Source organism: Oncorhynchus mykiss, chromosome 11 (assembly GCF_057628025.1).
Source record: "Oncorhynchus mykiss isolate SJ-2025 chromosome 11, ASM5762802v1, whole genome shotgun sequence".
NCBI classification, from domain to species: Eukaryota; Metazoa; Chordata; class Actinopteri; order Salmoniformes; family Salmonidae; genus Oncorhynchus; species Oncorhynchus mykiss.
In genome coordinates, this window is record NC_143032.1 from 48,476,925 (window position 1) to 48,614,217 (window position 137,293).

Consider the following 137,293-nt stretch of genomic DNA (forward strand, 5'->3'; position numbering starts at 1 on the left):
CCTCCACATCCCCTGCAGATCTCTCTCTCCCTCGCTCCTCTGTTTCTCTGTCTTTCTCTGACAGCTTTTGTTCCGCCTATCATCTCCAGACCCTGTCCTTTTTTTAGAGACAGACAAACAGAAGAGAGAAAGGGGTGGGGGTGGGGGGCAGTGGGTGAAAAGAGGGAGCACTCAAATCCCAATGGCTCTGGGGGGCTGTCAGAACTGATAGTACTCTATCACTTGCGAACGGAGGTGCAAAATTGGGCAGAGCCGAGCGTTGCGCGAAGCAAAGGATGATGGTCCTTCTGTCCACTGGAGCCTGACTGACAGAGATGGAGGGGAGACAGAAGGAAGGAGGGTGTCTCCAGCCGAATCTCCAGGTGTAACTACAAAAACTCCTCCATAAATCACCAATGTAGTTAGAAACACTAACAATAGCGCTACTGAATAAAACACCTATAAAGAAACTCACTATTAATCATAATAAATAACTGGTAATGAATTCTCAACATTCTATTCTGTTTATTACATTCATATTACATTTACTTTGGGCTTCTGTGTTCTAGCATATCCTACCATTAGTGTGTTATTTGGGGAAGACAGCAAGAGTAACAGCAGTAATTGGTGACAAGGTTTTGCCAGGCTTCTGTATGAGTATGCTGGGTGTGATGGACAGCCCTCTTACCTGTCACACCGAGGTATCAGGGAACAACGGCCTTGTCTAAGAGGAGAGGGTTAGCGATGCTACCACGGCTTTCACAAAGAACAAACAGAGTTTGCTGTGCTGTTGGCAAGACCGTCCAAAACAACTGTTGTCACGTTTGACCCTAAGCCACTTCACACTTCTATGTGTAAAATACCCAGGACAAGTCCACTCCACTCCAACCTCTAAACATTTGAGATGATGACATAGCTTCCTGAATTGTGTCATAAAGTAGTTTACCTAATGCATGTACAGTGTTTGCACATTATTGTCCAGACAGAGCAGCTATAGGGGAAAGGTTGTGCTTGAGCATCTACATGTGAAATGTAACTGTAAATATACTGTACATAACCATATCACATACAACTGATGCATCCCGTTGCGTTGTATTCACGTGTAAAGCAGGAGACCTTTTCTCAGTGCTTTAGTACTGAATATGACATCCATGTGGTTATGCCGTGACAAAGATGAAAGACCAGCTCCTGTTTTACAAGTGTAGAAAGGCCGTATGACCTTTCACACCTCAGGCGAGAGGAGTCACACTCGGTCTGACCTTCCCACTCCTCTTTGGTGTGCTGCTGGTTTATAAGTCAAGTCACAGGAAAATCACTTTGGATACCAGACAAATACATGTCAACTTTGTGTCATGAATATTACATCTCAAATAAAGTCATTCACACAATGCATAGAGCTACGTATGTATTCCTTTATATGTATGGGAATGAGTTGAAAGACAGAGCGCTGGAATACTCTGGGACAATTTGACCCACTATGTCAGTCAAAAACTTCATGAACAATTAGGCATGACATTTGAAGTTGAATATCTTACAAAATGTCATTCTATTTGAGAATCTGTTGATGATTGACCCTTGAAACGTTACATATTTTGTGATCTAATTCTACAGTAAGCCAAATCTATAAAAAAAAATATACACTGAGTGTACAAAACACCTTCCTAATATTGAGTTGCCCCTTGCCTTTTGCCTTCAAGTCGTTCCGCAAGGATGCTGGCCCATATTGACTCCAATTTTTTTAATTTTACCTTTATTTAAATAGGCAAGTCAGTTAAGAACACATTCTTATTTTCAATGACGGCCTAGGAACAGTGGGTTAACTGCCTTGTTCAGGGGTAGAACAACAGATGTTTTACCTTGTCAGCTCGGGGATCTTCGATCTTGCAAACTTTCGGTTACTAGTCCAACGCTCTAACCACTAGGCTACCTGCCGCCCCCCACACCCCAATGCTTCCCACAGTTGTGTCAAGTTGGCTGGATGTCCTTTGGGTTGTGGACCATTCTTGATACACACGGTAAATTGTTGAGGGTGTATATCAAATCAAAATCAAATCAAAATGTATTTGTCACATAAACAGGTTTAGCAGATGTTATTGCGGGTGTAGCGAAATGCATGTGTTTCTAGCTACAACATTGCAGTAATATCTAACAATTCACAACAATGCACACAATACACACACTACACACAACCTAAAAGTAAAAGAATGGAATTAGGGAATATATAAATATTAGGATCAGCAATGTCGGAGTGGCATAAACTAAAATACAATAGAATAGAATACAGTATATACATATGAGATGAGTAAAGCAAAAATATGTGAACATTATTAGTGACAAATCCCAGGAGCGTTGCAGTTCTTGGCACAAACTGGTGAGCCTAGCAGCTACTACCATACCCCTTTCAAAGGTACTTAAATATTTTGTCTTGCCCATTCACCCCCTGGCACAAATGCACAATCCATTGTCTCAAGACTTTAAAATCCTTTGTTAACATGTCTCCACCCCTTCATCTACACTGGTTGAAGTGGATTTAACAAGTGACATCAATAAGGGAGTATAGCTTTCACCTGGATTCACCTGGTCAGTCTATGTCATGGAAAGAGCAGGTGTCCTTAATGTTTTGTTCACTCAGTGTAAATGTGTGTACACTAATACTGTACCACACCTGCATCCTGGATAAAGCCATATTATGGTGTGTACTTTTCATCAGTGCCACAGTAATTTCCATCAGTACTTTCCATCAGTACTTAGTTATGTGTTCTTGGTTTCCAGGGAATCGGTAGTTGATTTACCCTGAGCACCCCCTAGCCATGTCACACATGGTCTGGACACCTAAATGCATCACTGTTTCCAGAATCTGTCCCTAACCAGTTTTTGCAGCTCACAAGTCGTCTATAGCCTACCTCATCCCACTGGGCACAGACGTCATTTCATCATCTAGTTTTGATTTACATTTGGTTGACTTGTCAACTAATGTGAATTCAACATGAAAACAACAAAAATGACACCATGTCATAGGATTTAGGTTAAAAATACAACATTCCATTACGTTGATGACTTTTTATAAATCCAATCAACTTTCCACTGTGATTAAACGTCGTCACATTTAATTTTTTGTTGTTGAAATTACATGGGAAAAACGTTGATTCAACCAGTTTTTGCCCAGTGGGATCTAGTCTATCCATCCACACCATCTTTTTCAATCTGACACTTTTTTGCCTTTGCCCCCACCCCTGTCTACCGTCCTTTCCCTGTCACCACCCCACCCCCACCCCCTTCCCTTCCTCATCATCCACCCCTGTGTCCTCTAACCACTTGACACCTTTTCAGATTCATCCCATCACTTGGCAGACAGTGTGTGTTTCACCAGTGGGCCACAATGCAGCAATCCGCACGCAAATCAATGGCAGATAAATCAATGCTATCTCTTTTTTTCCATGCCTCTGCTGCCATAAAAACATTTTCTGTTACTTTGGTGTTTGAGAAGACTTGAATTTCGCTCAATTAAACCCCAGTTGACTTTGCCTGGGGAGCAAATTGTAACAGGGCAAGGCTTGTATCTGAGTAACAGACAGTAAATCCCTGCCAAATTGTAACAGGGCAAGGCTTGTATCTGAGTAACAGACAGTAAATCCCTGCCAAAGCTTAGACAAACACTATTTATGAGGTGCCCCATGACAAAAAAGGACCTGGGACTTGATGTCTTTGGAGGTTAGATTTACTCTCACTAATGTTATTGCAAAGTTGATATACAATTGCCGAGTCAAAGATAGAAGTTTGCTCTTGTGAAATAATGTCTCTCTTATATTTCAATGAGACTAATCTTGATAAAAAATGGGAAACAACAGCCACCTCCCTAGATTTACAGTAGTGGCTTATCTAATATTGGCCAAATGGCCACCCAAAAAACTCAAATAGGAAAACAGCTGCAGCTGTAACCAGGCCATTTCGGATCAGTATCATTTAGGGAGAAAACAACCGTTACCAGTGCATTGCATGGGGGAAGTTTTACTTCCAGGTCTCTTGGCAGAGAAATGTTCAGTGGGATCTGCTAGGCCTATCATCAGGCCTTAATGGCACCGATATCATTGGGAATCATTTCCAGCTGATGCACAAGCTCAGACATATTATTTTGAAACCTATATTTAATATAGCTGCACAGAAAATGATCCACTGTGCTTGTCTCCTGTATAAATAATCCATTATTTGTATGTATGTGCCCTCATGGTACCTTGGGGGATTGGAACAGCTAAGTGTTTTCACATTGCAGTTGCATCCATTCTTTGGCGTATTGGGCGTACTCTAATAAAACTGAGTAAACATGCTTTGAATATTTGTTGAGAATTAACAGTTGAGTCATCTGCTTATCAGCTAATCAAATAGCTTGCTTGCAAGCCTCGCTCGGGCACAACAGTGCTCTGCTTGAGTATTTTTCAATTTCTAAGATATTGAGTTGATTGACTGGCTGTATTCAATGTACACTGTTCGTGGAGATAGGATTGTTTCTCACCAACCAGCCAGATCCTTCAATAAAGAAAGCACATGACAACTGGAGGGTGACTAGAAGGGGGGAACAATTAGAGCCCACCCGCTGGGCAAAAACTGGTTGAATCAACGTTTTTTCCACATCATTTCAACCCCCCCCCCCCCCCCCAAAAGTCCATGTTATGATGTTGAATCAATGTGGAAAACTGATTGGATTTGCAAAAAGTCATCAACGTAAGGGCATTTTTTTTTTTTTTTTTTAACCCTACTTTTAACCAAAACCCAATGACATGGTGCATTTTTTGTTGTTGATTTCACTTCAAGTTAACGTTAGTTGACAACTCAACCAAATATAAATCTAAACTAGATGTTGAACTGGCATCTGTGCCCAGTGAGCAGTGACTAACTACCTAGAGGATGATACCCACAGAGTAGTGTCCAGTGTCTCAGACCACATAAAAGACCACATACTGTATGTATTCTCCAAAGAGATGTGACTTTTTTTTTTTGCCCACTGAGACTAGCATGAAAGTGCAAGTCATACAGAGTACTTTCAAGGGAAGGGCCAGGACAGCCAGTAACATAGCATGGAACTGCCAGTGCAAGAGGGGGGATTGGTGAGCAATCAGATAGGGCAGAATTGATGACCTGGCTCAGGATGGATTTCTGGAAGAGCGGGCTGCCACAGCGAGGTAATACTTTCAGGCCCTTATCGGCACTGGCATAAGCTGAGGGCTGCATCACCCACTTCCCAGCGTCAGCTTATTATGAGAGGCCATGATGTGATTGCCTTGTACTGCTTTTGTGTGTTCCTGCAGGGTCTGTATGTGTGTGCCAGGCTGCCGGCTGGACAGAGTGCTTGTGGAGATGCCCTCACGTCACTTACCGCAAACTCCATGTAGCTCCCTGTATTCATTGTGATAGTTTCCTAAATGTGGAATGCATTTTTGCAAGCAGAATACCAATGATGGATAGACTAGAAGATGCTGGGGTCAAATTCAAGTGGACAGAGTAAGTTATTTAATTTACATATTTATTGTGGATGCTACATGTAATACGATGTCTTAATTAAAGTATTTTTTAAAAATGGGAAAGGTTAACAGATGGTTTTTAATTGTGGGTTGGGTTGCTCTCTCCCATGTTGCCAGGCTGTGCCTATTTAGTGCTCACAGCTCACAGCAGCAGGCTCTAGCATTTGTTTGAAAAATTGTGAAAACCATGAGACAGTCTGTTACATATATAGGCTAATTGTAATAAGAGTTTAAAGCACACGATATACCTACATTTACTCTATATGGCTTCTCCTTCGTAAATTGGGAGACCCTTATCAGGGCTTTATTATGCCTATAATAAAGAGAGAATGGTCAATCCTTGTGGGCCTGTAATAAACGGATTCACGTTTCTTATTTACAATGTGCAATCGAGGCGCCTAGACTGAATATCTGCATTCTAGACAACTAGTCTACTAATTTCATTAAATTGGATAGATTTTCCGCGAATAAACAACGTGGTTTCAATAAAGACGCCAGGACGCTGACAGCGTCACCGTGGTAACAATCCTCAATTACCAATGATAGGCTAACCCGTGCAAACGTTTCAATTCCCTCAGTGCAATGATTGGTTGGTGGGCGGTCTGAAGAGCTGGGAGAGTCTGCATCGTTCCGGTTATTGTCAGTTTGGGCAGCTCGGCATACGGAGAGGACCGCATCTCGAAGCGCAGTGAGCTGCCTAAAACAGACTAACATTATCGATATCGCTTGGTATTTAGATAAAAGAAATGAACAACGCAGAGGAATGTTTAGAGCTTGTTTTGTCACCTCAATTGGAAATCCGAGTCTGTAACCGGGAGGACAGAGGTTTCTGATAGGCAGAGAAAGTGTTTAAGACGAAAAGAGCTTCATCGCCAGGATTTAATTGCGCCTATTCATTTATTTCCAACAACTGCATTTGTTTCAAAGCCAAGCTTTGGAATCTGTCCGGTTACTCGGTGCCATAGACTACGTTGAAACATTTTGTCTACTTGACAAATCCAGATTGATCAGACTAAATAGGGGAAACACTTTGCCTATAGCCTAAACTATATCAATTCTTTTGGATTGACAATTCTGTTTTGTGACAAGGCTTTTTGGAGATATTATCCAGGAAACGAGGAGAAGAAAGAACACGAAAGCGGATAATTTTGACAGGCTACTTTGTTTCGGAGGGCGAAAGGTTGATGCGTTAGGTGAAACCACCGTTTAACTGGAGAGATTGACACGCAACGCTCCTGGATTTGCCGACCTGTTATTTTAATACACCGTCGTCCAGTCCAGGAAACGAAACGTATCAGTTACAATATTGTTCCTTGACAGAAAGAGCAATTATCTGAACTATTTGGTTTTCCGGTTTGGAATCCGATTCACTCTCTGAATGTTCACGGCACTGAAAAGGGCAGAATAAACTGTATTGCTGATCAACGACGAGTGGTTTTGTGGTTTTTGAGAGTGGGATGAAACGTTTTTGATTACTCTCTGGACGGCAACGCTCTGAAGCAGACTGCTCAGCGCCAGTTAACCTGCATGGGATTCTAGTCTGCAATAAGAAACAATTTATGGTAAATATGTTCCCCTTTCTAACTAAATCTTCACCTGCCAAAACGATATCGGCCTAGTAATAAATTAATCGCTTGCGTAAATTTGGGATTTTGTTGCAGCCTGATTAATGGCAGCTTGGGTCATTTGGCGACATGTCCGCATATCATAATTGATGGATGGAGTGAAGGACAGCACAGTGTATAACAATTGATGGCTAGTGTTGTAAGAAAATAGAATGAGGATGTAAAATGCTCGGTCTATGGTGCACAGATGTTGATAGGATTCTGGGATAGGATAGGCTAGAAAACCTTTGTGTTCATGCATAGTCTAACCTACAATAAAGGAAGCGTTGTAAAATCGATGTCAGTTACTGAATGGCTTTAGGATCTGCTTTGATGTGTAGTATTTGGTATTTCAAGGATTGGGAGCAATTAAGTATATTGCCGGGAAGTGGGCTATGCAAGGCACTGGCACAGTAGGCTCAGAATTAGGGTGTGAAATTCCTTTCTGTATGCCTCCATGCGTCATATAATTTTTAATCAGCCGTGGGTAAATATAGTTTCAAAGGAAATTAATGATTTCCCCATAAGTGTAACTGGCGCTGCGTTTCTGTAAATAGTTAATGTCATACACTGATGTTGATCAGAGCTCTCCGATGTTCGCTTCCTCAAATGAAAGAGCATCACCAGTGATTAATTCCTCAGAACTTTTTCAGCTGGTCCTTGTAGCCTATGCCTAGTGTTACCGGTAGGCCTACCACTGTCCCATTCGATGTAGCAATGAAGTATAAACTATGTTTCCAAGACTAAATCCACAGTTTGACTATCTCTAATTTAAATGGGGAAATCGTCCGAATGTTTCAGATTAAAGCAATTGTTCATGATTTTTTTTTTTTTAAACAGCTGTACTGCTTTGAGGCGGAGCCGAGTAGGTTTGCCAAAGTATTAAATACATTTTGATAAATGTATTCACAGGCTACTATTTCATCCCTCAACAAAAATATAGACCTAGTCCCCGATACATCTATAGATGCTAGCCAAGCCTGCTGGCCATTCATTCTATCAGTTAGCTGGGTTGTTTGAGATGGACCCATTTTTTTGCATCTATGGATGCGAGCCAGTCCTCCTTTCTAAATGGCAACGCTCTTACAGTGGCTTGCAGAAGTGTTCACCCCCTTGGCATTGTCCTATTTTGTTGCCTTACAACCTGGAATAAAAAATAAAAAAATGGGGGGGGGGGGGGGTTGTATAATTTGATTCACACAGCATGCCAAATATTTTTTCTTGTGAAAAAAAAAGTCAATACTTTGTAGAGACACCTTTTGCAGCAATTACAGCTGCAAGTCTCTTGGGGTATGTCTATATAAGCTTGGCACATCTAGCCACTGGGATTTTTGCCCATTCTTCAAGGCAAAACTGCTCCAGCTCCATCAATTTGGATGGGTTCTGCTGGTGTACAGCAATATTTAAGTCATACCACAGATTCTCAATTTAATTGAGGTCTGGGCTTTGACTGGGCCATTCCCAAGACAGTTAAATGTTTCCCCTTAAACCACTCAAGTGTTGCTTTAGCATTATGCTTATGATCATTGTCCTGCTGGAAGGGGAACCTCTGTCCCAGTCTCAAAGCTCTGGGAGACTGAAACGGGTTTCCCTCAATTTCCCTGTATTTAGCGCTCATTGGCCTTCATGGTGCTACTTGCTTGGCGCTATGCCTTGTTTAGTGGTGCTGCAGACACTGGGACCTTTCAGAACAGGTGTGTTATTTATTTATTTTTTTATTTATGTATATACATACTGAGATCATGTGACTGATCATGTGACAATTCGATTGCACACAGTTTGACTTTATTTAACTAATTATGTGACTTCTGAAGGTAATTGGTTGCACCAGATCTTATTTAGGGGCTTCATAGCAAATGGGGTGAATACATATGCACGCACCACTTTTCAGTTTTTCTTTTGTTGTTGAATTTTTTTGGAACAAGTGATTTGTTTTCATTTCACCAATTTGGACTATTTTGTGTATGTCCATTACATGAAATCCAAATAAAAATCAATTGAAATTAGTTTAATGCAACAAAATAGGAAAAATGCCAAGGGGGATGAATACTTTTGCAAGCTATCTAGCCAACTGCGGCCAACATAGTTACGTCAAACTGTGCAGCTAGAATAACTGCAAAGTAGCTGCATTTACTTTAGTTTGACCTGTTTTTCTATTGACACTTCTTTGTCTATGGTGCATTCGGAACGTTTTCAGACCCCTTGGCTTTTTCCACATTTTGTTACGCTACAGCCTTATTCTAAAATGTATTAATTAAAACTTCTTAAGGCTAGGTGTTCCACTAGCGGGACACTTGCCGACAACATCCTGTGAAATTGGAGGGCACGCAATTCAAATTAATATTAAACATGAACACACATGTTCACATACGTGTCTTATATCATTTAAAAGCTTAACTTCTTGTTAATCTAACTGCATTGTCAGATTTCAAAAAGGCGTTAGGGCGAAAGCATACCATGCGATTGTCTGAGGACAGTGCCCCACCTCAACATATTTTTCAACCAGCACAGGCTTCACAAAATCTGGAATAGCGATTTAAATAAATTACTTACCTTTGAAGATCTTCCTCTGTTTGCAATCCCAATGGTCCCAGCTACAACATGAATGGTTGTTTTGTTCGATAAAATCCTTCTTTATATCCCAAAAAGTCTTTAGTTGGCGCCATTGATTTCAGTAATCCACTCGTTCAACATGCAGACAAAGGAGTCTAAAAAGCTACAGCTAAACTTCATCCAAACAAGTCGAACAACATTTCTATAAAATCCTCGGGTACTCTAAAATGTAAATAAATTATATTTCATACGGAATGTAGTATGTTCAATAGGAAAGGACAATTCGTAAGCGCGCACCCTCTCCCTCGCACGCCGAAAGACTGATTTTCTTCTGGTCCCCTAACAAAAACAAAATACTTGTTCGTTTTTCAAAAAAGAAGCTTGAAACCTTGAATAAAGACTGTTGAGATGGATGTACATAGAAACAATAGGTTTCCATAATAAGAGCCTGGGAGCTAAAAATAATTCTGGTTGGATTTTCTTTGGATTTATGCCTGCCATATCAATTCTGTTATAGTCTCAGACATGATTTTAACAGTTTTAGAAACGTCAAACTGTTTTCTATCCAATGCTACCAAATTAAATGGCTTAAATCCTGGCTTCTGGGCCTGAGTAACAGGCAGTTTACTTTGGGCACGTCAGTCAGGTTGAAATTCAGGAAACTAGACCCTAGCCCCAAACTCCCTTGTCAATCTACATACAATACCCCATAGTGAAACAGGTAGCCTAGTTGTTACAGCGTTGGGCCAGTAACTGAAAGGTTGCTAGATCAAATCCCCGAGCTGACAAAGTAAAAAATGTCGTTCTGCCCCTGAACAAGGCAGTTAACCCACTGTTCCTAGGCCGTCATTGTAAATAACAATTCTTAAATGACTTGCCTAGTTAAATAAAATGAAAGAAAAAAGACAAAGCGAAAATGGGTTGTTAGACATTTTTGCAAATTTTATTTAAAAAAAAATGGATACATGAGTATTCAGACTCTTTTCTATGACACTCGAGATTGAGCTCAGGTGGATCCTGTTTCCATTGAGCATCCTTGATATGTTTTTCCAACTTGATTGGACATGATTTGGAAAGGCACACACCTGTCTATATAAGGTCCCACAGTTGACAGTGCATGTTAGAGCAAAAATCAAGCGTCATGGTCAAAGGAATTGCCCGCAAGAGCTCCAAGACAGGATTGTGTTGAGGCACAGATCTGGAGAAGGGTACCAAAAAATGTCTGCAGCATTGAAGGTCCCCAAGAACACAGTGGCTTCCATCATTCTTAAATGGAAGAAGTTGGAACCACCAAGAATCTTCCTAGAGTTGGCCACCTGGCCAAACTGAGCAATTGGGGTAGAATGGCCTTGGTCAGGGAGGGGAACAAGAACCCGATGGTCACTCTGACATAGCTCCAGAGTTCCACTCCTCAGTAAAAAGCACATGACAGCCCACTTGGAATTTGCCAAAAGGCACCTAAAGGACTCTGACCATGAGAAACAAGATTCTCTGGTCTGATGAAACCAATGTTTGGATTGGGCCGACGCCGGCAGATAGGGCAGCTCTGCTTCTAGCTCCTAAGCAACTTTGCAGCATTTTGTTTTTGTGTGCTATTTCTGAGCCGAGGAATTTTTTTGTTTTATTGCAAAATAACCTTTGGATGTCAGAGCGGCGGTAACTCACCAGCATTACGACCGGGACTATGACTTTCCTGAATTGGATCCTTTGTTCGTAACCCCCCGGGCAATTGAACTGATTCCAGAGGCTGAGCCAAAACACCACCGGTGGAGAAGAGTTATTCGGAGTGGACATTCTATTCCGACTAAGGAGGCGCGCACACACCACTTCTGAGTAAATTACTTGCTAATGTTCAGTCTCTGGATAATAAAGTAGACGAGCTCAGGGTGAGAATCTCCTTCGAGAGACATCAGGGATTGTAACAATCTGTTCCACGGAAACATGACTCTCCCAGGATATTCTGTCTTTGTCCATACAGCCAGCTGGATTCTCACTATATCGCGCAGACAGGAATAAAGAACTCTCCGGGGAGAAGAAAGGCAGGGGTGTATGTCTCATGATTAACCACTCATGGTGTGATTGTGATAACATACAGAGGCTCAAGTTGTTTTGTTCACCCGACCTAGAATACCTCGCAACCAAATGCATTACCTCCCAAGAGAATTCTCTTCGGTTATAGTCATAGCCATGTATATTCCCCCTCAAGCTGATACCACAACGGCCCTCAAATAACTACCCTGTACTTCATGCAAACTGGAAACCACATATCCCGAGGCCGGGGGATTTTACCAAGCAAATTTGAGGAAAACGCTACTGAAGTCCCATCAACACATTGACTGTAGTACTGCTAAAACACTCGATCACTGCTACTTCAACTTCCGGGATGCCTACAAGACCCTCCCCCACCATCCCTTTGACAAATCTGATCACGTCTCCATTTTGCTCCTCCCTTCCTATAAGCAGAAACTCAAATGGGAAGTACCCGTGCTAAGAACTATTCAATGCTGGTCTGACCAATCGGAATCCACACTTCAATATTGTTTTGATCAACCGGAATGGGATATGTTCCGGGTAGCCTCTGAGAATAACATTGACAAATACACAGATACGGTGACTGAATTTATCAGGAAGTGTATAGGAGATGTTGTCCGCACTGTGACTATTAAAATCTACCCTAACCAGAAATCGTGGCTAGATGGCAGCATTCGCGCAGAACAGAAAGCCCGAACCACCGCATTTAACCATGGCAAGGTGAATGGGAATATGGCAGAATACAAACCGTGTAGTTGTTCCCTCCGCAAGGTAATCAAACAGGCAAAACGTCAGTGTAGATACAGAGTGGAGTCACAATTCAACGGCTCAGAGACACAAGACTCATCTGGCAGGGTCTACAGACAATCACAGACTCCAAAGAGAAAACCAGCCACGTCGCGGACACCGGCATCTTGCTTCTGGACAAGCTAAACACCTTAGCCCACTTTGAGGATAACACAGTGCCACGACACGTCCCGTTACCAAGGACTGTGGGCACTCCTCCTCTGTGGGCTCTCCTTTTTTTGTGGCTGACGTGAGTAAGACATTTAAGTGTGTTAACCCTCGCAAGGCTGCCAGCCCAGAAGGCGTCCTCAGAGCATGCGCAGACCAGCTGGCTGGGTTGTTTACAGACATATTCAAACTCTCCCTATCCCAGTCTGCTGTCCTCACTTGCTTCAACATGTCCACCATTGTTCCTGTACCCAAGAAAGCAAAGTTGACTCATTTTTGCCCCGTTGCACTCACTTCTGTCATCATGAAGTTCTTTGAGAGGCTAGTTTAAGGATCATATCACCGCTACCTTACCTGACACCCTAGACCCAATTCAATTTGCTTACCACCGCAATAGGTCCACAGATGATGCAATTGACAACGCTCTGCACACTACCCTATGCCATCTGGACAAGAGGAATACCTATGTAAGAATGCTGTTAATTGACTATAGCCCAGCATTCAACACCATAGTACCCTCCAAGCTCATCATTAAACTCCGGACCCTGGGTCTGAACCCCGCCCTGTGCAACTGGGTCCTGGACTTCCTGTCGGGCCGCCCCCAGGTGGTGAAAGTAGGAAACAACACCTCCACTTTGCTGATCCTCAACACAGGGGCCCCACAAGGGTGCATGCTCAGCCCCCTCTTGTACTCCCTATTTACCCATGATGGTGTGGCCACGCACCCCTCCAACTCAATCATCAAGTTTGCAGACGACACAACAGTAGTAGGCCTGATTACCAAAAATGATGAGACTGCATAGAGAGAGGAGGTGAGGGCCCTGGGTGTGTGGTGCCCGGAAAATTCTCACTCAATGTCGACAAAACAAAGGAGATGATCTTGGACTTTAGGAAACAGCAGAGGGAGCACGCCCCTATCCACATTGTCGGGACTGCAGTGGCGCAGTTGGAAAGCTTCAAGTTCCTCAGTGTACACATCACTGCCGATCTGAAATGGTCCACCCAGACAGTGTGGTGAAGCCTCAACAGAGCCAACAGGCTGAAAAATGTTGGCTTGGCACCTAAAACCTTCAAACTTGAACAGATTCCCAATTGAGAGCAACCGGTCGGGCTGTATCACCACCTGGTATGGCAACTGCACCGCCCACAACCGTAGGGCTCTCCAGAGGATGGTGCGGTCTGCCCAATGCGTCACTGGTCCCTCCAGGACAGTGACGCGTGTCACAGGAAGGACAAATGGATAATCAAGGACAACAACCACCTGAGCCACTGACTGTTCACTCCGTTATCATCTAGAAGGCGAGGTCAGTACAGGTGCATCAAAGCTTGGACCGAAAGACTGAAAACAGCTTCTATCTATAGGCCATCAGACCGTTAAATAGCCATCACTAGGCGGCTTCCACCCAGTTACGTAACCCTGCCCCTTAGAGGCTGCTGCCCCATATACATAGACTTAATCACTGATCACTTTAATTGTTATATTTTTGCTTTTATACTGTATTCTATTCTACTGTATTTTAGTCAATGCCACTCCAACATCGCTCATCGTAATCTATCTAGCTTAATTCCGTTAATTTAATTTTAGGTTGTATGTATTGTTAGATATTACTGCACTGTTGGAGCTAGAAACACAAGTATTTCGCTACACCCGCAATAAAACATGCTGACGTGTATGTGACAAATTTGATTTGAACTCATAGGCCAGAATGCCAAGCGTCACGTCTGGAGGAAACCTGGCACCATTGAATTATGGTGGTGGTAGGGATTGGGAGACTAGTCAGGATCAAGGATAAGATGAACGGAGCAAAGTACAGAGAGATCCTTGACGAAAACCTGCTCCAGAGTGCTCAGGACCTCAGACTGGGGCGAAGGTTCACCTTCCAACAGGAAAACGACCCTAAGCACACAGCCAAGACAATGCAGGAGTGGTTTTGGGACAACTCTCTGAATGTCCTTGAGTGGCCCTGCCAGAGCACGGACTTGAATCCGATCGAACATCTCTGGAGAGACCTGAAAATAGCTGTACAGCAACACTCCCCGTCCAACCTAACAGCTTGACTGGATCGACAGAGAGGGATGTGAGAAACTCCCCTAATACAGGGGTACCAAGCTTGTACCTTCATACCCAAGAAGGCTCGAGGCTGTAGTCCTTGCCAAAGGTGCTTCAAAGTACTGAGTAAATGATCTGAATACTTAAGTAAATGTGATATTTCCGTGTTATTGTTAATACTTTAGAAAAAATGTCTAAGCCGGTTTTTGCTTTGTCATTAGGGGGTATTGTGTATAGATTAAGGAGGATAAAAAAATATATATTTAAAAAGTATAATAAGTCTGTAACGTAACAATTTGGAAAGTCTGAATACTTTCCGAATTATGCTGATTCATAATTTCGACTAGCTGAGAAAAGATGACAGTCTTGTCCTGACGCTACATTCTCAGTAGGACAGTGGAGATCGAATTTCAATATTGGAACAATGTTGCAAAATATTTGTCAGACAGTCTAACGTTTCTACAAACCCCCATTGTGGCGACAGTCTCGGGTCTAACTGCCGTGTCATTATATCCTCAACACCAGCTTCTGACATTATTTAAGTGATAATGCCTGTGTTCGGAGGATCTATTGACACGGGTGCTGTTAGACCTGTTTATACAATGTGTTACCAACACATTGACATTTTCACATGTTATTTTGATGAATTTATTCATACTATTTCTTCCTTTTTTAATGCTCTAATTACATTGGTAACCAGTTTATAACCGCAATAATGCACCTTGGAGGTTTGTGATATATGACCAAGAACAGCCCTTAGCTGTGATATATTGGCCATATACCACACCCCCCTGTGCCTTATTGCTTAATTAGAACGTGTTGTAAACAGCAGGTGCTGACAGGAAATATATATTTTTTTATCTGTTTAGGATTTAACATGGGGACCATTAGGACATGCACACACACCAGAGGCGGCTGGTGGGAGGAGCTATAGGAGGACCGGTTCATTGCAATGTTTGGAATTGAATCAATGGAACGGACTCAAATGCGTTGTTTCCATGTGTTTGATTCCATTCCAGCCATTACAATGACCCCGTCCTCCTAATAGCTCCTCCCACCAGCCTCATCTGACACACACCACACACACACGTTCATCTTCATAGACCAGAGGGGGGGGACAAACCCTAATTTAAGCAAATTGTTATTTTCCCAATGTGGATATCCTGGAGTTTGTGGCTAGCTAATACTCCTGGATAATCCATTTATTCATAGACCACTTCAGGCCTTAGATACTTTAAGCAATCTCTGCATTTTTTTCAGTGGCTGGATAGTGGAGTAGCCTTCAGTTGAGCACAGTGAAGCTTTCCCTTCCCTCGCTTGCTCATTGATAATCTAACATGGGGCCCCTCTACATCCAGGGCCAGGCTCCTAGAGTCGCCAGCCCTGTGCGGCACCTGCTATAGCATAGCACGGCGCCTGTTTGCTACTATTGAATAAAACATTGGGTGATGTACGAGGCCGAGGCTTCACCTGAGGGGGCAGAGCCGCCTCATTTACTTCCTCCACTCGGCGTCTATGACCCGCTGAGCAAATTGTGTTCATATTAGCGCTGCGGCTGTTCTTCACTGAAAACAAATAGTCTCCCCAGCATAATCCTTACCTTAACTCAACATGATGGTTGGGGATGGTAGCTGGGGAGGATGGGGTTAGCTACTGGTGCTAGAAGGACAGCCTAATATGTAGGCTAGGTCAGTGATTTACCTCTTGAAAAATTTTAACAAAATATCATGACTCATACTGGCTCTGAAGGCTGAAAATTAACATGGTGGCCTTAAAGTGTTTACTTAGGAATTGGGATTTTGATAAAGTATCCTGACATATTTTTCAAAAATAAATATCCCAGCTGATTGTTTTTACTGTAGAAATCTCATTCACAGGATTCTAAATCCATAAAGAAAATAACTAAACGCAAGGTTTCTATTGTATTTTTTGTATTTTTTATGAATTCAATTAATCCTTAATTGAAACCATAACAAAGAAATCTCCCTGCCCCTGTTGGGCTAAAATGCTGAGGGATTGGCCTGGAGAAATGTAACCACACTCAAAATCATAGACAGTACTATGGATTAATGCACTGGCCATCAATGGTATTAAATGTATAGTTTGAACCATGTTTTGAGGCTATACAGTGTTTTGTTTACATTTAAGAGTAAAGCTTTTTTGGGTTCTGAATCGGTACAACAGTTTAACTAAGCGGTTGAAGCGTTTATATTCTTCAAGAATGAATTGGCATACAGTGCCTTCAGATAGAGTCAAGGAATGTGAATACTATCAGAATAAAATGTATGTTACAGACAGAATTTTAAATAGATTAAATTGATACCCCATAATGTCAGTGATTAGCATTATTTTTTTTTTTATGACTACCTCATCTCTGTACCCCACACACAATTATCTGTAAGATTTCTCCACAATACTAACCTAGTTCACAGTGAAAATAATGAAAGCCTGTGCAGAATAAAAATATTCCAAAACATGCATCATGTTTGAAACAAGGCACTAAAGTAATTCTGCAAAAAATGTGGCAAAGCAATTCACTTTTCGTCCTGAATACAAAGTGTTATGTTTGGGGCAAATCCAATACAACACTTTACTGGGCATCATTTTCCATAGTTTCAAGCATAGTGGTGGCTGCACCATGTTATGGGTATGCTTGAAATTGACTGGAGAATTTTTCAGGATAAAAAAATGAATGGAATGGCGTGACGCACAGGCAAAATCCTAGAGGAATACTTGGTTCAGTCTGCTTTCCACCAGACACTGGGAGATTAATTTAACTTTCAGCAGGACAATAACCTAAAACACAAGGCCAAATCTCCACTGGAGTTGCTTACCAAGAAGACTGTGAATGTTCCTGAGTGGCCAAGTAACAGTTTTGTCTTAAATCTACTTGAAAATCTATGGCAAGACCGGAAAATGATTATAATATAATAGCTATAATATAATAGCTATAATCAACAACTAATTTGACAGAACTTGGGCAAATGTTGCACAATCCCGATGTGGAAATCTCTTAGAGATTTACACAGAAAGACTCATAGCTGTAATCGCTGCCAAAGGTTATTCTGCAACGTATAGACTTAGGGGTGTGAATATTTATGTAAATGAGATATTTATGTATTTAATTTTCAATAAATTTGCACACATTTCTAAAAACATGTTTTGATTTTATTATGGGATGTTATGTGTAGATGGGTGAGGAAAAAATATTATTATTTTCAGGCTGTAATCGAGGGCTATGAATACTTTCTGAAGGAACTGTATATCATTAATTTATACAGTAAGTCCAAAAATGGATGTAGAAATTAAGGATTCTAGCTGTGGTCGAAGGATCAAAGCACTCTAGTGGTCACACGAGTGGAATGTTATTAATATTTTTCATAATGAATCAACACTGAACGTCCAGTGTTTCTATGTCAAATGGTTTTGTTATATTTCAGTCTTCTGTAATGTATATAAAGTGTAATATTGGGATGCAAACTCAAACTTTTTAATACATTTTAGCTATATATCTGACATGGTACAGGTGTCTTCTATTTTTTTTAAGCCCTTAACCATGTGTTTGAGGCGTATACTTTTGTTTCCAAGTAGACTTGTTTAAAGACTACCAAGAAACACTCTGTGTGACCCTGATTTAGCCCTGTGCAGTAAAAGGTTAAGGCGGTTCCATCCTAGGTAAACTCAACACTACGCTGGGTAAGTGCAATAAGACGAGCCCATCTTTCAAAGTCCATCTTTGTTTTTGATTAATTGCCTCCCCAAAACCATCTAAAAAGCAGAACAAACCTGATGCCGTTGGCTGAGCTTTCAACAAGTATCCTTCTTAACGTGCACAGAATTGTGGTTGAAGGACTGATTACATTTGAGTAAGATATTAAAACAGAAGTTATACTAAGCAAGCCCAGGCACTATTTCAATTTCCAACACTGAAATATTATTTGGATTTGATTGATAGCATTGGTGTGAATGCACTGTACTCCTTGCTTATGTAAACTGCAGCCATGTGAGAATTAGTAAGGTTGGCTCATGAATATCTGTAGAATAGCTCAACTTTAATTTCCTGTTCTATGTATTCATCTTTTTTATATCCCACTATGGTTTGATTGTCTAAATGCAGACCCAGAGGCAACAAAACCACAATGTGTGCAGTGCCACTGCAAACATACCTTGTATGATATATATATATATATATATATATATATATATATATATATATATATATATTTAAATCCTCTGCTTTGGTTTATCTTCACTATAAAATGAGCTTACTGTGCCCACGTAATTATTTGTGATATATTTACAGCAACGCAATAGCACATTTGTTTTCCAGAGAGAGGTGTTTTGATTTATTCTGTATAGCCTATATTTTGTATATGAAAGTAAAGGGAATGAAAAGCAGCGATCCTATCTTCATCCTGTGGCACAGCTTCCACAACCACTGACAATATTAAGTTGCTTCTTTCCTTCCAGGAAATACATTTAGGCAACAAACAAAAAAAATGTAATGTGACACATGGGCATTTGGGAGTTAGGTCCATGAACCTTCTCTCTCAAGGGTGTCCAAACGGCATCTCATTAGATATTGATCAAAGAGTTCCTTGTGCGGGGAAGTTAGTGTACTGTATATATTTGCGCCGACTACACTGTGCACAATTATTTGTGTTAACAATTTACATATGAATGAAGGAAAGGTGTTCCCGTGAGCGTTGGTTTGTGTTACAAGCAGCCCTATATCGTTTGCCATTTTGAGGTACAGGTAATATGCCATACGCATTTCCCCATATGGTTGGTAGTGTTAGCAAGGATGGAACCTGTGTGTAGTCTGTCTCAAGTGGCTCTATAGTATCTTCAGTGACACTATTTCTTCCCCGATCTTGCTGCCTTAGCACAATACGGCTTAAAGAGGAAATGGATCGGTCGATGTGGCTAGTTCGTACTGTGTTTTCAAACAATGTAAGGACACAAAAAGGGAGGAGGTTTGTCTCGCCCGCTTGTGAAGATTAAGGAACGATCGATCCTATGTTACCGTTTACCACGTTCCAGGCATGTGGTTTTGACATGCTTTGGGTCTTTAATGAGGCTGAAATGATTGTTGTTAAAGGATACGGTTAACGCTGGACCAGAACGATGTACATGAGTCATGACAACATCTCATGTCCTAACAACGGAATTCAATTTCATTTGAATTTGTTACCAAAGTTTGTACCACATCAAATCAAATGGACAGAAACCCGGCCTAAAACCCCAAACGGCAAGCAATGCAGGTGTAGAAGCACATCTACACATCAGGGGTAGAAGCACATCACATCTGTTTATATCAAGTCTATATCACCCCCCCAATATCGCCTTCTTTTTGGCTACTGATATCAGCCGTCTCCCTTCTTGTTTCCCTGTTTGAAATCGTGCCTAGGACCCACTAATTTTTATTTTAGAAATCTGGTGAGAGAAACAGAAGACATTGGCTCTTTTTGGATTCAAGAGGGCAGAGAGAGAAACATTTTTGAGTCTTGATTGTGTACGCCACCCTGCAGTGTCTCCGCTGGCTGCCGTGTGTTGGCGAGCTGGTTTTGTTCCCAAAGCCTTATTATATGTCTGTGCCTTGAGGTAATCTCAAGATACCTTGCCTTGGACTGTGAAGGACAGGTTGGTGATGTGCCCAAACAAGTGTTCATCCACTGTAACCCATAGTGATTGGCAGGCAGTGGGCTTTTCATCAGGATCAAGAGTGAAACTATAGCATAACTAACACATCCAACAGTACGGAACCAGGCTCAGTTGACATTCTATTCCTACTCCGTGATAAGCTAACCAGTTCTCAAAAAGGGTCATATAGAAGCCTAACACACAGAACGCAGTTATGAATTTAAGGTACAAGGTGGAATCTCCCAAGAGATCCTTGTCCCCAGTAAGGATAGTTATGTGAATCCTATACGTTTCAGGTTTGCACAACGAAGATTAATAGGCTGAATGAAATCGCCTCAGCTGCTGAGGCGGCAATACAGAATATTGCTAGGTTCATAACCAATCGAGCTGGAGTGAAGGAAGGACGTGTTGCCGCCCAAAAAAACTTTCCAACAAAGAGGGAGAGGATAAAACAAATCTGACAAGCTCTCCAACCGCAAATTTGTTCTCCTTTAAAAACGATGCCTCTCTGGCCTTGCCTCATGGTAACATTGATTTGTCATGTGTGACAGTGCTGGCTGCTCTCAAATCACCCCGGTGATGACATTGATCTCAAGGATTGTGAGCGGGGGGACCATGGAGACACGGCACAATGATAACTCAACTCAAAAGCTCACTGAAGCCACCTCAACCTCAGCAGTGCATTAAAAAGGCTATATAGCAACTATTTTCCTTCTGGGGGTGTGCTTGAGCCAAAAGGGGTTCTTTACACCTTGGCATTGCGTTGAGGCCTTGGATATGATTAGGGCCATTTATTCCTCCAGAAACCTATGTGTGTCTTGGCCTCATCAACAATTATGCATGAAGGAAGCTTTTTGATTCGTTGTGGAGGCTTGGATGCCGTTTGAGTTGCTGTTGTGTGTTGCGCGTTATCTCCTGAACTCTTTATCGCCAGTTGTTTCCATGCCAGAAGCAGCAACGGATGTTTTTTATTTTATTTTTTATCTCGTGCGAGCGTCTGATTTAATCTCTCTCCCCCCCAATGCTGGTGTACTTTAATCTGGAACGGGAACTATCTGATTCTCCTCGTTTATTGAGGAAGATCAAACTATAATGCAACAAGGAACTGCATCTCATCCTAATCTCCGTCTCTGTTTTGATTTTGGTCAGTTGCCCTTCCTTGTGGGGAGGGCAAGATAAAGCGTTTTGTCTTTATGCTTTGGTCATTCTCCGGTGACAGTAGCCCGCACTTTACATGTCTTTTCATCTGCTGATTGGTTGATCACCTGGTTGTTGGAGCTGTCAGCACGAATAAACAGAGCCAATGATTGTAAAATATTGCGAATAGCCATATGACCTAAATGGGGTGAACTTTTGTCTGCCGTTTTTTTATTCATTTCCCTAATGATTAGGTAGCTCTGGCTATGGGAGCCAAGTGCTCTTTACATATTGGCAGATTTACACAGGGGTTTGAGGCCCTATGTGAATGACCTAGGTCACCCTGTGCCCTCGGGGCCTGTGCTGTAGATTGGCTTCAGCAGTATGGATGTCTCATAGTTCTATTTTGTTTAATTAGAATGCAGTCATTCAGAAATAAGCTACTACTGAAATTTTGCTCAGCCAATTCAGATATTATATCATTCAAAACGATAGGGATTGTAATGTGTTCAGAAGCCTGGCTTTGGGAGTGTGTGACAATGGCTACATGACTTGATTGTTGTAAATGGATACTACTTATACGGGGGTGACACAGCGACCGTTAGCGTCTGTGACAAAAAAAAATAGAGTCTGTTACCCAATTCTGATGGCATTGCTGTAAAGGTAATACAATTTCCACTGACTGGTGAAAAGAATGTCTGTTCGGCATGGTAATTGGAGAAGCCACCCCTCTTTGTTTCCCCCAGCTCAGCGTGAACGCAACACGATTTAATAAAACTCTGGAGATTTGAATCTTTTACTGCCGGTCCTAGTACCGGGGACACGGAATGGAAAGCCGAGGCATGCACAGATAAAAGTCATTTAACTTTGACCTGTTTGAATTTTTAAGCTATAGACAGATTTGTGAGAGAGCATGCAAGGAGGGTGGGGTGTGGGGGGGGGGGGGGGGGGGTAGTTGGTATATGTTTCTAGGCTAAACCCACTGTTAGAAATCCTTGCGATATTAAGATCTGAGGCCCCTTGGCTTCCCCGTGCCTGCTTTCACTCGCGTACAGTCAGGAACATAGAAACAATGGCGCCAGGACACATATGGACAAACACACCCACTTCTCTCTCCTCGCGCCTGTTTTATTACCTCCTGCCGGCTGCTGGAATTGCTTTCCTCCCTCGAGTGAGCCAGTCAAAGCCGGCTTTATTGTGTTAACCTATTTGTGTGTCAAGAGCGATTGCGGAGTTCTTTATCTCTGTTTGTATTCGGACGGGGAGAAGGCAGCGAGATGGAGGGAGGGAGGGTGGTGGGCAGGGGAGATGGGCGAGCCACCAGAGTTCGACGGATGGATCACCTCGATCCACTCCTGAAGATAATGACTGGTTGCTAAGCTATTTTTTTTTATCTGCCCCCCCCCCCCCCCCCCCCCCACCCACTGCCATCCTGTGAAATCTGCCTAATAGTATTTAAATGTATTTAGATGAGTGGGGGTGGATATGGAATTGGAGATTTGAGTTTGAGGGTTGGAGATCTAATGTTTGACTCAACAACCTGTGTTTTGTGTGTGTTCCTTTTCCCAATAAGTTCAAACCACCTGCTGTAGCATATACGCTGATGCATTTTCTACTTTGGCTGTGAGCAGTTGGAGTTTGACGCCCAACCCCATACACACACACACACACACACACATATTCAGAGACCAGGGGGGATCAGCGTTCCTTTTTGTGAGCTCTTAGTTTTATTAACATTTTTATTGAGTTGAAGGACTTGCTGACCCTTGGTGGCATAATGAATTGCCTGCTGTGCGAGTTTTGGCAGAAATGACTGGCACGGATCCAAGCTTTTTAACCTAAGATTTGTGCTCTGTTGATTGAGCAGGTAACTTGGAGTCAGGGGTAGGTAGGTATGGTAGGTCGGTCTGTATTTAAATGGCAGGATGAAGGCATATTATTTGAACAATTTACACAGGCTTTCGTCCCAGCAGTCACTCATGTGTGCCAAAGTCCAGCCTCATTTTAATGCCTGGCCAATTATCTTCGCTGCTTCTGAAATCACCCTTCCCTCTCCTCCTTTTCCCTTGTATGTAGAGGTAAAATATTAATTAGAAGTTCAAATTAAAACGTGAACATCTTCAATCAGGAAAACCTGAATACAGACCAGAATACTTGGGGTTCAAATGAAAATTGTACAGGATGGTTGGTGTTTGCGTTAATAAAGCACCACATTTGGATGTAGAAGTACATCTTGAGGTATTTGCTTATTTTTTGAGGAGCAGAGTGGGCGTCTCATCCACGTCTGTCTGGCGTTCGCTCAACTGTGTGCTGCTTCACTCACTCTGGTTTCTGTTTAGTACCATCTCTCTTGAAATTTCAGACTCAAGAAACCGTTGCTACATCCGTTGCTATGTTTTGACAGCTTCCCTCGTCCGGGGAACTTCATACAGACATATGAAACGTTCTACCCCTCCTCCCTCCCTTTGTGGTATGGTTCTGTGACTGCGTCTCCGGGAAGGAACAGCTGTCCAGCTGTCACCACAGCCAGCCAGTCAGCTGGTATCCAAGCAAGGCAACATCTGTAGAGGCTGAACGGGCAAGGGGCAGCATGTCTCTACTCTTGTTTCTGAAGACCACGGAAGTGTGTCAAGCATGTTCACTCTACATGACCACTGTACTGACCATGTAAGTAGAATCGCTAGAAGTGGACCACGACAATTTGACTGCACTCCCATAGGTACATTCAATATGGCTGACATGGTATTGACATATCGATGGGTTCGTTCGTTACGCAGTCTCACACTATTACATTATAGCTATAATACGTCCACCCTACTGTTTGGCGGCGCATACATAGGCAACTTCAGAACACCTTTTCACCAAGTACACGGAATTGTACTTGTTGATATGGTGCTGCTAGTGACTACATTTAGAGACAGAATACAAACAGTGGAGTTTAAACCGTTTACATACATTATATACAGTGCATCCACCCTGTACCGCGCTAAGCAACCCAAAATGGATCTTGGAACCTGTCATTATGGTTGACTTGGTTGAGTCAATATAAACCACCTAAAAATACATTTAAAATCCCACACACCTTCATGTGTTCTTTATCTGATGATGAGTGTGATTCCTGTTTTGGACATTGTCAAATACATAAGGAATTGGCTCTGTCTGCAATTCTTTCTGTTCTCATTCTAAGCTCCATCCCTACTAACAATTCTCAACCTCTGGATTGTGCATGTGTGTGTAAACAAAGTCCCAGCGATAGTGGCCTGGGCCTGACAACAACCGACTGGGAGACTCTCTCCTTCATGTAGCCCCCCTCTCCATCTCTCCCCTCACTCGCTCCCAACCTCCTAGCAGCATGGGGAGAGGGAGAGGAGGAGGACGCCCATAGAGCCACCTGAGTGGGGTGGGGGAGAGCAGAGTGCCAGTCTCCTCTGTCAGCCACAAACCAGGATCTGGGAGAGCGAGCACATGGGACTTCCTCCTGGGATGATCCTGTGGTGAAGGAAAGGGAGGACAGCATCTGTTCACTGGGCTTGTTTTCTGCCTCTTCTTTCCATCAACGCATCGCTTGCTCTTTCCTCTCCCCCTCTCTCTGATGCTGTCTGTCTTTAGCTTCTGTCATGCTGTTGGTGGATTTGTGGACTGGCACATGGAAAAGGAAACATGTAGCATATAATTCTATATGGACTGACTAAGAAGAGGTCAGTTTGAGGATAGTGTCATGACACTGCCATCCACCTTCCTCTTCCACCTTCCTGCTTTTGTTATGAGACAGAAGTAGTGGATGACTTGTACTATTTTAAAACAGGCCTCAGGCATAGACCTCTGGTTTTCTACCCCTAGACAGACAGCTGCTGCTGAAACTGCGATGTGATGGCTTTGAACAAAGTTTGATGGATACTGTTGACTGGAGCTGAGTGAGAGAATGCCTCGATGACTCCAATTAAGTGTCACTTCAAGGCTCGTCTCCCAGTCCCATTTACATTTTGTTCTCCATCTACGGCAGTGGTGTCAAACATATGGCCAGCGAGGGGGTCCAATCCTGCCCGCGGGTGGTCAAATTTGAACTCATCAGACCAAAGGAAAGATTTCCACCGGTTTAATGTCCATTGCTCGTGTTTCTTGGCCCAAGCAAGTCTCTTCTTAATGGTGTCCTTTAGTAGTGATTTCTCTGCAGCAATTTGACCATGAAGGCCTGATTCACAGTCTCCTCTGAACAGTTGATGTTGAGATGTGTCTATTACTTGAGTTTCTGAGGCTGGTAACTCGAATGAACTTATCTTCTACCGCAGAGGTAACTCTGGGTCTTCCTTTCCTGTGACGGTCCTCATAAGAGCCAGTTTCATCATGGTTTTTGCAACTGCACTTGAAGAAACTTTCAAAGTTCTTGAAAATGTTCCATAGTGACTAACCATCATGTCTAAAAGTAATGATGGACTGCCGTTTCTCTTTGCTTATTTGAGCAGTTCTTGCGATAATATGGACTTGGTCTTTTACCAAATAGTGCTATCTTCTGTATACCACCCCTACCTTGTCATAACACAACTGATTGGCCCAAACGCATTAAGAAGGAAATAAATTCCACAAATTAACTTTTAGCAAGGCACACCTTTTAATTGAAATGCATTCCAGATGACTACCTCATGAAGCTGGTTGAGAGAATGCCAAAAGTGTGCAAACCTGTCACCAAGACAAAGCGTGGCTACCTTGAAGAATCTCAAATATACCATTTATTTTGATTTGTTTAACACTTCTTTGGTTACTACATGATTCCATATGTGTTATTTCATAGTGTTGATGTCTTCATTATTATTCTACATTGTAGAAAATAGTAAAAATAAAGAAAAATCCTTGAATGAGTAGCTGTGTCCAAACTTTTGACTGGTACTGTATACGTTTTAGAAATCATTTTTTTTGAGGGTTAAACTAACTCAATATACACTATACAGTAATTCGGAAAGTATTCAGAGCCCTTGAGATTTTCAACATTTTGTTACGTCACAGAATAATTCTAAAATGTATTAAATAAAACAATTGTCATCAAACAATACCTCGTAATTTTAGCAAATGTATTAAAAACCAAAAAGATACCTTATTTACATAAGTATTCAGACCCTTTGCTATGAGACTCTAAATTGAGCTCAGTTGCATCCTGTTTCCTTGAGATGTTTCTACAACTTGATTGGAGTCCAACTGTGGTAAATTCAAATGATTGGACATGATTTGGAAAGGCACACACCTGTCTATACAAGGTCTCACAGTTGTCAGAGAAAAAAAAACAAGTCATGAGGTCAAAGGAATTGTCCGTAGAGCTCCCAGACAGGATTGTGTCGAGGCACAGATACAGGGAAATTTCTGCAGCATTGAAGGTCCCCAAGAACACAGTGGCCTCCATCATTCTTAAATGGAAGAAGTTTGGAACCACCAAGACTCTTCCTAGAGCTGTCATTATGTGTAGATTGATGACGAATAAGGCTGTAAAGTAACAAAATGTGGAAATAGTCAAGGTCTGAATACTTTCCGAAGGCACTGTATCTACAAAAGTATGTGGACACCCCTTCAAATTAGTGGATTTGGCTATTTCAGCCACACCCGTTGCTGACAGGTGTATAACATCGAGCCCACAGCCATGCAATCTCCATAGACAAATGTTGGCAGTAGAATGGCCTTACTGAAAAGCTCAGTGACTTTCAACGTGGCACCGTCATAGGATGCCGCCTTTACAACAAGTCAGTTCGTTAAATTTCTGCCCTGCTAAAGCTGCCCCTGTCAACTATAAGTGCTGTTATTGTGAAGTGGAAACGTCTAGCAGCAACAATGGCTCAGCTGCTGAGTGCTGAAGCACGTAAAAATCGTCTATCTTCGGTTGCAACACTTGCTACCGAGTTTAAAACTGCCTCTGGAAGCAACATCAGCACGATAACTGTTCGTCAGGAGCTTCATGAAATGGGTTTCCATGGCCGAACAGCCGCACACAAGCCTAAGATCCCCATGTGCAATGCCAAGCGTCGGCTGGAGTCGTGTAAAGCTTACCACCATTGGACTCTGTAGCACTGGAAATGTGTTCTCTGGAGTGATGAATCACATTTCACCATCTGGCAGTCCGCCGGACAAATCTGGGTTTGGCGGATGCCATGAGAATGCTACCTGCCCCAATGCATAGTGGCAGTAATGTTCTGGGGCTGTTTTTCATGGTTTGGGCTAGGCCCCTTAGTTCCAGTGAAGGGAAATCTTAACACTACAGTATACAATGACATTTTAGATGATTCTGTGCTTCCAAATTTGTGGCAACTGTTTCAGCATGACAATGCCACTGTGCACAAAGCGAGGTCCATACAGAAATTGTTCGTCGAGATTGGTGTGGAAGAACTTGACTGGCCTGCACAGAGCCCTGACCTCAACCCCATCAAACACCTTTGGGATGAATTGGAAAGCCGACTGTGAGCCAAGCCTAATCGCCCCAACATCAGTGCTCGACCTCACTAATGCTCTTGTGGCTGAATGGAAGCAAATTCCTGCAGCAATTTTCCAACATCTAGTGGAAAGCCTTCCCAGAAGAGTGGAGTCTGTTATAGCCACAAACGGGGACCAACTCCATATCAATGCCCTGATTTTGGAATGAGATGTTAGACGTGCAGGTGTCCACATAATTAAAACCAATTTGAAACTGTGTAGAAATTGTAATGGACCTACATTCATACAGTTCCTTGACCGTGTCCCGCCTGTTAAAAATCTAAATGAAAGCTAGACAGTCAGGGAGCATCGAAAATGTAAAAAACTAGGGGTGTTGTTTTGTACTAATTTTGAGTGCGATGAAATATAACACACTTTCAGTGCGATCCTCCGGACTTTGTTGGAGACCGAATGCGCGGCAAAATTAGTTTAACACTCCTGTTCTACGGTGATGTGGTCGTGCTGCTAATTGTACCAGGGGATTGAGAGGAAGGTGTTTGGTGATTAAGCGTCATTGTGGCTTGACTGGGGGGCGAATCCGGAATCTCAACATTCCATATGGCTCTGTAGTGGTAAAACCTCTCCTCTCCTCCCCTGGCCCCCATTCAGCCACTCCCCACCCAGCCCCCCAAGGAAATGGGGAAATGGTCTGTTCATGACTTATGGTTTTATCATTCAAATGTTCTCCATTGATGCCCCAACACTGTGATTGGCAGCTGAAGCTGAAAGACCAATGGAGCTGGGCGTCGACAGCCAGTTGGTAACCGTGACAATGGTGTCTCTCTCTGCTTTGTTTTCAAACTTTTCCTGTTGTCACGGAAACCCCTCCAACTACATTTCTGCCACAAGGACAGCATCCCCTATTAATCTTTTAAAGATGAGCCTGAGTGAAGAGGCCATAGGGGTGCTGCAGCACCCCCTGAACAAAAATCTGTATTAAAATACAATATTCATTTTTCCACAAAAAACACACAAAAGTAGTGCACTGGGCCTTTACTAGTCCTGTCTTAGTGGACGATATAGCCACGGGAAGCCAGCCAGCATTTGGCCTCCCTTGATAAAAAGTATACAATTATAGCCAATCAGCGTTGAGCAAAACTGAGTGAGCTCAACTGTGAAGGGAAGCCAGTTTGGATTTGGTTTCACTCCTATCACAGAGAAATACGTCATCGATAGAAACAAATTGAATTGTTGCATCTCCTTGTGTTGTTGTCCTCCGGTTGCTAGTTAGCTAGCTAGCTAAAATCGTCCTATTCCTAAATTAGCTGAGAAGATGGACGTTCAATATGTAGCTAGATGTAGAAGGCTAATGTTAACTAGCTAATGCTGCCCATGAAAGGAAGTTAGTCTAACAAGCATTTTGGCCAGGTAGCCTAGGACAACAAAAAATAAACGCATGTACTGTATGACAGAGTCATAGCCCGAAAATGATGGAAACATTTACTTTCTTGACCATGCTGTAGGTCATGTAACTGTTTGTTACCAGCAATATGCTTTGTGGACTTCACAGGACAGAGTTTGCGCTCTGGTTTTGTGATGAAACAAAGGTCTGGTTGAATTTATTCTGCCACTGTGTCTTCTTGTTGTCTTGGCCTTAAGCATATATCACGGTTGCAAGGCATATGAACTAACAAGTTATAGAGAAAACAATTCAATTATCACAACACGGTGATTTTACCCATGCACCGCTACTGAGCCTGAGTGCAGTCAGAAGCATCCTGATACCCCAATGCGTCAACAATTTAGGACACCCTCCACCTCTCCTGTAGGTGTGTCAGTACCAGGGTTTCCATTTGAAGGCAATATCTTGTTTTTGGCCGTTTTATTTGTTTTTCTAACAGCAGAAAAATAGAATTGCCGCCAATTGTCCGCGAGAAGAGAAAATCCAATTGCGAAATCCAAAATCCCATTTCGAAATAATGCTTTTTAGTTTATTCATTGATGGAAATATATTTGACTGGTCATGCATATCGGTCTATAGGTTAATTTAGTGGAATTAAATTGGTCCGTGTGTACAGTATATTCGTTATGTATCTTATTTATCACACGCGTACAGCATACAGATACAACGCCTTTGAGCGTAAAACACTGTCAGACAGCGCTAGCGCCGCTGCTACAGCATCTCAAACAGAAAATGCATAGATGGCCAACGGAAACCAGGCTTCATCAGCACGTCACACAACCCTTTGCAATGAACCGGAGGCAGTATACCATTTGAAAACATATACTCAATTGTTCGAAACCTGAACGTTTTACGACATAATATGAGGAATGTCTTACCTTGCTTCAAAGTAGCCTAGACTAAATCAGACCATATCCGCGGAGGCAATTATTTTATATCAACTTTCTTTCATTGTCCAGTAGCCAAAGGCACACTCCTTGTCACATAAGCAACCCATGCTAGTTTTTGCATATTAGATCTCCCCTCTCAATATTTGTTACGGATATGTTCATCTCTTGTCACGTGAAGCCGCTCTGGTACGCTTTTGATGGTGTTATCCCGCTAATTGCTTTATGTAACGAACCTTCAAGCATGGCCCACTTGTGCACATTGGCTGTATGAATTTGGGATCTATCGTCACACAACTGTCCCAGAGTCTGTTTGGAACAGGCTATTTCTTTCTCAGCAAGCTGACCAATAGAATAGGTCAACTTTTCTATTATGGGGATAGTCGATTAATATAGACTAGTGATTTGGTTGTTCGTTACTCGTCTTGTTGGCTGAGAAAAGGTAAATATGGACAGCTATTCTAACATCTTCAAAGTGCACGTCAGAATTCGGCAAGAAGGACCACATCGTTGCATCCTTGACTTGCATGTTCTGTTAATATGCAGTACCATAATCTAACAGGGATTTCTGTCATTCTGAGCCTCGTGGGTGAATGCCCTAATCAGTTCACTCACTTAATGCATTGGGTCCAGTAAATTGATCAAATGCCCGGTAAATAAAAAATGCTGCTGGTCAAATGTATGGCACAACATTTTCATAACAGAAACCCTGGTCTGTACTCAGATCTGGAAGATGGCAGTCTGAATATTCTAAGCATATATGGAATTATTTATCTGTTTTGTTATGGGAGAAATGGAACTTCATACATTCTGTAGTAGCAGTATGTTTCAATATTGCTACAGTATATTCAGAAATTCATGCTGTAGGGACCTCTCACTGAGAGATGCAACAGTAACAAGGCCAACAAGTCACTGTGCATAACAGAACAGCAACCTTGTAGAACAGCCCATTTCTCCTAACCTACATTCATCTCTGTGGAGATCATAGCTGGTCCCATGTTGTCTACATCACAATTCTTTTTTATGGTTGCTAAGGGTTATTTTGTTTTGTGTGGGTTACTATTTCATGTAATTGTTATTAATTTTCCTAACAGTGAGTCCAGATTACTACCCCTTTCAAGGAAAAGCCTTCTTGACACTTTAATTTGTCATGAAAGCCTCTGTGTGCACTGCTACTAAATCCCACTTCATTTAAGAATGGATGACGTGGAAATATACACATAAATAACATAAATATACAGCAGCTAGAGTTGCTGTTCTATGAGATATGGTGGGTCTTGTATGAAGATACTAGACGCTATCAGGGCACTTGTGTCCTTGTCTCCCATGCCCTCCCCTCCCCTCCTGGCCAGTTTGGTCGGGTGCTCCCTGGTTGTGGTCTCATTAGAAACCTGATCAGACAGGCCCAGCTCAGCTCCAGACGGCCTGGCTGGGCTGACTAAGACACCCAGGTCTGGGTCAGGCCAACCCCATCTCCCTCCCTCTTTGGCTCTCTCCCGCGCTCCCTAAACCAGACCCCCACGCCCCAGTCCTGGTCAATGGGGTTGGATTGGCTTTCCCCCTCTGGTCCTCTGGTCAACCACTACTGTCATGCTCTGTGGTCTCTCTCCCTCTGTCTGCGTGCGGAGCTATTCATAGTCTTCTATTCTGAAAAACACTGTCAATCAATACATTAATAATGAGACACGTATAGAGTTCAGAACAATATAACCCATGACGTAAAGCACTAGTCTGAACTATTCCATTCTTGCAGAATTCTAATGTGGTACATGTATATGTGGTGTAAATGTTCACTTGATCTGCAGAAATATCGCTGTTAGACTAACAGAATGTTGAGTCTTTTTCAATGTTGATACAATGCTGTCACATGATCAGGCTTAATAATGAGTTTGCTTTGTACTAACCCCCTGGAAAGTCTTGCTGTCTTGATTTTTTTCATGACTTCCAGTGCAGTTAATGCAAACCTGGCTCTTTGTGGATACCTAATTAAGTGTGTGTGTGTGTGTGTGTGAGAGAGAGAGAGTGAAGGTTTACCTTTGTGAGACTGTATATGTCAATGTTCCTCCTGACCTGGCAGATGTGTGTTAGCGCACAGTGAGGGGACCTCTTTTTGTGTTCCTGTTTGCAGTAGATAAGAATCAACACAAACACTGCTGTCCCAGATTCAGCCTCTCTTCAGTCTACCAATGTCTGCAATCCAGCGCAAGTAGCGCTGTGATCATGTGATCACACAGCCACTAGTTGTCCCTCCACCACTAAATCTTGAATTTCTTTCACTTTCAAAGGGGTTGCGATGCATAGCCCAACAGTAGTGTGTGTAGAGGCATCCTCCACCTCTCCTGACCTCCCCTCCCCATTGAGACAGCACTCTTGACCTGCCGCCCCATTGTTTCCACTGGGGATGGATGGGGAGCCAAGGCGCCTCTGCCAGGGTGATCCACCCCTCAATAGCCACCCCATCTGTCGGCTGCATGCCTGGGCGTCGCAAGCAGGGATTTGACACCGTCTGTGCGAGATCTGAAAGGCGCCCATCTCGGGGGGCTCTGTCTCTGAATAGGGGTTTAACACTGCTGCGTTGGGGTGTTGTCACCCCCCCCCCCCCCTCGTCCCGTCGCAGGCCCCGACCGATGCAGCCGGCTGGGAGTGTGTGTATGTGTGCGTGGAGGATGAGAGACCTTCATTGTGTCTGTTCACAGGCCCCCCGAGCGACAGGGTCACCTTGTCCCTCAAACAAACGCTGCCCTCAGTGGGATTGTTGGCACTGTGTGTGTGTGTGTGTGTGTATCTCTAGCATCTATCCCTTTCACATCACAGCCTATTCAGCTCAGTCTGTCTGGATCAAGCTTTCAAAGGATGTCTGAAATGTGTGGGGGAAACACTCCAAACTGCTTTGCAGGTTAAACTAGACTTAGTTAGCATTAAGGCTAACAAAACTGCTGATGTCACCCGCTCTGTCTTTTCACTGCTGATTTACGAGGATTCATTGAAATGTATATTTGTTTAGTCTCTTTAGTGGGGCATGAGCAGCCTTCGGCTGGGTTGTGGGAGGAAGAGAGAGGCTGTATCAGAAAGAACAGAAGACAGCCGGGGGCAGGAAAAGAGGTCACCCGGTAGCTACTTAGCAGGTGCTCACCAATCCCCACAGTCACCAACCACTTTGCGGCTCCTCCAGGCAATTTCAGTCAGTTCAAACTGGGGTTAAACACCACCAACAGCACCCTCTCCACACCTGTGTGTGTGTGTGTGTGTGTGAGAGATCCTTCAAACCAAAAGCGCCCTTTGGAAATCTGGGCATGTCACTGTTCTCCAAATTAGTGCCGTGGCAGCTCCACTGCATATCTGAACCGGAGGAATCTATTTCACACCAGCGTATGCATTATTAACTGTACGGCGGGTCCGGTGCTAAGCATTGTGGCGATAGACTGGTTATTCACAGCTCTATTGGGAACGAACGTGTCGCCAGGAGAAACCGCTGCCGCGCTCCACCCTATCAGATCGTTTGTCATGAGTGATAGACAATTTTCAACGGGAGCCTTTTTCAATTTATTCACCACTATGCTGTCACTGCAGTTTCCTACCCCCATCCTCTCTCTCGCTCTCCCTTTCTCTTTACCCATCTCGTATAGAAATGGGTAAACTCATTTTTACTAGAGTTTGTGTATGTGTCGTTTGTGTAAAGACCGTGCTCTGTAGGCTTGGTCTGGATAATTCCGGACCTTTAGTCCTGTACTGAATTTTTCTAGCTCGCATTCGGGGCCCTGATACCAATTATGCAAACTATTAAAAATTTAAGGAGGACAGTCTTTTTATAATTTAATCCTAAAGTAATAGATTTGATAAAAAATGCATGAGAGGAGCTTTATAGATGAAACTAGAATGAGTGTATCAGAGACTCCAGTGAAGGATGCAGAGGGACTGGGCAGGAGGGAGGGGTGCGATCTCCTCATTATTCAAATGAAATGTGATTAGCACAGAGTAATAGTCTCTCAGAGGCAGGGCTCACTGGCCAGTCTATTCAGACCAAACACCCATTGAGGTCATGTTCAGCAGACAAGAAATGGAAGAAAATGCTACGAAACTGGGTGAAATGGGGAGGTTCTATCTGAACTTGTCCAATAACAAATGCTTCTTGTTATTTTCCTTAGGCCCACATTTTGAAACATTTTGATACAATGTGCTCTAATGAACACAACCCGGGTTTGGGGAGACTCAACAATAGCGTTTGCTTCTGTGTGGTAGGGCTATAAATATAATGATTTCTGAAACCTTTTTCTAGAGGGATGTATTCTACTCCTGTAGCTCCCCGTCTCTCTGGCTCTCGCTCTCTTCCGATTGTTTCGTCTTGTCCCTGCGTAAAGTGCACATAGAGAGGCGTGAAAGCAGGAAGCCTGCACAACTCTAACAGAATGGCTTTTTCCCCTCGGGAGCGACAGAGCTTTTATTGTCTGTTGTGCTGCTCATAATGTATAATTGCTGAGTGGCAGCAATGGCACATTGACACTCCGCAATGATACATTGAGGGCCACGACTTGGAGTCAACATTGAGGCAAACGTTGTGTTGTGGTTGTATGTCCACTGGGTCAGTCTGAAAACACTCTGACCTGTTTGCTATGAGTTTAAAGTTGTAAAGGCATGTAAAGGGATGCAGATCTTGACTGTGTCGTAATTCCCATACCAAACCGCCACTGAAAGGGATCTCTAGGCTAGTTAAATACAGGTTAAATAAAAAAATAAAAATAATAATCCACTTCAATCAGTGTAGCCGGTTAAAGAAAGACTTAAGGATTTTTAAGTCTTGAGACATGGATTGTGTATGTATTGAACTGGGTATGGTTTTACGTGCCAGGCGCACCGGTTTGAATGTGTCAAGAACTGCAACGCTGCTGGGTTTTTCACACTCTACAGTTTCCCGTGTGTATCAAGAATGGTCCACCACCCTAAGGACATTCAGCCAACTTGACTCAACTGTGGGAAGCATTTGGAGTCAACATGGGCCAGCATCCCTGTGGAACGCTTTCGACACCTTCTAAAGTCCATGCCCTACTGAATTGAGGCTGTTCTGAGGGCAAAGGTGGTTGCAACTCAATATTAGGAAGTTGTTCTTAATGTTTTGTACACTCATTGTATATAAATATGTATATATATTCGAGAAATTGGGTTGAAACCACCAACGAAAATTGAAAGCCAGCGAAGCTTATGGATTTTAAGTTGTGCCTCAGGGGTAAATTCCTTGTTTTTCTATGGTTGCCTGTTTGTGGAATCAATCCAATCGGGCTAAATCGATCATCTCCGTGGAAAGGTCAGGAGAAGAGGCAGCCGTGTTTGAAGTGCTTATCCCCGGGAAAGTGAGCCAGAATTGTGACACCTCCATATGAGTAGGCCAGGCGGATTAGAGGCGGACAGGGTGGCCCACGGGGGCGATTTAGGCAGATCCAGCTCTAAATAACCCACATATATCACCACAGAGGGAGAGAGAGCGAGAGAGAGAGAGAAAAAAGTTTAAGCTGCCTATACTCTAATCCCCATTTTCAACAGAAAAGCATATTAGCTAGTAGATTTTGAAAAAAAAATAGGACATTTAGAAAAAGCTGAGGGGGTCAACACTTGTGTAGGATGGGGGCGGTGCACTTCCTTCCTGTGTGTTTTGATTTCATATTGTTTGAAGTCACGGGTCGCTCGGCATCATCCTCTGCAGTCTTTATCTAATGTGGAGTGGGTGGTGGTTTTGAGCAGGAGGCAGCAGCATCTGTGCAGAGTTGAAACAGGGCTCTCTCTAGCTAATCCTCTACCCAGGGATCACTCAGTGGGGTGAAGACAATTACTAGGCTGCTTTCTCATGCTAATGGATTCTCCAACTAGATCTTCAACAAAAAAAAAAGGGAGAAAAAAGGAGGAGAGGGAGGGAGGCATGGTGGTGCAGGAACAACGACCGACCTAGCTAAAATGGGTTTTTAGATTACTGTTTAATTATGGATAGGGTCCCAGTTGTAATGGCTAAGGTCAGGAATAAGGAGTGAGAATTGGTTTTGTTTCGGAGAGAGAAAGGAGATAGGTTGTTATTGGGATTTTGTTGCGCGTGTATGTGACGTCAAGGACTTCAGTGTTCAGAGAGGTCACGCGGTACAGATGCTGCCACTCACCCTTCCTTCATATTCGCCCTGCAGCAAGGTGTCAGACTCTGGAGTGGTTTAAAATTGAATTAATATGCCGGAATTTATAGAATTCACTCCCTTGCCATTTCTCCTGGGAGAGGAAAAGAGTATAATGGTCTCCATCTTCACTAATTTCTGGGTCTTGGCAACACTACCTGTCTCCAGTGAAGGACACACCTGGGCACACAGCTGTAACTCACAGTGATGCAACCTGGAGCAGCAGCCACTGATCTGCTGGAGAGGCGGCCACAGGAAGATGGATGTCTCAGGGGCCTTTTGTGAGCTTGAACTTCACGAGCGACGTTAATGAAGGGGACGACTTCAGCCAACTTCCAAGTTCCTTCTCTCTCTCTCTCTCTTTCTCTCTCTCTTTCTTTCTTTCCCCCTGTGTACCAAACTTCTCCAAATTCTTGAGAAGGAAAAGAGACTAATAATCTGTCAGCCCGTGTTGTTATCTCTAAATGTCTGGTCACATTCGCTGATAAAAAGGCTCTTTATCAGACTCCCTTTGTCATGGAAAGTGGTCACCATTTTAAAATCGTTATGACCCAGGCAGTTTTTCACTCTCATCACTGAACTACAAATGAACTAAGACCTTGCAGGTACAGTTGAAGTCGGAAGTTTACATACACTTATGTTGGAGTCATTTAAAACTCATTTTTTCAAACACTCCACACATTTCCTTTTAACAAACTATAGTTTTGGCAAGTCGGTTAGGACATCTACTTTGTGGGTGACGCAAGTACTTTTTTCCAACATTGTTTACAGACAGATTATTTCACTTATAATTCACTGTATCAAAATTCCAGTGGGTCAGAAGTTTACATACACTAAGTTGACTGTGCCTATAAACATTGTGGAAAATTCCAGAAAATGATGTTATGGCTTTAGAAGCTTCTGATAGGCTAATTGACATCATTTCAGTCAATTGGAGGTGTACCTGTGGATGTATTTCAAGGCCTACCTTCAAACTCAGTGCCTTTTTGCTTGACATCATGGGAAAATCAAAAGAAATCAGCCAAGTCCTCAGAAATAAAATTGTAAACCTCCACAAGTCTGGTTCATCCTTGGGAGCAACTTCCAAACGCCTAAACGTACCACGTTCATCTCTACAAACAATAGTACTCAAGTATAAACACCATGGGACCACACAGCCGCCATACCGCTCAGGAAGGAGACGCGTTCTGTCTCCTAGAGATGAACGTACTTTGGTGGGAAAAGTGCAAATCAATCCCAGAACAACAGCAAAGGACTTTGTGAAGATGCTGGAGGAAACAGGTACACAAGTATCTATATCCACAGTAAAACAAGTCATATATCGACATAACCTGAAAGGCCACTCAGCAAGGAAGAAGCCACTGCTCCAAAACCGCCAGAAAAAAGCCAGACTACGGTTTGCAACTGCACCGTACTTTTTCGAGAAATGTCCTCTGGTCTGATGAAACAAAAATAGAACAGTTTGGCCATAATGACCATTATTATGTTTGGAGGAAAAGGGGGGGGGGGACTTGCAAGCCGAAGAACACCATCCCAACCATGAAGCACGGTGGTGGCAGCATCATGTTGTGGGGGTGCTTTGCTGCAGGAGGGACTCGTGCACTTCACAAAATGGATAGCATCATGAGGATGGAAAATTATGTGGATATATTGAAGCAACATCTCAAGACATCAGTCAGGAAGTTAAAGCTTGGTCGCAAATGGGTCTTCCAAATGGACAATGACCCAAAGCATACTTCCAAAGTTATGGCAAAATGACTTAAGGATAACAAAGTCAAGGTATTGGAGTGGCCATCACAAAGCCCTGACCTCAATCCTATAGAACATTTGTGGGAAGAACTAAAAAAGTGTGTGTGAGCAAAGGAGGCCTTACAAACCTGACTCAGTTACACCAGCTCTGTCAGGAGGAATGGGCCAATAGTCACCCAAATTATTGTGGGAAGTTTGTGGAAGGCTACCCGAAATGTTTGACCCACGTTTAAATTGTTTCAGGCAATGCTACCAAATACTAATTGAGTGTATGTAAACTTTTGACCCACTGGGAATGTGATGAAAGAAATAAAAGCTGAAATAAATCATTCTCCCTACTATTATTCTGACATTTCACATTCATTAAATAAAGTGATGATACTAACTGACCTAAGACAGGGAATTTTTATTAGGATTGGATTTCAGGAATTGTGAAAAATGGAGTTGAAATGTATTTGGCAGAGGTGTATGTAAACTTCCGACTTCAACTGTATATAGGCAGGAGGAAAAGGTTATATTAGCACACACTCCGTGCAAAAGGACCCATAGTCCAGAAGGGATGGCTTTTTGTATGTACAAGGGCTGTGTTAATGGGAGAGTATCCTCATGGGAAACATCGCACCTTTTTCTCCCTCTTTGTTTTAGATGACAGCCGCTCTCACTCTACATTTGCGGTTCATCTTTCCACACACTCGTTCTCTCCGATTTGTCTTAGAGCTCAGTGTTGTGTGAGCCTGAGAGAGACAAGTCTACCTGTCATATGGGTCTCTATCAAATGTTTCCTTGTTCCGTGGTAACAGCTTGGTGGCGTCTCTACTCAGCATTACAGAGTAGAGGGAGGACTGTTTTTGAGAGTCTCAGTATTTCCTGTGTTTGAGGGGGTGCACAATCCACTTGTCATTTAAATCTCGCTGGATTGATTGCTTTCATTTTACTCTGGCGACTCTATCCCACTCTTGCTTGTACCATTCGTTTCTCTCCGTTAATGTAACGACCGCGGAAACGTTTGTAATGACCTGTCAAACACACTCCGGTAATGGCTGCAATGGGCTCAGCTGAATACATTGGCTTTCCGTTGCATCTATAAGAGCACTGAAGCTTGGTCGGGGATTTAACAATAGCGTCTTGACACCTACATCACAATAAAGATAATAAATAACTTTTGTTTTGACGGGTATTGATTTTTGAAAAAAAAAAAGCGTTATGATTTAATACAGTTGAAATGTTTACAAATTAGATGTGCTGAAATGAAAGCAACTTCCTGAAAATGAACGCTGGGATAATAGTGTGATATTATGTCTGATCTCACAAACAATGTAAAGTATGTTTAGATAGGTGTCATCTAGAACCAAGCGTTTTTAGTTTAAATCACTGGGTGTCCTTCTCTTGACACACTTGTAGAGTTATGCAAGAGAACGTGACCACAACAGTAATGAATAATTCATCAAGCAGTAGCCTAGACAGAGCACATTTTTGGTCGTTGCAGCGCTGTTCCTCCCTTTTTATATTCATTTATTAATGTACGCAAATACACGGTATGCGGTATACGGTATATGCAAAAGAGGCACATCTCATTTTTTTTTTATTTTATCAGAAAGTATAAAAAAATAACTGGTATACTAAGAACATGTATATATGAGTGCATTATAAGAAAGGAAAAAGTGATGTTTTACAATAAATGTAATACCCTAATTCCCACCAAAATGCCTGAGCTGAGTATCTTCATCCATTGTCCAACAGTTACAATTATTCCATTTATTTTTTTAACGGTCCATTTTTTGTTGTAACTGTTGCTAGTCTCAGGTCTAAAAACCGGACTCAGTGTGAGGAGGAAAACACCTGCTGGGTTTCGAACTGTGTTTTGCTGTGTGGACAAATCCAACAGCACAAAAGTAAAGGAATCTGTCACCCCTCAGTTTGATTGAATGCGATCAGTGTCAATATATGAAGAGGCCCTCATAACTCTGTGCCACCATTTGATCTGTGACGCCCTCCAGTCAGACCCTGGGGGTCACCTAAATACCAGCACGGAGTGTTTTTTTGTTCAGAACTAAACATGAAGGAAACAAGGAAATAAATCATGTTTCCTTTTAATTATATCCCATTGATTTATTGATCACCACACATATATTTTCAGACATGCATCTTTTCAGGCGGAAGTCTTTTGTGTGCGAACGTGCATGTGACGTGTGTGTGTGCGTGTGTGTGTGGGTGTCTGTGTGCGTGAAGGCTTCGCCATTTCTGTCTCTATTTGTCTGTTTGGTTTCTTCATAAACTGACGTTGGCTTCTCTTTGATCTGTCGGAGCCAAGCTGAGAAACGATGGCACCAACAAACAATGAACAAAACGTATGAAGATGATGCTCTGTGTTTGAATATTCGGGGGGGTGTATTAGAATAGACCATGTTGTTGTGTTAATCGATGAATAGATCTATCTGTGACACACACACATCCTGGGATATGAAACTTCTCAGTGTTTTTTTTGGACCAGGGTTTGGAGACTTTTTGGAGACGAGGCATTGAGAAGGGTAGATGGGGGAGATTCCGTTCCATGACTACTTGCATATAGGCATAATTTTAAAGTACGTTTTTAACAGTAATTAAGTCCTACTTGAGTGGTTGTCTTAACATGTGCTTAGTTGGTCAGAGGTGTCGGTGATGGAGCAATCGAAGTGGCACACTGACATGTCAAGAGCTGGAAGCATCATGGGGGGCGTCACAGGGAAGTCACATCTTTGCAGTGGACCACTGAGACTAAGTGCTACTTGCTCCTGTGTTTCCTCTGTCGTCTCTGACAGACTATACTTGTATTTTTGTTTCTTACAGGCCAACAGCAGCACCAATACACACTACATGACAAAAAGCATGTGGACACCTGCTCATCGAACATCTCATTCCAAAATCATGGGAGTTAATATGGTGTTGGTCCTCCCCTTTGCTGCTATAACAGCCTCTGCTCTTCTTGGAAGGCTTTCCACTAGATGCTGGAACCTTGCTGGAGGGACTTGCCTCTCCATTCAGCCACAAGAGCATTAGTGAGATCTGGCACTGAGGTTGGGCGATTAGGCCTGGCTCACAGTCGGCGTTCCAATTCATCCCAAAGGTGTTCAATGGGGTTGAGGCCAGGACTCTGTGCAGGCCAGTCAAGTTCTTCCACACCGATCTCGACGAACAATTTCTGTATGGATCTCGCTTTGTGCATGGTGGCATTGTCATGCTGAAACAGGAAAGGGCCTTCCCCAAAGTTGGAAGCACCGAATTATCTAGAATGTCATTGTATGCTGTAGTGTTACGATTTCCCTTCACTGGAACTAAGGGGCCTAGCCCAAACCATGAAAATCAGCCCAGACCATTATTGGCACTATGCATTGGGGCAGGTAGCGTTCTCGTGGTATCCGCCAAACCCAGATTTGTCCGCCAGACTGCCAGATGGTGAAGCGTGATTCCTCACTCCAGAGAGGGCGACACCACTGCTCCAGAGTCAAATGGTGGCATACTTAACATGGGGATCTTAGGCTTATGTGCGGCTCCTCGGCCATGGAAACCCATTTCACCACGAACAGTTCTTGTGCTGACGTTGCTTCCAGAAGCAGTTTCGAACTCGGTAGTGAGGATTACAACCGAGGACGGTCCCGTTCTGTGAGTTTATGTGGACTATCACTTCGCGGCTTAGCCGTTGTTGCTCCTAGACATTTCCACTTCACAATAACAGCACTTACAGTTGACTGGGGCAGCTCAAGCAGGGCAGAAATGTTACGAAACGACTTGTTGGAAAGGTGGCATCCTATGACAGTGTCACGTTGAACGTCACTGAGCTCCTCAGTAAGGCCATTCTACGGCCCAATGTTTTGTCTATGGAGATGAATTTTATACACCCGTCAGCAACATGTGTGGCTGAAATAGCCAAATCCACTCATTTTAAGAGGTATGTATGTATATAGTTCTACCTGTATGCATTTTCTATGTGTGAACTGTAGGAAAGGGGTTGTTGCTTGGTCAGAGTGTCACGGTTGTCTCATTTGGGTGGCCTTTTATTAGGCAATAATGATAGAACAAGCCCTGCACAGAGACACCGCAGTCAGCCCAGAAGTCAATTAGTACTCATTGCTATGACATGGCGGACATTAGTGTATGCAAGCGTGTGGTGATACGAGATGGCAGTCTACTCACTGCTTTTTAGACTGACAGCAGACCATGACTGAAAGACTGATGCAGACTGGAATATGGAACCAAAAGGATACTGCTTTATTTTATTTGACAACCCAGATTTAGCTGGTACTCACCTAGGCCCGGTTTCCCAAAAGCAAAGTTAATCCTTGGAACCTTTTTTAGGAGCATCGTTAAATCTCCGAGCTGTGTCCCAAAACCATTGTTATTGACGTTGCACTTTAAAACGCCTGCCTCAGACCACTCGTAGAACAGCTAAATGCGTTGTTAATGCTTTTTGTTTTTTTTTGCCCTTCCGCAACACTTTATACACAGACGTTCTCCCCTGAACTTAGGATCATATGGTTTATCCGTCTCTTGACCGCGGATAACCTCAGAACAAAGTTGATTACGAATAGAACGTAGCCTAACGTGAGCAATGATGTGCCAAATCGGTGATTTAGTGCATTTTTATAGGGTAAGCCACATCAATATTTGCAGCCATAGGTGGTAATATCTCTCCAGGAGCTGATCCGTCTTCAGTATTGTGAAACAATTATAATCTTAAGGTAAGATTTGAATTGAGAAAGCTGATCCGAGAGCAGCATGGCCTTTCTTTCGATCCTATCAGTATCGACACATGCTCCAACGACGCACTTGGTTCTCTCTGTGTGTTTTGGGAAACGCGCGTTGCGTCTTCGGCCGCTGTGGGAAAGATGCATCATTAAAACACCCGTAAGCCTAAATTCCATCACTATTGGGAAACTGGGCCCTAGTATTTAGGCAACCAAACTAGGCTGTTTGGTGACAACGGCTCCTTTCTGGTCGGCGTGCTTACCGTCGAAGAGGGTAAGACTTTGTAAGTATTGTCATTCTGTATTACGAATGACCGTGATTACTAACAGTGAAGTGAATGGATCCTGCTGCACTGACCATTCTCCATACGTGTTATATAAATAATGTGTCACCTACCAAATAGTTCCTGTAGGCTTTAGCACACAATGGCCTTTTGTTGGGCCAGTTTTGTTTTGCTGGTGTATTGGGTTGTGCAGGACTGTTGAGTATAGACTGTGTCTAGGGGCCTGTATTGTTCTAGGGAATCGGTGTCTCTTGTTAGTGGAGCTGTGAGGGTTGGTTAACAATGCCTTATTTAATGTCCCAGCTTGCGTGCCTGTCAGCAAATGTCCTCTCAGGATTTGTATGTGTGTGTTGTTTATACTTGTGTGTGCTGGTGCAGTGTGTGTCTGCGATCTATGGGAGCCTCTCCCTTTGTGTTTGTGTGTCCAAATTGGGGTCTGTAGCTCTTCTATTGTGTGCCCTATCCACCGTAGACTAGTGTGTATGCGTGAATGTGTGCGTGCGTGTATAGTGCTGTGCGTGGAGGAAAGTTAAAGGGCAGGGGAGTTTACTGCCAGCCATTCCTAATGGTAATGGGGCCTTTCATTCTCCCGCTATTCATGAGGGGGAGCTGGGGGATCAGCGGGGTAGAGGCAGTGCCTTGTTAAAGAAAAAAGAAAGGGATTTGAGTGTGTCGATTGGATTAACTTGTTTGGGTCTATTAACAGGGGAGACACAGCATCTTGTTAAAAGCGCTGCATGGGGCGTCCCACAGTGAGCCGGTGGGTCACTATTCAATTAGGCCCAAGCCCCGCCCTTTTCACCAAGCACGCCCACTACCAGTCAGCCCGCCACCAGGCTCCCAGACCTGAACTGCTCTGGTGGAAGGGGGAGGGGCATCACCAGGGCTGCACAGACAGACAGACGGTCGCAAACACACATGCACACTACTCTTTTACAATGGCTTCCACTTTTGGAGCGTACAAGGCCCTTTCTTGAGGTTGCTCTCCCAACCTGGTTGGATGCTTGTCTAGGCAGACAAGTGCAGGGTGCAGGGGGACGCGCCTCCTATAATCCGAGGGTCCATTCTCATTGATGAGAATTAATATTTATTCTCGAGAGACATAACTGTAATGAATATTCATTCATCTGAAATTGCAGTAACAGCGTGAGCCACCACCCATGCAAGAAGCTGATCAACTCACCAAGGGAATTATCAGCATTTTCAATCGGCATTTTGCGTTTACCTCATATAATGACTTCATGGCATTGATAAAACTAAGCCTGGTTTGTTCTAAGATAGCTTTGATACGGTGGAGCTGTACTTTTACATTTTCGTATGAGAGGGGTAAACGTTTATGTTTAATATACTAACATTGCTAGCTAGCATAGCTACCTGGGTGTGTTTATTGTCATGCAAGCCACATTTATATGCAAGCGACATTCAGCCAGTGCGTGTAAGAATGACAAAATAAACATTTAATGATCTGCACACGCTTGTGAATGGTTGAAGAGTGTAGCTAATATGGTTTGGTTGCATTATTCAACAGTAGTTCATGTTGGAAAAGTTGATTGCGTTGTTGAATAGTTTGCGACAAACTGGTGGCTACTGTGATACTGATATTTACGGTAAATTTAGAGCTCCAGAGCAATCGTGTCACGTTGCCAGACAACGAAAGGCAAAGGCAAGGGAGTGCATTCAATTTCGTTTATACAATTTGCCCCTTTTTTTTTGCTAGAAACATTATACTGCACATTACTATATATATTATATTATATTATTATTTAGCTCCTTTGTTAGCAGTAAGATACAGTTTATAGTTCATGCCCAGTACGGTAGGAAAATGTTTGTTTGGAAAGGTATGTTCATAGTGTAACGACCCTGGGTTTATAAGCGCAGTCGATAGCGCGACGGACCTCGGGCTCGAAGGTCGAGGGTTCAAGACCTGCTCCCTGCTATTTCATTACAATATATTCCTTTCCACACATACATGCGGTTATTTTTTATTTAAAAAAATATATATATATTTCACCTTTATTTAACCAGGTAGGCAAGTTGAGAACAAGTTCTCATTTACAATTGCGACCTGGCCAAGATAAAGCAAAGCAGTTCGACACATACAACGACACAGAGTTACACATGGAGTAAAACAAACATACAGTCAATAATACAGTATAAACAAGTCTATATACGATGTGAGCAAATGAGGTGAGAAGGGAGGTAAAGGCAAAAAAAGGCCATGGTGGCAAAGTAAATACAATATAGCAAGTAAAACACTGGAATGGTAGATTTGCAATGGAAGAATGTCCAAAGTAGAAATACAAATAATGGGGTATTTACCCGTCTCTAAGCCTACTCAAGGATGAAACTTTGTTTCGGTGCACAGAATCATCATAACACCACGAGATAGAAACGGTTTATTTTGGCCTGTTAATGCTTTTCTTTGTTCATACTTCCCGAATTGTTGGAGTTCCGTGTGTCTGTCATTTGGGTTGTGCGCTCGGATCGCGCGCACCACTATATGCTACTAGGTTGCCGGACGCCATTCACTGGTTCCATTCATGTTCATGATGTTGTTTAACGTGTGCCCAATTGAACCTTTTACTGCAGTGGGCTAAATCAGGGTCACAGAGTGATTCTTGGTAGAGTTAAACAAATCTACTTTGAAACAAAAGTATACACCTCACACGCATGGTTATGGGCTTAAAAGAAAAGAAGACACCTGTACCATGCCAGATATAGAGTTTACATTTATTCAATTTTGAGTTTGCATCCCAATATTACACTTTACATACATCACAGAAGACTTACCTATAGAAAAACTGTTTGACATAAACACCAGAATTTGTCATTAATGATTCAGTGTACATGGAAGTGCTCATGTCTGTTTCGGACACAATATATTTCATGCTTGTGCTTCTAGCTCCGACAGTGCAGTAATATCTAACAAATTACATAACATATACACAAAACACACAAATCTAAGTAGGAATTAATGAATACTATATACATATGGATGAGCGATGTCAGAGCGGACCGGACTAAGATAAAGTAGAATAGAATACAGTATATACATATGACATGAGTAATGCAAGATATGTAAACATTATTAAGTGAATGAGATACTGTAGAATAGTATAGAAAACAGTATATACATATGAGATGAGTAATGTAGGGTATGTAAACATTATATAAAGTGGCATTGTTTAAAGTGGCTAGTGATACATTTATTACATAAATTTTTCCATTATTAAAGTGGCTAGAGTCGAGTCAGTATGTTTGCCCCCGCTAATGCGTTGGGCAGATCGCACCCCTCTCTGGAGAGCCTTGCAGTTACGGGCGGTGCAGTTGCCGTACCAGGCGGTGATACAGCTCGACAGGATGCTTTCAATTATGCATCTGTAAAAGTTTGTGAGGTTTTTAGGTGACAAGCCACATTTCTTTAGCCTCCTGAGGTTGAAGAGGCTCTGATGCACCTTCTTCACCACACTGTCTGTGTGGGTGGTCCATTTCAGTTTGTCAGTGATGTGTACACCAAGGAACTTGAAACCTTCTCCACTGCACCCCCACCACTCTCCCAGAGCCCTCACCTCCCTGTAGGCTGTCTCGTCATTGTTGGTAATCAAGCCCACTACTGTTGTGTAGTCTGAAAACTTGATGATTGCAGACGACACAACAGTAGTAGGCTTGCTTACCAAACCTACTAATACAGCTAATACATCGGTATTAGCCAGATGTTGGTGTCATGTTGCCATACATGTTGGTATTTTCCTTGGGTATACAGTATATGGGCTCGTTTTGGATAGAAATTCAGTTCTGCTTTAGAATTTAAGTGGGGAGTCTGTTTGAGCCAGGTACACTCCTAACCTGCGGTTTGCTATTTTGTTTGAGATGTAAGTCTATTGTCTACTCGTATGTGTTGTGAATATCTTTGCCAGCTATCACTATTGAACACTGTGGAGAAATATGGACACCTTTGCACCAGACCTTCAGTCACACTTTATTTGGATAGTCCATCTGTAGATGATGGTCATACTATCTGTTCATAAGCATCTGACGATCTGTTAAGGTAAGGTTTAGAGTAAGGGTTAGAGTTAGGGCTAGGATTAGGGTAAGGGTTAAGTTTAGGGTTAGGATAAGGATCAGAGCTAGAGTTAGTTTATAAGTTAATTGAAATGTTACTGACAGTCTCTAGAACGTGTACAGATTGGCTATTCAAAAAGCCTCCTGAATATCTACCCTTAAGACCACATCTCCACGTTACCTAGTTCACATTTGGTGGCAGCGGTGGGATATGAACCCACGCCTCCGAGGAGACTGGAGCCTCAAAAAAGAGCCACAGGAGTAAAGTGACAGCTATATCAATCCAGCGAGATTTGAGTGACAAGTGGATTTTGCACCACTCAAACACAGGAAATAGATGGCTGAAAAATACATCCTCAGGTGGGAGGGGCATGCACGGCGCTAACTTAATTGTTACCAGAAATGATTTGATATTGAGATGAAAACGGCTGCATTGGACCTTTAATAAATGGGCTGAGAGGACACAGAGAGAGGCTTTTAGCCTTTGAATGGCCAGTAATGAGCTCAAAGTGCCTGTGTGTTTGGGCCAGGCCTGCCTCACTGTGTGTGTGAGAGAGAGAGGGGAAATGGCACTGCACACACTAGTAGGCTTTTCAGGGGCACCTGGCATGTGCGTGCATGCACATACTGCAATCAATAGGTCTTCTTTGACTATGCATACAGCACATGAACGCCAGGGCTTTTTGTCCATCAAAAAGGGGCTTAGATGGTGGGCGTGTCATGGGGCGTGGCAATCAGCGAGGTCGGCCCATCGGAGCGGCTGAATTCTAGAGAACATTTTAGAGTGGCGCAGCGGTCTAAGGCACTGCATCCCAGTGCTAAGGCGCCACTACAGCCTGGGGTTCGATCCCAAGCTGTGTCACAGCCGGCAGTGACCGGGAGCCCTATGGGTCGGCGCACAATTGGCCCAGTGCCGTCCGGGTTAGGGGAGTGTTTGGCCGGGGGGCTCATTGTGCTCTAGTGACTCCTTGTGGCATGTCGGGCGCCTGCAAGCTGTCATCATGGCTACTTTGAAGAATCTCAAATACAAAATACATTTTTATTTGTTCTAACACTTTTTTGGTTACTACATTATTCCATATGTGTTATTTCATAGTTTTGATGTCTTTACTATTCTCCAGTGTAGAAAATAGTAAAAAATTAAAACCCTTGAATGAGAAGGTGTGTCCAAACTTTTGATGGGTACTGTTTATAAAAAAGATTTAGAGGCCCCCCATCTTGGCGGTGAAGATACATTTTTTGCAGTTTAAAGATCATTTCTTGAAATTCTACCCATTTTGACACGCAGCTTACAGAAAATGTTGCAGTTTTAAAGCTAATTTGCTGAAATTCTATGCATTTTGCAATGGGCTAAAGCTATGTTATTTTTCTTAAACATAATACCTAAATCAATGCTGCTAAATTAAGTGTTTTTGGAGTTTTCAATTCTCCCTGACTGTTTAGCTTTTCTTTTGGTGATTGTCAATTCTCAAAGATTATGTTAGAAAAAAATATGTAGGTCCATGATATTTTTTTATGTACTTTATATCTGAGTTTTAGTCGTTTAAGTTTACACTGAAAGTGTTTTTTCATCCTGAAAATGTATAAACTAAAAAACATATATATATACACATGCACTGAGTGTACAAAACATTAGGCACACTTGCTCTTTCCAGGACATAGAATGACCAGGTGAACCCAGGTGAAAGCTCTGATCCATATTGTTGTGACTTTTAATTTTAGTTATTTAACCTGTATTTAACTAGTCAAGTCAGTGAAGAACAAATTCTTATTTACAATCACGGCCTACTCCGGTCAAACCCTAACCCGGACGACACTGGGCCAATTGTGCGCCTGTCTATGGCACTCCCAATCACGACCAGTTTTTAAATCCAATTCTAATCATTGTAGATTAAGGGGGGGAGAAAGGTTAGAGAATACTTTTTAAGCCTTGAGACAATTGAAACATGGATTGTGTGTGTGCCATTCAGAGGGTGAATTGGCAAGACAAAAGATTGAAGTCCCTTTTAAATGGGGTATGGAAATAGGTGCACACAGACACATGCTTTAAACATTATAGGCTTACTTATAGTTTGAGGTTCTGATCTACTGTTTTTACATTGTGTTTAGTCTACAACGAATGAGGCGATAGAGTTTATACACACAATAACTTACATTCTGTGAGGCATTTGGGTCTTTATGGTCATAGAGCTGGAGATTTATAGCCTACGGGGAGATTGATTAGTGCCGTCACTGGCCCTGATGCAGGGTTGGCACTCCCCCTCCCCACCCATTTGCCTGTTCTCACACACACACACACACACATCTTGGTCCCCCAGGCCTTTGCTGACAGTTTCCGAGAGCGGTCGCATGTTAAGTTGCTACAGACAGACTGCTGTTTCTCAAGATTACAATTTTTTTGCTGTCCAGAGATAATGCTATCAATCACCATGGCACAGGAGTGTATGTGTGTGTGTATGTACTGTACAGTGCCTTCAGAAAGTATTCATACTCCTTGACTTATTCCACATTTAGTTGTTTTACAGCCTGAATTCAAAATCGAATAAAAATAATAATCATTCTCACCCGTCCACACACACTACACATAATGACAAAGTGAAAACTTGTTTTTGGAAATTCTAGCAAATGTATTGAAAATGAAATCCAGAAATATCAAATTCTGTAAGTATTCACACCCCTGAGTCAATACACTTTAGAATCAACTTTGGCAGCGATTACAGCTGTCTTTCTGGGTAAGTCTCTAAGAGCTTCCCACACCTGGATTGTGCAAAATTTGCCCATTTATTATTTTCAAAAGATTTTGAAGTAGATTTTAGTCAAAACCGTAACTTGGCCACTCAGAAACATTCACTGTCTTCTGAGTAAGCAACTCCAGTGTAGATTTGGCCTTGTGTTTTATGTTATTGTCCTGCTGACAATAGGTTACTGTGCTGTTATTGTCCTGGGAATTCATCTCCCAGTGTCTGGTGGAGAGCAGACTGAAACAGGTTTTTCTCTAGGATTTTGCCTGTGCTTAGCTCCTTTGCGTTTCTTTTTTATCCTGAAAAACTCCCCAGTCCTTAACCTCTCTGGGATCGTTCGGGACGCTAGCGTCCCACCTCGCCAACAGCCAGTGAAATTGCAGGGCGCCAAATTCAAAACAACAGAAATCCCATAATTAAAATTCCTCAACCATACAAGTATTTTGCACCATTTTAAAGATGCACTTCTCGTTAATCCAACCACAGTGTCCGATTTTAAAAAGGCTTTTCGGCGAAAGCAGAACATATCATTATGTTAGGTCAGCAACTAGTCACAGAAAGCATTCAGCCATTTTCCAACCACAGAGAGGTATCACAAAAAGCAGAAATACAAATAAAATGAATCACTAACCTTTGACAATCTTCATCAGATGACACTCCCAGGACTCAATGTTACACAATACATGTATGTTTTGTTCGATCAAGTTCATATTTGTATCCAAAAAACTCCGTTTACATTGGCGCCATGTTCAGAAATGCCTCCAAAACATCCAGAGAAATTGCTGAGAGCCACATCAAATAACAGAAATACTCATAAACTTTGATGAAAGATACATGTTTTACATAGAATTAAAGATAAACTTGTTCTTAATGCAACCACTGTGTCAGATTTCAAAAAAGCTTTACGGCAAAAGCACAATATTCAATAATCTGAGAACAGCGTTCAGCCACAAAAGCAAGCCATACAGTTACCCGCCAAGTTGTGGAGTCAACAAAAGTCATAAATAGCATTATAAATCTTCACTTACCTTTGCTGATCTTTGTCGGAATGCACTCCCAGGACTTCCACAAGAAATGTTTGTTTTGTTCGATTACGTCCATATTTATGTCCAAATACTTCCATTTTGTTAGAGCGCGAGCGCAAAATCCAGACGAAAAGTCAAGAGTTCCATTACAGATTGTAGAAACATGTCAAGCGATGTTTACAATCAATCCTTAGGGTCTTTTTATAATAAATCTTCAATAATATTCCAACTGGACAATAGCGTATTCATTACAGAGGAAAAAGTTGTTTCTAAAACTTGATTGGAGTCCACCTGTGGTAAATTCAATTGATTGGACATGATTTGGAAAGCCACACACCTGTCTATATAAGGTCCCACAGTTGACAGTGCATGTCAGAGCAAAAACCAAGCCATGAGGACGAAGGAATTGTCCGTAGAGCTCTGAGACAGGATTGTGTCAAGAGGCATATACGGGGAAGGGTATATGAGAACATATACCCAAGAACACAGTGTCCTCCATCATTCTTTAGAAGAAGTTTGGAACCACCAAGACTCTTCCTAGAGCTGACCGCCCGGCCAAACTGAGCAATCGGGGGAGAAGGGCCTTGATCAGGGAGGTGACCAAGAACTCGATGGTCACTTTGACAGAGCTCCAGAATTCCTCTGTGGAAATGTGAGAACCTTCCAGAAGGACAACCATCTCTGCAGCACTCCACCAATCAGGCCTTCATGGTAGAGTGGCCAGACGGAATCCAATCCTCAGTAAAAGGCACATGACAGCCGCTTTGGAGTTTGCATAAGCACTCAGGACCTCAGACTGGGGCGAAGGTTCACCTTCCAACAGGAAAATGACCTTAAGGACATAGCCAAGACAACATAGGAGTGGCTTCAGGACAAGTCTCTGAATGTCCTTGAGTGGCCCAGCCAGAGCTTGGACTTGAACCCGATCAAACATCTCTGGAGAGACCTGAAAATAGATGTGCAGCGACGCTCCCCATCCAACGTGACAGAGCTTGAGATGATCTGCAGAGAAGAATTGGAGAAACTCCCCAAATACCGGTGTGCCAAGCTTGTAGCGTCATACCCAAGAAGACTCGAGGCTGTAATCACTGCCAAAGGTGCTTAAACAAAGTACTGAGTAAAGAGTCTGAATGCTTATGTAAATGTTCTATTCAGTGATGTAAAGTACGTAAGTATAAATACTTCAAAGTACTACTTAAGTAGTTTTATTCGGTATCTGTGCTTTACTTTACTATTTATTTTTTTGACAACATTTACTTCACTACGTTCCTAAAGAAAATAATGTAGTTATTACTCCATACATTTTCCCTGACACCCAAAAGTACTCGTTATGTATTGAATGCTAAGCTGACAGGAAAATGGTCCAATTCATGCACTTATCAAGATAACACGTGGTCATCCCTACTGCCTCTGATCTGGCAAACTTACTAAACACAAATGCGTAATTTGTAAATGAGTGTTCCCCCTGGCTATCAGTGCATTTTAAGGAATTAGAAATTATTTATACTTTTACTTTTGATACTTAAGTATATTTAGAGCCAAATACTTTTAGACTTTTACTCAAGTAGTATTTTACTGGGTGACTAACTTTTACTTGAGTAATTTTCTATTAAGGTATCTATACTTTTACTCAAGTATCACAATTGATACTTTACCACTGGTGATAGTTCCGTTTTGTATTTTTAATAAATGTGCAAAAATGTCTAAACCTGTTTTTGCTTTGTCATTATGGGGTATTGTGTGTAGATTGATGAAGGAAAAAAACGCTATAATCCGTTTTAGAATACAGCTGTAACGATACAAAATGTGGAAAAAGTCAAAGGGCCTGAATAAATTCCGAATGCTCTGTATTGACTGAAGACATTACAGATTTTCATTTTTTATTAATTAGTCAAATAAATCAAAAACGTTATTCTACTTTGACATTATGGGGTATTGTGTGTGGGCCAGTGACAAAAAAACCTTATATTTAATACATTTAAATTCAGGCTGTAACACAACAAAATGTGGAAAAAGTTAAGGGGTGTGAATACTTTCTGAAGGCACTTTGTGTTAGTTAGAAAGATGTGTATCTAATAGACAGAAGTCACGCTAGAGCAGATGCCATGTTTGAAAGCGTCAGTTTGGATCCTCCTTCCTCAAACCTGTTTGAACTCTTCTGCCCCCAGCACAGGGCAGGTGCATGTTTATCATTGTCACAGAGTTCCTAAGAAGACAGGCAGTTGTAGGCGGCATCGAGCCAGTCCTTGTCCCAGCCTGCTACTGAGCTTCACAGACTTCCATGCCCGTGAAGTTTTGCTTCTTCTGTTCTGATTCTTTCTTCATTCCCTTCTCTCGTTCTCTTCTCTCGTTCTCTTTCTCCCCCAGGTTGGCCTTGGCAGTCCTCCGGCTGTAGTTGTCTCCCCACCCCCCCACCATGCTGGCCTGCCTGCAGAGGAGGCAGAACCCTCCCATCCCATCCTCCCAGCACCCCCTGTGTGCTAGCAAGGCCCTGGAGCCGCCTCAAGCACTCAGCCGAAAATGTAAGTCCACGACAAGGAAATATAAGAAAGGTCAAGAGTTTTGTTAGGTTGACGTTATTTGTTGTTTCCAAATGTACAGTGCCTTTAGAAAGTATTTACACCTCTTGACTTTTTACTAGGGCAAGATGAAAATCTTGGTCGACCGAGAGTCGTCTGTTCTTTCAACCAATCGATTGGTCGAAATGTTAAAATGTGTATTTTTCAATATATAGACACACTGTTTGAATAAATGTAACTATATGTAGGCTACTGAGCTTTATGCACTTCAATGAAAAATTAAGAAACACAAATGACTAAAGAGGGAGCCAGAGATCAATATAGCCTAACCAGAAGGGGGAAAAAATGTCGTCGTCCCCCCCCGCTGCCCGTTGCTACTGGCCTTAGCAGATTCTGCCGTTACGCTCCTGAAGTTGCTGGTAATAGGCTACACCAGCAGTCTGAAACCTTTTCCATTTGGAGTGCCATGTCTATTGTTCTGCATGCCAGTTATGATTTTCATATGCACATTTTCGTGGAACAGTTTCATTTAATTTATAATAAAGTCTAAATATCTACAAATCAATGTCATGTGGTTAATCAAAATGATATCTAAATGAAAATTATACAAATCTAAAAGTAACTTCTATTGCCATTGCCAATATGTACAAATAGCCTACCTTAAGCCAACAAGTAAAAACATTGCAGCCCGCAGGTATAAAATATCCCGATAAAGATAAATATCCTATAAATCACATTGGCCACGCATGGCCTGTCTGCAAGGAACTTGAAACATTGTATCAACAATTAACTTGATCCAAAATCTTGTGTTAGCAAACTTGAAACATTGTATAAAATATTCTGGGCCCTCAGAGTTTCCTGCGCCATTAAGCTCCGGACAGACAGCCACAGCTGTCGGCTATTTGTGCAAGGTATAAGAAATAATCAGATAGGCCTATTTTATGACGTTTCCACCGGATCAGAGCATGACATTTTTTCTCCTTTCATGCTGAGTGGTTATCGAAAGGGAGAGCGCTGGAAATATTTTTCAAATAAACTATAATGTCATTCTCAATGGAGGTCAAATAGACATTGTTTACTTGCTGTTTGATTCAAATAAAAAAATACTTTGAGAAGCTCCATGGTGATGGTGAGTTAAGTCAATCAGAAATAGTATCAGATCCCCAAATGGGCACATTTATAGGCCTACATTTGCGCGCAGGCCAGGCAGCCTAGGCCGACTGTACTTCTATGCATAAACAGGTGCGTATCCTTGCTCAAGATTGACAGGAGCACTCCAAACAAAAAACAATGAATAACTCGACCAGTCGACTAAATAGGGTCAGCCCCACTTTTGACACATTTTGTTAGGTTAGAAAGTGAGATTAAAATGGATTTAATTGTCCTTTTTTGTCAATGATCTATACACAATATTCTAATGTCATACTGGATGGAAAAATTATACGATTATGTAAAACAAAACACATTTTGATTAGACAAGTATTCGCCCTCATTGGCAATGATTACAGCTATGAGAGTTTTTTGGTAAGTCTCTAAGAGCTTTGCATACCTGGATTGTACAATATTTGCCCATTTATATTTTAAAAAATTCAAGTTCTGTCAAGTTGGTTCTTGATCATCGCTAGACAGGCATTTTCAAGTCTTGCCATAGATTTTCAAGGAGCAAACTGTAACTAGGCCACTTGGGAACATTTCAATATCGTCTTGGTAAGCAACCCCAGTGTATGTTTGTAATTTTCCTGCTGAAAGATGAATTTGTTTCCAGTGTCTGTTGGAAAGCAGACTGAACCAGGTTTTTTTGTATCCCCAAAAAACTCCTTAGTCCATGCCGATGACAAGCATACCTATAACATGATGCAGCCACCACCATGATTGAAAATATGAAGAGTGGTACTCAGTGATATGTTGGATTTGCCCCAAACAATGCTTTGTATTTAGGGAAAAAAGTTAATTTCTTTACCACATTTTTTTGCAGTATTACTTTAGTGCCTTATTGAAAACAGGATGCATGTTTTGGAATAATTGTATTCTGTACAGGCTTTCTTCTTTTCACTTTGTCATTTAGGTTAGTATTGTGCAGTAACAACAATGTTGATCCATCCTCAGTTCTATCACAGCCATTAAACTCTATAACTGTTTTAAAGTCACCATTGGCCTCATGGTGAAATCCCTGAGCGGTTTCCTTCCTCTCCAGCAGCTGAGTTAGGAAGGACGCTTGTATCTTTTTAGTGAGTGGGCGTAGTGGTACACCATCCAAAGTGTAGTTAATAACTCCAGCATGCTCAAAGGGATAGTCAGTGTCTGCTTTTTTTCTCACCCATCTACCAATGGGTGCCCTGCTTTGCGAAACTTTGGATAACGTCCCTGGTCTTTGTGTACCTTACAGATAATTCTATGTGTGGGGTACAGAGATGGGGTAGTCATTCAAAAATCATGTTAACCACTATTATTGCATGCAGAGTGAGTCTATGCCACTTATTATGTAACTTGTTAAGCAAGTTTTTACTCCACTTTGACATTATGGGATATTCTGTGTAGATCAGTGACACACAATCTCAATTTAATCCATTTTAATTTCACTCTGTAACACAACAAATGTGGAAAAAGTCAAGGCACTGTATTTGATGTGGTGTGCACTTACAGTAAAGTGAGTCTTTGGGGTTGCCGTGTTGTTCCTCATTGTGAAGAGAGGGACTGTTTAGCTGTGCTGACTGTGCAGTCCTGGCAACGCCGCGTTTGAACAGTGTTAGTGTTTAATGTGCCTCCCTTGCCCTGGGTGACCCTCAGGGACCCTCGGGGTGTGTAAACATTTACAGTGTCTGGCCCCTGCCTCTGCGGCACGGTGGGCTGGCTGTAAAGCACCACAGCTGCTCTGTTTGAGCCCAGAACACAAGCCTCCAACTTCCCTCACATGAAACACTATGTCCATGGGAAGTTATGTAAAACGGGAGGGGAAAGAAACTAGAAACTAGTTTGGACCAGCTAAGGATTAAAGAAAGCTGCCGTATTCCCGCTGGAAGGTGAATTTCTGCCTAAATTCCCTGAAGCCTCAGGATTAACCCTTTAGTGGAACAAAACTGTCCTGTTTGTGTGTGTGTGGCGGGCTGTTACGCTTATAGGGCGCTCAATACTCTGGGAACGTTCTATGTTTGCGTGGCAGTCCTAGTACCTCACAAGCCGATTAAAGGGGAAGTAGAGAAGGAGCACACTCACCTAGCAATGTCTACCTCAGCTTAGGGAAGCTTAAAGGAACTATTGTACACGTAACGATTTCACCTGCTAATAGCCCTACTTTTCAATAGCATATCACTAGTAGTAAAGGAAACATACTTTTCTGACTTCCGCATGCCACAATAAAATAGCTTTATTGGTCTGGCCAGCTTGTGTACACCTTTCACTGTTGCATGATTGATTCATGTTTGCAAGGTTGACAACTTGTAACATATGTTTTTTAAAGTACGATAAGGTTGTAAAGCGATACTCAGCTTTCTCAAGTTTAAAGCCCCCCCCCCCCCCCCCCAAATATTATGGCTAAAAGGTTACATGTTACTCCTTTAATGGGGATAGCAGTGCCTGCTCCCCTTCCTCGCTCTACCCAGCTATCGACGCCCCTGATTGGCTGTAGGGCAAGAAATGAAATACTAACCTGGGTCTGACAGGCCAATTAGATTTCAACAATGTCCTTCCCCTGTGTGCGTCAATTATCAAAGGGGAGAGGTAAAGAGAGGACCTGGTTGTTCAGACCTTACGTTAGTGTTTCCTGGTTCCATGAGGATGGAGCAGACCTATAGTGGAGTGAAGCCCGTCCAGTTGAGTGAATGAGAAAGTGATTAAGAGGGGAGAAATGAAGAGTGCGAGGACAAAAGAGGTCGGCCTCGAATGGCCATCTTAATCGATTCCTTCCAATTTGGACAGGATTAGCCCACTTCCTCCCCGGGCCTCTTATTGAAGAGCAGCCAGTGGGAGTCGGAGTTAGAATCAATAGATAAAAAGAACAGTTTCTCCTTGTCCCCCCTTCTCTCCCTCTCTGTCTCTCTGTCCACCTGTTAAATCCGTTGATTGAAAGATTACCACCGTGGCCGCATTGAGGTTTATAATGAGTGTATTTGAGAAGACTGGCCTCCTTTCTGTCCCGGCGAAGGTGAGACTGTGTGTTGGATTTCAGAATTGTACTGTACTCTATAGCCCTTGCCCCTCAATGAGAGAGGGGATTGTTCAGCCAGGCTCAAAAGGGGTTCGGAGGGGCAGATGTCGGCTTTGGCCGGGGGAACGTGGGCACACACTGAGCTCCCTCGTGCAAAGCTAGGTCATCGTCGATCGATCACCCGTGGCCCAGTTAGAGATGAGGGACGAGGAGGCGGCGTTGTGGGGTAAGTTGACCCGGGCTCTCAGTAGAACGCTGCTGCCTGTCTCTGCCTAGCCTGAACGATTCCAACCGCTCACAGAGAGAAAGAGGGTGTGAGGGAGATTGTTACCTGGCAGTGACAGGAGAGGGGAGCTGGTCTCCCATTTGCATCTTCTGTCCTTTACACAAAAGCAGTGAGGAGGGTGGGTGCTTAGGAAAGCGGTGGTGGGTAGGGAGAGGGTGAGGAGTGGGGCAGCAGGGGTATTAGAACCTCCCCCCCCTGCATGTAAATGCAGAGGGGCTGCACAGTTCATTGACGTGACTCCCATTAAAAATACCTCATACCCTCAATAAAAAAGGACTTAACTGGCGGAAAGCATTCAGATCGGCTTGCCAGACAATCAATTTCCCCTGAGCGCACAGAGCTTAGCGGGAGAAACGGGAGGCGGGGGGGGGGGGGGGTGTAGGTAATACCACTGAGGAAGCCATGCCAGGAAAAATGTGTTTTGACAGTTGCGTTGTTTGCAATATAACCTATAAGTTCATATCCTTAGCCTAGGCCTATATACATATAACGGTGGCAAAGACAATAAGAAGACACAGTGGCAAGATAAATTCAACCCCACCTTTGTTTATAACAAAACCAAAACCAGAGTGTACCTGTGGATTTTCAAGGCCTACCTTCAAACTCATTGCCTCTTTGCTTGACATCATGGGAAAATCAAAAGAAATCAGCCAAGACCTCAGAAAAAGAATTGTAGACCTCCACAAGTCTGGTTCATCCTGGGATCAATTTCCAAATGCCTGAAGGTACCACGTTCATCTGTACAAACAATAGTACGCAAGTATAAACACCATGGGACCACGCAGCTGAAATACTGCTCAGGAAGGAGACACGTTCTGTCTCCTAGAGATGAACGTACTTTGGTGCGAAAAGTGCAAATCAATCCCAGAACAACAGCAAAGGACCTTGTGAAATGCTGGAGGAAACAGGTACAAAAGTATCTATATCCACAATAAAACAAGTCTTATATCGACATAACCTGAAAGGCCCCTCAGCAAGGAAGAAGCCACTGCTCCAAAACCGCCATTAAAAAGCCAGACTACAGTTTGCAACTGCACATGGGGACAAAGATCGTACTTTTTGTAGAAATGTCCTCTGGTCTGATGAAACAAAAATAGAACTCTTTGGCCATAATGACCATTGTTATGTTTGGAGGAAAAAGGGGGAGGCTTGCAAGCCGAAGAACACCATCTCAACCATGAAGCACGGGGGTGGCAGCATCATGTTGTGGGGGTGCTTTGCTGCAGGAGGGACTGGTGCACTTCACAAAAAAGATGGCGTCATGAGGGAGGAAACGTATGTGGATATATTGTAGCAACATCTCAAGACATCAGTTAATACTGATGTTAAAGTTAAAGCTTGGTCGCAAATAGGTCTTCCAAATGGACAATGACCCAACCATACTTCCAAAGTTGTGGCAAAATGTCTCAAGGACAACAAAGTCAAGGTATTGGAGTGGCCATCACAAAGCCCTGACCTCAATCCTATAGAAAATGTGTGGGCTGAACTGAAAAAGCGTGTGTGAGCAAGGAGGCCTACAAACCTGACTCAGTTACACCAGCTCTGTCAGGAGGAATGGGCCAAAATTCACCCAACTTATTGTGGGAAGCTTGTGGAAGGCTACCCAAAATGTTTGACCCATGTAAAAAAAATGTAAAAGCAATGCTACCTATTACTAATTGAGTGTACAGTATGTAAACATTTGACCCACTGGGAATGTGATGAAATAAATTAAAGCTGAAATAAATCATTCTCTCTAGTATTATTCTGACATTTCACATTCCTAAAATAAAGTTGTGATCCTAACTGACCTAAGACAGGGAATATTTACTAGGATTAAGTGTCAGGAATTGTGAAAAACTGAGTTTAAATGTATTTGGCTACGGTGTAGGTACATTTCCGACTTCAACTGTACATGACCTACTACAGCACGGTAAAGCAAGTTAATGTTTCAGACATTTTTGGACTACAAAACAACTACTGATTTAGAACCACAGAGATTTACCGCAAGTCGCAAAGAAAACAGGAGCTGCCTCCACTATTCTAGCACCACTTCAACTTCAATATTTCATCATCACATCACCTATACAGTGACAACTAAGATACTTTTGGTCATGTAGTGTATTGGGACACCTACTCGTCACACATCTCATTCCAAAATCATGGGTATTGGTCCCCCTTTGCTGCTATAACAGCCTCCACTCTTCAGGGAAGGCTTTCCACTAGATGTTGGAGCATTGCTGTGGGGACTTGCTTCCATTCAGCCACAAGAGCATTAGTGAGGTCATTCAATTAATCCCAAAGGTGTTTGATGGGGTTGAGGTCAGGGCTCTGTGCCGGCCAGTCAAGTTCTTCCACACCGATCTCGACAAACCATTTCTGTATGGACCTCGCTTTGTGCATGGGGGCATTGTCATGGTGAAACAGGAAAGGGCCTTCCCCAAACTGAATCGTCTACAATGTAATTGTATGCTGTAACGTTAAGATATCCTACCCCAAACCATGAAAACAGCCCCACACCATTATTCGATCTCCACCAAACTTTACAGTTGGCACTATGAATTGGGGCAGGTATTGTTCTCCTGGCATCCGCCTAACCCAGACTCCTCTGTCGGACTGCCATCTGGTGAAGCGTGATTCATCACTCCAGAGAACGTGTTTCCACCACTCCAGCCTACACTTGGCATTGCGCATGGTGATCTTTGGCTTGTATGTAGCTGCTCAGCCCTTGAATCCCATTTCATGAAGCCCCAGACGAACAGTTCTTGTACCAACGTTGCTTCCAGAGGCAGTTTGGAACTCGGTAGTGAGTGTTGCAACCGAGGACAGACAATCTGTACACGCTACGAGCTTCATCACTCGGCGGTCCCGTTCTGTGAGCTTGTGTGGCCTAACACTTCATGGCTGAGGCGTTGTTGATCCTAGACATTTCCATATCATAATAACAGCACTTACAGTTTACTGGGGCAGCTCTAGCAGGGCAGATATTTGATTAACTGACTTGTTGGAAAGGTGGCATCCTATGATGGCGCCATGTTGAAAGTCACTGAGCTCTTCAGTAAGGCCATTCTACTGCCATTGCTATTATTATTATTTTTTTTCTACTGCCATTGCACCTGTCAGCAACGAGTGTGGCTGAAATAGCCAAATCCACTAATTTGAAGGGATGTCCACATACTTTTGTATATATCGTGTACCAAAAATAATTTAGTTCAATGGGTGTCTGCGTGTGTCTGCGTGTGTCTGCGGGTGTCTGCGCGTGTCTGCGCGTGTCTGCGTGTATGTGCGTGTATGTGCGTGTGTGTGTGTGTGTGTTTGAGATTGAGTAGGGGAAAAAAACATGTTGACTTTCCCAGAAATGCCAATGCCATCCTCCTCTCTTTCATGACTCTGTCATATAGTACACACTTTTAGTTTTTGTTGTCCTAGGCTACCTGGCTAAAATGCTTGCTCGCTAGCCTAACGCATGTTCATGGGTAACGATGCACTAGGCCAGCTAGTTAACATTAGCCTACTACATCTAGCTACATATTGAACTTTCATCATCTCAGGCCAGGGGCACAACAATGTATGAATTTATGGTTGGATCAGAATCTCCGTTATCCGTTATTTGATCGTACGGAGAACTAATTAAAACCACAAGTCTAAATCTCCATCCGTGGCTAATTCAGGAAAGGGACCATTTTAACTAGCTAGCCACCGGAGGACAATGACATAAAGAGACACAACAATTCAAGTTTTTTTTGTAAATTATGTTTGGCTTGTGATGGGTGTGAATCCAAATCCAAACTGGCTTCCATTGACACTGTTTTTTGGTGAGCCAGGACCATTCACAGTTGAGCTCACTCACTTTAGCTCAATGATGATCGGCTATTATTATAACAAATAAATATCAAGGGAAGCCAAGTGGTCTCTGGCTTCCCCTGCATTCAATGCTATGGGTAGCAACAATGTAATACTCTTTTTGACCAGACGGCACTTTAGATAGATGGCCTACACATACAGAGACAGAGGGGTGCTGTTTCTCTCCCTCGGATGCTTTCTCCGGTGAGATACATTTAGCCTCTTGCGAATTGAAGGAAAGTTATGAAACACAGAGATGAAAAAACATTTTTTTAAAATACAGAAATGTAAAAAAAATATATATATATTGCAGATTTTTTTTTGGGGGGGGGGGGGGGGGCTGGCTTCCCTTGGCATCGTTGAATACAGGCCACTGCTCACTGGGTGAATGTTTTTATCTTTCTGGCCGTGGAATTAAAAGGAGTGTGGAGGCATTACTTAAATTATAAATCATAGGCACTTGCTTTCAGCATCCCCAAATTCCCAGAGTATGTGGCTGCACACTCCCTGTGCCAGGCCCTGTCATTTTTTATTAAATCTCCCTTTGTAGGTGACATTTGTAGCGTCCAACCCCCCATCATGCCTGTCTGCAACTAATGTATACGCTGCCCTAGATGGAGGTAGGGGAGGAGACGGCGGTGGAGTCAGGGTCTCTTGTCAAGCAGTTCCCCAGAGAGGGGAAGTCCAGTCAGAGGAGAGCGAGGGAAGGCCCTGGGCCTTTCGGGGAGAAAGGGGAGAAAGGCTGAGGGCCTTTCCTCAGCCTTCAGCCCCCGTGGAACTGGCCTCTCCCTAGATAGGGAGGTGTGGACAGCGAAGGGTTCTGAGGTTAGAGTTAGTAGCTCTAAGAGGGCTGGGCAGGACCGCAGCACAGCAGCACGCAGCAGCCCTTCCATAGCACCTCTTTCTAGCCCCAGACAGAAGCCACTGTACGGTACTCTCTACAGCATTTCACCTACATGATTTCAGTCTACAATTTGACAATAATGTAAGAATGTGTCCAGGCCATTTTATTCTCTGTAACGTCATTTGTTTTCTTGTATGGTGGGTTTAATGTTGGCAAGATAAGCAGGAGTGACGATGACGCTCGTGGCTATCCATATGGTGTGTTTGTGACAGGCCTGTCAGAATGGGTTCTGTACGTTGGTGGGTTCTTCTTTTCCCCGGTCGGACCGCCGTAGGTTCTTCCCTCGTTAGACCGCACATGTCACAGCCACTCCTGTGTCTGCCCCGTGATTGGATCAGACCTCTCGGGCTCTGTCCTGTGATTGGATCAGACTTCAGGTTCAATCTGTGTCTCCCTGTCATGCCTCCAGCCAACAGCAGGCCCTGGCTCTAAACCCAATGTCCAGAAGGCATGCTGACATCATCATCCAGCAGGCCTTTGGAAGCCAATCGGGGAGGTGCATGGAGAATGAGTAGAACAAGAAATAAAAGAATGGGAATGTCAGTTCTAGTCATTCTTTTTCTATGCTGATATTCTGTGCGCCCTGGTCAAAAAGTAGTGTACTATATAGACACAGCCTATGTTCCAGATAATGACTTCCAGTCTCTCGCTCTTTCTCTCTCGCTCTCTCGCTCTCTCGCTCTCGTGTTTGAGCCAGAGGTAGACATGACAGTAGAATTACCCTTCAATATCCAATTTAAGTACTGTACCTCCACGACCTGTTAAGTGGGGAGAAAAAGGGAAAGGTTTTCTGTAGAATATTTAAATGTGGTCACGAGTGGCAGCAGAAATAACAAACCTTTTCCCTGATTGCCTTTGAGCCCGGAGGGAGAGAGGATTGGAGTGGAAATGCAGAGTGGAGGAGAGAGAAAGGGAGGGTATAAGAGAGGGAGAGAAGCAGCGGTGGACCCGGGGAGAATCTGCATGCACTTGACCTTTCTCCACTGATTGAACTGCCTCTCTTTTCCATCCCCTGTTTGGAATTCCACAGACTCCCTGCACAAGGCCAGCCTGCCGCCGTCATTATTCCACTTATTCCGCTTTAGCCAGAGAACAGAGAGAGAGAGAGAGAGGTCAGAAGGATTTTTTTTCAAAATGAGAGGTGATTGACAGCCAAGGATTCCATGCTCCACCCCCTGCCCACACTCCCTGATATACACACTCTTCTCAGTATCCCTAAGTCTATCTCTACAACAGCCACCCATATATATTTTTGTACATTTTTGAACGCACCAATTTGTTTTCATGAGGTAACAACTTTACCTACAATTGATTGAGCTTGCTCGGCACCATGGAACCAGTGGAATATTCCCAAAAGTTCAAACCTGCCCTAATTTGGCACTGAAGGAAGGCGTTTAAAAAAAAAGAAAAAAATAAGAAAACAAAGACTATTTGAACCCAGGCCTGAGCATGGTTTTGAGGACAGGCACAGTCTGAGCAAACAGTACAAGCAATAGCAGCCTGTCTCATGCTCACTGGCACTCTGTTGTGCCAGGATGGTGGAGGGCATCTCAGCGCTGGCACTCAGATGATCATTTCCGGCGGGCCGCATCCCACAGTGCCATGCCTCTTTGCTCTGCCCTCTGCCGTCTGTTAATGGGGCAAGGAGGTGGCGTGTGGGTGGGGGTGTGGAGTATTGTTACTGCATAGTGCAGTTAGGCTCTGGGAGGCAGGCCACCGCTCTAGTTTTGGCCACAGTGGGACTTGGTTTAGAAACATACTGTAGGCTCCCGTTCCAAGCCAAACCCCCTCCCAGCTAGCTGGCATTTGGGCATCACAGGTGCATGACAGTGGCACCATATTACTAATAGGGGAAGGAGTGTCCACGGCCCCTGCTGTCCCACAGGAAATGACATGGTAGCCCCCGCCATCTCCTGAGCTGAGCCCTCAGTGGGCTGGGGCGTAGGATGCTGCGGAGGTGTTGCACATTGGTGTCATGGGGGCTGTGAGATTCTGTTTGTCACTGCCAAGATTAGGACTCTTTCTTCATAAACAATGTCGTAGTGCTCTTACTAACGACACCATCTTTCGGATGGATAATTTTACAGTTGCTGTCCATATCCAGCACTGCCTATGTTGACTGAGACAGTTTTCTCCTGGCCTCTGTCCATTCAGTCCAGTTAAGGATGACTGAAAGGGATGGACTGAGAAGATGGAGAGAGAGGAGAGGGTTGTACTGAGAGAGGAGAGGGATGGACTGAGAAGATGGAGAGAGAGGAGAGGGTTGGACTGAGAGAGGAGAGGGTTGGACTGAGAAGATGGAGAGGGAGGAGAGGGGATGAGAGGGATGGAGGGAGAGGAAAGGGTTGGAATGAGAGAGGAAAGGGTTGGACTGAGAGAGGAGAGGGTTGGACTGAGAGAGGAGAGGGTTGGACTGAGAGAGGAGAGGGTTGGACTGAGAAGATGGAGAGGGAGGTGAGGGTTGGACTGAGAGAGGAGAGGGTTGGACTGAGAGAGGAGAGGGTTGGACTGAGAGAGGAGAGGGTTGGACTGAGAGAGGAGAGGGTTGGACTGAGAAGATGGAGAGGGAGGAGAGGGATGACGAGAGAGGAGAGGGGATGAGAGGGATGGAGGGAGAGGAGATGGGTGGACTGAGAAGACAGAGAGAGAGAGGAGAGGGATGTAGAGAGAGGAGAGGGATGGACTGTGAAAACACACGCGAATGTTGGCCACAGCACAATGCTAAAAGCATGGCGTCTAAAGAACCTTTAACTTGAATTAGTGTGGCCCATCTTAACTGTGTTGTATATGCATGTACGTGCGTGCGCGTGTGTACGTTTGTTTATTCCATGTGTAACTCTGTGTTGTTTGTGTCGCACTGCTTTGCTTTATCTTGGCCAGGTCGCTGTTGTAAATGAGAACTTGTTCTCAACTGTCCTACCTGTTTAAATAAAGGTGAAAAAATTAATTAATAATAAAAACTGTGTCGGAGGGTCGGCCATCCAAGCTATTAGACCTAGAGCAGCGTTCAGTAACTGTGTCAGAGGGTCGGCCATCCAAGCTATTAGACCTAGAGCAGTTTTCAGTAACTGTGTCGGAGGGTCGGCCATCCAAGCTATTAGACCTAGAGCAGCGTTCAGTAACTGTGTCAGAGGGTCGGCCATCCAAGCTATTAGACCTAGAGCAGTTTTCAGTAACTGTGTCGGAGGGTCGGCCATCCAAGCTATTAGACCTAGAGCAGCGTTCAGTAACTGTGTCAGAGGGTCGGCCATCCAAGCTATTAGACCTAGAGCAGTTTTCAGTAACTGTGTCGGAGGGTCGGCCATCCAACCTATTAGACCTAGAGCAGCGTTCAGTAACTGTGTCAGAGGGTCGGCCATCCAAGCTATTAGACCTAGAGCAGCGTTCAGTAACTGTGTCGGCGGGTCGGCCATCCAAGCTATTAGACCTAGGGCAGCGTTCAGTAACTGTGTCAGAGGGTCGGCCATCCAAGCTATTAGACCTAGAGCAGCGTTCAGTAACTGTGTCTGAGGGTCGGCCATCCAAGCTATTAGACCTAGAGCAGTGTTCAGTAACTGTGTCAGAGGGTCGGCCATCCAAGCTATTAGACCTAGAGCAGCGTTCAGTAACTGTGTCAGCGGGTCGGCCATCCAAGCTATTAGACCTAGAGCAGCGTTCAGTAACTGTGTCGGCGGGTCGGCCATCCAAGCTATTAGACCTAGAGCAGCGTTCAGTAACTGTGTCAGAGGGTCGGCCATCCAAGCTATTAGACCTAGAGCAGCGTTCAGTAACTGTGTCGGCGGGTCGGCCATCCAAGCTATTAGACCTGGAGCAGCGTTCAGTAACTGTGTCAGAGGGTCGGCCATCCAAGCTATTAGACCTAGAGCAGCGTTCAGTAACTGTGTCGGCGGGTCGGCCATCCAAGCTATTAGACCTAGAGCAGCGTTCAGTAATTGTGTCAGAGGGTCGGCCATCCAAGCTATTAAACCTAGAGCAGCGTTCAGTCGGCTCTTCCCCCTTCTTCTCTCTCTATCGCTCTCCTAACTCTTTGGCCTTTCTCTTTCCCCTTCTTGCTCGCTCCCTCCCTCCCTCTTGCTCCCTCTACTTCTCCCTCTCCCTCTCTCTCTCTCTCTCTCTCTCTCTCTCTCTCTCTCTCTCTCTCTCTCTCTCTCTCTCTCTCTCTCTCTCTCTCTCTCTCTCTCTCTCTCTCTCTCTCTCTCTCTCTCTCTCTCTCTCTCTCTCTCTCTCTCTCTCTCTCTCTCTCTCTCTCTCTCTCTCTCTCTCTCTCTCTCTCTCTCTCTCTCTCTCTCTCTTCCCTGGCTGCTGGTGTAGTGCAGACAGCGGAGGGCCTTGTTGTCTGTGCAGTGTTAAATATTAATTGGGAATCAGTGGAGGACTTGTCTCCTAAATGATAGAACAGAAGGGCCCGGGCTTTTGCCTCAGGCAGCCTGCGGGTGCCTCTCTTCTCCCATTTGCGTGCAGGCCCGCGAACCAGCGCTTCCTCCAGTCTGACAGCCCAGGCCTCTCCCTCCCTCTCTCCCTTTCCCACCCTCTGCTGCTCCGTTCAGCTCTGCCTCATCTCTTACCTCTGTTTCTGTGTGCTCCTACAATCTCCAGGCCTCAGGTCCCGTACTCAAACTCTGGGTTTGGTTGTGCATGTGGAGGAAGTGTGCGCGTGCAACCGCCGGCTCTCGACTCTCGGCTCTCAAGGGAATAGTGTAGCACAGTGGCAAATACTACTGAAGGACAGCAGCCAGGACAGGAGAGGTGCCTCGTTGTCATCACAGTTGATATAGACGGGTACAGTGTGCTGCTTAACACAGAGCCTCCCTTTGTCCCTGTTTATCAGGGCTATCATCTGGAGAGGTGTGGTGAGATGAAACAAGTGCCCCAGTGCATGCTGGTGGGTGACCCCTATGTCTCAGGGATCATTAGCGTGTGTATATATATATATATATATATATATTTAAAAAATGTTCATTCGTGCTGTTTTGGAATTGGAAACCAGTCTGGGTTGATATTGAATGTCGGCTCTTTAGTGCAGCTTCAAACACAGAACACAATGAAATGGGGGGGGGGGGCACATTGTGTTGGAGGGGGCAGGGCTGGACGGGGACTAGAGAGGGAGATAAATAGTGCGGGAGGAAGAGCGAGAGGGAGGGAGAGGGCAGGGGGCTGGGGTGACTTTGATGCCACAGGAATGAGTTCACAGGTTCCTGAGCACAGGCCTAATCGCACATGACAATATCGGCTGGTGTGCCAGTCGCAACGCATAACCGCCCGCCGCTGGCTAGTGCTGCTGACTCGGGGTATTTGCTGATAACGCTCTGCATTCTAGACCATGCTGTGTGCACAATGAGGGTGGCCCAGGCTTGCCTCAGGGAGAGGGGCAGTCTCGTCATAGCCATACTCCAATCGAATCGAAGGACAGGCCGGTGAATAAAGTCATTTTCCTTTCAATTTCTAATTTATTATGTCACCCGTTGGGCCCCATAAATTATTGCAAATGGAAACGAAAAAGACTGGCGAGGCTCAGGGCTTGAAATGAGATTGGGGCTACAGGCTTTGCCGGCGGTATGAGATGAAACATTTTCAGTTGTTTTTTTCGACAGGATTGATTGGAACACCCTTTTTTGTCTTTCATGGGAACAAACAACGAAGCATAGCTCTTTTTGTTTGGCCTGTTTTATTTGTAGGGTACCGCGTGAAGTGTGGGGGTAAACATGTTGCCCCAGATTCTCTGTTTGTTTGGTGCACAAGCCGCTGTCCCACAATAGAGCCGACATGGCGGCTGCTGACGGACTGCATTCTTCCTCCCCAGCCAGCACAAAAGAGGGACCGGCTGGGCCAGCGCTCGCTCTCTGTCTCTCTCTGTGTCTCTCTCTCTCTCTGTGTCTCTCTCTCTCTGTGTCTCTTACTCTCTCTGTGTGTGTGTGTGTCTCTCTCTCTGTGTCTCTTACTCTCTCTGTGTGTGTGTCTCTCTCGCTCTCTCTCTCTCTCTCTCTCTTACTCTCTCTCTCTCTCTCTTACTCTCTCTCTGTGTCTCTTACTCTCTGTGTGTGTGTGTCTCTCTCTCTCTGTGTCTCTTACTCTCTCTCTCTCTGTGTGTGTGTCTGTTACTCTCTCTGTGTGTGTGTCTCTTACTCTCTCTGTGTGTGTGTCTCTTACTCTCTCTGTGTGTGTGTCTCTTATTCTCTCTGTGTGTGTGTCTCTTACTCTCTCTGTGTGTGTGTCTCTTACTCTCTCTGTGTGTGTGTCTCTTACTCTCTCTGTGTGTGTGTCTCTTACTCTCTCTGTGTGTGTGTCTCTTACTCTCTCTGTGTGTGTGTCTCTTACTCTCTCTGTGTGTGTGTCTCTTACTCTCTCTGTGTGTGTGTCTCTCACTCTCTCTGTGTGTGTGTCTCTCTCTCTGTGTCTCTTACTCTCTCTGTGTGTGTGTCTCTTACTCTCTCTGTGTGTGTGTCTCTCACTCTTTCTGTGTGTGTGTCTCTCTCTCTGTGTCTCTTACTCTCTCTCTGTGTGTGTGTCTCTCTCGCTCTCTCTCTCTCTCTTACTCTCTCTCTGTGTCTCTTACTCTGTGTGTGTGTGTGTGTGTGTGTCTCTCTCTCTGTGTCTCTTACTCTCTCTCTCTCTCTGTGTGTGTATCTGTTACTCTCTCTGTGTGTGTGTCTGTTACTCTCTCTGTGTGTGTGTCTCTTACACTCTGTGTGTGTGTCTCTTACTCTCTCTGTGTGTGTGTCTCTTACACTCTGTGTGTGTGTCTCTTACTCTCTCTGTGTGTGTGTGTCTCTTACTCTCTCTGTGTGTGTGTCTCTTACTCTCTCTGTGTGTGTGTCTCTCACTCTCTGTGTGTGTGTGTCTCTCACTCTCTGTGTGTGTGTGTCTCTCTCTCTCTCTGTGTGTCTCTCTCTCTCTCACTCTGTGTCTCTATCTCTCTCTCTCACACTCTCTGTCTCTCTCTGTATGTGTCTCTCTGTCTCTCTCTCCCTGTTGTTGTTCGTCTAGCAAACAGGGTGATGGAGGGCTAGAATCGCTGTTTAATATAGTCAGCAACCTCCTTTTTCTCTGTGGGGATTAAACATAAATATTTGGCGCAATCTGAAATGGCAGCCTATTCCCTATATGGTGCACTACTTTTGTCTAGGGTCCAAATGGAATAGGGTGCATACAGGCTGTCCGTGACACACTGCACAAACAACTGAGCTTTAGTTTTGAGTACTTTATTAGGATCCACATTGGCTGCTGCTAACACAGTAGCTACTCGTCTCGGAGTCCACACGGAATGTCAAACACGGCATGATACGAAACGTCAATAGGCAACAACAACTCAAGGACAGACCTACATGTAGCCAAGATGACCAACAAGCAAGAAATGCCCATGAATATTTAGCAAGACACGGCAAACTTCACTGAATATTCAGCCATAGGAGTTCTTTGACCGTGACATATGGAAATGGTCTTTCTGTGTATTAAGAAGACTATAGAGGCACCATAACGACATGGCCACCAGCGCTACTAGGATTAGTCCTCCTTCTAATAATAATCCTAAAAATGATAAGAGGAATTCCAGGTCAAATGGAGTTGTAGCAGGGGTGCCTGCAGGGCAGGAATGCTGTGGTGCTTTCCCACGCTGTTGCTTTCCCTCTGCCGGCCGCGTTTGAGACGAGGCTCTGCTCTAGGCTCGGCTGGGCTTGCCTAATGCAGCCCGAGAGCGGACAAATGGAAAGTGACACTTGTGTGTGTAGAATGGTATTTGTGGTGACTCTTTGACTACAGATAATAAAGTGTTCGCCCGAGGTGATTTCACGCGGCGAGCACCCCCAATGGACCTCACTTACTCGGGGAGAGAGAAGAGACGTGGAGGGGGGTTAGAGGGAGGGGTGGAGGCTGAAAGATAGAAGGAGGAAAGGAGGTAGAGGGAAGGCGAAAATCCAGACTTCTTCAAATGATGCACGGTGGAAGTGAAAAGGATGTGGTGTATGTGTGTGCCTGCGCGAACGTGCGTGCACAGGTGTGTGTTAGGCCCTGTGTACAGTGGAATTCTTCAGAAACAATCGATCCTCAGTCATTTCCCCTACAGCCCATAAAAAGCAGGTTGCTACATCAAACCAGCTAATTATACTGAACCAAAATATAAACACAATATGCAACAACTTCAAAAGATTTTACTGAGTTACAGTTTATAGAAGGACATCAGTTAATTGATATAAATGAATTAGGCCCTAACTTGTGTATTTCACATGACTGGTGTCGTTACACATGGTCTGCGGTTGTGAGGCGGGTTAGACGTACTGCCAAATTCTCTCAAACGACGTTGGAAGCAGCTTATGGTAGAGAAATGAACATTAAATTCTCTGGCAACAGCTCTGGTGGACATTCATGCCGTCAGCTTGCTAGTTGCACGCTCCCTCAAAACTTGAGGCATCTGTGTCATTGTGTTGTGTGACATAACTGCACATTTTAAAGTGGCCTTTTATTGCCCCCCCCCTGCACAAGGTGCACCTGTGTAATGTTCTTGCTGCTTAATCAACTTCTTGATATGCCAGGTGGATGGATTATCTTGGAAAATGAGAAATGCTCACTAACAGGGATGTAAACACATTTGTGCATAACATTTCAGAGAAATTAGCTTTTTGTGAGTATGATTTTTTTTTTTTACATTTCAGCTCATGAAACATGGAACCAACACTTTACATGTTGGGTTTACATTTTTGTTCAGTGTAGTTTTGATGTAGCGCTATTTACAGTGCCTAGCGAAAGTCTTCACACCCATTGCACAATATTCACATTTTGCTGCCTTAAAAGCTAAAGATTTATTCAATTGGGTTGTTTTCCCACCGATGTACACAACCTACTTCACATTTTCAAAGTGAAAGAAAAATGCAATAACATTTTCTTAAAAAAAATAAAAGACGTCTTGATTTGCGTATGTCTTCACTCCCCATAGTTAATACTTGATGGATGCACCTTTGGCAGCCATTAGAGCTGTGATTCATTTTGAACCAGATTCTACCAGTGGCACGAATTGATGGATGCCAAGGTAAGCCAGGCTTCCCCATATAATTGGCCATGTAATGTATCTTTCATATCACGGTGTTCCATAACTTTCCTTCAATTTGCAAGAGGCTGACTGTATCTCTCCGGCATCCGAGCGAGTGAAACAGTGCCCCTCTGTCTCTGTATGCGTAGCCCATCTATCTGATGCTGTCTGGTCAAAAAGACTATAACATTGTTGCCGCCCATAGCATTGAATGCAGGGGAAGCAAAGCGAGCATTTGAGCTCCCTTGATTAAAAAAAAGTATAAAAGAATAGCCAATCAGCATTGAGCTAAACTGAGTGAGTTCAACTGTGAATGGTCCTGGCGCACCAAAAAAAAAGTTTCAAGGGAAGCCAGTTTGGATTTGGCTTCCCACCAATCACTTCACATCAAAAGCAAAACTTAATTGACGGAAAAAAGTTTAATTGTTGCATCTCGTGTTGTTTTCCTCTGGTGTCTAGATAGTTGCTAGCTAAAATGGGCCCTTTCCTAAATTATCCGTGAATGGAGATAGGGATTTGGACTTGTGGTTATTTCTCCGTTTCGGCCAAATATTATTAAGACAATTCTGATCCAAACATCAATGTATACATTGTGCCCCTGGCCTGAGAGGATGGTAGTTCAATATGTAGCTTGATGTAATTGTCTAATGTTAACTAACTGCTTCACCGTTGCCCATGAAAGGAAGTTAGGCTAACGAGCAAGCATTTTAGCCATACCCATAACATGATGCAGCCACCACCATGCTTGAAAAGAGTGGTACTCGATATTGTGTTGTGTTGGATTTGCCCCAAACATAATGCTTTGTATTCAGGACATAAAGTCAGTATCTTTGCCACATTTTTTGCAGTTTTACTTTTACCTTGTTGCAAACATGATGCATGCTTTGGAATCATTTTTATTCTCTACAGGCTTCCTTCTTTTCATTCTGTAATTCATGTTATTATTGTGGAGTAACTACAATGTTGTTGATCCATCCTCAGTTTTCTCCTATCACAGCCGTTAAACTCTGTAATTGATGTAAAGTCACCTTTGGCCTCATGGTGAAATCCCTGAGCGGTTTCCAGAGTTATGAAGGACGCCTGTATCTTTGTAATGACTGGGTGTATTGAGACACCATCCAAAGTGTAATTAATAACTTCACCATGCTCAAAGGGATATTCAGTGTCTGCTTTTTTAAAAATTGTTACCCATCTACCAATAGGTGCCCTTCTTTGCAAGGCATTGGAAGACCTTCCTGGTCTTTGTGGTTGTATCTGTGTTTGAAATTCACTGCTTGACTGAGGGACCAGAAATCATGTTAATCACTATACAACTTATGTGACTTGTTAAGCAAATGTTTACCTGACTCCAGAAATGATGTCTAAAAACACAATTCCACTTTGGTATTATGGGGTGTCTAATCTAAATGTAATCCATTTTAAATTCAGGCTGTAACATAACAAAATGTGGAAAAAGTTGAGGGGTATGAATACTTTCTGAAGGCACTGTATTTACAGACACTGTAGTAAATGATTGCCTAATCATATTTAAGTACATTTCCTTGAACAGTGAATGGCCACGTGATTGGCAGTTAGGCAACCTACTCTATTTCATTGAGCCCACACATCGGCCTACTGTACTGTAGGTGCACTTGATCTCGCAGGCCCAACTAGGGGAGGAGTGGTAAGCTACTGAACTTGAATCAGCGAGTGCTGAGATGGTGTGAATAGGTAGGCTGACGCATACAAAGCAGAAAGACAGCCGTTTCCAAATAATCTGCGGGGGGGGGGGGGGAATATATATTTGTATCTCAAAAGTTCTGTCTGACCGCCCGGTCCCGTTCCTCAGCATGAAGAAATGCAGACCGCGCCGCATTGATCTCTGTCGGGGATATGCAGCCCTCTACAAAATGTTCAATCATTTTTGTTTCACTTTGAAAGGTTGTGAAAAAAAATTGAATTTATTCCTTTTTAAATTTCAGGGCAGTAAAATGTGAAGACTGTGTAAGGAGTGTGTGGACTTTTAGTAGGCGTTATATCGAGATTTCTGGGGAACAAATGCTAAAATGAGGAGAAAATGATCTTGTCTACTTGTTAAAGCTAATGTACTACAGTGAAGTTTATCTCCCAGACCTAAGCTTATACAGATCAAACCAAGACTAACCTAAGATACTCCAGTGTACTGAGACCCTGAGAAAAGGAAAGGTGCTCAGTGTGTCCGAAGGCTAAAGCTTTTGCCAGGAAATCAATTGATTGAATCTGAGGCGAGATAGACTCTAATGAAATCAAATATTACATTTGGGAGTCATGTCCGAGCTTTTTTCCATATTCATTTCTAAATCCATTTTTTTTGACACAGCCCTTATGACTCAGTAGCCGGCTGTGATAGATCACGGTGGAGATTGCAGAGTGCCTCAACGGGCCATTAGTAGAACACTCTCAATTCCCTCCAAAGCCTTATGGGAAGTATGTCTCCATCTCTGTTACTCAGTCAGGGTAACCATCAGGGACAGGGAGTACACAGATGGGGGTGGGGTTGTAGAACCTATGTATCATCATCATCATCATCATCATCATCATCATCATAATTCAAGATATCATCATCATCATAATTCAAGATATCATCATCATGAGCTTTGATACAAATCTGCCCAATTATAGCTAGCCTAATCTTTGAATCGTATATATAAAAAAAAACTACGCCGTCCCCTAGCAAATAATCATCAACCTTGAGATGAACCTAGATAGATGTTTTCCCTTTTTTCCTGTTGCCGAGCAGAGCAAGCAGCAGAGTCCCCCCCCCCCCCCCCACATATAGACTTGAATTGATTAGTTCCCCTAGCTGAGGGCATATTCAACGTGTCTCTACCCCCCCCCCCCCCCCCCCCACCAGGCAACTCTTCCCCGCTGATCGCTGGCTCACACATGCTCCTCCTCTCTTCTGCAGTGTCTCTCTCCATCGCTCTCCTCAGAAAGCTCCTGCGAGGGAGCCAGGTTTCTGATTGGCTGACAGCCGAGACGGCAGCGCACTATTACTATTGTTTTTACCTCCGACGAGGAGGTGGGGGGTGCTGTCCTGGGGGTCTGGCCAACAGCCCCTGCTTTGTGTGCCCAATAGTCAATTAGAGGCGGCGCCCCGGCTGAGACGACAGGGATGCAGGGTTAATTGCAGAGGACCAAACAGCTGGCTCTATCAGGGCCCATTGTGCATTGCAGCAGTTGTCACGGCAATCCAGGGCCAGCCTGTAATCGCTAACTAGTCAGCCCTGTGGCAGATGACACCTCCATTAGCACAAGGCAGGTATTGTTCAGCGAGCAAACCCGTCTCTAGCTCCCCCCCCTCCACCCCCGCCTGCGCCTCCTTTCATGGCCCAGCTTTTGTCCGGTGTTGGTAACAGAGGGGGGCGGAGAGGATGTCTGTCATAGGATCAGGGTCTATCTAGCCCTGGTCCAAACGATAGGCACGGGTCAAGGGTGTCCCTTCGCAACAATGCATTTTCATATCGTTCCATTCCCGAACGGCAATGCGTTTGAACAAGTCAAACTTTTTCCAAAGTAAGTGATTCAAGCATGAGGGATTCGAAGGCTGTTCTACACATGAATTATTAACTTGAATAGCTCCATAACAATGAGGTGGAAAGGGCAAAGCGTCGCTTGCTTGCTCCGTGGAGACAGGATAGATTGAATATGCAGCAGGATGGTGGAAGGGGAAAAAAAGTAGATTAGCATGGCTTGGCCTAAAAGCATTGTAATTTATAGGGACCTGTGGTTTTAAAAGGACACATGGGGGTGGGTGATGGGGCCCCGGACTGCAGCGGATAATGCCCTCTTTGGGCTTCGCTCGTGCTGACAGGTCATGCACATTTAACAGCAGCTTCTCTTCTCTGGAGAAAAAGTTCCCGGTGAACCTGGTGGATGTTGCACTGCTGCTGACCTAGTGTTTTCTTTCATCTCTCTCTCTCTCTCTCGCTCTTTCTCTCACTACGAATCAACTCCTGTTGGAATTGCCCTAACCCTGTTATCCTCACAGCCTCTGCTTATTTGGTCAAAGCTAATGCGTGTTATGTGCTCATCGTTCTGTGAAGACATCATTGCAAACCGCTCAACCACATGGTCTTTACAACCCTTTTTTCTCTTAAACTTAAATGGTATTTTCTTTGGCTTTGTTGCTGTAGAAAGAAAGAGGGGATGGATGAATGTGTATAAGTAAGCGCCACATTGCTGCCATTGGCTGAGAGTAAAGATTGAGAACATAGCAGATCTGATGTGTCGGTGTTACCCGTTGGTTTCACTACTAACTAGAAATGTCTCCAACCTGCTCATGATTTCAGAACATTTGGAGCTCTAATAAATGGGAGAAAGGAGGGAGAGGATTTCAGGCAGTTCTTTCCGGCTTATTCCTGTGAATATTCAATTAAGCCACTAATTAGAATGCAAAGCAGTTTTATGCTCCTCTGAATTTCATACTGCACTCTCTCTGCACAACCTCTGACTCCTCATCCCTGTCTGTCTCTCCTTTTCTGCCCTCCCTCCCTCCCTCCCTCCCTCCCTCCCTCCCTCCCTCCCTCCCTCCCTCCCTCCCTTACTTTCTCCTTTGCCCCCACCTCGCCTAACTCTACACTCTCCTGCTCAGTCCATCTGCCACTGCTTCTATTGATCAACACAATTTGACCCCTCACTTGGAAGAAGTGCACCAAATTTAATGGATTTTTTAGAGTCTGATCCCGTTCCCAAATCTCTCCTTATTGCTGTTTCGTACCCTTCCCTCCTCCAACCCCATACACAGAAAAATGTGTTCATCAAAATTCAGAGTACCGCTGGCTAATTAAAGGAGTGTTAATTGAGTGTTCAGGATTGAGCTACACACGAGCACACAAACCACCCACAAAGATGGCACAGGGGCACCCCAAGGATGATGTGCTTGGGGAGCTCCACGTCACTCAAAAGACAGAGGGGAGAACAGTTACATCCACCCCGTCTGCTTTGTTCTTTTAGTGTCTAAGCCCTGTCTAAGCCGGGGGAGGGGGGTACTATTAATTCTGGTATATGGAATTGTTTTAAGAAAGTCATACCAAGGATTGTTTTGCTATTTGATTTGGAATTTGAAGACCCCTTGAAGTTTGAAAAATATCGTAAAACATTTTTTTTTTTTTTTTTTTTTTTATTTCCGGGGGACTTAATGCCATTAGCCCATACAGACACATTGAATAACTGATTCACTACATGGAACAACAAATGGTCCCAAAAACATACCAAAAGGATGTTTTTTCCTTGGGACCCCTCTCAGATATAGGAGAGGCACTGTGTAGCTCAGTTGGTAGAGCATGGCGCTTGCAATGCCAGGGTTGTGGGTTTGATTCCTACATGGGACCACTTTGAAAATGAATGCACTCACTACTGTAAGTAGCTCTGGATAAAACAGTCTGCTAAACGACTAAAAGGTAAATATAAGAAATATTTATTTTGTTTATTTTTGATTTATTACATGTACATTTTTATTTATTACATGTATTTAACTCCATAACAGTCTATATACAGTATACAGTACCAGTCAAAAGGGGTTTTCTTTACTTGTACTATTTTCTACATTGTAGAATAATAGTGAAGACATCAAAACTATGAAATTACACATATGGAATCATGTAGCAACCAACATTTTTTAAACAAATCAAAATATTTTTAGATTGTTCAAAGTAGCCACTCTTTGCCTTGATGACAGCTTTGCACACTCTTGGCATTCTCCCAACCAGCTTCACCTGGAATGCTTTTCCAACAGTCTTGAAGGAATTCCCACATATGCTGAGCACTTGTTGGCTGCTTTTCCTTCACTCTACGGTCCACTTCATCTCAATTGGGGCCGTCATTGTAAATAAGAATGTGTTCTTAACTGACTTGCCTTGTTAAATAAAAAAAAATACAAACAATTTGGGCTGAGGTAGGGTTATTGTGGAGGCCAGGTCGTCTGATGCAGCACTTCATCACTCTCCTTGGTCTACCGACGGACACTTGTGGAGGTCGTAGAGTAAAAGGGAGAACACTAATTGTGTTTGTGAGAGTCATCTTTCCATAGAGGGATTTTGAGGATGTCTCATGGTCTAACAGACACTGCTCTAACTCTGTTACCTTTCACCGCAGATGCAGAAGTGCGACATAGGCGGATTTGGTGGATTGAGACTCATCCAATGCAAAAAAAACCCATATATTTCTGGCTTAAACTGACAGAGTATGGGGATTTTTTTTTTTATTATGCTAATAAACCTTAGGGGTTAAAGAGCTTCACGATTCTGTTGAGAAAGACCCTCTGCTGTTCAGTTCTCTTCAGTTCTGTCTTGCCATGCTATGGTGTATACACACAAACACATAGCCTCTCTCACTCGGGTGCGAGGCGCTAATGAGCCATGGCATTTCGAGATGTGCCTGCTCTGACACACAGGCATTGTGTGCCAGGCGCTGGGTGATTAAGGACGAAGGTCAGTCCGTTAATTGCCTCCCTGCCATCTCCTCTCCCTGGCGTGGGAGCCAAACCCAGCTCCCAGCTCTCACCACCACTAGCTGTACGGTGCTGGCTCTGCCACTTTTATCTTCACTGCTATAGTATATACGCAATTGAAACGTATGGTATGAGGATGACCTCACTATGAAGTCTGGGTTTGGATAGTGATATTGTAACATTACGCTATGAAGCCGTGCTTGTCTTTCCCGTTTTTTCTCTGTTCGGTGATGCCGTTTCAGATGTGCATGTGAGAGTGCCGGTCGTCACCTCATGCCTTGTTGTGGAAAATAAAAAGTGTCTTATTCCATCCCCAAGGGAAATAATTAATCCGTACAAGGCTGTCGTGTGTTGAAATGAAGCAAGTGTGAAGCATTTAGCCCAGGAGGCATTGCAGGCTGTCGCCTGCACAGGCACCTGTTGTCGTCCCTGCCCTACATTTCAGCAGAGCGCACAGAGCAGAGCATAACAACATGCTCCACTGATGCCACTGTGTTTGTGTGCGCATATGCACGTAGGTGCATGTGTGTGTACACGTGAGTGTGTGTACAGGAAACCCTAGCCCTGTGAAGAGGAGGTAGAGAAGCTCAGCGGAGGCAGTGGCGGGCACCTCGGTGGCTGTTTATCAGCCAGTAACATCTGTACGCTGTGATCTACTGTAGCTGGAGCCAATAAGTCCCGCTGCGCTGCAGAGCTGGCCTCAACACCGTTAGGCGCTCTCCTTTCACCTCCTCTATGCCCTTCGCTTACTTATCCTGCAAACCCACAGCTCCTCCTGGGAGAAGACGGATGAAGATCCCCTGGCCATGCACATCAAACAGCACGTCAAAGTGTGTGTGTGTGTCACATTTAATCAACTCTGCAACTAACAGAATAGTAGGCAACTAGAATCCGAAAGAGCACAGACGCTCATTTGCCTCCTCCTCCTCTTCCTCGGTGCCAGTAGGCTCTAATAACCGGAAGCCTTTGTGGGGCTGAGATGGGTTTTGTGGGACCTGTCAAGCCTCTAATCCCTGTGGCCTCTGAAGTGTGAAACCCTTTGATGCCAGGTCGCTCCCCAAAGGCTCTGCCTGTTGACAAACAACGGGCGAGCCAGGGAGAGATGGAAGGAGACTGAGGAGATCGGGAGGAGTGGAACTTTTGTCCGCAGCAGAAGGAGAGACAGCACAGTAGAGTCAGACATGGAAAATATGGACTCAGTCACTGACAAGGAATGGGAATTTGCCACCCTTGAATGAATTTTCTGGTTGTTTTGCAACGTTTTTTTAATTCACGTGGCAGTAATTAGGGGGAATGATGGGCATGTTGCAGGGGGGTGAGGAGGGGCACAGCCCCTTGATATGCCAAAGCAGAATATCGCTCCTCATTTAAACCATGTAATGATCAAATATGTTTATTTAAAAATGCAGCCAGCCCATTTGCATGTGGACCGGCGAATGCCGAGATTTTTTTTCTTTGGAGCACATTAAATAAGTCTTCTGTCAGTTTCCCCTGCCTGTGGGAACATCAAAGCGTGTTGCAATCAACGCTGTCACCAGGGAAGGTTAGGTTGGGAGAATTGTGCCCCAGTCAGGCAGCCTCAGTCCTGCTGCCCACTGATCTGGATCTCTATGTTCATGCCTGTAAGGTGTCCATATTAGGACATTCCTACATATGTACTGTGTCCTTCTAAGGACAGTCAAGCATTCCTTGGTTTCCGAGTCATATATGACCCTTTCAGCCCAACCCATTACAATGTGATCAGATTCATTTACAGCCATAAACATAACATTGTATTTTTTTTCAACCTTTTACTCCAGTGGGCTAAATAGTCTTAAACAAAAATCTACTTTGAAACTAAAGTATACACCTCACACTCATGGTTATGGGTTTAAAAACACCTGTACCATGTCAGATATACAGTTGAAACATATTATATTTAGAGTTTGCATCCCGATATTACACTTTATATACATATATCACAGAAGACTAAAATATAACAAAACCGTTTCACGTAGAAACACTGGATTTCCAGCATTTAAATTTGTTTAATTCATTATGAAAAATGTGAATAAAATTCCCCACTCAAGGGTGAGGGTGATTTGACTGCAGAAAAGGGATACTACATTGTCTCTCTTGTCTTATTTAGGACCAGTTGTGATGCTGGAGTCTGATCGTACTGTCATTGACTATTGAAAAGGTTGTGATGTGTAGACCTAATATATTTGCTTGAAGCATCAGTATGTTTTATTTACTTCAACAATCTCCCAGGTGGCATAGCGGTCTTAAGCACTGCATCTCAGTGCTAGAGGCGTCACTACAGACCCTGGTTTGATCTTGGGCTGTATCACAACCGGCCGTGATTGGGCATCCCATAGGGCGGCGCACTATTGGCCCAGTGTCGTCTGGGTTAGGGGAGGGTTTGGCTGTCATTGTAAAATAACCATTTGTTCTTACTTGACTTGCCTATTTAAATAAAGGTTAAATTAAAATAGTATTTTCTTGTCTTGTAGTTGGAGCATTCACAATTTCACAGACGCAAATACTATGCAAGCTCTAACTCCCAATTTATTTCCTTTATGATACGGATCTTGTAGATTTAATCATTTTCACAGTTGGAGGCCCATTGAATAGTATAAATGAACTTCTCATGCTATCAGTAATGGGAGCAGAAGAATAAGAGTTGGTGACTGCTTGGCTGTAAAGTATCTTTAAACTGAAATGGAGTGAGTCCCGCTCATACAGCTCTTTGCCTCGAAACTCCTCAGGTCACCACGACATTCGCTGACTGGCGCGTTTCTATTTTGTTTAGTCTTGGTGTTTTTTTTGTTCGCTTTTGCATAAAAATTCAAAAAGAGCAATTGCTAATACTGCAAGGAACACAAGCTACAGACATGGCTTTTATTAGTAATTTTCTGGATCAGAAATTAAACAAATGAAACTGACAGGATGTGAGAAGACACTTGTATATCTGGGAAATAAACATGTATGTCAATAATTATTCATATTCAGATAATGAGATATAATCTAGATAGCTAATTAGCTAGCTATAGCTAGACAGTGTATTGCCAAGTAATGTGCTGAGGCTGCCATTCAAACAGCTAAGACTAGCTGGCTAACTAGCTAGCTAAATGTTTTAGTTGTTAAGACTGGTTGTATGAAACAACACATGTATAATGAATGTTAGCCAGCTAGTTACCTAGCTAATAAACTTAGTTTACTTCTTGGGAAACAATATGTATGCTATCTAGCTAGCTACACTGGCTGCAGCCATTGCAGACAAAAAGCTAACTAGCTAACCAAAATGTGGCTAACTATCACATGAAAACAATGAAGCTATTTCTGATCAAATGTTACCATATGTAGATAGCTAGACCCTTTCTTACTAATTGTACTGTGAATTCAAGGTTAGCTAGCTAGTAAGCAAACATTAGCTAGCCCAAGTGTGGGTTAGCTAGCCAAAAACATCCATGATCATGATCTCTCCCAGGGAAATTGCTTTTAAAAGCATATACTCATACACAAACACTCTTACTACTTTGAGCTGGCCCTTAATAAAGATCACTGTAAACAGTAGTGTCGTTTCAAGTGATTTATTATAGTTAGATAGAAGGAGAACAGCATCTTGTCTTCTCATTCTGCAGCATAAATCTGCTCCGACCACCGACTGTCACAGTGCAGCACTAGTGAAAAATATAAACTACTTTGAAATCCCAGTAGCTAGCTACAGACAGACTATCAAGGTCATCTCTTGACAGATTAGCTTGATCAAATGTGAAATTGAGTTCTGATTGTGTTCTCAACAGTACAATATCGAGCATGTGATATGTTGAACATTTTCAAATTCTGGAATTTTCACAATGCCCTCAAATGACATCCTTTCCAAACATTCCAAAAGAGAATGTTGACAGGTAGTCATGCCTGTTTTAGTGTTAAGGTTTGGAAAAACAGGGAAACCTTTGCCTGTCAACTTTAAGTAGCCATGAAATTGCCTGAATATCATTTAAATCCAATCTCTGTACCCCACCCCCCAACACTGACAAATAATGGTGGGCTTTTAGAAAGGGACATTTTCCTGATTTGCCACCTCATCTCTGGGTCGATTAAGCTGTCGCTACCTGAGTAAAGGCCAATAATACTAGTCTGTGTGACCGAACTCAGACGTTGTGGGATTTCATTTGGGGTTTGGAATGGCTCCAAGTACTAGGTAGCGTACCACAACCACCATTTAGTTGTGAGTGACAGAGGATCTTGCTTATGATAGTGGAATTCTGGCACTAGGCAGGATATCTAGCTAGTGTTACAGCCATAGAAATACGTACGTACATATGACTGCATATTACTATGTGTTCTAGTGAATTCTGTGGACCCCAATACTGAAATTACAGAGAAATAAAAAACTATATAAGCCATATGCCAACTTTAATCTAAACTTTACAATTCAGAGATTTTAAAATTAAACATTTTGGAGTTACACTTTACTATGTTCATTCTTTATTGTTTTGGAGCAGCAGGGTTGAAACACATTGTATTAAACGTGACTTGCTATTCTCATTATTTAGCTCACCCTAAAACCAGGTTAAGAATTCCCTACAGATGGTTAATTGTGATTTTAGTTAGGGTTTCCATCGCCCCATCTCCAAGTAGTCCTGGGTCGAATCATTGAGGAAGGGTAAAACCCAGTAAGTGATACTACTTATAAATCTCAACTGTGCCACTGCAATTAAATATGCTTCTCTACCCCCTCCCCCTCCTCCCTCTCCTCATATCAAAGGCTAACCCAATTCGACGCTAAAGAGAGTCTGAATTAATTTCACAAAGCACTGATTTAACAGTGCCTAAGGTGCCAGCCTTCAACAGAATTAGTTTTTTTTTATTTTTAAAGATCCATTCGTCGTGGGATATACTTTCGGGGGGGGGGGGGTGAAAATGAGATGGAGGGGTCCTGGGGTCCAGCAACATTAAGGCAGTTATATACAATTTTAAAATATTACATGACATTACATTTCATAGCACTTCACAACACATTAAGTCTGTTCCCTCTAGCCGCTACTCTCTATCACATATCTACAATACAAAATCCACGTGTGTGTGTGTGTGTGTGTGTCGAGTGCGTGTCTTAGCATGTGAATGTGTGTCTGTGCCTGTGTGTATCTCTTTACAGTCCTCGCTGTACACCATAAGGTGTATTTTTAAATCTGATTCTACTGCTTGCACCAGTTACCTGATGCGTAGTAGAGTTCCATGTAGCCATTGCTCTATGTAGTACTCCAATAGTCTGTTTTGGATTTGGGGATTGTGAAGAGACCTTTGATGGCATGTCCTGTAGAGTATGCATGGGTGTCAGAGCTGTGTGCTAGTAGTTTAAACAGACAGCTCGGTGCATTCAGCATGTCAACACTTCTTACAAAAACAAGTAGTGATGAAGTCCATTCCTTCTCCACTTGGTACCACGAGAGATTGACATGCATATTATTAATGTTAGCTCTCTGTGTACATACATTGGTCAGCCGTGCTGCCCTGTTCTGAGCCAAAATGTAATTTTCCAAGGTCCCTCTTTGTTGCACCTGAACCCACGACTGAACAGTACGACAAAACTAGAGCCTGTAGGACCTGCCTTGTTGATAGTGTTATTAAAAATGCAGAGCAGCTCTTTATTATGGACAGACTTCTCCCCGTCTTAGCTACTGTTGTACCAATATGTTTTGACCATGAGAGTTTACAATCCAGGATTACTCCAAGCAGTTTAGTCACCTCAACTTGCTCAATTTCCACATTATTTATTACAAGATTTAGTTGAGGTTTAAGGTTTAGTGAATGATTTTTCCCAAGTACAATGCTTTTAGTTTTGGAAATATTTAAGATTAACTTACTCCTTGCCACCCATTCTGAAACTAACTGCAGTTCTATCTCAAGCGCAGCAGTGATTTCACTTGCTGTAGTAGCTGACTTGTATAGTGTTGAGTCATCCGCGTACCTAGACACACTGGCGTTATTCAAGGCCAGTGGCATTTCATTAGTAAAGATTTTAAAAAGTAAGGGGCCTAGACCACTGCCCTGGGGAATTCCTGATTCTACCTGGAGTATGTTGGAGAGGCTTCCATTAAAGAACACCCTCTGTATTCTGTTAGACAGGTAACTCTTTATCCACAATATAGTAAGAGGTTTAAAGCCATAACACATATGTTTTTCCATCAGCAGACTAAGATCGATAATGTCAAAAGCCGCACTGAAGTCTAACAAAACAGATCCCATAATATGTTTATCATCAATTTCTCTCAGCTAGTCATCAGTCATTTGTGTAAGTGTTGTGCTTGTTGAATGTCCTACCCTATAAGTGTGGTGACCTGTACGGACTTATTACTTTGTTCCGTGCTTAGCTCTGTCTCTTGTGCTCACTCCCATGTGTCTCTTGTCTATTTATCTTGCAGGTGACATGGTGGTTCCCATGCATTCTCCCCGCTACCCCAGCGTGGCTGAGCTGGATGCCTACGCCCAGAAGACGCAGAGCAGCCCACTCTCCATCAAGATCTTCCCCACCAACATCAGAGTGCCCCAGCACAAGCACCTTAACCGGACTGTGAACGGCTTTGACACCACAGGTAGCCAGCGCTACAGCCCCTACCCACACCTCCATACAGGCGGTTACACAGGCCTCCTGGCCATTGTCAAGGTCTCTTCCCCCTTCGCCCCCACTAAGGGCGTCCTCAAGAACTCGGAAGGCAGGCGAACTAAGCTTTCCCCAGCCCAAATAGCTGTCGCCCCGTACCCTCCCCCTAGCAGTAGTACTTTAGCCAATGGCCACTGCCGGATGGTGTACCACACTGGACCCTCGCAGCCCCCCGAGGCCCCTGGCCTCTCCCTCTCGGTGCCCCCTAACGTCACTGTGGCCGGCTCTGGGATCCCTGTGACAGGGGGACGAGGCCTGGTCCAGCTACCCCCACAGTCCAACCTCCCTTCCATCCAGAGCATCATCTATCAAATCAACCAACACTGCCAGGCCCAGGCTCTGCAGCAGGTGTGTCAGGGTGCAAACTCCTCCACCGCACCCTCTACCAACCCCAGCCCCTCCAAGCAGGGAGCGGGGGGTATCATGGGGGTATCCTCCTGCTCCTCGGGAGGCGGCTACGTGGGCGGCATGGCGCCCCAGCCTAACCTGGTGTACACAGGGGCAGGGCTGCCGCTGGCGGTGCACAGTGGCGAGACCATGAAGGCCGGGATGTACTCGGACAGCATGGACTACATCCTGTGGCAGAAACAGCAACAGCAGCAGCAGGCTGTGCTTCGCATGTATAGTGCGGGCAGCGGGGGAGGAGGGGCCATCAGTAAGTCCCCTGAAAGCTGTGGTGCCCCGGGGGGTGCAGGGATCATGGCTCAGGCGCAGGTGTCATCCTCCTCCTCCTCCAGACCCTACCACCTGACGGGGGGAAGTGGAGGGGGTGGGGGGTGCCTGGACAAGGTCAGCTCCTCCCCTCTGAACTGCATGGGGATGCATGGGAACTTCTCGGTGGGCCAGTACTTTGCCCCACCCTGGAACAGCGTGCTGGTCACCCCCGACAGTGACTGTTACAACCCGCACCAGGAGCTCCTGGGGACCACCACCCGAGGGCCAGCCACTGGGGGGCACAGGGAGATGGGCTACCCCCACCACCATCATCCCCACCATCACCACCACCATCACCACCACCACCCCGCAATAGACAGCGGGAGCGGGGGATGCCTGTGCTGCAGCTTGCCCAGTAAGAACCAGCTGTGCAACACATCGGTGCTGAGCAGCAGCCTGCAGTCTCTGGAGTACCTGATCAACGACGTCCACCCGCCCTGCATCAAAGAGCAGATGCTGGGCAAAGGCTACGAGACTGTGTCGGTGCCACGGCTGTTGGACCATCAGCACGCGCACATCCGCCTCCCAGTTTACAGATAGAGCGTGGGGGGATGAGGGCGAGAGCCAGGGGACAAGAATGAATGAATGATGCGAAATCTGGATCAAAAGCTGAGGGACAGAGAAGAAGACCTTGATTTCCTGGGGACATATAGGCCTGTTGAGACTGGCACGGCTTGAAGCAGCTCGGAGGCTCCAGGGAGGGAAGCGATGGTGTTAGAGTGGATCTTGTGTTGGGTGACGGGTTGGGGGGTTTCTCCCTCCCAGCCCAGACTGGTTATTTATCAGTCAGGGAGAAAAAGGGTTTTGGTGGTTTTGGGTGCCCTGACAGAAGATTCTCCAGATGTCCCATAGTGTGGTTTGCCAACAGGAATTTGGGGGTGATTTTATTTGTATTTGTTCCTTTCTTGTTTTATTGTTGATGTTGTTGTTTTGAGTCGATTCAACTTTTTTGGTGAGAATTCTAGCTTGATATGAAAGTGCATACAGCCACCTCTGTTGTTCCCCCATCCAAATACAAAGCAACTGGGGTGCTATAGTCACAAAGAAGGCCCCAAAGGGCCAAAGGGTAGGGCTGCTTTCTAGTCCCTAAAGAAATACATCATACTCGCACACATTTTCATACATACACATGCACACACTCAAAAACTCATACACAAATACAGACGTGTACACACAAATGTCACAATGTTGAATGAAAAATATGTGACAATATTAGTAATTATTGTTCTATAATTGATCCCATAAATTGCACTGCTTGGAGTTTAAAAACTTTGTTAACTTTGGAGTTTGGAATTGGGTAGTTTGGATATGATATATTTAAGAAACTTGAAAACTTGAACCTATTTTTGTTGTTTTCTATATTTGTAGGTATATTATATGCATAGGCTGCTATGGGGGAAAAGTGTCTCAAAATGCTTTTTTATTGTTTCTTGTTATTCCTCCTCAAGCTGACGTGCAGTTTCTGATGTCCTGGTACAAGGCATAGTCGCTGCTCTGGTTCTGTAACCTAGCCAGAGAGCTATCTTCTCTAAACAACACTGGAATCTACAGTACATCTTGAAAACACTTACTAAAAAGAAAATGTTGCAACAAAAAAAAAGTTTTTTTTTTTTTCCTCTATTGAAGATTGTTACTGTCTGATTGAGAGGTTTTCCAGCATGACCTCTTGTGTGTGGTTTAGTTATACATCTTTTAATATATTTATTTTAATATATTCCTTTTAATCCCTAGATTTGTTTTCCCTAAACTCCCCCCCCCCCCTACCCCACACAAAAAACAAACCCAGTTTAGGAATCTGAAAAATGAGGCTGAATCAGCTTTTTGCTATGGGAGGCTTTTGACTTCGTTCCGTTATACTGCTATTCCTGTCATGCCTCCCTTTTATAAGTATGGTAGAAGTGGGATATCCCTTTTCACTTCTGGGCACTATCATATAGGAGGAGTGAGAGCTGGGACCAAAAGGGAGTCTTGATGTGAAACAATCATGCCCTGTTCTCTCGGGTGATGTGAGATGAGACAAGGTACACTGCTTTTTCCTGGTCCGTTTCAGCCCATGGTTGAGACGCGTTGAGCCCGAGTCATTCGTTGACTTTAGGATTCAGAACATTTAAATATTTATGACTGTGAGTTTCCCTTGAATGTACTGCACTTAAATTACTGAAATGTCTAATGCCTTGGCTTGAGGGACTCGAGTGAAAATATTTTTTAAAAATTATAATAATTGATCAATGCAGCAGTCCTATGGTCCTAAATTAGCATTTCCTTGGTCAGTCAAATTTCACTGGTAAATTGAGTTTATTAACTGGAGAGAGCGCTGAGGCTTTGTCACGTGGAAATGCTGGCAACAGTGGATATTTATGAAGTGCAATTATTATGACTGTATTAACATTTTTCTCTGAGCTTACACCAAAAAAATGTAAACTACAGTTGTAAATACATTCCCAATGTACCACGTGCCCGACCCCCATACTTTTCTGTTTTGAGGTGTAAAATAAATCTTATTTAAGAATATATTCAGAAGCCACATCTTGGCTGTGAGGTCTGTCATTTATTTTTTTTATTTTTAATATTCCGCACAAGAAAAATTGATAGAGAAAAACATGGACTCAAGCCAAATATCTATGATTCTTGAGAGGGTCATATTTTTGGCAAGTCTCATCGTGGTGTGTATAGATCTGAGGTTTGTGTGTGGAATGTGTGTTAAAGTTGAACTGAAACCATTTAGGAAGCAAGGGTCCTTTTTAATAACCTTATACGATCAACAAGCATGTCCCAAAGGCTTCATAAATGTTTTTGTGATCACCGTGGAACCTCTTCCACAAAAACAAACCTTTATATAATGGATTGATCTTCTTTTAAATTTGCCACAATGTGTTCAAGTAGCCGCGTCCATACCATTGTTCATATAGGCCTACCGCTGAAAGAAAGTAGTTATCGACCTACAGTCTTTTCTATCCCAGGATTTGAAGATATTCCAACTCAATATCCTTAGCTTTAGTAGAGATGACTAACGGCAAAACTGAAACTTTCATCGTTTTGCACCTCAACGCATCAGCAAATGTGATTTGCATTTCCCCCTCAAGATAACCCTCTTTACCATGAGCCTTAAAGTGGCAATCAGCAGTTGAAACATTACCAAAGTGTTTTCCCCACCACTATTTCGGTAAAAAGCAGGGTGATGGGTCTGGAGAAATGTAATTACTCTCAAATTTAAAGACAGCTATGGATGCAAGGACTTACCATCCATGGTATCCAAATGATAGTTTAACCATGTTATGAGGCTGTACAGTGTTTGTTTACATTTACAATGTTTACAAACAATGGAGTATAAAGAGCTTATATTTTGTGTTCTGATGGGGTGTGACAGATAACTAAGCTCATGAGGCATATATAAGGGTGGGGTGGCGGGGTGGCCTAGTGGTTGTAGCATTGGACTAGTAACCGAAAGGTTGATAGTTCAAATCCCTGAGCTGACAAGGTACAAAGCTGTCATTCTGCCCCTGAACAGGCAGTTAACTCGCTGTCATTGAAAATAAGATTTTGTTTTTAACTGACTTAAATAAAGGTAAAATAAAAATAAAAAATAAGTTATACAGTGCTGGGAAAAAGTATTTGCTCCCTTTTATAGTTTTCTCTACTTTTGTGTATGTTTGATACTGAATATTATTAGATATTCACCCAAATCCTAATATTAGAGAAAGGGAACTCGAGTGAACAAATAACACAACCGTTTTCTTGTGGTGAAGGAGAGGCGGACCAAAATGCAGCGTGGTGGTTATTCATGTTCTTTAATAAAGGAACTATACATGAATAAACTAACAAAACAATAAATGTGCGAAAACCTAAACAGTCCTATCTGGTGCAAACACAGAGACAGGAACAATCACCCACAAACACACAGTGAAACCCAGGCTACCTAAGTATGATTCTCAATCAGAGACAAATAATGACACCTGCCTCTGATTGAGAACCATACTAGGCCGAAACAAAGAAATACCCAAATCATAGAAAAACAAACATAGACTGCCCACCACAACTCACGCCCTGACCATACTAAATAATGACAAAACAAAGGAAATAAAGGTCAGAACGTGACAACAACAATTACACACTTATTTCCTAAACAAAGTTATTCAACACCCTGTCACGCCCTGGCCGTAGAGAGGTTTTTATTCTCTATTTTGGTTAGGCCAGGGTGTGACTAGGGTGGGCATTCTAGTTTCTTTATTTCTATGTTTTCTGTTTCTATGTTTTGGCCAGGTATGGTTCTCAATCAGGGACGACTGTCTATCATTGTCTCTGATTGGGAATCATACTTAGGCAGCCTATTTTGCCACCTTAGTTGTGGGTAGTTGACTTTGTTAGTGGCCTGTATAGCTCTAGTAAGTGTCATGTTCGTTTTGTTGTTTCTTGTTTTGTTGGCGACATTATTATAAAAATAAATGTACGCTCCCCACGCTGCACCTTGGTCCGGTCATTTCCCTGACGACGTTCGTGACAGAACTACCCACCACAAACGGACCAAGCGGAGTGGCCGGGAGGAGCAGCTTTTTCTGGAGGAATGGACATGGGAGGACATCCTGAATGGGAAAGGATCCTGGACGTGGGAGGAGATCCTGGCGGGAAAGGATCACCTGCCGTGGGAGCAGGTGGAAGCAGCGAGGAAGGCGGAGGCAGCGAGGAAAAAGGGCCCAGGGTTACACAGGGTCACAGCTGACACGAAAGACCTGGGGGCCACTCCAAATATTTTTTTTGGGGGGGGGCACACGGGGAGTGTGGCAGAGTCAGGACTCAGACCTGAGCCAACTCCTCGTGCTTACCGTAAGGAGCGTGATACTGGTCAGGCACCGTGTTATGCGGTGGAGCGCACGGTGTCTCCAGTGCGCATTCACAGCCTGGTGCGCTACATTCCAACTCCCCGCATTGGACGGGCTAGAGTGGGCATCCAGCCAGGACGGATAGTGCTGGCTCAGCGCGCCTGGCCTCCAGTGCGTCTCTTCGGCCCAGGATGTCCTGCGCCGGCTCTGTGCACTGTGTCTCCGGTGCGTCTGCACAGCCGAGTGCGTCCTGTGTCAGCGCCCCGCATTTACCGGTGAAAGGTAACCATCCAGCCAGGATGGGTTGTGCAAGCTCTACACTCGAGTCCTCCAGTGCGCCTCCACGGCCCAGTGTATCTGGTGCATACTCCAAGAACCAAGCCTCCAGTATGTCTCCTGGTAAGCCCTGTGGCAGCTCCACGCACCAGGCTGCCTATACGTCTCCTCACTCCAGTGATGATCCATGGCACGAAGCCTCCGCTGTTGATCCATGGCACGACGCCTCCACTGTTGATCCATGGCACGACGCCTCCACTGTTGATCCATGGCACGACGCCTCCACTGTTGATCCATGGCACGACGCCTCCACTGTTGATCCATGGCACGACGCCTCCACTGTTGATCCATGGCACGACGCCTCCACTGTTGATCCATGGCACGACGCCTCCACTGATGATCCATGGCACGACGCCTCCACTGATGATCCATGGCCCGAAGCCTCCACTGATGATCCATGGCACGACGCCTCCACTGATGATCCATGGCCCGAAGCCTCCACTGATGATCCATGGCCCGAAGCCTCCACTGATGATCCATGGCCCGAAGCCTCCACTGATGATCCATGGCCCGAAGCCTCCGCTGTTGATCCATGGCACGACGCCTCCACTGATGATCCATGGCACAAAGCCTCCAGTGATGATCCATGGCACGACGCCTCCACTGATGATCCATGGCCCGAAGCCTCCACTGATGATCCATGGCCCGAAGCCTCCACTGTTGATCCATGGCACGACGCCTCCACTGATGATCCATGGCCCGAAGCCTCCACTGATGATCCATGGCCCGAAGCCTCCACTGATGATCCATGGCCCGAAGCCTCCACTGATGATCCATGGCCCGAAGCCTCCGCTGTTGATCCATGGCACGACGCCTCCACTGATGATCCATGGCACGAAGCCTCCAGTGATGATCCATGGCACGAAGCCTCCAGTGATGATCCATGGCACGAAGCCTCCAGTGATGATCCATGGCACGAAGCCTCCAGTGATGATCCATGGCACGAAGCCTCCAGTGATGATCCATGGCACGAAGCCTCCAGTGATGATCCATGGCACGAAGCCTCCAGTGATGATCCATGGCACGAAGCCTCCAGTGATGATCCATGGCACGAAGCCTCCAGTGATGATCCATGGCGCGAAGCCTCCAGTGATGATCCATGGCACGAAGCCTCCAGTGATGATCCATGGCACGAAGCCTACAGTGATGATCCATGGCACGAAGCATCCAGCGACGATCCATGGCACGAAGCCTACAGTGATGATCCATGGCACGAAGCATCCAGCGACGGTCCCCAGTCTGGGGCCTGCGGCGACGGTCCCCAGTCTGGGGCCTGCGGCGACGGTCCCCAGTCTGGGGCCTGCGGCGACGGTCCCCAGTCTGGGGCCTGCGGCGACGGTCCCCAGTCCAGAGGCGCCACCAAAGTGGGTGGAGCCAGAGGTGGAGTGGGGTCTGCGTCCCGCACCGGAGCCGCCACCGAAGTAGATGCCCACCCGGACCCTCCCCTATAGAGTCACTGGAGCAGCCACCGAAGTAGATGCCCACCCGCACCTTTCGGGGGGGGACTGTCACGCCCTGGCCATAGAGAGGCTTTTATTCTCTATTTTGGTTAGGCCAGGGTGTAACTAGGGTGGGCATTCTAGTTTCTTTATTTCTATGTTTTGGCCGGGTATGGTTCTCAATCAGGGACAGCTGTCTATCGTTGTCTCTGATTGGGAATAATACTTAGGCAGACTTTGTTAGTGGCCTGTATAGCCCTTGTAAGCTTCACGTTCGTTTTGTTGTTTCTTGATTTTGTTGGCGACATTCATAATAAAAAGAAATGTATGCTCACCAGTCTGCACCTTGCTCCGGTCATTTCCCTGACGACGTTTGTGACACACCCAATGCCCCTGTGTGAAAAAGTAATTGCCCCCTTGCACTTAAAAACTAGCTGTGCCACCTTTAGCTGCAATGACTCCAACCAAACACTTCCTGTAGTTGTTGATTAGTCTCTCACGTCACTGTGGCCCACTCTTCCATGCAGAAGTACTTTAACTCAGGAGCATTTGTGGGTTTTCAAGCATGAATTGCTCGTTTCAAGTCCTGCCACATCTCAATTGGGATTAGGCCTGGACATTGACTAGGCCATTCAAAAACTTCACATATGCTGCTTTTTAAACATTTTCATGTAAACTTGATTGTGTGTTTTGGATCATTGTCTTGCTGCATGACCCATCTGCGCGTTAGCTTCAGCTCACAGACAGATGGCCGGACATTCTCCTGTAGAATTCTCTATCAGAGCAGAATTCATGGTTTCTTCTGTTAAGGCAAGTCTTCCAGGTCCTGAGACAGCAAAGCATCCCCAAACAATCACACTACCACCACCGTGCTTCACCGTTGGTATAACGTTCTTATTGTGGAAGGCAGTGTATGGTTTTCACCAAGCATAATGGGACCCATGTCATCCATAGAAGGAACCATGAATTATGCTCTGTATCAGAGAATTCTACAGGAGAAAGTCAGGCCATCCGTCTGTAAGCTGAAGCTGAAGTGCAGTTGGGTCATGCAGCAAGACAATGATCCACAACACACATGAAAATGGCTAAAAAAAAACAACAAATTTGACATTTTGGAAAAACCTAGTCAAAGTCCAGAACTAATCCCAATTGAGATGTTGTTACAGGACTTTAAATGAGCAGTTCATGCTTGAAAACCCACAAATGTCACAGAGTTAAAGCAGTTCTGCATGGAAGAGTGGGCCAAAATCCCTCCACAGAGACGTGAGAGACTAATCAACAACTACAGGAAGTGTTTGGTTGGAGTCATTGCAGCTAAAGGTGGCACAACCAGTTATTGAGTGTAAGGGGGCAATTACTTTTACACACAGGGGCATTGGGTGTTGCATAACTTTGTTAATTAAATAAATAATGTTTCGTTATTGTAAACTCAGGTTCCCTTTATCTAATATTAGGTTTTCATTGAAGATCTGATATTCAGTATTAAAAAAATAATTCAAAAATAGAGAATCAGAAAGGGTCAAATACTTTTCCACGGCACTGTATTCATATCATTCATTTAAAAGTCCAAAAATGTATGTAGCATAGCTGATTGCCCCTTTAAATTAATACGGTAATACAGTAGTGTTTGTGGAAATCCTTGGAAGGCTGACAAAGCAAAGCTCTTAGACCAAGGAGTATCTAGACTTGCACTAATACAGTAAGTAATAGTGCAACGTTTAACATTCCACAGTGAAATATTTTCACGTTGTTTCAACAGCTTAACATCCCACCACATGTTTCTGGCATCGTTTTATTCAGTCTTGTTGAAGTATTTTGACAGATTTACAGAAGATGTATCAGATTCCAAATCCCTTTCCGTTTGGCTTCAGCACCCAAGCATTAAACCATGTCACATGATGTTGGAGGAGAGCTATAGTGAGACTACAGGCAGTGTGTGGAGCATTTGGTGTCAGCATTTTCCCACAAGGAGAGGTTATTGGTGTTGCGCCTCCCATCTAATGGGAGTATTGGATAACGCCAGGCCGACAGACAGTGGGAGTGGCGTACATTTGTCCACAGGATTGTAATGCAATTTACCCTGTTTTTCAGAGAGCAGGGGGATTATCTTTAGGGAGAGAATAATCCATAAAACTGTTGATAAATATTTGAATATATCCCTTATTAATTCCTGTTGTTTCCCATCACATATTTTGTCTATTAGTGTTTTTTTAGATAATGACAAAATACATTAGAATTTGTTCATGTTTTTTTTGTTCATCATTGGACAATTGAAAGGATATAGCTATGTTAGGAACAGGTCTGAACTGTGAGCTCACCGCCTCCGACGTCACTGTGGCAGACACTCAAGTTAACCACACAAGTCCCCGGGGACTTGGCATTGTGACGGATTGTCTTTCTTCTTTTGGTCGTGTCTGTCAGATCGTTGTCACCACAAAAGAAACGTCTCAGAGCACCCTTCTAGGTGGTTATCTCTTCCGGCCTGGCCTGTCATCTTCTGTCTGTCATCTTTTGGGAGGTTGTGTTTTAACAGTGGATGTGCAGGACTTTAGTACTCAGCTTGGTTCGTCTTTCCTGTCTGTGCTCCACACAGACCTATATTGAGGCTTATATTATATCCAAATATAAAGCTCTGAGCTCCATTATGGACACTATTCTCTCAAACTCTAGTCCTGTAGACAAGTGATTTATTTAATGTCCATTTGCAGTTCTCTGCTTTTTCAGTTGTCATTATGAGAGGGTAGAGGATAATACTGTGGTTTAGAATTAAAGAGCAACTGCCCTTGAAAAGCAACTTCTCTTTTTGAAAATGGCTTATGTGGCATCGATATAAGTCAGCAAGCTTTATTCTAGTGTCAAATTTGACTCTGAAGTGTAAATAAGATAATTTTGGTCATAAATATTTGCGAGATGATAGGAAAAAAATGTGTCACGGAATGAAGGGTACCGTAAAATTATCCTGCTCACATGCCAACAGTAAGTTGTTGTCAATTCTGAGCGCTGCACATGACCCTATCTTAATGCCCATGACTTGACATTAAATTTGACATCACTATGGGGCTAGTTTTTTTAATTGAACCTTCATTTATATAGGCGAGTCAGTTAAGAACAAATTCTTATTTACAATGGCAGCCTACACCGGCCAAACCCAGACGACGCTGGGCCAATTGTGCTCCTTCCCTTGGGACTCCCAATCACGGCCTGTTGTGATACAGCCTGGATTCGAACAAGTGTGTCTTTTGTGACACCTCAAGCACTGAGATTCAGTGCCTTAGACTGCTGCGCTACTCGGGAACCCGAGTGGGACCATCAGTAAATTAAACAATGTACATGGGACAATATATTAAAAGGTCAATAGCTCCAAATGTCAATAAAATAAATAATCAAAAAAGTCAAACCAACCAACTTTGCCACACCAGCTAATTGGCTAAATGATTTGGCTAACTCTTCCCACCTGTGAACACACACGAGAGACACCCACATCAAACCACACCCTGAAACCAACTCATGTTTGAATTCAGTCATGGCCGCTAACATCTCTTAATGAACCAAATCTAAACTGGGCCAAATCTTTAAACATTCCAAAAGAAAGTCGCTTCAATTTATCGTTCCATGGATAAAAATAGACAACATTTCCCTTGGTCAATGAAAGTGATTATTTTGTATTGTTAGAATGGAGTAATACTATTAACATGTATCCCTCATGGAGTGGGATAGGGGGCTTTATTTTAGGTCCCACACAGCCTCCAAACCGACTGTCCCAAGGGAGGTTACTGTTAGTGGAATCTGTTGCACTGGCCTCTATCTAGGATTTCTAGGCTCCTTTGCGACAATGGATGCTCAGCCCAAATCAGGATAATGGAATTGCATTTTCAATAAGACTTGTGACCGCCCATCCATGGCTCCATCCGTGCAGGGCCTCTCTTGGCTGCAGAGTGGCATATGGCATGTCGTTATCTACGCCCTCCCTCCCTCCCTCCCCCTCATCCAGGGCCAACAGGGTTCACCAGTGCTTAAACAAACCCAGTAAGGAGGACTGACGGGATGGGGACGTGTGGAGGGAGGGGGGGGGGGACTACAGCCACTGCAGTGCCTTCTTGGATGGCCTTCCTCCTCCACACCACCCTGGGCTCCGAGGCGGCAAAGGCACCTTTGAAAGATGGCCTGCTGTTTTTGATGATGGAGGGGAATTTGTTTTTTGTTGGATTGCTGTATGTGCCTTGGCCCTGGCTGGCTGGCTGGCTGGCTGGCTGGCTGGCTGGCTGAGGGGCCCTTTCTGCTCTCTGTGACAGATCTCAGGGAGAGATTGAGATGGCGAGGCAGAGGGGGTCAGAGCAGGCCCTTGAAGCATTTAGTAATCAGGATAATTGTCACGTTGTGGCCGGGTGCTGCTTCTGGTTTCAGCCACCCAACCTGTGTCTCTATGCATTGAGAAACAGTAGTGTGTGTCTCTGGAGATGTTATGATGCACACTGGTCGCTCGCATCCAAACTCTTCTGCCTATCAATTAAGGTCTCTGGCCAGGATTCCAACAAACTAGACCAATATCATATTGTTTTTTTTACTGGTAAATTCAATTGGTCAATACTGCAGATGTCGGCTCAAGCGTAAATTACCTTCATAAGTCAAGTGCAGTGTGATGTCGTCACAGTGCAGCTTGCTTGAATCCTGGCCTAGGTCTCTATCTTATTGAAGGACAGTCTTCAGTGAGCGGTATTGAAAGGTTTCCACTCGTATGAAGCACAAAGGGTATGTTCATGTTTATCACTTGCCATTTGTTCCTGGAAGGGCAGAGGTTAGTGGATATATATAACAATCTCCCACTCCTTCACTACACAGAGAATGACCTCCACATCTTTTGTGCTATCTTCCTGTGGCCAATGGCTGTATAGAGAAAAGTTATCCTCACAGAATGTCTATTAACGTATTCCTCCAGCTCTCAGGTATCTCAAGGGCACCATGACTCTGGGAAAGGGAAGATACTATGAGGCCAAGGGGAGAGAGGTGAAGAGGGATCGACTGTGATAGACTGGCTGTTAAGATATCTCAGTAAACAAAAAAAGGGCAGATACTCTCTCTGTAGAGCCTTGGCGCTGCCTCTATATACTGTACCTTGCACACACAGATGACACGGGTTGGGGGGTGGTTCTCCCCCCTACTAGACACTGCTTTGCCCAGACCCAGAAGGCTGGCTGAGACATGTCCTCTGACTTCCCCTATCCCCGGAACCTCTCCTGTCCTCCTCCATTTTTTTCCACTGCCGACTGGAACATCATATCATCAACACAGTCCTCTCCATTTCGCTCTTCTACCTGTTAAAAGCAAAGTATTGTTTCTGTTGATAATTCTGTTCTTCCTGAGGAGGCTTGTACAGGTGACCTAAGAATCTTATGGATGTTGCACATGATCTATACTGGGGATTGAATTGCCCACAGATTTGGAGCAGAGTGCTTACAATGACTCCTCGTTGGCACAGGTGACACAGTTGACAGGCGGACGTGTGAATACCATTGTGTTTGAATGTAAAGTACTGGTGATGTACTGTAGCGTCGTTATCTTTTTTTTTTAAATAATACAACATCAATAAAATAATCAAAACAGTTCATTTATAGCACAGATTAAAGATCAAAGAAGTGTAATCAGTGGGATGCCCCTGTCCCTGAGGAAAAGCTTAGAATTTTACAATTTTAGGTGCCTGTGATGTTGCATTTTCCTCAATGTTATAACTGTATGTAAGGGAGATTGGTGGCAATTTGAACCCCTTGAATGGATCAAAACAGACACAAGCTAGAGTGATGAACCACCCACAGTGCATGCCCATTTAGGTTATCTTCCTGCTTGAAACGTTACAGCCAAATGTCTCACTATTTCTTTTTTAGGAGTGAAAGTAGTTTCCACCAGCTATATTTTTCCTAAACTTCCCTGAGCATTAATATCCAGCAATTCAAACGAGCAAAATGTTCATCACAATATGTTGGCTAAACATTGACATGAATGACGTGTCACTATTGTTATCTCTTGCTGGGCACATGAGGTTTTGTCATGGCTGCTGGGTTGGGGGCAAATGACCCTGAGCCAAGCAGTCAAATGAGGAAAACAAGTGGTTTTAACTTATTATAACATAATATCTGTAACTAGCCTTGGGGTCCTGTAGAGTGCCAAAGAAGTTGTGAACAGATATGATCTGGGCACCTCCATCACCATTGGGCTCCTGAGTGGCGCCAGTGGTCTAAGGCACTGCATCTCAGTGCTAGAAGCATCACTACAGACCCTGGTTCGATTCCAGGCTGTATCACAACTGGCCGTGATTGGGAGTCCCATAGGGCGGAGCACAATTGGCCCAGCGTCGTCTGGTTTAGGGTTTGGCCGTCATTGTAAATAGGAATTTGTTCTTATTAACTGATCAGACTATTCAGATGTCTTGAGAGGAAGCGAATGCCCATGCCAAAAACACGAGTGTTACTGTAATTATTGATTATGTACATATACATGTTTCATTCAGAATCATTACATTTGTCTATGATAAAAGGGTCATTCATAAACATGAATGTTTTTAGGTGATACATTTGACCCCAGCCACTTTTACAATAGCAGGGGAGAAGTACAACGTCCTGACTTTTCGGATGAACATCAATATTGTGATCCGACCGACTTATGTGCCGAGATAATTTATATGAGTGATTAGGAGACATATGCAGGTGAATTATATATAAGAAAATGACTGGCCTAGTTCAATACAATACAAAAACTGTTACAATTGCCCCCCGTCTCCCCTCTTACAACACTAATTCTAGAAGGACCCCCAAATCTCTCATCTATTTCATGGGGTGTCAATATGGCTGTGTCCAATCTAAAAGTCTGGGGATTTTTTTGGTTTGTTTTAGTTTCTATTCATTGTTTGTTTGGCACACAGAATGTTCCTGTAGACAAACAGGACTGATTCTACAATGATCTCCAATCCGCCAATGCTGCCAAACGTATGAGGGTGCCGCAACCTTGAGAAAATAATATATATGGAAATAGGAAATCTATAAAGCATCTCTCTTATTGTTCTCCCTGCAGTGTTTGTATTTATGATTTTGCCTCCTCAGGATGAAAAATGTGTAAAGAATACATTTTTGTTTTTTTTGTTTGTTTTTTGGAAACAGTAATAATATTTATTGATCTTGGATTTCAAACGGATGGTTCGGAATTCAAAAAAGTGAAAAAGCTGTAAAATTCTTTAGCCTTGGGATTTTCAACGTTGGAGTGTGCCTACAGCCAAGCATACCTGTGATTGCTTACCCCCCTATATCCCAGCCCACCTCTACAATCTCCCCATAATCGCACCGACGTCCCCCCTCACCTCCCCTTCCCACCCCACCTCTACCACATCCAATCTTTTGTGACTGCCGCTGTATGCCCTCTCCCTCACCCCTAATTCCAACCCCCTCCAGCCCCCTTCCTCCAGCCCAGGTATCATAGTGGATCATCTATTGTAACTGCTTTTTTGGGGGGTCAATCTCAGGACTGAAATGTCTTTATTATGATGTAGATGGTTAATTTATTCTCTCTGTTCTGTAATATTGTTTGACATGAAGTAAATAAAGTGGATGATGACTTCTATGTCCATGACTGGTCGTTTTTCCCCTTTGTTATGATATAATAATCTGATTTCGCTGCAATCAACTAATTTGAATGAGTTGCAATCTCTCCTTATCTGTCCTCTCGCTCTCTTTTTTCTCTCTCGCACTCTCTCCCTCGCTCTCTCTCTCTCTCTCTCTCATTCTCCTTGCTTAACCTATTGTGTAAAGGACTTTCCCATCAGGTCCTAACTGATTACGGTAACCAAGGTAAGTTCATTAGTGGGAGGCCGAAGCTCCGTGAACGACACTATGAGCACATACTGTAGTGCCATATGCTGCCCTCTGCAATCCGCTTTGGTCTTTTCATCTGTTAGTGTGCAACTACATCTGAGGGACAGAATGTTGCTCTGTTTACAGGCAGGCAGCCTTTGGGTGACTTTGGTACTCGCTACTGCTTCTCTTTCTGTTATGTCCACGGTTGACCTTTACTGTTGCATAATTAACCTTGGCGCCCCACATGAGGAGAAAAGCCTTGCAGTGCTTTAAGCTGAAAAGGGGGAAGCGAGAAAGTAGTAGTATTATATAATAGTACTGCAGTGATGGAAAAAGGTACCCAATTGTCATACTTGTGTAAAAGTAAAGATACCATAATATAAAATATTTAAAACCAAGTAAAAGTGAAAGTTAAGCAAACCATATGACACCATTTTCTTATTTCTTAAAGAAGAAAATGCCATGCTAAAGCAGTCTTTTGGTCTCTAGAGAACTCCATGGCCAGGACATGGGTTTGGTTACAGTGGGTTTCAATTATAAATCTATCCTAATATGACTTGGATTTAAAGGATAAGTCCCTAGACTGGTACAAGAAATATGCCGGAGGGAATCTCTCTTGCACTGACTCACCCAATGATGGGCAGCTCAGTGGCTGGTGATGGCCGATGCGCTGATTGTGCTCGTGCCAAAAGCCGACATCTATCTGTCTTGTTTTACTTTGTAAAACAATATGCACTCAATAGGCCTATTTGGATGTTGAGCAAATATTTTGGTCATCTACAGCAGAGAGATTAGTCGTCTCTTCTCAGCAGGAGCCATTTGCTTTCCAACCTGCGTTTTCCCGATTGTATTTGCAACACTCCCTGATGAATATATATATTTTTAAATTTTATATCCCCCTATATGCTACACACAATCCACAGCTAGACCATTTTTTAAAGAAGCTATTGATCCTTTGTGGATAAAGTGTAGGCCTACTCATGGAGTAGTAAGTAGGCTATTCTGAATTATTACATTTCTTCTGAACAAACAGCAGTAATTCTATAACTTCTGGGAAATATATTTCAGTTCATCAGGGGTGCTGCAACACCTCCGGCACGATGATTCTACAAGGAAGTAAATGACTAAGTGCTGCTGCACATATGCTATCGGCCAACCAGACCGAATATTGATGATGATGTAAATCAAGTGTTATCAAGTGTTAATCAAATGTTATTCTGATGTGGTCGTACTGTCAATATTTAAACGAGGCAGCTTGTTACACACGCTCGACAGTAACCAATACAGGGCGGGTGCAATCTCTGTACAGGGCAGACTGGGGAAAGGCAGAACCGGGCACATGTGAGCTATGTAGGCTACAGGGCAGACGAACAAATGGGGTAGGGGTAACGTAGCAGGCGTAAAAGAAACACATGAAACTACACCCCCCCCCCCCCCCCCCCCCCCCACATACTGATCTTGATTTATTTTTATGTATTTTTTAATTGGGGGAGGTTCTCTTCTACGCTGTTCAACCAATCCAATAAACGTGGCAAGTGGGATAGGGCAAAGAGGCAGCTGCTTGAGCACAGGTAGACCCTTATCTGTGCACGAGCAGGAGAGCAGTGCATTACACTTGACTTTCTAGATGATGTACGCTTGAGCTGATGTGCAATGCTTACCGTGAAATACGATATCCGCAAATGTGGAGGAAAATGCCTTTAAAAGGCACATTGCGTTGTCAGCTGTCCAGTGCGCTGCTCTATAACACACCTTGGATTGAATCGCTGCCTCAAACTACAAGCACTCCGTTTAAATGTTTAATGACACTGTCACCTTTAACCCTAGAAAGTTGAGCTGTGGTTGTTTTTTTTTTCCATTCCATCCTCCCCACCACCACTACACTCCACTCCACCCACCTAAACCCTCTGATAAGCTCCCAGGCTGATGAGGCAGCCGCCTTCACCAGAGCCTGTGGATATGGGAGACTCACTGCACACTGATTTCATGCACAATGATTTCATGCACGCTCACTCACACAGTAAAGAGGGGATCTGTAAAGCAGAAATGCTTCTCTTATTAGCTAAACTCATCCGCCAGCACGCCACATTGAGTCCCTGGCAATTTCACAAGAAATCAGGAGGACAGATGCCCATAGAATGGACCTCCAGTGGGTTGCTGTAGCTCTGCTGTCACCATAACATCAACCTGCTATTTAGGCTGGGTTTACACAGGCAACCCAATTCTGATAGTTTTTCACAAATTGGTCTTTTGGACAATCAGATCAGCTCTGAAAAATATCTGATGTGATTGCACAAAAGGCCAATTAATGGAAAAAAAATATCAGAATTGGGCTGGCTGTGTAAACGCAGCCATAGACACTCAATTCTAGTTCAGGGCCCGGTTTCTCAAAAGCATCTTTAAGGCTAAGTTCATTGTTAAAATAGTGGAGCAGGTTCAGAGCTTCAAGTTCCTTGGTGTCCACATCACTAATTCCTTATGTTAAGCTAATCAGACAGCACCATTTTCTAGTTTTTTATTTATTTACAGATAGCCAGGGGCACACCCCAACACTCAGGAGGACAGATGCCCTTCGCATGGGCCTTCAGTGGGTTGCTCAACTATTTTAACAACAACAACTTATCCTTAGGATACTTTCGAGAAACCGGGCCCTGAACTAGAATTGAGTGTCTATGCCTGCGTTTACACAGGCAGACATAATTGACAAACTAAGCATTTGTGTTTAGTGAGTCCGCGAGATCAGAGGAAGTAGGGATGACAAGGGATGTTCTCTTGATAAGTGTGTGAATTGGACCCTTTTCCTATCCTGCTAAGCATTTAAAATGTAACTAGTACTTTTGGGTGTCAGGGAAAATGTATGGAGTAAAAAGTACATTACTTTATTTTGGAATGTAGTCAAGTAAAAGTTTTCCAAAATATAAATAGTACAGATACCCCAAAAAACTACTTAAGTAGTACTTTAAAGTATTTTTACTTAAGTACTTTACACCACTGGTAGTGAGCTGTTAGTAGCCCATATGCCTTTTAGTAGCCCATAGCCCATGTGCTGTTAGTAGCCCAGGTCCCTTTTAGTAGCCCATAGCCCATGTGCTGTTAGTAGCCCAGGTCCCTTTTAGTAGCCCATAGCCCATGTGCTGTTAGTAGCCCAGGTCCCTTTTAGTAGCCCATAGCCCATATAGCTTTTAGTAGCCCATAGCCCATGTGCTGTTAGTAGCCCATATGCCTTTTAGTAGCCCATAACCCATGTGCTGTTAGTAGCCCATATGCCTTTTAGTAGCCCATAGCCCATGTGCTGTTAGTAGCCCAGGTCCCTTTTAGTAGCCCATAGCCCATATAGCTTTAAGTAGCCCATAGCCCATGTGCTGTTAGTAGCCCATATGCCTTTTAGTAGCCCATAACCCATGTGCTGTTAATAGCCCATATGCCTTTTAGTAGCCCATAGCCCATGTCTTGTTAGTAGCCCAGGTCCCTTTCCCCCTCATAACTTAGCTTACTGTTCTGACTTGGTGGTGCACATATAGCCTGTTTTAGAGAAATGTCATCATCAAATATTGTAAGAACTTTCATTGTCTGCTTATATGCCCCCTGTACTTATTGTACGGTTCTGATTTGGTGTACAGGGAGAATACTGTAAGAATGGCCAATGTTCTGAATTCTGTTGCTGTACATTTCAAAAGTGCTGAACAAATAGTTATACTGACTACGTCCGTCTTAGCTCGCTCATTAATGTCTCAATTGAAATTACGGATTGCCTCTTATCCGCTCATCGTTCCCTTATGCCATAGTTTGTACATCTCAATTGTCAGTAGAAACCATATTTGTTTAAGCAAGTCAGCCATATCAGCTATGTTTTTAAAAAAAGGCGGCAAATGAGGCTGAATTAACTATTTCGAGCACCAGACAAGGCTCTGCTGATAGCCAGGTGTAGCGGTGGTAAGGATTTACTCCATGGCGCTGAAAAGAAAGCTCTGCTGTTGGGACAGCTTTATGTAGGTCCTAACAGTTTGTGGGCACCATTTGTCGTAGTCATAGTGCAATTACTTTATTGTTTAGTATTGTGTAGTGGCTTTGCTGGCATGCATCTAAAACATTGTTATTTTTTCCCCCCCACCATGATTTACATGCTGAAATCGCCACTGTTATTGGGTAAGCACAATAAGCCTCCTCAATAGCCTATTTGCAGCCATAGGTTGTAACATGTCTCTTGGAGCTCATCCGTTGTCAGTATTGCAGGATATTTATAATGTCAAAGTAAGATTTGAATGGAGAAAGCTAATCCGAGAGCAGCGCTGCTTTTCTTATGATCCTATGAGCATCGACACACGGTCTAATGACGCACTTTAGGGAACAACGTACTTTAGGGAACGCTCTCTCTATGTGCTTGTTAGGGATATAATGCCGGGCATACTCTACACGATTTTGCCACGAATTCGCCCTGTTTTTGCCGTCCCAGATGAATTTTCATGATCGGGGTGAAATCCTATGAACTTGGGCTAGGATCAGTAGCCTATGTCGGGACTCACACCAATATTATATCTGCATCTTACCATGACAGAAACCCCAAAAATCATGTCATATTATCATTATTATTTCATATTAAGTTTATATTCTGGGCCTGCATCTCTTTTTTGACCTTTCTACACATACTGTGCATTCGGAAGGTATTCAGAACCCTTGACTTTTCCCACATTTTGTTACATTACAACCATATTCTAAAATTAATTTTAAAAAAATGTTTCCTCATCAATCTACACACAATACACCATAATGACACATGTTTGCAAGTTCTGTTAGGTTGGATGGGGAGCTGCACAGAGCTGCACAGCTAATTTCAGGTATCTCCAGAGATGTTCGATCGGGTTCAAGTCCGGGCTATGGCTATGCCACTCAAGGACATTCAGAGATTTGTCCTGAAGCCACTCCTGCATTTTCTTGTCTGTGTGCTTAGGGTTGTTGTCCTGTTGGAAGGTGAACCTTCACCCCAGTCTGAGGTCAATCCTGACTAATATATGGGAAACTTAAATCAGTTTTACCTAATTTCTATCAGCATGTTAAATGTGCAACCAGAGGGAAAGAAATAGACCACCTTTACTCCACACACTAAACTAACATGGTCCAAGCAAACCAAGACAGTCGTGAAGAGGGCACGACAAAACCTATTCCCCCTCAGGAGACTGAAAAGATTTAGCATGGATCCTCAGATCCTCAAAATGTTTAACAGCTTCACCATCAAGAGCATCCTGACTGGTTGCATCACTGCCTGGTACAGCAACTGCTCGGCCTCTGACCGCAAGGCACTACAGAGGGTAGTGCGTACGGTCCAGTACATCACCGGGGCCAAGCTCCCTGCCATCTATGACCTCTATACAAGGCGGTGTCAGAGGAAGGCCCTAAAAATGGTCAAAGACTCCAGCCACCCGAGTCATAGACTGTTCTCTCCGGAACACCAAGTCTAGGTCCAAGAGGCTTCTAAACAGTTTCTACCCCCAAGCCTCCTGAACATCTAATTAAATGGCTACCCATACTATTTACATTGCCCTTCCCCCTTCTATGATGCTGATAATCTCTGTAATATCTATGCATAGTCACATTAATAACTCTACCTACATGTACATATTACCTCGACACCGGTGCCCCCGTACATTGACTCTGTACCGGTACCCCCTGTATTTTGCCTCGCTATTGTTATTTTACTGCTGCTCTTTAATTATTTGTTACTTTTGTCTCTTGCTTTTTTAGATATTTTCTTAAAACTGCATTGTTGGTTAAGGGCTTGTAAGTAAGCATTTCACTGTAAGATCCTGTTGTATTCTGCGCATGTGACAAATACAATTTCATTTGATTTGACTAGTTTCCCAGTCCCTGCTGCTGAAAAACATCCCCACCACCATGCTTCACTGTAGGGATTGTGCCAGGTTTCCTCCAAATGTGATATTTGGCATTCAGGCCAAAATGTTCAAACTTGGTTTCATCAGACCAGAGAATCTTGTTGCTCATGGTCTGAGAGTCTTTAGGTGCCTTTTGGCAAACTCCAAGCGGGCTGTCATGTGCCTTTTGCTGAGGAGTGGCTTCAGTCTGGCCACTCTACCATAAAGGCCTGATTGGTGGAGTGCTGCAGAAATGGTTGTCCTTCTGGATCTCCACAGAGGAACTCTGGAGCTCTGTCAGAGTGACCATCGGGTTCTTGGTCATCTCCCTGACCAAGGCCCTTCTCCCCCGATTGCTCAGTTTGGCCAAGCGGCCAGCTCTAGGAAGAGTCTTGGTTGTTCCAAACTTCCATTTAAGAATGATGGAGGCCACTGTGTTCTTGGGGATGTTCAATGCTGCAGAAATGTTTTTGGTACCCTTCCACAGATCTGTGCCTCGACACAATCCTATCTCTGCGCTCTTCCTCCAACCTCATGGCTTGGTTTTTGCTCTGACACGCACTGTCAACTGTGGGACCTTATATAGACAGGTGTGCGACTTTCCAAATCATGTCCAATCAATTGAATTTACCACAGGTGGACTCCAATCAAGTTGTCAAAACATCTCAAGGATGATCAATGGAAATAGGATGCACCTGAGCTCAATTTCTAGTCTCATAGGGGTGGCAGGTTAGCCTAGTGGTTAGCGTGTTGGACGTGTAACCCGAAAGGTTGCAAGTTCAAATCCCCGAGCTGACATGGTACAAATCTGTCGTTCTGCCCCTGAACAGGCAGTTAAACCACTGTTCCTATGCCGTCATTGAAAACAAGAATTTGTTCTTAACTGACTTGCCTAGTTAAATAAATAAAATAGGAAAGGGTCTGAATACGAATGTAAATAAGATATTTATTTTTTTAAATTTGCAAAAATGTAAAAAAAACTGTTTTCGCTATGTCCTCATTGGGTATTGTGTGTAGATTTCAAAAACACAAGTTATTGAATCCATTTTAGAATAGGTCTAACATAACAAAATGTCGAAAAAGTTACAAGTTAGTGTAATAATGTGCACACTAATTAACCAGGTCACTGTTTGCCTGTCCTCATTTTTTTCCTATGACAACCGAGAAATGCAGGGCAGGAGCAACTAGGGAATCATTTGTAATATGAGCACCGAACATCCTGGGATTGAGGATGGACGGAATGAAAGATTTGGGACAAGGGAATCGGGAAATGTGAGCACGCCCAAGTAGTTAAGATTTTACAAGTCATGTAAGTGTACGCCCAGCACTAAAAAGTTGCCACATAGTTAACAATGCATCTTATATGATCATCGTAATGCTTAAATTACATTGCAACTGGAAAACGAGGCCCTGGTCCCTATTCCCAACTCCCCCAATGGCTATATTCATTCAGAAATGTCCCACCCGGGTGAGGTATTTCACAGGTGCATATGAAAAGCTTTTTAGGGAATTACTTCAAAGGAAAGCCTAATTACGTTTGGCAGAATAAAATGTCTGAGGGGCAATGAGTGATTCTGAGATAAACATGTGTCAGCATGGCTCTTATTCTCCTTTCTGTACTCTATAATCTATCTTCCCACTGGGCAAAAACGGTTTGAATCAAAGTTGTTTCCACTATATCAAAGTGCAAAACTGATTGGATTTGCAAAAAGTCTTAAAGAAAATGTTTTTTTTTCCACCAAACTTTTAACCTAAATCCTATGACAAAGTGGAAATGTTGGTTGATTTCACACTGAATTCACTTTATTTGACAACTCAACCAAACGTAAATCAAAACTAGACATTTAACTGACGTCTGTGCCCAGTGGGCTTCAATGGTTTCTGGACTCTACCGTCTATCATCTTTTAATGGTTATGAGGAATGTGGTAAATATGTTAGTTGTGGTTCATTCCATTGATGAAAGACTTACAGTTCCCGTCACTGCCACATTCTGATTTATGATGATCAGTATCTGTGGATAGGTTGTTTTAAAGCTGAGTTGGTTCATGCGTTTAAAGTACAGCCAGAATGTCGATATCTTTCATTTACCATTGAGTGTCTTTTTAAAAAACAAAACAAAAGTGAATGTGTGGAAATATCTGACTGATATTCAATATTGTAAAAGTAATCAACAACCTTAGCAATTGGCTGGGCCAACCTGGTCTAAGAGGGTTTCGTATTATTCTGTATGTAAATTCACACACTCCATTTTGTATAATACGTTACATTTCGTATGGTATGTATTAATTAATAATGACATGTTACGAATTATAATTCTCGGGGATCCTGAGTTTCGCAGCGGTCTAAAGCACTGCATCTCAGTGCTAGAGGTGCCACTACAGACCTGGGTTTGATCCTGGGCTGTGTCACAACCGGCCGTGATTGGGAGTCGCATGGGGTGACGCACAATTGGCCCAACGTCATCTGGATTAGGGCAAGGTTTGGCTGGGGACGTCGGTCATTGTAAATAAGAATTTGTTCTTAACTGACTTGCCTAGTTAAATAACATTTCATTTTATGATTTTGCAAAACATACAATATGTTACAAATTTTCAAAATGTATGATATGTCACGAATTCTGTCTAGGCTAGGGGTTAAGGTTAGGGTTAAGTTTAGGAGTTAGGTTAAAGGGTTCAGGTTAGGTTTAGGGGAAGGGTTAGCTAAAAGGATTACGGTTAGGCTTAGAGGAAGGGTTAGCTAACATGCTAAGTAGTTGCAAAGTAGCTCAAAAGTAGTAAGTAGTTGAAAAGTTGCTATTTCGCTAAAATGCTAATGTTGCCCGTGAAGAGAATCAAACTTGCTAGATGTTCACGTTATATGTCCACCCTTCCACCCCAACCAACCACCCTACTTTCGTTTTTTTGCCTTTAGTAACCATCTGTCTTACGTAACCATACCAAACAAAACATTTTGTACTAATTTGAGTGTCCCGGATTTTACGTACAGAATAATACGAGATGCTCGAGACCAGGGTGACTGGGCAGGACACTTGATCCAAGTTGGATGCTGCCTATATCATAATGTAGACACACTGCAATTAAAGAAAAGCAGCAGTGAGTGAGAAAAGTAAGCATGAGTGGATTGAGCAAGACTGAAGTCCAAATACCATCAGACTCATCAGGCTCTACATCTAAGGGCCTAATTGGCTGGGTGACAATATTTGGACAAGGTGTGCTGCCAAAGCTGCAGTCCAGGCTACCCATTTCTGATATATTTTCCCGCCACTAATTAGTCTTTTGACCAATCACATCAAGTCTTTTCACATCAGCTCTTAATTCAGATTGGTCATAAAGACTAATTAGTGGGAAAAAAAGATTGAAATTGGGCTGCATGTGTAAACACAGCCTAAGAGGCTGCAGAGAGGAGGGCGGGCCAAGTTGTCAGGTGCTCACACTACGTCGATAAACCTGAAGGATTAGTGGCGTAGTTAAAGTTAGGGCAGAGAAGATTAGCCTTTCCTCTGTGATGTGGCAAGAGATTCCCGGTGTGCTTCAGTAAGGCTGGGAATGTAGGGAGGGTGGGGGAAGTGATGTGAAGGTGAGAGGTGAAGCTCTGGGCCGTATTCACAAAGTTCTATAGGGTCAGATTTCCCTTTTAGACCATAATGAATACGATTATATATCAGCACTCTGAAACTCTTTGTGAATACAGGCCCGGGCATCATGGTTGGAGGGTCCTGCAGCACTTATGCCTACATCGTATCTGAAAAACATGACTGCAGGGGAAGACAAAGGAGCAGGTTTGCTGGATGAAGGGGAAAATCTTGGAGGTGCTTTCAGAGGTAGTGGGGCTTTGACTGATGTATGAGAATGTGTTTAGATTTTTTTTAAAGTAATTGGTCAGGCTCGTATTCATTAGGGAAACACCGTAGCAAAACATTTCCAATGGAAAAAGAGGATTTCTTATTGGACAAGTTCAGGTCAGGTGGTCTTTTTTCTTCCTTTTGGTGCCTAATGAATACAACATTGGTGCTTTTGCGACGTGAGGGCACTGACTATATCAATGAGGAATTTAGACCTCTGCTTCCATCTGCTGGCCAACATAAGGATTGCAGTAGATTGCAGCTTCAGAACAGAAATAAATCATTGACCGTAGCCCAGAGTTTACCAATTTGTGGCCCGCAGCCTAAATTGGTTACATTTTGTAAAAATTAGCATTTTATTTTTTATTGTTGGACATAAAAGACTGTAAAAACACCAGGAAATCAGCTTCAAGTGACTTTAATTTTGGAAAACTGTTCCCAAGTATTCCCCGGACAGTAGATCTTATACAAACGTAAGCAAGGCTTGAAATGATTATTTTAGTCAAATAATATATCTGTTTGGGTAGTCTACAAATGATTTGTAATTATGTTCCGGCCACCCACTCAATAAAATAATCATCCCGCGGCTGAATCTATTCGATGATCCCTGCTGTAGCCTATACAATATAATAGTATATAATGTGATTTTTTTTTTTCTTCAGAAAAGGCAAAAAGACCAGGAGTTAACGTTGTCGCAAAATTTATTAGGAATTGTATCAAATAAAATAAAAACATGTCCATTATGAATCAAAAGGCCTCAACAAAACATGATGGAAAAACAGCTTACATCTTCAAAACCATTCTCTGGGTGATGTTGGAGCAGTAGCAAATGTTTCAGTTTTAATTGAAGGCCTATTTTCATGTTGGTGTAACACCCAAAGCTTAAAAAATCCACATAAATACTGTTAGGGCAAATGTATCTTCCTCTCAACAAATCAATTCAGTGTTTGTTATGATCAAAGCAATCCTATCCAAGCATGAATAATAAAATTAGGACCCTGTGCGTCGGACTATCAACAGGACTAAACTGATGAAAATGAAAAACGGTGGGCCATATAAAGCTAGCTTTAGTTTTTTGTCATTTAGTACATAGCTACATACATACAGTACATATTGTGCTTGAACATCCCATTCCAAAATGGTTTGTTTGAACTTTAATCAGTTCCTCTCAGCTCTTTTTCCAGATGCTAAAAACAACAAGGATACGCGTAAGAATATAATAAATATTTTGGCCTTCTTGAACTCCCTGAGCAAGTTTTCCTAAATACAGAGGTACAATATGCGTTCATCAGCAGTCTCCCAATAGATCACATCGACATACGTCTCATCTATGATCGACTCTTGAAAACACACATTTGGATATGTTGAAAGTTGAAGCCGGGGCATTCTGTCAGGTAACAGCTTCCCGAGGGTCCTTCCTCCCGGGTTAAAACCATCAAGGTAGAGGATACTTATAAATCAGGAGGTATGACCACCATTCACAACTAGTTGAATAAAAAAGCATTTGATAAACAAGTGGATGGTTTCCTTTGACCCAACACTACATTCCTATATTTTCTAAATCCTTTCTATTGTCAGATAATACTTTGTACAGATCTTTGGTTATAATCTCATGCCGACAGAGTTTTGTGCAAAGTGGCAAACTTTGTGGCCCAACTCTTCTTTGTCAGTCTGAGTACCTCCGATCTGCAGGGTGTTCTTAAGGACCCGGGCTCCTGGAGGCCCCCAGAGCTGGGCTCTAGCCCTCTGCAAAGGGTCTGTGTCTGGGGGTCAGTGGCTCCATCTCCAGTACTAGGTCTCGTGGCCGTGGCCCTTTATTCTGCTCCACAACCCGTGGCACCACCGTGGACCAGCGATCTACATGGGTTGAGGAAAGAAAGTAAAATGTTGGCTGATGTTATTTGGCTTGCCCTTATACGCGGTGTATTTGCCTTGGTGAACTGTACGTATGCATCAGCGCATTTTGTTTAGAGAAAGCAGTCAAAGAGTCTCACCTCTCCTTAGGCCACGGACGGTTTGATGCACTGTACCAGGGCATTGCTGGGTCTCTGTTATGTTCTTGCCCGGGTCTTCGTTGATTATGGCCAGGTTCTGATTCCAGTGGCACCAGTTGACCTCGTCCACCCTGAAATGACCACAGAAGATGTTTGCCTTTGACTTACCAATCAGACACGTTTCTCTGACGCAGAGAGGGGTGAGAGTTCAGTGAAATTAGCATGTGTACCTGAAGCACCAGCGGCGGTCAGGGGTACCGTCCCAGTTCTTCCCCACTGTCACCATCTCCCCGGACCGGAAGGACTTCCGCAGACACACAGGGAAGGAGCGCTCGATGTCCAGGATTGTCGTAGCCCACTGTTGTTGAAGCATAACGTCAACCAACATGCAGTAATGTTTTTCATACCATACTAATGTGACCGAGAACTAGAGGATGCACTGTGCATAAGGCCATCACCAGGGGTTCCCAGGGTCATATTTACTAGGCACCAAACGTAAGAAAAATGACTGAAACAGGAGGGACTTCCAATAATAAATGTTTATTTTTGTTTTCCGTGACATTTGCTGCGTTGTGCTTTCATGAATAGTGTTTACTGCATAGGGAACCTAGCTGTCCATCAGCTGTTCTCCTCACTCACCTGCAGCTTCCAGATCTTCTTGCTCTCCTTGGACACCTGGCTCACTGTCTCTCCCATCAGAGCGATCAACATGTTGAGCAGCAGCACGAAGGTGAGGATGATGTAGGTGACCAGCAGGATGAGGAAGACAGCTGGGTACTGGGCGCTGCTGACCATGTCCAGATCACCCATTCCGATGGTCAGCTTGAACAGGTCCAGCAGGAAGTTGCTGAAGGTGTCCGTGTCCCGGCACTGGGGGTAGGTGGGGCAGCCGCCTTCCTCCGGACACACCTCGTCAGGCCCGGGGCACACCGCCAGGAGGGACACCAGAGCTGGGGGGTGACATGGGAAACAGGAGGAGATGATAAGGTAGCGTTCTCCTCTGTTTCAACTGGCCGACCGACTGCTGAGAAGAAGTGTGCAGTAGGGAACACTGTACCTGACGAGTATCCAATCATGAAGAGCACGTAGACCAGCAGAAACCGGAACAGGTCTTTGAAGAGAATCTGAGTGCCAAGGAAGAAGGAAGAATAAATTGTGATCAGGTGTCTAGTGTCCAATTAGTCCATTTGGATTTCAAATTCAATGTGATGAATGAAAGAGTGAAGGAGTCGATACCTTCTGTATCATGATGCTGTAGGTGCCAGTGAGCTTCAGGCCTCTAGTGAAGTATAAAGTGTTCATCCAGCCCAGGACCAGCGCAAACACCATCACAGACAGATAGGCCTCGATACCCGACAGGTAGAGGGCCGCAGTCACTATCACCAGCAAAGAGTAGATGAAGCTAGAGATACAGGAGACTTGTCCAGTAAGAAACCCGTTTTCATTTTCCGATTCAAAATGTTTGGCAACAGTGTACCCTAATGGCCCTTGTGTTCAGATTCCAGGAAACAGCAATAATCCTTATCCTTTCCTACGTGTTAGACACAGAGAACATTCCCAGTACACAGGAATGCCATTCGGGATTTAACGGACATCATGTTGGCTCTCGCAGATGCAGCACTAATGATGCAAACAAAACACCCTTCGGAGCGGCGCTCAACATCCTCCGCTCTTTGTTGGGATCGTGAGTTTAATTAAAGAAGATGTAAACTAGAAAACGTGCCAGGAAAAGGGGGGCTTTAATGTGGAATTAAACCGAAGACTCAATTAAGAGAGGATGATAAATTAGCCTCGGGTACAAGTCAGAGGGTGTTACAAAGGAGCTGAAGGTTAAGGAGGGGGAGCTGGAGTCTTACTAGAGCAGTTGAAAGGAGCCGTCGACAAATAGGGAGTTCACCCCGGGGCATTTCTTCAGGAAGAGGTCCTTAATCTACAAAGAGGGGACAGGGAGAGAGAGATTTTGAGAGAGAGAGAGAGAGAGAGAGAGAGAGAGATTTTGAGAGAGATAGAGATTTTGAGAGAGAGAGAGAATTTGAGAGAGAGAGATTTTGAGAGAGAGAGATTTTGAGAAAGAGAGAGAGAGAGAGAGAGAGAGAGAGAGATTTTGAGAGAGAGAGAGAGATCCATTTACAGGGGCGGTCGAAGATCTCTTATAGTGAAAGTGTGTGTTTGTGTACACATCTTGAGGCCTCTTCAAAAACAAGTTGTTAATTGTAGAGTCAACATTCAAAGCTGTAACTCTGATTGGATGGTTCAACCGGAGAGAAGGTGTAGTGGCTGCAGGCTGCAGACTTACGTTGGTGAGAAAGAAGAAGACTCCGGAGCCCAAGGTGATAACCTCCCCTCCCAGACGCAAATAGTCTGTGGAGGTGGTGTAAGGGTACGGAGGCTGGGCAAGGACAAACAGAGTTAAAGCTTTGCTGATCATGGCACCCATACTGTTTATACAATACACATAATAATAATAATAATAATAATAATAATAATAATAATAATAATAATGCCCCTTGGCAAACACTTTCATCCAAACCGACATTGAATAAGTGCATATATTTGTGGCATTTGTATTTGAGTTGTTGGTCATGTACGTACCGTTCCCTGGGATGGGCGGTAGTAGGCCACCAGGGTGAAGATGATCATGGTCACCAGGTAGGAGACAACGCTGATGTAAAAGGTGACGGCAGCAAACTTCTGCCACTTGGCCCTCAACAGCTCGTTGATGGGCTCCACAGCCAGCATCTCATGGCGATTCTACGGACAAGTGCAGGAAAACTCACAATAATGATAGGAAGAGCGTATGGTGTGAAAGAGAAATCATACTCCATCTTTCCTACCATGCTGGCTCTCCCTTTATCTCAGGTAAACAAATCTATTACAGACAAAAAGGCAAAAAATCCACACTTGGCCTCTGTCTGCCCCGTCCCACCTCACAATCTCAGCCACACAACAAAAGACACTGTAGACTTGCGTTCGCTCCCAGAGCTTTAGAGTCAAGGCTTTATCGAAGCAGGCTTTCACGCACCTCGATGCGGCTGTTGTAGACCAGGATCTCCAGTACGGACACCTCCTCTCCACAGGTGTCCAGCGAGGAGAGGTCGTACAGGGAGGAGTACACGGGGCCGTACGCCCAGTCCTTGAACTTCCGTGAGAGGTGACGCGCTTCCTCGTCCTTGATCTCCCTGCGAATGATGTGCTGGAAAACCTGGGAGAAATAATAACAACCAAAGCTGACCTTTAGTGTCCGTTTTACAATGCATGCGATTGTTTCTTCTGTCAATAATATGATACAGAATCCAACAAGGCACCACACGGTTATACAAACTATCCCGTTAAGAGTATGATTCCTCATACACGTGACATACGAGTTGGTTCTCACCCCAATTTTTCCCAGCTTTGCTGCCATCATAAGCGGAGACATGCCATCGTTGTTGAGAATGTCCTCCAGGCTGCATTCTGGGTAGAGTTTGGCACACTTGGTCAGCAGCAGGTCGTACATCTTGGTGAGGAAACGGGTGTTGTCCCGGGTGTTGTCGGCGATGTGCACCAGGCCGTGTAGCACTGTGTTGCCGCGCGAGTCCTGCCGTCGAAGGTCAGCCTTCTTATGGGCGTTCTCGGTCAAGTAGTGCACCATGTTCGGCTGGTTGGTGCACGCTGCCAGCGACAGAGGCAGCTCGCCTGGCCAAAGAGATACAGTCAGACACACACAGCAACAAACACATCAATCAAGGGGATCCCCTTTTTACAACGGAAGCAATAGAAAAAGACCCAAAAGTGCAAACCCTGCCCAACTGGCATTCAGGCAGTCTCTTTCCACTCTGGGAAGTGATGTAAATTCATATAGAACAGCAAACCACTTTCAACATGTCTTTGAAGGCTCTTTGCCTGGCTACCCAGACTCCTTACCCAGACTCCTTACTCAGGCCAAACGCTACACCGGGCCTATGGATGTGGCAGACAAAAATATGTAGCGAACAACAGAGCTGGCGGAAGAATTTAGTGTGAGTCATCAGGCTAAGCCTACCTATAAGTGGATCAAAAATTGGATTTAGAAACCTTGCAACGAAAAGGGCACAATTAGTACTACTTGTCTGAGGGAGGGGCCTGTGCATTGAAACCAGTGTGCCAAAAGCAGCTACTGAAAACAAGCCGTTGCCACGGGTAACAGATTACCCTGTCACCTCGCATGGGAAATGCTCTTCTTCATGGATTTGCACGGGTGCTTGCGGAGTGTTGGAGTAAGCGCTAAATCACATTAGCCGTCGCCTCTCTGCCAGGTTTCCTGGTTCCCTTAGCGCAAAGCTCCATAGTGAATGACTTGCACTGTGCCACAGACACGCCAGGAGTTTGGAATGATTTGGGAATGATAGTCGCACTTAGTGCCACTGGATATAATCCCTCGTGTGATGGAACGCAACGCATTAATACAATAACAATGGCAGTAGTGAGTTTCTTGGGGGAAATAATTGCCTACTCAAATCTCCTGTCTTTTGCATGTATCTCCTTTATATCCCTTTCACATTCCTGAGCAGAGCTGTAGGTTTCTGCACTGGCCTGGTAAAGCATTCACCATAGTTGCAAACACAGTGCCAGAAAAGACCATGTCAAAATGAAATATCAGTCAGCACAGTCTAGTTCGGGTCAACAGGAAAGTGTGAAAAGGGTATTAGTTTGTTGAACTTGAGGCTGGAAGGGCTGTTGAGGTGAATGGGATGTAGGCTCGTCTACTCCGTCTACTCTGGAGGATCTTCATTTGTGCCAGTTTGCTACAACAGGAAAATAATCCTGCAACAACAGAAAATGTGAATTGTTATGTGGATTATAATTAATGGCAATTTTTGTATGGGTTGATACATTTTTCGTCAAGGGAAAAACAAGTCTGAAATTTCAAAGTGGAAATTTTTAAACCTCAAATACACTACAAGTTTTACATTTCCAGGAAAGCTCTCCTGCAACAGGGTGATCAATTAAGATCCTACACCTGTAGTGGGATGTTGGGATCAGGGATGAGAGTTGCAGGGATATTCTCCAATTAGCAGAGGGCAATATGGAGTGGCAGGTTTTATTTGGAGGCTCTCTGTCAATGGACCAGCAACCTCGGTGAGGTCAGCAAAACAGAGGCAGCCCGCCCATTTGAAGGGAAGTATGTATGTTGGGGGTTTTTCTGTAGCAAGACACAGACACCTTTCATTAAACTGTTTGGAAATACTTGTTGAACTTGTGACATAATTGTTTTCTTTTCTTTTTTGGAGAAGCCTACTACTAATAATGACATTTCTGATGATGTGACTTCAGACTAGTTTTGGGTGGTTATACGAGTTTATCATTAGCCTGGCGAACTGTTCTGACTGTGTTTTCCCAGCCCAAACCTGCCATGTAAAAAGGGAAGGGTGGGCTCTAATCTCACTTAATTTTACCATCAGTGGTGTAAGGTACTTAAGTAAAAATACTATAAAGTACTACTTGTCATTTTTGGGGGTATCTGTACTTTACTATTTTTTTTTATACATTTGCATGTACTTTTACTTTTGATACTTAAGTATATTTAGAACCAAATACTTTTAGACTTTTACTCAAGTAGTATTTTAATGAGTGACTAACTTTTACTTGAGTAACTTTCAATTAAAAGGTATCTATACTTTTATTCAAGTATCACAATTGGGTCATTTTTCCACCGCTGTTTACCATGGCAACTGAGAGCATTTTCCAAAAGTTGCTTAACACTACCTTAGTAGTGTAATAGTACTCCAAGTTATCCAACTGCGCAGAGATGCAGTCTTTGTAGGCCAAACCTCTGGGCATGTAAAATAAAAGGCACACTGAGGTAGCTAGAAAACCACTTTTCAAGTGCACTGCTTTTAGACACACTGACATGACCTCACAGTGTCGGGAACCCAGGCGCCTGTCATGGAAAACTACAGACGTGTCATTAAAAAACCAAGAGGAATAGAATATGACTTTAACAGTATCAAAATACTTCCAAAGTTCAATAATACAATGCTAGGGCATGAATGTTACCATATATCGAACATGTATGAAGTCTCATCATGTGCTTAACTCTTAAATGTAACTACATGTAATCTAAAATGTAAACTACTGTCACGTTCTGACCTTTATTTCCTTTGTTTTGTATTTATTTAGTATGGTCAGGGCGTGAGTTGGGTGGGCAGTCTATGTTTGTTTTTCTATGTTTTGGGGTATTTCTATGTTTCGGCCTAGTATGGTTCTCAATCAGAGGCAGGTGTCATTAGTTGTCTCTGATTGAGAATCATACTTAGGTAGCCTGGGTTTCACTGTGTGTTTGTGGGTGATTGTTCCTGTCTCTGTGTTTGCACCAGATAGGACTGTTTTAGGTTTTCGCACGTTTGTTGTTTTGTTAGTTTATTTGTGTACAGTTTCTTTATTAAAGTACAATGAATAACAACCACGCTGCATTTTGGTCCGCCTCTACTTCACCTAAGGAAAGCCGTTACAACTACGTGATCCCCGAAAGTAATTATTCATCATGAGAGGACCATAAACAATAACTAGCAACGCTGCATACTCCAAGAAAGGCTAAAACCTCACCTTTCTGGTAAAAAAAAAGTTAGAAATTGCTGAGGTGTAGTCACTTTTGAGGACACAAGCTCAAGTAAACAGTGCAAATATGATACAAATATGAAAATATGAAATATTTCATGACGTATTTCCTATTCAACAAAACTGTTTGAATAAGGCTTGACATGATTTTATGCTTTCTAAATATAGTATCATCAAATTATAAAATCACTAACTATAAGATTTCACCTTATAACTGTAAAATACTCTACCGGTCAAAAGTTTTAGAACACCGACTCATTCAAGGGTTTTCTTCATTTTTACTATTTTCTAAATTGTAGAATAATAGTGAAGACATTAAAAACTATGAAATAACATATATCGAATCATGTAGTAACCAAAAAAGTGTTAAACAAATCTAAATATATTTTCTATATGAGATTCTGCAAATAGCCACCCTTTACAACCATTGAATCTATATGTTTTGACCATGACAGTTTACAATCGAAGGTAACAGCAAGTAATATAGTCTCCTCAACTTGTTCAACAGCCACACCAATCATTACAGGATTCAGCTGAGGTCTAGAGCTTAGGGAATTATTTGTAACAAATACAATGCTCTTAGTTTTAGAGATGTTCAGGACCAGTTTATTACAAGCCATCCATTCCAAAACTGACGACAACTCCTTGTTAAGGGTTTCAATGACTTCATTAGCTGTGGTTGCTAACACGTATGTGGTTGAATCATCAGCATATATGGACACACTGGATTGATTAATGCCCGTGGCATGTCATTGGTAAAAAAAATAGAAAAAAGTAGAGGGCCTAGAGAGCTTCCCGGTGGTGCACCACACCCTACATGTTTGACATTAGACAAGCTCCCATTAAAGAAACCCAGATTGCTCTGAATCCACGATATGGCAGAGGTTGAAAAGCAATGAAATATTCACTACCGTTCAAAAGGTTGGGGTCATTTACAAATGTCCTTGTTTTTAAAAGAAAATCACATTTTGTCCATTAAAATATCATCAAATTGATCAGAAATACAGTGTAGACATTGTTAATGTTGTAAATGACTACTGTAGCTGGAAACAGCTGATTTTTTAGGGAATATCTAGGCGTACCCATTATCAGCAACCATCACTCCTGTGTTCCAATGGCACGTTGTGTTAGCTAATCCAAGTTTAGCATTTTAGAAGGCTAATTGATCATTAGAAACCCCTTTTTTGATTATGTTAGCACAGCTGAAAACTGTTGTACTGACTAAAGAAGCAATAAAAAACTGGCCTTCTTTAGACTAGTTGAGTATCTGAGCATCAGCATTTGTGGGTTCAATTACATGCTCAAAATGGCCAGAAACAAAGACCTTTCTTCTGAAACTCGTCAGGCTATTCTTGTTCTGAGTAACGAAGGCTATTCCAGGCGAGAAATTGCCAAGAAACTGAAGATCTCATACAAAGCTGTGTACTACTCCCTTCACAGAACAGCGCAAACTGGCTCTAACCAGAACAGAAATGGGAGTGGGAGGCCCCGGTGCACAACTAAGCAAGAGGACAAGTACATTAGTGTCTAGTTTGAGAAACAGACGACTCACAAGTCCTCAACTGGCAGCTTCATTAAATAATACCCGCAAAACACCGGTCTCAACGTCAACAGTGAAGAGGCAACTCCGGGATGCTGGACTTCTAGGCAGAGTCGCAAAGAAAAAGCCATATCTCAGACTGGCCAAAAAAAAGAAAATATTAAGACGGGCAAAAGAACCCAGACACTGGACAGAGGAACTCTACCTAGAAGTCCAGCATCCCAAAGTCGCCTCTTCACTGTTGACATTGAGACTGGTGTTTTTAATGAAGGTGCCAGTCAGTTTGAAGCTGCCAGTCTGTTAACAGGTGCATGTTTATCATCAATTAGAAAAATACATTTCATAAATTCCTCAAGTGCAGCGTCTGGATGCTCCTTGTTAATCAAATCAGACCAACAAATATTTTTTACATCATCCACATTAGTCACAGCAAAAGAAAATTCAAGATCTCTTATACACTATTCTTGGCCCTTCTTTTGGAACCTTGGTTCTCCTAGATATAGCCACTATATTGTGATCACTGCATCCAATGGGTACGGATACAGCTTTAGTTCAGAGTTGTACAGTATTAGTAAAAAATGTGATCAAAACCTGAATGATCTTGTTCCTGTAGTGTTAGTAAACACACTGGTAGGTTGATTAATAACCGGAACAAGATTACAGGCATTGTTACAGTGAGAAACGTCCTCGAGTGGAAAGCTTGATGAAAACCAGTCAATATTCAGGTCCCCAAGAAAGTAGACCTCTCTGTTAACATCATAAACCCTATCTAGAATTTCATACATATTATTTAGATACTGACTGTTAGCACTTGTTGGCCAACAGCAACACCTCAAAATAATAAGCTTTAGATGACTGTAAAATAGATATTCGTTCCCTTCAAGTTCTTGGCTTTTTCCAGAACCGCTACCTTGTCCTTGAACCTCAGGATGTCACACCCTGATCTGTTTCACCTGTCTTGTGCTTGTCTCCACCCCTCTCCAGGTGTCTCCCATTTTTCCCATTATCCGCTGTGCTTTAATACCTGCGTTTCTGATTGCCTGTTGCCAGTTCGTCTTGTCCCGTCATGTCCCACCAGCATGTTGCCATGTTTCCTGTGCTCTAGTTTTTGTTTTTCCTACTCTTCCCCTGACCTTTCTGCCTGTCCTGACCCTGATCCTGCCTGCCGTCCTGTACCTGCTTGACTATGATTTGGAATACGACTCTTTGCCTGTGTCGTGATGTTGGTACTATTAATGCGATGACGATTATTTCATCAAATGAATGAACTATGTTTAATTATTACGATGATTACATTCATCTTGTAACAATGAACTCACACGCAATCTTGAGGCACCACGGAAAAAGTTTGTTTAATGAGTTACCGTTTTCCAGACGTAACTCAAGAATATCAGAGTATATCGTTATCATCTTAGCCATCCATTAATTATTATTACCTCATATCAGTCTCATTCTGAACGTCGCATTATCCGTTAAATATGCATGAACCCCAAGTCTCCATGATGACTCAGCGATACACAAATTGGCCTAGTTATTTACATACTAACTAAATAATCACACAGAATGACATAAACACACACACAGGATCGATTATACGTTGATTACTAACAATGCAATGAAAGGTCCCTGGTAGACTAACCCGATATAACGGCTTGGAATGAGCGGGAGAAGGAGAGACAAAGGAATTCAACTATCGTACATACAGTTGAATAATACGCTCATCATAAATATGGGTATTTAGCACCTAAACAACCGCTCATTCGGATTTAGAAACGCAATGTACATATTTATGCTTGTATGTCTTTGTCGTCTCTCTCTGTTGAAATCACCCAATCAGTATGTGACGAATAGTTTGAAAGAAAGTCTCTGGTTGTCCACCAGAGGTCACTATGCCCTTAGTAGTAGCTTTCTTTGCTGGAAGTGTTCGTTAGACTGGATACAACATGTTCTGATAAGGAAATGTTCTTTTCTCATCTTTGGTTGAGTTTCCTAGACTACATTACATGCAGAGCTGCATGTCTAGTCTTCGTCTTCGTTGAGTTACCCTTTTCTGGTCTGGTAGAGTCTAACCATTTTACCATCGAACCATAGCTCTACACTTTCTGGTCTAGTAATTTTAAACCATTTGTGACGTCTGGCTTACCGTCTGTACAGTTGTACAACTGAAATGTGTCTTCTGCATTTAACCCAACCCCTCTGAATCAGGGAGGTGTGGCGGGCTGCCATAATCGACATCCATGTCCTCATTGCCCAGGGAACAGTGCCTTGCTCAGGCAGTTCGACAGATTTTTACCTTGTCAGCTCGGGGATTTGTTCCAGCAACCTTTCGGTTACTGGCCCTACGCTCCAACCACTAGGCTACCTGCCACCCCTGGTCTGTATTTAAATTGCAACCATTTCCATGTGTATCCACCACTCCACGTTTTCTGGTCTAATGTACATTTTGTTAGGAGTCGTTTTATAAGCACTCTGGAATAAGGGGCGTTCCATCCTTTTGGCATAATGTCTGTGCTCACGTGGGCGTGGTTACTAACTGGGTAAAACTTTACATGAAAAACAATTATCTAATTTAGAAGGATACAATCACATTTCATCTTCTCACAAATAGTTTCATATTTAATCATATGAGTTTTACAACATTTAGACTACAACAACTCTGTACATTGTGAAAGCTCTTAAAGTTACAATGTTTCTGTTACAACATCTTTAATGATACCACAAAATCACAAATGATATGACATCATCATTGTTTTTCATCCCCACCGACCATTTCCCACATTCTTTATGTTAGGAATATTGTTTAATTATCCCCTTTTGGATATTGAAGTTCTTTGGGCAAGAATCTCTTTATACCACTCAAACATTCCATTCGTGGATACTGAGAGGCAGAGGGAGAGAGTTAGAAACCATTTACAACTGGTCGTTAAGTCATAAAACCGACCCCCCCCCCGTTCCTCTCTGGTGGGAGAGAAAGAGAGAGGGGGGGGGCTCTCTTTGATCCTCACCCAGGAGTGAAAGTCATGACACTATCCTTGACCTACCGATTGCCTGCCATCCTGTACCTGCTGGACTCGGATTTGGACTACGACCCTTTGCCTGCCTTGACTTACCTTTTGCCTGCCCCTTGTACTATAATAAACTCTGAGACTTGTACTATCCACCTTGACAACTATCAGCCTGGGCCTGTTACCTGGGCCGGTGTTGGGTTCTCCAGTCCTGTGGGCGCATTCTAACTCTATCTTCATGTGCTCCGTCTTCAGTTTCTCCGAGATAATTTTCCTCACTATGTCCTCAAACTCCGTCCAGATCTCATGTGGAGATTCTGCAATTCCATCTACAACAATGATGTTCCATTTTGATTGTCCCTCGAGATAATCTGATTTCTCTGGCATTGTTATCATGGATTCACATATAGAACGGATGTCCTCTCTCAATGATTTATAGATTTTTGCCATCTTGCCGTTTTCCTGTTTAAACTCATCTAGCTGACCCTGTGAGAACTGCAAACTGCAAACTTCTTCAGGTCCTGGACTTCTCTGCTCCATTATTCTATTAGTTGACTGCCCCAGTATTTGAACACAATACTTGAAGCTATTTTCTTGTTGTTGTAACAACTGCTTGTAGAACTCTTTTTGTTTGTTTAAAAGATCCTTCACCTGTGATCGAGAGACACCACTGTCCTCAACGGTACTCCCACCAGATTTGGTCTTTGTCATGGTAACAACGTAGGCTATGCTGTTACTCCCTGCAATTCCAGGCAGGGCAGGTCACAGGGAAGATAGAAACAGCACCAAAATAGGGATCTAGACAACCACAAGACCAGGATAATCCGCGGTCCCAGCCACAAGGGAAAACCACGTTGTGGGCTGCGTTCAAGTTCTCAAGGAAACCCCTCTAGCTTGATCGGCAGCTAACAGTGGCAGCTAGGTTAACTGCTACGCCAAGCAGCTCATCATCAGACCCTTGGTCGTCAGGATCCCTGGACAGATAGCAGCGGTCCCAGCAACTGACGCCAACCGCGTCGCGGGATCCAAAATCAAAAAGGTACAGTAGCTAGCTAATAACCAAGCTTTTCCAATCAAACACTTTTTCAGCCACATTGTCAGTGGCTTTGACGTGGGGTTCAGCCAGGAGTTGGCCAGTTGGAAGAGAGAATGAAATGGTAGGCGAGACATCTCAGCTTCAAATTGTTTTTGATTTCACATCCCAAGTCACACAGGCACAAAAAACATACTACTGTGTTCGTGGGATGATTTATATGCAAAAATGTTAGTCGGAAGCGGTACCAGCACCTCGCTGGTCCCCTAAACAGGGGACTTTAAATCTAAGAGGTTTTAAACTATACTCCTACACTTAATGTACTGCCACTTTAAGCCCCTGCTGACTGAAGACTTAACAATATTGAAAATATTGAATCTCGAATCTGAATCTTGCGGTTTCTGTAGACAGAAGAATGGATCAGATCTGATCCTAACGTTATGGTGTCTTACCAAAGTAGAAGTAGCCCCCCTCGTCCCTGGGTTGGAAGAAGCGTCCGCGGGCCTGGGCGTGAACATCTGCCCCTTTCTCCACCAGCAGCTCCACGTACTGCTTACAGCGCCTCTCAATGGCGATGTGGAGCGCCGTCTGGCCTGTCAAACCACACAACAGTCAGTCAACACATTGGGTAAAGGGACAAGTGGTTAAATTGGGATTCTTAGATCATTCATATATTCTCTATTCCAGCCTTGCCTGAGAGGGACTGAACTCTACAGTCAATTTATTACATTGTTTGGAGTCTCACTGCCACCTTCAGCAGTGAGGAAAGGTGCATTGACTAGAGGTCTCGGACAAAGGCGCAAAAATGACTGGGTCGAAGGTCAACCGCTTTCTTCTCCTATCCACATTTCAACAATGGTATTGTTGAAACTAAGGCGATACCACATTCACTAAGTCCCTGTATCTCATCAATAAATGTGTTTTACTTTTTATGCTCAACAAAGGTGGCTTGGTTCTGCTACAGTGTCAAATCTGTGAACAGTCATGGCACACAGGCATACAGACATAAACACATTCCTTCTTGCTTGTATGTTCATTAAAGGGGACCTGTACCAACAGTAAGTAGACCATATGGCTGCCATGGGCTCCTCAGCAATCACCATCTGTCTACTACTTCATTACTGTGTGGAGGTGGACTATGGTTGTGTTTGAAATGGCATCCTATTCCCTATATAGTGCACTACCTTTGACCAGAGCCCTATGGAAAAAAGTGCACTACATAGGGAGTCATTTCAGACACACGGAATGTGAGATATCCTGGCAAAAGTGTGAAATCCCATTCTAACAGCAAATCTTGAAGTGGCTGACATAGTGTGTGATGAGTGAAGTGTTTTTTAGACAAGGAGTTCATTGTGCTTAGACCTAAGACAGTGGATGGAAGAAATAGGTGTGCTGCACTGCGGTTTCCAAGCTGTAAAGGCAAATCTTGTAGGTGTAACAGCCACATCATCCAGCCTTCCTCTGGAAATAGAAGCCCCATAGAGCAGCCCAGTGTTGGCCCGGAGACTAGGATGTGTGGTCTCTTTGTGCAGAAGGGGCAGTGGAGGACTCGTTGTAGGTAAGTGCGTCTCTATTAAGCCTACCTTCGTGGAAGTAGTACTGGGCTACGTGTGCATAGTTGGCACTACATTTCAGGTAGGTACTTTTATCTGTGATAATATCAAATTATTGACACAGTCCAAGTTTGAAACAATCTACTTCAATCCTAGTCAAATGACTGGTTAATACAGGGTCGTGTTCATTCGGGCACACAATTAATAATTATAAAGGTTCACAACAGAAACCAAAAGTGAGCATTTCAGTCAATGTGGTACCTATTGAACAGGACCCTGGTGTTTTTAGGGGCTAAAATGTGAAGAGAGTTTACCTCTGTAGTAGACGTCTCTGAAGGGCGTGTTGATGAACTCATGGAGGTTGACTGTCTGCTCTGCGATGTCCATCAGCATAGGAATGGTGTCATTCTGGCCACTGTACAGGTTCAGAAGGGCTTTGGGCAGGCATGTCTTGCCTGTAGAAGGTTCTGGGAGAAAATAAAACCAAATTGATGAGGGGAGGGGTACTCCGAAACGACATGTACATGTATAGTTCTGGACATAAAAAAAATGACTTTTAAAATATCCTTTGAGGCAGCAAGGTACATTGTTCATGTGACAAACGGTCTTGCAGCCACGGCGACACCAAGTGTCAAGTTCATAAGCAATCACCAAATAAACGATGAAAACAACGAAATGCATTTCTGAAATATACCCTGCACCTCTCTGATTCAGAGGGGTGGGGTTAAATGTGGAAGACACATTTCAGTTGAATGCATTCAGTTGTACAACTGACTAGGTATCCACTTTCCCCAGACGGAGCAGGACCCTCCAATTTGAAGCAAATTCTTTTTCACTGTGCTGCAGTACAGGTTGGTTGAAAAAGTAAAAACTGGTGATAAATCGTTAGTGATAAAATAAGAAAGGAAAGGGAAGCAAGCAAGACATTTCACTAAACATGAAAATGCCTCAAAACCAGGAGAAACAACAGCCAAACTAAATGTGGTGGTCAAGTAAGTTGTCTGCTTCTATTGTTTACTTTTAGTCTGAGTTTTTCATGTAGTCTGTCAAGCCACTTGAGTCATTTTCTTCCCTGAAGGAGACAGTTTGCTGTGATTTCTCTCTGCTCTCTGTTATAAAGCACACACACATACACACACAAACACACACACACTGGCAACAGGATGCTGTCCTTGGACCCACCTTTGACAGGACAAAATCTCTGACATCCCAGTAGCTTCCTTCTCATTACTCTATGGCAGGGGTGTCAGTCATTCAATGGAGGGCCTAGTGTTTGCAGGTTTTGTGGTTTTCAATTAAGGCCTAGACAACCAGTTAAGAGGAGTTCTTTACTAATTAGTGACCTTAATTCATCAATCAAGTACAAGGAAGCAGTGAAAACCCAGACACTCGTCGCTAAGTGGAATGAGTGCTCTATGGAGCCAAGAACAACGGGGAAAGAGAGGACGGTGGAAAAATTAGAATTCAGAGACAGATAACCAAGTCACAGGACAAAAAGGTCTGTTTAGACGTCGATACCTATTATCAATACATAAAGTCATGACAAAACTCCAGGATGACACATTAACTGAAGGTGTTAGTCACAGGGCTAAGTGGACTAAAAAGTAAGGCTTCTCCTTTAGTAAGGCAACTGTAACAGATGTGAGATGTTTTGTTGCTTCATGACACCCAATTGGTAGTTACAGTCTTGTCCCATCGCTGCAACTTTCGTACGGACTCGGGAGGTGGCGAAGGTCGAGAGCCATGCGTCCTCCGAAAAACACAACCCTGCCAAGCCGCACTGCATCTTGACACAGTGCTCGCTTAACCCTGAAGCCAGGAAACACTGTACAACTGGCGACCGGAGTCAGCGTGCATGCACCCAACCCACCACAAGGACTCGCTAGAGCGTGATGGAACAAGGACATTCCGGCCGGCCAAACCCTCCCCTAACAACGCTGGGCCAATTGTGGGCCTCTTCATAGGTCTCCCAGTCGCGGCTGGCTGCGACACAGCCTGGGATGGAACCCGGGTCTGTAGTGATGCCTCAAGCACTGTGATCCAGTGCCTTAGACCTCTGTGCCACTCGGGAGGCCAGATGTGGCATGTTTGAGATAAAGTTCTGATGCTATCTTAGTCGTACCCCTTAAGCCCCACCCCTTGGGGCGGCAGGTAGCCTAGTGGTTAGAGCGTTGGGCCAGTAACCGAAAGGTTGCTAGATCGAATCCCCGAGCTGACAAGGTAAAAAAAAATCTGTTGTTCTGCCCCTGAACAAGGCAGTTAACCCACTGTTCCTACGCCGTCATTGTAAATAAAAGTTTGTTCTTAACTGAATTGCCTAGTTAAATAAAATCTAATTCAACAAACACACACTTTCTCTCTTTTCCTCCGACCTTTCTGCGTTTGGCAGTGAAAGCTGAGACAAGAGATATTTGGCACCACAGGGCTCCACCCACCACACCACCAATGGGGTCGTCTCACCTTTGAACTCCTCGTCGGTGAGCCTCTTTTCGTGACCCTGTAGGTACTCCAGCAGGCCGGAGAGGGCCTCTGGGTCGGCCCGTGACACACCATCGAAGAGCAGCACGCGGTTAAACACCTTCAACACCTTGGGTGGGTCCAAGCCCGGAGGGTCCAGACTTTCATTGCAGGACGTCTCAGTCTTACTATGTAGGGGGACCATTGACATACATATACTCACATACACTGAGTGTACATTAGGAACACCTGCATTTCTATGACATAGACTAACCAGGTGAGTACAGGTGAAAGCTATGATGTCACTTGTTGAATCCACTTCAATCCGTATAGATAAAGGGGAGGAGACAGGTTAAAGAAGGATTTTTAAGCCTTGAGACAATTGAGACGTGGATTGTGTATGTGTGCCATTCAGAAGGTGAATAAGCTAGCGAAAATATTTAAGTGCCTTTGAACGGGGTATGGTAGTAGGTGCCAGGCACACCGGTTTGAGTGTGTCAAGAACTGCAACTGGGTTTTTCACGCTCAACAGTTTCACTGAGTGTACAAAACAGTAGGCACATCTTCCTAATATTGAGTTGCTCTGTCTTTAGCCTTAAGAATAGCCTCAATTCGTCGGGGCATGGACTCTACAGTACAAGGTGTTGAAAGCGTTCCACAGGGATGCTAGCCCACGTTGACAGTTGTGTCAAGTTGGCTGGACGTTCTTTGGGCGGTGGACCATTCTTGATAGAGTCCATGCCCCGACGAATTGAGGCTGTTCTGAGGGCAAAAGGAGGAGCGCCTCAGTATTAGGAAGGTGTTCCTAATGTTTTGTACACTCAGTGTATAACACATACTCTAAGTGTTTATAGACATCATTGGTAGGGACACAGAAATCCCTCAGTGTTACATTACTGATCCGAAATGAAAGATGGCGGCTGTTTACTGGATGATTTTTTAAATGGTGATCTCTGGCGTCTATAGGCCTACAGGTGGTGGGACTAAACAGTGGGGGGTCAAGAATGGCAGTTGGGCCACCACTTTATTTAAAGCCAACAGTAAAATAATGCTTTATCACTTGTTATAAGCATATATGAGCCTTTTTAAATAACTTATTATGAGGCTTTTATGCTTTGTCTCTCTAGCAAATGTTCAATACACTCAAAATGGCTGGTATTTAGTCAGGATCATAAAAATATATGATATGGGGGTCATATATGCTTATGACAAGTCTAACAATGCATTATAACTCCATCACAATTCATCATACCTGTGGACTATATAAAGCGTTACCAGTGGTTGTAGCCTAGAAAAAAAGTTGAAAGTTAAACCATATAAAGTGAACCGCTGTCCAAATTCTACTACTGAACTACTCAATAAATAGACCTCACTGTGAAACAGGTAGCCAGGAACAAGCTCCAGCCTAAATATTACCTCAACGGCTGCGAGGAGGGAAACAACAACACACTCTCTGTTAGATGACTGAATGTCCCTCTGACTAGCCCTTCTGTTTACGAAGTTCCACATGAGAGGGACACACCTCTGTGACTAAACAGTGGCAGCTGAAGGAGTTTCTATATTTTTGCAATGAGCCATTTTTTCCAAGCCAAGCCTCTGATTAATAATGAAAACTGCAATGTATTGTAAAATAGAATATTAATACAACTCTCAGCTCAGAAACCAAGCCAATTTGATCAACATTTTTAGGGGAAATCTCTTATATGGTAGAAATATATAGCCACAATCATAGAGGCAGTTTTTGTGTATCTATAAACCAGACCATCTCTTACGGGAATTTGTCCTTTATATTATATGGTGAGGTGTTAAACATGTCGAACAACCTTCGGTTCCAAGTACAAACCCTATGGTGTGGTCTGTGTAACAGAGATAGTTAGGTGAATCACAATTGTGTGATAAACAACCTTGCCTGACACCTGAAGACTTGCGTTCACTCTCCAAGCCGATGCCTAGGCTTTAAGCTCAGGGGGTTAACACAGTCTTGTGGCATGCAGGAGAAACCGAGTTCGAACCCAGTCGGTCACATTTACACCCCAGAAGTGATTGACTGACTATGCTGCTTCTAACTCCACACGTTGTTCAACAATCTACGCCTCTGCATGCCTCTGCTCCTAGACTCCTGAAAGCCACCATAACGAATGATAGTGTCTACTTCAAAACCGAGGGCCCTCCTCACCCTCGCGGGAGCTTCTTCCTGCGTGGCTTCTTGTTGTTGGTGTGCCTGTAGGTACCATAGTCAAAGAGAGAGTCCATGGGGGCTTTCTTGGGGCCGGGCGCCACGGGTGACTCGTAGATGGTCGACTCCAACATGTCCATGGGGTTAGAGATGCCCTTCTTAAAGGCACCGTGGAACTTCATGCGGAGGTTTTGTCGGCCGTCCCCTGGCTGCAGCTGTCCTGGCCGGTCGATGTCCGGAGCCGGGTCCTGAGGTGACTGGGAGCCCTCCTCACTCTCAAACAGGTCGGCCAGTGCCGACAGATCAGGACAGGTACCATCAGCATCAGGCTGTCCCTCGCCACTTCCTCCTCCCTCCCCTGAGCCCGAGGACAGGGCAGCCTTGTTCGCAGCCGAGGGAGGCGTGTCCGTCTCTGTCATGGCGATGCGGCACCTTCTCAGTAGAGTGGCAGGGGAGCGGTTCTAAAAAACACCATAGCAAAATACACAGGTTATAACTCCATCTGGGTCATAGGTCAAAGGCACGGGAGAGAAACGTAGCAGTCCAATCATAAACCTTGTATTTGGTCTCACTCAACTGTGAATGACCTGGGTCGTGTTCATTTGGGCACACAAGCAGAAAATAGTTTTGCCACAGAAAACGAATAAAAAGTTTCCTGTTTCAGTCTGTTTTCTGTGCTTAATGAACAGGACCCTGAACAAGTATCACTGATTGCACGACAAACAGTTACTTGAATAGAATGAGCCTTTGGGTGATTGGACTGTGTATTTCAAGAAACAGAAAATGTATGTCTAAAAGTGATTCTCCTGTATGTAGCCTTGATCCTGAAGTAGCCAGGGCTGAAATGGTACCCTATTTCCTTTCTAGTGCACTACGGGGGTAATACCCTATGGGCCCTGGTCAAATGTAGTGCACTGCAACCCAGATGTGTGTGGGCAGAGCTCTGGCATCCTGCTCATCTTGTGGGCCACGTTGATGGCACAGAATGTCCACCAGTCAGCCATTTGCAGCCGCTGGCAGCCTGGGAACGTCATCTGTAAATATTGAGCAATGCATTGCCTGACCATTACTGGCCCAAGATCAGTGCATGGTAGTGGTGCCCAGATTTTTCCATTTGGGGTCGGAGAACAGAGTGGGATGCCTCTGAATTTCCAACCAGTTTACTGACCAGACGGAGAACACAACAGAGGATGACTTCAAATACACTTTTCCCATGACTGAGTATTTTCTCCAAAGCATTTTCTCTTCTTTCCAACAGACACTGGGAGACGAATTCACCTTTCAGCAGGACAATAACCTAAAAGGTCAAATCTACACTGGATTTGCTTACCGAGACCACAATATTTCTGAGTGGCCTAGTTTTGACTTAAATCATCTTGAAAAGGTATGGCAAGACATGAAAATATTTTTTTACATTTTTAGCAATGATCAACAACCAACTTGACAGAGCTTGAAGAATTTAAATAAGCATAATGGGCAAATATTGTATAATCCAGGTGTGCAAATATCTCAAGAGACGTACCCAAAAAGACTCCCAGCTGTAATCGCTGCCAAAGGTGATTCTACCATATATTGTCTCAGGGGGTTGAATACTTATCTAATCAAGATACATTAGTGTTGGTCGTTGCCGATCTACACAAGATGTTAAACAACAACATCTGGAAAAAGTAAAGCGGTGTGAATACTTCCTGAAGTCACTGTACACAAGTAACCCATTACTACATTATAGTAACGCTATGTAATATGTGTCTCCCTTTCTTTTGCCAATGCTAACCTGACTAAAACAGAGAGGGAACTACCTGGTTCAAGTAAGAAAAAAAAAAAAATTGTGCTGCAAAACATGTATCTAATGGCCACGGCCCAGAAGCCTTTTCAAGTGGGGAAACATGCAACCGCCACCTGACAAATTCTGAATGGCTACACTGCTAAATGGTGCATTTTCTACTTGGGGATGACAGAAACAGAAAGCTGGTAAAGACCTATGACCCCTGCGAATGGAAAGGGCAAATCCCACGTGTGTTCTCCTGGGGTCCTGGGTTCTATTCAGATGGTCCCTTAATCCCTCCGTACCTCATTCATCCCTTATGTCACGCTGAGGTGCTGAGTTCTTCTTCAGGGGAAACTGGAAGTGACGGGGGGGGGGGGGGGGGGGGGGGTCCTGTTTAAGCAAAAAACAAAAACATTTGTATTTATTAACAGCATTAATACAGACTGGTCGACTGGCAGGAGAGCTTGATAAACTGATGAAAGAGAAGGGTGTCAGAGTAAGTAGAGGTTAGTCCACAGTCACTCCATGGGAAGCTCCATTTGTCACTATGGGCAAAATGTGTGTTCTGGTTGATCTTTTGGTTACTAAACATACACTACATGACCAAAGGTATGTGGACACCTGCTCGTCGAACATCTCATTCCAAAATCATGGGCATTAATTTGGAGTTGGTCCGCCCTTTGCTGGTATTACAGCTTCCATTATTCTGGGAAGGCTTTCCATTTGGTGATGCTGCGAGGACCTGCTTCCATTCAGCCACAAGAGCATTAGTGAGGTTGGGCACTGACGTTGGAGCGATTAGGCCTGGCTCGCAGTCGGCGTTCCAATTCATCCCAAAGGTGTTCGATGGGGTTGAGGTCAGGGCTTTGTGCAGGGTGGGTCAAGTTCTTCCACACCGATCTCGACAAACCATTTCTGTATGGACCTCGCTTTGTGCACAAGGGCATTGTGATGTTGAAACAGGAAAGGGCCTTCCCTAAACTGTTGTCACAATGTTGGAAGCACAGAATCGCCAAGAATGCCGTTGTATGCTGTAGCGTTAAGATTTCCCTTCACAGGAACTAATGGTCCTAGCCCGAACCATGTAAAACAGCTTCAGACCATTAATCCTCATCCACCAAACTTTACAGTTAGCACTATGCATTCGGGCAGGTAAAGTTATCCTAGCATCCACCAAACACAGATTTGTCCGTCAGACTGTCAGATGTGAAGCGTGATTTATCACTCCAGAGAACGCATTTCCACTGCTCCAGAGTCCAATGGAAACCCATTTCATGAAGCTCCAGAAGACCAGTTCTTGTGCTGACATTGCTTCCAGAGGCAGTTTGGAACTCGGTAGTGAGTGTTGCAACCGAGGACAAACTATTTTTATGCTACATGCTTCAGCGGTCCTGTTCTGTGAGCTTGTGTGGCCTACCACTTTGCGGCTGAGCTGTTGTTGCTCCTAGACGTTTCCACTTCACAATAACAGCACTCCCAGTTGACCGGGGAAGCTCTAGCAGGACAAACCTTTTACGAACTGACTTGTTGGAAAGGTGGTATCCTCTCGGTATGGACATTCTATTGCCAATGTTTGTCTATGGAGATTGCATGGCGGTGTGCTTGATTTTATACACCTGTCAGCAAGGGTGTGGCTGATATAGCCGAATCCACTAATTTGAAGGGGTGTCCACATACTTTTGTATATATAGTGTCGCTTTGCACAAAACAAGCTGTATCCTGTTGGGGAATCATTGGAAACCCAAGTTAAGGTCTCCTGTCAGAATCAACCATACAGTTGCGGGCTGTGTCTGGCCTTTACTATGACAAATCCAGCAACATCTTTTTGTTTCAGAGATACACATGCATGCACTTGCACACACACACAGACAAGCACGCACGCGCACACACAGACACACACACACAGAGAGAGACAGCAATGCTGTGTCATCATTCTGGATTCCCCAGGATGTAGTCACCTTGTCTAGGCATTCCTTTAACAGTGAGTTATACAGTACATCCTTGGTATCAACTACAAACATCATAAACTGTAGCATGTCCTTGGCTGTAGAATGTTCTCACTCTCTCTGACAGCACATGGGGTTGACATGTAAACTTCCTCCAAGAGGAGCAACACAAATAGAAAGACTGCAATCCAGTCAGGGAAAAGAGAGTGCCTCTAGTACACTCCAACAAATAGGATTATCAGACTTTACTGTGGAGGGTAAAAAGATGAAAGGATGAAGAGCGGCTTTCTTTGATAAACTCTCCAAACAGAGGGGTGACAAATGAACGAGTCATCCACCAGGCGTGTTTGAGACTACTCTGTTTGAGTTCAAACAAAGAATGAGTCCAGAACCAGGAGCTAATACTATTGTGTGTTCACACCAGTGGAAGCTGGCTTCAATTTAATGGTTCAATGTAGCCATTTTTATCTCAATATCAAAGAATTTCTGGGTAACAATGAAGTACCTTAAGGTGATCGTTTTCAATTAAAATGGTTAAAAAAATAACAAAAATGGCCTCTTAGCAGCTTCTTCAAGCAAGAATTATGCTAGGACTGTCTGGGAGTGGTCTGAGTGGGGATGGGAAAACTAAAAATGTGCTGTTATTGGCAAAGAAGTTTGTAACTCTCTTCTTATTGGTCTATTAACTAATTTACCGCATGGTGATGTCACCATGGAAGGCTAAGACTCCATCCAACAAAAACAGGCTGAACCTTCAGGCAGTCTTTTCAAACAGCTCTTACACTAAAAGGGGATCATTATAAATTGCACATATTCATATTATTATTCCAAACTCATAGTATGGAAATGTATATAAAACATAGGCAAATCAAGTTTTTGACTGCACTGGGCCTTTAAATCAGAGGACAGGCTCATTAATGCAATGGAACTGTGTCAAATACAAAATGTGTACCGTTCCATTAATTTAATTCCAGCCACCACTATGAGCTGTCCTGCCTTCATCAGTCTCCACACATTCACACACTCCTCCAACATATTGGTAGTAGTAATGATTTATGATGACATGTCAGCTGGGTCAGACTGAGGATAACCATCCCCTTAGAGACACAGTGTGACTTCCTTAATCCTCCTCATGGATTTAGTGGATATGATCCAGACCACTGGGGAATGTCTGGGTGCAAATATGGTCGTGGGAAAATGGAGGTTAGCAAAAAAAAGTTCCACTATTGTTTCAACCACAGCCCCCGAACTCTACAATAGGTCACCTTGTCTAGGCATTCCTCTACAATTCATGTGGATGCATGCCTGACAGCAGAGGATATGTTCATAACCCCAATGTCTTAAAGCTACAATATGTCACTTTCGGGGGAATCTGAGCAAATTCACATGGAAATGTGAGATGCAGATCTTTCATTCCCGTTGAAAGCAAGTCTAAGAAGCAGTAGATCTGTTCTATGTGTGCAATTTCTATGCTTCCCATTCTGAAGTTTCGTTTTAGTGTCTTTTACTTTCGATTTTGAACAGCAGCTTTAAACAGCTGAATATACAAATATGTTTGGTTATGGAAATATATTTCACAGCGGGTTAGATGGTACAATGATTCTCTACACAATGACTGAAATTAGGCAAACTATTAGAATTTTAGCAACTAGGAAATGGCGGAGCGATTTAATTTAATTTTATATTTTTCCCTTTTTACTCAAATCTGAATAGAAAAATTAAAATAAAAAGCAATTAAAGATGCACTATGCAGAAATTGCTCTGTCATTTCCTGGTTGTAAAAATTCTAATAAATCGCCTAATTTCAGTTTTTGTGACAAAACAAATAGTCATTGTGAAGAGAATCATTGTAGGCCTACCATCTAAACCACTATGACATATTTTTTCCATAACCAGAAAGATTGTATATTCAGCTGTTTGAAGATGGTGTACAAAACCGATTTTAAAAGACACAAAAACTTCAGAACGGAAAGCTCAGAAATAGCACACATAGAATGGCCACAATATGGTAGATACCTTCATAAAGTGTTCTTCAAATGCAGTTCTAAAAATATGAAATACATAGTTAAACACAAAATACTCTCTGTTGAAAATAGGAACCCTTAATGGGGTAAAACGTGTTCGTGCTTACCTTGTCCTGTAATCAATAGACCTTTTGTGCAGCGCAGTTTTTCTTTCTTAACGATAGGAAAAGTTCTAAAAAGTTTGTGGACAAAACATTTGGATCGACTTCCTCCCGATTTTAGTACCCTAGTTACTTATTTCTTCAACTATTTTGAATAAATTGGTGATCTGATTTCGCGTGTAGCCTAGTCCAGTCACACACTGCTACAGCGGCATACCTCAGTCCTTTGCTTTCCATGTTCACGCATCCAACTCACCGCCCACCTAAACAAGGGGAGCTTTATTAAAAGTGTTTGTGTGGGGACTAACGGTACAGTGACTACTCTTAACGTCAGTCCCACAGGAGGGTTTTTTTGTTTGTAAAACTACAAAAATCTTTGTAGTGGAGTTTTTCCTAATTCCATTAATTGTCTATAATCACATGCCGTCTAAATCAGATAGGATACAATAATAACTCAGTCTGAAAACCACCAGAAAGTAACCCAGACGCACCCCAAGTGGATTATAAAACAACTTGACCTGTTTATTTTACCCATAAATGTATCTAACTGAACAAAAATATAAACGCAACATACAATAACTTCAAAGATTTCACTGAGTTACAGTCAATGTAATAAATGCATTTGCCAGCAGCATACTTTCCTGCATCCCACTTCCAGCTTGCTTTTGAAGCTAAACAGGGTTGGTCTCTGGATTGGAGACCAGAAACTGCTGGAGTGGTGTTGGAGGGCCAGTAGGAGGCACCCTTTCCTCTGGTCGAAAGAAAATATTGCAATGCCCTGTGTAGGGTGCTGTCTTTCAGATGGGATGTTAAACGGGTGTCCTGACTATCTGTGGTCTCTAAAGATCCCATGGCACTTATTGTAAGAGTATGGGTGTTAACCCCGGTGTCCTGGCTAAAGTCCGAATCTGGCCCTCATACCATCATGGTTACCTAATCATCCCCAGCTTACAATTGGCTCCTTCATCCCACCTCCTCTCCCTTGTAACTATTCCCCGGGTTGTTGCTTAAATGAGAACGGGTTCTCAGTCCTTACCTGGTAAGGTAAGGGTTAAATAAATAGAAAATAGAACCTTATCTATTGATTTCACATGACAGCGCAAGGGTGCAGCCATGGGAAGCCCACCCACTTGGAAGCCATGCCCACCCACTGGGGAGCCAGTCCCAGCCAATCAGAGTATTTTTGCCCACAAAAGGGTTTTATTACAGACATAAATACTCCTCAGCACCCCCCCCAGAAGATAAAGAAGCCGGATGTGGAGGTCCTGGGCTGACGTGGCTACACGTGGTCTGCAGTTGTGAGGTCGGTTGGACATGCTGCCAAATTCTCTAAAACAACGTTGGTGGTGGCTTATTGTAGAGAAATTGTGTTGAGTGGCATTTTGTCTCCGGCACAAGGTGCACCTGTGTAATGAGCATGTTGTTCAATCATCTTTTTGATATGCCACACCTGTCAGGTGGATGGATTATCTTGGCAAAGGAGAAATGCTCCCTAACATGGATGTAAACAAACTTGTG

General features: G+C 43.6%; 3 protein-coding genes across 3 annotated transcripts; 2 read left to right on the forward strand and 1 right to left on the reverse strand.

Annotated features, from left to right (window-relative positions):
* The first annotated feature begins 6,131 nt into the window (after window positions 1-6,131).
* LOC110535764 (protein FAM222A) lies at window positions 6,132-87,974 on the forward strand. The gene is made up of 3 exons (XM_036935559.2): window positions 6,132-7,057; window positions 53,305-53,459; window positions 84,511-87,974. Exons 2-3 carry the CDS (start codon window positions 53,354-53,356, stop codon window positions 86,001-86,003), a joined length of 1,599 nt encoding a protein of 532 aa, XP_036791454.1. The 5' UTR covers window positions 6,132-7,057; window positions 53,305-53,353; the 3' UTR covers window positions 86,004-87,974.
* Window positions 87,975-89,814: 1,840 nt separating this feature from the next.
* On the forward strand, window positions 89,815-92,898 carry LOC149979605 (uncharacterized). The gene has a single exon (XM_090190268.1). It carries the CDS (start codon window positions 90,472-90,474, stop codon window positions 92,065-92,067), a length of 1,596 nt encoding a protein of 531 aa, XP_090046394.1. The 5' UTR covers window positions 89,815-90,471; the 3' UTR covers window positions 92,068-92,898.
* A 17,387-nt stretch (window positions 92,899-110,285) lies between these two features.
* Window positions 110,286-132,099, reverse strand: LOC110535765 (transient receptor potential cation channel subfamily V member 4). The gene is made up of 16 exons (XM_036935560.2): window positions 132,007-132,099; window positions 129,937-130,397; window positions 127,764-127,948; window positions 125,618-125,770; window positions 124,203-124,343; window positions 114,973-115,271; window positions 114,619-114,798; window positions 114,189-114,347; window positions 113,893-113,985; window positions 113,453-113,526; window positions 112,833-112,998; window positions 112,654-112,720; window positions 112,236-112,546; window positions 111,827-111,954; window positions 111,597-111,727; window positions 110,286-111,459 (listed from the first exon to the last, which is right to left on the reverse strand). Exons 1-16 carry the CDS (start codon window positions 132,013-132,015, stop codon window positions 111,341-111,343), a joined length of 2,676 nt encoding a protein of 891 aa, XP_036791455.1. The 5' UTR covers window positions 132,016-132,099; the 3' UTR covers window positions 110,286-111,340.
* Between the last annotated feature and the right edge of the window lie 5,194 nt (window positions 132,100-137,293).

Bases quoted from the DNA above. Each gene is read 5' to 3' on its own strand.
- LOC110535764 (XM_036935559.2), top strand. From the start codon at position 53,354: ATGCTGGCCTGCCTGCAGAGGAGGCAGAACCCTCCCATCCCATCCTCC. The intron at 53,460-84,510 runs GTAAGTCCACGA...TTTATCTTGCAG, and splicing joins TCAAGCACTCAGCCGAAAAT to GTGACATGGTGGTTCCCATG.
- LOC149979605 (XM_090190268.1), top strand. From the start codon at position 90,472: ATGTCCTGCGCCGGCTCTGTGCACTGTGTCTCCGGTGCGTCTGCACAG.
- LOC110535765 (XM_036935560.2), bottom strand. The intron at 113,527-113,892 runs GTAAGTCTGCAG...CCCTCTTTGTAG, and splicing joins TCTTCTTCTTTCTCACCAAC to ATTAAGGACCTCTTCCTGAA. The intron at 111,460-111,596 runs GTGAGACTCTTT...CAACCCATGTAG, and splicing joins CGTCCGTGGCCTAAGGAGAG to ATCGCTGGTCCACGGTGGTG.